This window comes from Pseudophryne corroboree, chromosome 2 (assembly GCF_028390025.1).
Source record: "Pseudophryne corroboree isolate aPseCor3 chromosome 2, aPseCor3.hap2, whole genome shotgun sequence".
NCBI classification, from domain to species: Eukaryota; Metazoa; Chordata; class Amphibia; order Anura; family Myobatrachidae; genus Pseudophryne; species Pseudophryne corroboree.
Genome location: NC_086445.1, coordinates 813939955 through 814084133, shown reverse-complemented (window position 1 = coordinate 814084133; position 144179 = coordinate 813939955). Strand labels below are relative to the sequence as shown.

General features: G+C 47.5%; 1 protein-coding gene across 2 annotated transcripts; it reads right to left on the bottom strand.

The window, feature by feature from the left end:
* Positions 1-47211: 47211 nt before the first annotated feature.
* LOC135049797 (serine/arginine-rich splicing factor 3-like) lies at positions 47212-102126 on the bottom strand. 2 transcript variants are annotated; one of them, XM_063955672.1, is made up of 5 exons: positions 101796-102115; positions 71594-71801; positions 70956-71093; positions 54083-54169; positions 47212-53925 (listed from the first exon to the last, which is right to left on the bottom strand). In XM_063955672.1, exons 2-5 carry the CDS (start codon positions 71797-71799, stop codon positions 53898-53900), a joined length of 459 nt encoding a protein of 152 aa, XP_063811742.1. In that variant the 5' UTR covers positions 71800-71801; positions 101796-102115; the 3' UTR covers positions 47212-53897. The 2 variants fall into 2 exon arrangements, 1 of the variants encoding a protein (XP_063811742.1); XR_010241479.1 differs by lacking the exon at positions 47212-53925 and adding an exon at positions 61418-61874 and having other exon boundaries at positions 101796-102126.
* Positions 102127-144179: the final 42053 nt, after the last annotated feature.

Here is a 144179-nt window from a genome sequence, read left to right as displayed (position 1 = left end):
AGATGAAATATCACAGCAGTCATCCTACTGCAAAGCGGATAACTGAGGCCTTGGCATCCTGGGTGGTGAGAAACGTGGTTCCGGTATCCATCATTACTGCAGAGCCAACTAGAGACTTGTTGGAGGTACTGTGTCCCCGGTACCAAATACCATCTAGGTTCCATTTCTCTAGGCAGGCGATACCGAAAATGTACACAGACCTCAGAAAAAGAGTCACCAGTGTCCTAAAAAATGCAGCTGTACCCAATGTCCACTTAACCACGGACATGTGGACAAGTGGAGCAGGGCAGGGTCAGGACTATATGACTGTGACAGCCCACTGGGTAGATGTATGGACTCCCGCCGCAAGAACAGCAGCGGCGGCACCAGTAGCAGCATCTCGCAAACGCCAACTCTTTCCTAGGCAGGCTACGCTTTGTATCACCGCTTTCCAGAATACGCACACAGCTGAAAACCTCTTACGGCAACTGAGGAAGATCATCGCGGAATGGCTTACCCCAATTGGACTCTCCTGTGGATTTGTGGCATCGGACAACGCCAGCAATATTGTGTGTGCATTAAATCTGGGCCAATTCCAGCACGTCCCATGTTTTGCACATACCTTGAATTTGGTGGTGCAGAATTTTTTAAAAAACGACAGGGGCGTGCAAGAGATGCTGTCGGTGGCCAGAAGAATTGCGGGACACTTTCGGCGTACAGGCACCACGTACAGAAAACTGGAGCACCACCAAAAACTACTGAACCTGCCCTGCCATCATCTGAAGCAAGAAGTGGTAACGAGGTGGAATTCAACCCTCTATATGCTTCAGAGGTTGGAGGAGCAGCAAAAGGCCATTCAAGCCTATACAATTGAGCACGATATAGTAGGTGGAATGCACCTGTCTCAAGTGCAGTGGAGAATGATTTCAACGTTGTGCAAGGTTCTGATGCCCTTTGAACTTGCCACACGTGAAGTCAGTTCAGACACTGCCAGCCTGAGTCAGGTCATTCCCCTCATCAGGCTTTTGCAGAAGAAGCTGGAGGCATTGAAGAAGGAGCTAACACGGAGCGATTCCGCTAGGCATGTGGGACTTGTGGATGCAGCCCTTAATTCGCTTAACAAGGATTCACGGGTGGTCAATCTGTTGAAATCAGAGCACTACATTTTGGCCACCGTGCTCGATCCTAGATTTAAAGCCTACCTTGGATCTCTCTTTCCGGCAGACACAGGTCTGCTGGGGTTGAAAGACCTGCTGGTGACAAAATTGTCAAGTCAAGCGGAACGCGACCTGTCAACATCTCCTCCTTCACATTCTCCCGCAACTGGGGGTGCGAGGAAAAGGCTCAGAATTCCGAGCCCACCCGCTGGCGGTGATGCAGGGCAGTCTGGAGCGACTGCTGATGCTGACATCTGGTCCGGACTGAAGGACCTGACAACGATTACGGACATGTCGTCTACTGTCACTGCATATGATTCTCTCAACATTGATAGAATGGTGGAGGATTATATGAGTGACCGCATCCAAGTAGGCACGTCACACAGTCCGTACTTATACTGGCAGGAAAAAGAGGCAATTTGGAGGCCCTTGCACAAACTGGCTTTATTCTACCTAAGTTGCCCTCCCACAAGTGTGTACTCCGAAAGAGTGTTTAGTGCCGCCGCTCACCTTGTCAGCAATCGGCGTACGAGGTTACATCCAGAAAATGTGGAGAAGATGATGTTCATTAAAATGAATTATAATCAATTCCTCCGCGGAGACATTGACCAGCAGCAATTGCCTCCACAAAGTACACAGGGAGCTGAGATGGTGGATTCCAGTGGGGACGAATTGATAATCTGTGAGGAGGGGGATGTACACGGTGATATATCGGAGGGTGAAGATGAGGTGGACATCTTGCCTCTGTAGAGCCAGTTTGTGCAAGGAGAGATTAATTGCTTCTTTTTTGGGGGGGGTCCAAACCAACCCGTCATATCAGTCACAGTCGTGTGGCAGACCCTGTCACTGAAATGATGGGTTGGTTAAAGTGTGCATGTCCTGTTTTGTTTATACAACATAAGGGTGGGTGGGAGGGCCCAAGGATAATTCCATCTTGCACCTCTTTTTTCTTTTCTTTTTCTTTGCATCATGTGCTGATTGGGGAGGGTTTTTTGGAAGGGACATCCTGCGTGACACTGCAGTGCCACTCCTAGATGGGCCCGGTGTTTGTGTCGGCCACTAGGGTCGCTAATCTTACTCACACAGCTACCTCATTGCGCCTCTTTTTTTCTTTGCGTCATGTGCTGTTTGGGGAGGGTTTTTTGGAAGGGACATCCTGCGTGACACTGCAGTGCCACTCCTAGATGTGCCCGGTGTTTGTGTCGGCCACTAGGGTCGCTAATCTTACTCACACAGTCAGCTACCTCATTGCGCCTCTTTTTTTCTTTGCGTCATGTGCTGTTTGGGGAGGGTTTTTTGGAAGGGCCATCCTGCGTGACACTGCAGTGCCACTCCTAGATGGGCCCGGTGTTTGTGTCGGCCACTAGGGTCGCTTATCTTTCTCACACAGTCAGCTACCTCATTGCGCCTCTTTTTTTCTTTGCGTCATGTGCTGTTTGGGGAGGGTTTTTTGGAAGGGACATCCTGCGTGACACTGCAGTGCCACTCCTAGATGGGCCCGGTGTTTGTGTCGGCCACTAGGGTCGCTAATCTTACTCACACAGCTACCTCATTGCGCCTCTTTTTTTCTTTGCGTCATGTGCTGTTTGGGGAGGGTTTATTGGAAGGGACATCCTGCGTGACACTGCAGTGCCACTCCTAGATGGGCCCGGTGTTTGTGTCGGCCACTAGGGTCGCTTATCTTACTCACACAGCGACCTCGGTGCAAATTTTAGGACTAAAAATAATATTGTGAGGTGTGATGTGTTCAGAATAGGCTGAAAATGAGTGTAAATTATGTTTTTTGAGGTTAATAATACTTTGGGATCAAAATTACCCCCAAATTCTATGATTTAAGCTGTTTTTTAGGGTTTTTTGAAAAAAACACCCGAATCCAAAACACACCCGAATCCGACAAAAATAATTCGGTGAGGTTTTGCCAAAACGCGTTCGAACCCAAAACACGGCCGCGGAACCGAACCCAAAACCAAAACACAAAACCCGAAAAATTTCAGGCGCTCATCTCTAATTGTCACAAGCACAAAAGCGTTGTCTCTTTTTAATAATGATTATAGATACCATAATGCATACTTGCCTACCCTCCTGGCTACCCAGAAAGCGAGACAAGGATCCCACATACCACTACAGCCCCCCCGACTCCCCCCTCAGCCGCCCATAATAGAGTGCAAGTGGGTGGGCCAAGGGAACCTGATGATGCAATTCGCGGTGAATCACGTCATCGTAGCCCGCCACCTGCTACACAGTGCCTAATTTCTTGGCACTGCAGAACAGGGAGCGGGGCCATGATGATGCGATCATGCCGCCAAGCGCTGGGCAGCCCACCTGCATGCTGGCCACGCACCATATGCGCCCGGAGAGGGAGGCAGCCAAGTTGGTAAGTATGCCAAAATGTCTATCAGTTTTACTCATTTTAAAAGACCTAAAGGAAAGGTTATAGGTACAATATCTGTAGGTGTCATTTTAATGTACTAAAGTTATGATAAATAAACTATATTTCATTGTATAATAGAGATACAGTAAAGCATAATCAATCTTGATGCTAACATAAGTGATCTGATAATTATTTTTCTTCTTTGATATTGCATTTCCCAATGGTAAACTGATAAAAATTCTGGGATAAATTAATTGGAATAAGTCAGGGGATGAAGTTGTGATTCCATGTATTGGGGAGGAAAATAAGGGGGGAGAAATGGAAAGAGGGGATGTAGTTATGTGACTGGCGGTCAGGCATGCCGACCAACAGGGACTATTCGTTGCGCTTGCCCTCCCACCTGTCACACATACCCAGCCTGGAAAGAGCACTGATGCTGTAGAAATGCTAAAATCATTTATTGATAGGCTTACCTCAATATCCCTTTAAGCCAGGATGCTCATGAATTATGAAGGTTCAGTGGCTGATTAAAACCAGGTGAAATCCAGGCTTGCAGTCAGATAGCCACAGAGCCTGTGTAATTCATGAGAGTCCCGGTTTAAAAGGGATAGTATGTTAAGACTATTTATTGATATAGCTCTAGCAATTTTTCAATGCTACAGAGAGAATATTTTTCATTAACAAAAGGTCGCTGACATGCGCAAGTAGTATGCAGGGTTTGAACACCCGAACCCCATAGGTGCAAGTACAGCTTGCCACTTTGTTTCTCAATGATCCTGGCAGGACAGTAGCAGTTTAATGGCCAAGCCGGTTGGGGGGGGGGGGGGGGCAGGGCCCGCCTCCGCACGCTGTCCATAATTTTCTGAGATCAGGTGCATGCATGCTGCTGATGATGTCATCAAGACTCAGGAGCTGGAGCCTGTTACATAGGTGAGCCTAATGGGCACTGTGTCTTATATGGCTTTCAATGTATATGTCTGTTACGAGCGGAGGCCCGCACCGCTGGCAGTGTCCTGATGTTGTCGGGCAACAGGGGTTCAAAGTCTCAGTTTATGGACCTCCTCTCCTGTTTATTTCCAACTTTGAACAGCGTTCCAGTGTTCAGTCTCCATTCAGCACCAGTGTCTGCTAGCAAACGTTTGTCTTTAGCTTTCGTTATACTTCTCTCTTGTACACCTGTGCCCAAGCGTTTAGTAGAAGTAATTGCTCCTCCCAGTCCGGAGGCAGCATCCCAGTTTGGGATTCATTTGTTTATATCTTCTCAGTCTCTACCTCCTCCCAGCCCAGAGGCAGCATCCCGGTTAGGGATTTTATAGCTTCTCAGTCTCTATCGCCTCTCAGTCCGTCACCTTCCTCCCTTCTCTGGCACCTCAGTCTCAGCCCTGTCTCCATAGTTTGCCTTCCCTTTGCCTCACTCTTCCCTACTCTCTTCCTTTCATACTCTTTCTTTCTACCAGTACTGATCCAGGTCACTCAGGGTTGAGTATGTACTACCACCAGCGGCGTAAGTCCTGGCGGCATCCCAGTACCGGAAGGCGCACTCAGCCTTATGGGATAAGCTGCTGTTATAGGCATGAGGACCCACTGGTGAGTTCTACGAGTCTCAGCTCTGGGTGTACAGGGGTCACTGTCCAGAAGATCCTCAGCGAGCCATCTATTGCAGATAAGAAGACCTTATGATTGTAACAATGTCATAGATTGAGATTCAAATAGGTACGGGGTTTGCCCTCCGGCTAATTATTTATAAACAATTTCTAATACAGCACAGCATTTTCTGTTGTGATTTACAAGTAGAACAATAATAGAACAAAACTGGGTAATAACAAACAGATATAGAGGTAGGAAGGACCTGCTCACAAGCATACAATCTATAGGGAAGTAGGCACTGATACACAAGGATAGGTGTTATCTATTGCATAATGGTCCACCAGATTGCAAATGTTCATGGTGGGCTGTATGATGTGGTCACAAAGCGATGTTGGCCAGAGGTCAGGGTCAGAGCCAGCCTTAGCTATAGGCAGGCTAGGCATTTGCCTAGGGCATCCAAGCATGTCTAGGGGCATCCAAGCATGTCCCTGCAGTATCTCATGCTTAGAGGGACAGTCTGCAAACTAACTGTTACTTTCCAAATGTATTCAATCAGTACTTGTATACACTGCTGTTTACATTTGTCAAATAAAAATGCACACTCTCCCTTAAAGTTCTTTAAACTTCCTCTGACATGCTTGAATGCCCCTGACTTGTGAGACCTCAGACAGACAGCAGAAGCCCAGTAACTGCAATTCCTAGACTTGTGACATTTTCACTGACTATATAAGGTTATTACTAAATGGCTCCTTATGATACCACATGTGTATTTGGAAGATTGCTTCACATTAATCTGACATCACCTATACTGCTTGTGCACATGGGGGAGGGGGACCCTGCCATCCTGTGTCCCTTATCCCTGTGCAAACCCCAGGTGTCTGCAGGGACATAACATGGGCATGTGTTCTCCCCACACTTTATTTCCTAGTCAGTCCATGCCGTAAAATTCCCCTGCCAGGATGGTATACCCTGTGAGGTCACATCCCTTGTACTGGTGCCCCTTTAAAGGCTGCGAGTGCAAGCACGCAAATCCTGCCACCCCCATCTCACAAAATGCAGTCACGGATCCAGGGAGCTGCATGGGCGCACACACTGACTGCAAGCATGCCAGCAAGCAAAAATAAGTTTTATCAAAAAAGCTACAAGTATTACTAATGTGGGGCATATGTGTAAGGTGCATTACTGTGTGGAATTATGTGTATTATGGGCATTACTGTGTGCCATTATGCAGGGTTGAACAGGCCCACAGGGTAACCCCCCGGTGGGCCCCACTGCCTCAGTGTTGCTGCGTCAGATGCAGAACTAGCGGCGGTGCTAGGGGGCACCAGACAAAATTTTGCCTAGGGCATCAAATTGGCTAGGGCCGGCTCTGGTCAGGGTGATGTCAGATTGCAGAAAGAGAAAATACTGTATGTGAGGATGTGTGTACGGTACAGAGGAGATGTAATGACGCGCTGCATATCTAATAATAGAACGCGCAGAATGATTCAGTTAGTTGCTGGAACCCCGCGCACTAATCTCCAGGGGCAGGATTTTCCCTCACAACCTCAGGAGTCCTATAAATGTGATTTAGAAAATGTTATTATTATTTATCTAAATACACTGTCTTCTGTATTCTTGAGTGCACTATAGATATGCATTGAGTAAACAATCTAGGAATAACACACACATATATATATATATTTAAACACCATTTGTGTTCTAAGTACTTTCAGCTTAATTTTATACCATGTGCAAAATGTTGCAAAGAACTGTTAAAATCCTTGTTTAAATAATGAAAGTGTCTTATCACTGTGCTCTCAAATGACACAGAATATTCACACTTTACTTGGCAAATATATGATTTATGATCCTTTTCCACTATGTGTTAGGTGCTGTCAGTACAATATACATTTATTAACCTGCAAAAATGTGAATGGAACCTGTTTATTCTAAATATAACCCATAAGGTGTTCATTTATTCGAAATTATTATACATCAGTGAAATCACATTTATACTGATTAAAATAAGTGTATGAAGACTCGTCCAGCATATGGAAGCTACTGTAAATCTTGTAGAAACTTGTATCTTTAGTTGAGTATTGGTACAGATGTGTACTCATACATCTAGCCTGAGTATGCCATGCAGCGGGAGATGCCTGACGTGAGTGAGCACACTGGTCCTGTGCAACTCTGCTAGAGTTGGGCGTCTCCTGGTGCATCTTAGCATGCACCTGGAGACTGCTGATTCTTTTGATATGTCACTCATGCGGTCAGAATGCCGGCAGTCGAAATCCCAGGGCCGGAATCCCGACACGCAGGCAATATGGCTATGCTGGAGTACCGACAGCCAACATCCCGACCGTAAGTATGCAGGGGACTACTAGGGTTACGCTGCGAGGAGGGGAGTAAGGTTTAGGCACCACTGGGTAAGTTAATGTTAGGCTGCAGAGAAGGAAAGGTTAGGTTTAAGCTGCGGGGAGGAGGCGTTAGGTTTAGGCACCACCGGGAGGGGGGGGGGGGTTAGGCTGCGGGGGAAAGGGGGTCATGGTGGAGGATTAGGCTGCATGAAGAGAAGGTTATGGGGGAAGGGAAAGGATTGGGATGCCGGTATTGGTCTAATGACCACCGACATCCTGAATGTCGGTCACACATATCACACCCGACACATGTATATCTGTGTGCGACCGAGTCTGTATATGAAGTACAACGGCGCTTGACATGGAAAAAAACACGGCTGCTGCATCTTAGCACTTTGTATGCAGATTCAAAATTGCATCTTGGTTGCATCATGTTGTGACTAATGGGTCCTACACACATGCCGATATCACTGCACGATATGAACGATCTCGTTCATTAATGAATGAGATAACGTTCATTTCGTGCAGTGTGGAGGCTCCAGCGATGAACGATGCGCGGCCCCGCGCTCGTTCATCGCTGGGGCCATGTCGGCTGTGCATGCAGGCCAATATGGACGAGATCGTCCATATTTGCCTGCAAGTCTACGGAGCCGGGTGACGGGGGGAGTGCCCCGTCACTGCCCCCCCGCCGCCGGGTCGCCCGTATCGGCGGTCGGGCAGCTCGGCGGCACATTGCTGAGTGTGTAGGGCCTATAAGACACAATTTCAGGAAAGTGGAATCTCACAGACAAGGCGTGCTAAGAGGGGCTATTTGGTGCGACTGCATGATGAAAAACTGAATTGCTCTGGCTGCCGGGCTCTCTCTTTCTGTCTGTCTGAATACTGAACTGCACTGTACAGGTAAGTGGCAGCAGCCTGGCTGGTCTTGGGTGGGCCTGGAAACCTTCAGAATTTCGGGGCCTGGTACAAGTGTCCCCCTTGTACCCCGTCGCCAAATATCAAACAGTGTAATATGTAAATAAAACAAGAAGAAAAAAAAGCGAAAGGTTCTTTACTTATCTGTAGTCAGTCAACTGTGTCTCAAATGTACAATCACCAGGAGCTTTATGATAAGCATAATCATATAATAGGGTAAAAGGACTATAAGCAAACAAACAGAACTGCCAAAGGTTTTCTCTGGATTGCTGAAATGAATGTATGTAATCACTGCATTAGTAGGTAAAGATCTGCTGCAAATATAGCTAGGTACTATAAAGCAGACATTATACTTGGGTTGCAGAAAGGCTGAGAAAGCCTTTCACACTACAGGGTAAAGTCAACCGCTGCTAATTGATCCCCAGGGGGTAATTCAATTATCCTCGATAGCCGACACTATATGGGAATTAGTTTCACCTGCCCAGAGGCAGGATAACGTACGTGTATGCTATCCGATTCAGGAGGGGGCAGAAGTGCTGGGACCATGGATGCATGAACACATCAGAACTGTGGGCCTAATTCAGACCTGATCGCAAAAGCAATCTTTTTGGGCAAAACCATGCGCAGTGCAGATGGATCAGATATAACATGTGCAGGGAGAGTCAGATGTGGGTGTGGTGTGTTCAAACTGAAATCTAAATTACAGAGTAAAAGTAGAGCAGCCAGTATTTACCCCGCACAGAAACAATATAACCCACCCAAATCTAACTCCCTCTACACATATTATATCTGCCCCCCCCCCCTGCAGTGCACATGGTTTTGCCCATTAGAGAAAGAGTTTGCTGCTGCGATCAGGTCTGCATTAGGCCCTGTGTCTCCTGCTATACATACCTGTGATTTATGGCATTGTAAAGCAGGAGCGTAGCCTTGATGACGCAATTCAACGTGAATCACGTCAACAAGCCACCTGGACATCTCACTTAAGGGTGGCAGTGAGCAGCAGTGACGAGAGACTAACCTACTTTCACTGGAGTCTGGAAGACCCACCCGATATTCCGGAAGAGTAGGTAAGTATGACCTACCAATATTTTTAAAAGCAAAATCAGGATAAAAAAATTTAAATCCAGATGATTCAGACATCCCTCATCCCCACAAATTATGCCTAATCCACCCAACCGTGCCCACAGACTGATGAAGAAAAAAACCTACAGTGAGCATGCTCCTGCCTGAGTGACATACAGTACCTCCCAACCAAGTCTGGATAAACATCCTGGTGGTAGAATTTCGGGATAATCCTGTGAAATCTGGATAATCCCACCAAAAATGGAACGGTTGAACGGTAAGCCCCTTTCTTCAGAAAGTTTGCAAATATATGAACAGGCTTCTATGATTCTTTATTATTACAATCAGTGTACCTCTTTGTATATACTGTATTTGAAGGTACACATTTTCACCCTGTTTAACCATAATAAAAGTATACATTCTATTGTAATCTTAAACTAAATGGGGTGTAACCTGACTCGTATGTGACAACATTTGTTTGATAGAATTTCCTCTTTCTGGAACTGTAAATAAGTCAGCTGTTTAGAATAAAGGGAAATGCCTGGAACACTGACCTTTACAGAATGAAACAGCTTTGTTTGGCAAAATTATGTCTGAGGTATTCACAGAAAGAAACAAATATACAAGACCAGCTTTAACCACAACAAAGTCTCCTTTAAAGGTGCAATCCCACATAGCTGCGGAAGCAATTTCTGAAAAACAGAACATCTCATTCCTAAAAGCACCTAATATCTCTCCTGAATATTGGTGCAGTTTTTGTTGTGGTCTGTAAAAGAGCAATATTTCATTTTCCATTTTGTACCCTCTCTTTACGAGTTATTTAGTAAAGGATAGGGTCTAAGCACAGTTGGAAGGACATCGGCTCCTGCGAGTATGGAACATGAGATCTACATAACAACGGTCTACAGTCATTAGGGCGACCACTAATGGTTGACATAAATTAGGTCGACAGGGTGGAAAGGTCAACACATAAAAGGTCAACCTAACAAAAGATGGACAGTAGGAAAGGTCAACAGGGTAGAAAGGTCGACACAAAAAAGGTTGACACATTTTTTACGTTTTGTTGGTGTTGTTTCTGCCGTCAAAGCATGTGAAAGCCAAAATAGTGTACCACTGCGCTTGCCATGTTTCGGGCAAGGTTACAATTCCCAATCGTAGCCCACGTGGATGGTAAAGTATGAAAACGTTTTTTAATTGTTGTGCCTACTCTGGATACTGTGGGACAGAGTCCAGGGAGAGGACACATAACAACACAACAAAACAATCTCTTTTCCTGAGCTGTTTATTTAGCCTTAGCCGTGCACTGGTGGCGTATAATAACGTATAATTTTTTAACTCTTTTAAGAGGAACATAAGTAAACCCTATAAGGCAGATGGTAACGGGGAGAGGCAGAGGGTGATAATCAGAGGGTAAGAGGCAAAGGGTGACACTTTCTGAGGGTAATGGGCAGAGGTTGAGGGTGACGGGCAGAGGCATAGTGATGCACAAGCAGGGGGGGTCAGTTGAAAGTTTGGGAAAAGCTGGTAAAAGTGGAGAAGCAATTGGCGAGGGGTAGTTGATCTGAGGGAACAGTGAGGAGAAGAAGTGCGGCAGCAAGTAGTGGTGATAGTCCAAAGAGTTGGAGAGTGGAAGCAGGAGGAGTGAAATGGAAGTCCGAGTCAGCGGATAGAAGATAAAAAACAGAGAGGGGGAAGTTACGTTTAGTAAGGGGAGAAAACAGGAGTGACATTTTGAGCAGCAACCAGCAGAATGGGGTTCACCCAGAGTGAGAGAGAGAGAGAGAGAGAGAGAGAGAGAGAGAGAGAGAGAGAGAGAGAACACCTACCATGACAAGTGTTTGAACCAGGGCTGTGAGTAACAGAGAGAAAGGGAAAATGCAGGCAAAAGCCCCTTTTCTGACTTTGGACCTCATTCAGAGATGGACGCAGATCGTTGCATTCACAGCAAGACCTGTGTTCATCTACTCACATGCTGGGGACCGCCCAGCACAGGGCAAGGTCATCCAGCATGTGTGTGGCGTCACCAAGCAATAAGTTCCTCAATTATATTGTGGATGCATTGAGTCGACCCCTGACTGGGCTGATATGTGGACTGCCAACATTTTTTTTCTCAGAATGGCTGCATATGATGTCGCACAGCCACCCCAAAAATGGTCCGGACACACCTGCGTTGTCAAGACTGTGCCCACAAAATGTCACAACTCCCTACGACAGCCACAGCTGCCAATCACCTTGCGACCGTAGCCACAGCTGTCAATCACCTTGCGACCGTATCCTGGATCCTTCCAGGATGCAGCCGCAAAGTGAAGAGTCGCGCACTGTGGCTGGTCTGCTTGCTCAGACTCTCTGAATGCAGCCTCTGTGTACAGATGTGTGACTGCGTTTTGGTCTGAATGACCCCCTTTGGCCATTATTAGCATATGTACTAAGCCCGGCAGTGCTGGGCTTCAGTGCTGTGGGTAACGCCATCCTTTGCAATACTACAGTAATTGCATATGTTAGTACAGTACATATGCATTTAGTACAGTGCTGCAAGTATGGCGGTACGGGGCGGTAGGGTGTACCGGTAAGAAATTCCCAGCCAGTACGCCGTACTGCTGGGCCGCCACCTTGCAGACACCGGGTGTTGTAGAGAGGAGAGCGCAGCATGCAACTCTCCTCTTCTGCCTGCCCAGTCACTCCCGAGTCCCCTGAGTTAGGTGGCGGCGTGCACTGAAACGCCGGTTCATGAGCCAATCAGGAGCCACCGCAGCTGGACCGCGAGCCCTGATTGGCTCGTGGACCGGTGCAAGATCTAATATACAGGATGCCGCCGCTGCAGGAGGACTCGGAGACCGGACTGAGGGCAGGAGAGGGGCAGGAGGGTCATGGCTGCACTCTCCTCTCCCCAGCAGCAGCAGAAGACAGTGCCAGCCCAAGGCAGCAGCAACATCGGTGAGTTGCACTGCTGGGGCATATCTGGCACTCTGGGGGCATGTGTTTCTGGCAAAGTAGGAGCATATCTGGCACTGTGGGGGCATATCTGGCACTGTGGGGGCATATCTAGCACTGTGGTGGCATGTGTATCTGGCACTGTAAGGGCATATCTAGCACTGTGGGGGCATATGTATCTGACAATGTGGGGGCATATCTGGCACTGTGGGGCATGTGTATCTGGCAAAGTGGGGGCATATCTGGCACTATGGGGACATATCTGGCACTGTGGGGATATATGACGCTGTGGGGGCATATGTGTATCTGACGCAGTGGGGGCATATCTGGCACTGTGGGGCATGTGTATCTGGCAAAGTGGGGGCATATCTGGCACTGTAGGGATATATCTGACACTGTGGGGGCATATCTGGCACTGTGGAGGCATATGTGTATCTGGCGTAGTGGGGGCATATCTGACACTTTGGGGGCATATCTGGCACTGTGGGGCATGTGTATCTGGCAAAGTGGGGGCATATCTGACACTGTGGGGGCATATGTGTATCTGGTGCAGTGGGGGCATATCCGGCACTGTGGGGGCATATGTGTATCTGGCACTCTGGGGCAATGTGTATCTGGCCCTGTGGGGGCATATATGGTACTACTGGGGGCATTTGTGTATCTGGCACCGTGGGGCATTTGTGTATCTGGCACTGTAGGAGCATATCTGGCATGGTGGGTGCGTATCTGGCACTGTGGGGGCATATGTGTATCCAGCACTATTGGGGTGATATGTGTATCTGGCACTATTGAGGTCATATGTGTATCTGGCCCCCCATATGTGTATCACGCCCCCATTTTCATTGTCCACGCCCCATGTGGTATTTGGCCACACCCATTTTTTGGGCTGGGTGTTGGAGAGAGGAGAGCGCGGCATGCGCCTCTCCTCTTCTGTCTGCCCAGTCACTCCCGAGTACCCGGAGTCCAGCGACGGCAGCGTGCACTGAAACGCCGGTTCGTGAGCCAATCAGAGCTCGCGGACCGGCAGCCAATCAGGAGCCGCCGCTGCCGGACCGCGAGCCCTGATTGGCTCGCGAACCAGTGCAAGATCTACTATACAGGATGACACCGCAGGAGGACTTGGAGACCGGACTAAGGGCAGGAGAGGGGCAGGATGGGTGCGTGCTGCACTCTCCTCTCCCTAGCAGCAGCAGAAGACAGTGCCAGCCCCAGGCAGCAGCAACAACGGTGAACTGCACTACTGAGGCATATCTGGCACTCTGGGGGCATGTTTATCTGGCAAAGTGGGTGCATATCTGGCACTGTGGGGGCGTATCTGGTACTGTGGGGGCATATCTGGCACTGTGGGGGCATATCAGGCACTGTGGTGGCATGTGTATCTGGCACTGTCAGAGTTATATCTAGCACTGTGGGGGCATATGTATCTGGCAATGTGGGGGCATATCTGGCACTGTGGGGGCATATTGGGCACTGTGGGGGCATGTGTATCTGGCATTGTGGGGGCATATCTAGCACTGTGGTGGCATGTGTATCTGGCACTGTCAGGGTATATCTAGCACTGTGGGGGCAAAGTGGGTGCATATCTGGCACTACAGGACATATCTGAAAATGTGGGGATATATCTGACACTGTGGGGGCATATGTGTATCTGGCACTCTGGGGGCATGTGTATCTGGCACTCTGGGGCAATGTGTATCTGGCACTCTGGGGGCATATATGGCACTACTGGGGGCATTTGTGTATCTGGCACCGTGGGGCATTTGTGTATCTGGCACCATGGGGCATTTGTGCATCTGGCACCATGGGGCATTTGTGCATCTGGCACCGTGGGGCATTTGTGCATCTGGCACTGTAGGAGCATATCTGGCACCGTGGGACGTATCTGGCACTGTGGGGGCATATGTGTATCTGGCACTATTGGGGTCATATGTGTATCTGACCGCCCCCATATGTGTATCACGCCTCCATTTTCATTGGCCACGCACCATGTGGCATTTGGCACACAGTACCTGTAAGACATTTTTTCTACTTGCAGCACTGATTAAGTTTCAATGCGAAGTGTGGCAGAATGTACCGCCATAAGTTAGCACATCCTATCCTAATATATTAAAACATTCTAGCGCACCATTTTGAATTTTTCCATAAATAAAATCAAATGTTTGATTTGCTATGGTTTTAGCGCAGATTAGCACCTTTCAGCAATGTTAGTAAATGAACCGCATAAGATGTTAACATAGAAGTGTAAAATGTCTTCTTCAATATAAATGCGCAAAAGAAACATACTGAATGCAGGGAAACCTCATACTGTATTACAGCACATCAATCTTAGCAAAGTAGATGACTAATATGTTAAAGTTGCACTCACTTGCAAAGGCTGCCAATTCATACACAGCTGATTCCTGACCATGCACTATCTCAAATAAGTGGAATGTCTCACAGGACACTAGAAAAAGGGGGAGAAGCCCACAGCAAGGCCATGCTGAAGATTAGTCAGTGAGTAATATGTAGTAAAAAGCAAAAAAAAAGCAGAAATTAAACTAATAAAATAATAAGTCTAATTGAATTTTGGTGGGTTTTGTTTCCAATATTGTACTTTGTAAGTAGATGGATTTCAAAAAGTCTCCCTACAGAGAATGTGGGCTAAGGGGGTTATACAGAGATGAACACAGATGGCATCATACACAGCCAGATCTGCGTTCATCTCTGTACATGCTGGGGGCTGCCCAGCACAGGGCAAGGCCGCCCAGCATGTGTGCGGCCACCTCCCGATGTGTCCGCAATTTAATTGTAATCTTATTACGAACGTATCGGGTCTAAGGTTGACCCCTGGCAGCGCTGTCAGGCAGTCAGTGGGCATTTGTTTTTATTGGAGTGGCTATGTGTGACATCACACAGCCGCCACATAAACGGTCCCGGCCCGCCCCCCCACCAATGCTGCATCACCGCCCAGAAAATGCCCGCCACTCTCAATCAAATTTGCGGTCGCATCCATTGGGGATGAGATCGCAATGTGTGTGTCCGCGCAGCCGCTGCAGCCATCAGCGGCAGGGTCTGAAAGCCCCGTAATATGACAACATAATTGTTTAAAATATTTTAATTACATGAAATAAAACAGAATTTGTTACGTACAGGTAAACCACTGATTGTCCGGCACCTGATGGTACGGCATCTATTTTAATCTGGACACATCAGGTGCCAGGGGAAGTTAGGCTGCTATTGTGAGTTAGGAGATGGGAGGATCTAGATAGGCTGCTGGAAGTGCTTATATAGGCAGTGGGATGCATAGTTAGGCTGCGGGTGGAGAAGTAGTTGGGCTGCGTCAGGGAATCAGGCTTTGGGCAGGGAGTTAGGCTGCGTGGCCAGAGTTAGGCTGTGGCAGACAAGCTTCATAGGATTAGGCTGCCCCCTGCAGCCTAATCCTATGAAGCTTGTCAGGATGTCGGTGACACCACTGTCAGCATTACCACCGATAATCTGTCAAAACCGATATTCCGGCACAGTGCTGGAACTGAGGGTGTCGGATTATCGGTGGTGTACTTTGTCTACATTACGTCCTCCTCTGGCCTCCCATAGCTGCAGAGGAGATCTGCAGCCAGTGTTCACTGTAGAGGGACTTTCAAAAACTCCTTTTATATTAGTAAATACATGCTTCTAGGGGGTTGGGTATGATCTACCAGCATCCCGACAACTGAAATCCCGACAGGGGTGAGCTAGCTATGTTCTCTCCTCTACCCTACCGCTTAACCCTCCCCCTTATGTCAGGGCCGAGTGTTTTTGTGAATCTGTTAACCCCGGACCAACCAAAGGTGTAGGTGCTGGGGTATGATGAAAGCAGGGAGGACGAAGAAAGTTCAGTTTCATATATTTATTAAAGGCAACAATTCCAGTAAGGAGTTAAATGACAAATTATTAATCACTATATATATATATATATATATATATATATATATAAACTGACGTATTGCAAAGAATGGTATAATGATAAGCAGGAACAGTCGTAACGATGCATTGAGGAAATGTTCATAGAACTGAGTTTTTAAATAGTCTTGTGAATGAATGACAAATTATCCAAACGAAGCAATGATTGGTGCCAAACTGTAAGGAGTGTTAACTGGATATTGCAGACATAAAAGAACTGTGGAGACCTGTACTAAAGCTTAAAGATTAAACTGAAAGGCTGTGAAGAATTGTCCTTGATTGCAGCAATAATGAAAATACAATGCTGAATGGGTTACTTGCGAGCTCAGAAGATAACACAGCACTGTGAAACTGCAGCAGACGACAATGGTGATGAATGGGTTAAGTTTAGAGCTGAACAAATGAGCACCTGAATTTAGTGGACTCCTCCAAAGGCTGTGTGATTGAAGCAGGCTGACAGGGTAACCTCTTGCAAGACTCTGGAAATCCACTTGTTTGCCACTGGGAGAGCGATTAACTGACAGCACAGCAGGGAGTTTGGTGGATCTTTTGCAGTGAAGGCTGCAGGCAGACCTCTGGGAGCGGAGGCGATATCTGGACCACGGGAATCACACGGGAATGCACGGAAAGAGCACAGAGCTAGGGCATAGAGTAGATACAACAAAGCACTGGCTCAGAGTAACATAATCCCAGCCTACTTAAAGGTAGCACAAGCACGGGATTGGCTAACACTTACCCACAGGTGTTTCACAAGTGCTCTCTGGTGCTCATTTGGTCTCCAACATAGCCTCCTATACTGCAGACACACAGCGGTGCCTTTGACCATTTGGTCCCCGCACTCCCAGCACCTGCATCACCTGTGCCACTGACCACGCCGCATCGCCACATGGCCGCACAGCACTGCGAGCAACCGCACCGGCAACGGATGGACCCCTGAACCCGCAGAGGTGAGAGAACGGTTCGTGCCTAAACCTAACCCCCCTCCTCGCAGCCTTACCCTAACCTTTCCCTGCCACAGCCTAACCTTAACCTCCCGAGGTGACACCTAAATCTAACCCCACCACCCCAGCCCTAAACCTACCCTTCCGCTCGGGATGCCGGCTGTTGGGATTCCAGCATCGGTGGCCTGACCTTTTCAGGAATCCAGCACTGGTATTTTGATGGGTGTCGGGATTCCGGCATTGGTATTCCGGCTGCTGGGATCCCGACAGCTGCAATCTTGACCGGATCCCCTTCTAGGCCTAAGTTTTCCTCAGTGACTTATTTTTATGTTATTTATAATTGAGTCCTAGAACAAAACTCTAACTATGTTTAAAAATAAGATTTTAAACCTACTGGTAAATCTTTTTCTCGTAGTCCGTAGAGGATGCTGGGGACTCCGTAAGGACCATGGGGATAGACGGGCTCCGCAGGAGACATGGGCACTTTAAGAAAGACTTTAGGTATGGGTGTGCACTGGCTCCTCCCTCTATGCCCCTCCTCCAGACCTCAGTTAGAGAAACTGTGCCCAGAGGAGACGGACAGTACGAGGAAAGGATTTTGTTAATCCAAGGGCAAAATTCATACCAGCCACACCAATCACACCGTATAACTTGTGATATACTAACCAGTTAACAGTATGAAAACAACATAGCATCAGTACAAGACCGATGAAAACTATAACATAACCCTTATGTAAGCAAAACTATATACAATCTTGCAGAAGTAGTCCGCACTTGGGACGGGCGCCCAGCATCCTCTACGGACTACGAGAAAAAGATTTACCGGTAGGTTTAAAATCTTATTTTCTCTTACGTCCTAGAGGATGCTGGGGACTCCGTAAGGACCATGGGGATTATACCAAAGCTCCCAAACGGGCGGGAGAGTGCGGATGACTCTGCAGCACCGATTGAGCAAACAGGAGGTCCTCCTCAGCCAGGGTATCAAACTTGTAGAACTTTGCAAAGGTGTTTGAACCCGACCAAGTAGCAGCTCGGCACAGCTGTAGTGCCGAGACCCCTCGGGCAGCCGCCCAAGAAGAGCCCTCCTTCCTTGTGGAATGGGCCTTGACCGATTTTGGTAACGGCAATCCAGCCGTGGAATGAGCCTGCTGAATCGTGTTACAGATCCAGCGAGCAATAGTCTGCTTTGAAGCAGGGGAGCCAACCTTGTTGGCCGCATATAGGACAAACAGTGCTTCTGTTTTCCTGACTCTAGCCGTTCTGGCCACATAAATTTTCAAAGCCCTGACTACATCAAGGGACTCGGAATCCTCCAAGTCGCGTGTAGCCACAGGCACCACAATAGGTTGGTTCATATGAAGCGATGACACCACCTTAGGCAAGAATTGAGGGCGGGTCCGCGATTCCGCTCTATCCATATGGAAAACTAGATAGGGGCTTTTATGAGACAAAGCCGCCAATTCCGATACTCGCCTAGCCGAAGCCAAGGCTAACAACATAACCACTTTCCAAGTGAGATATTTCAACTCCACCGTTTTAAGTGGTTCATACCAGTGTGACTTTAGGAAACTCAAGGTCCCAAGGTGCCACCGGAGGTACAAAAGGATGCTGAATATGCAGCACTCCCTGTACAAAAGTCTGTACTTCTGGGAGAGAAGCCAATTCCTTTTGAAAGAAAATGGATAAGGCCGAAATCTGAACCTTAATGGAGCCTAATTTTAGGCCCAAATTCACTCCAGTTTGTAGGAAGTGAAGGAAACGTCCCAGATGGAATTCTTCCGGAGGAGCATTCCTGGCCTCACACCAAGCAACATATTTTCGCCATATACGGTGATAATGTTTAGCTGTCACGTCCTTCCTAGCCTTTATCAGAGTAGGAATGACCTCATCCGGAATGCCCTTTTCCGCTAGGATCCGGCGTTCAACCGCCATGCCGTCAAACGCAGTCGCGGTAAGTCTTGGAACAGACAGGGCCCCTGTTGCAACAGGTCCTGCCGTAGAGGAAGAGGCCATGGATCTTCTGTGAGCATTTCCAGGAGATCCGGATACCAGGTCCTTCGTGGCCAATCTGGAACAATGAGAATTGTCTGTACTCCTCTTTTCCTTATTATTCTCAACACCTTTGGGATGAGTGGAAGAGGAGGAAACACATAGACCGACTGGAACACCCATGGTGTCACTAGGGCGTCTACAGCTACCGCCTGAGGGTCTTTTGATCTGGCGCAATACCTCTGCAGCTTTTTGTTGAGGCGGGATGCCATCATGTCTATCTGGGGTAGTCCCCACTGACTTGCAATCTGTGCGAAGACTTCCTGATGAAGTCCCCACTCTCCTGGATGCAGGTCGTGTCTGCTGAGGAAGTCTGCTTCCCAGTTGTCCACTCCCGGAATGAACACTGCTGACAGGGCGCTTACATGATTTTCCGCCCAGCGAAGAATCCTGGCGGCTTCCGCCATTGCCACTCTGCTCCTTGTGCCGCCCTGGCGGTTTACATGAGCCACTGCGGTAATGTTGTCTGACTGGATCAGAACTGGTCGGTCGTGCAGTAAGGTCTCCGCTTGACATAGGGCGTTGTATATGGCCCTCAGTTCCAGGATGTTGATGTGAAGACAAGTCTCTTGACTTGACCAAAGACCTTGGAAGTTTCTTCCCTGCGTGACTGCTCCCCAACCCCGGAGGCTCGCATCCGTGGTCACCAAGATCCAGTCCTGAATGCCGAACCTGCGGCCCTCTAGAAGGTGAGCACTCTGCAGCCACCACAGGAGAGATACCCTGGCTCGGGGGGACAGGGTGATCAACCGATGCATTTGTAGATGTGAGCCGGACCACTTGTCCAATAGGTCCCATTGGAAAGTCCTCGCATGGAACCTGCCGAAGGGAATGGCTTCGTATGACGCCACCATCTTTCCCAGGACTCGAGTGCAGTGGTGCACTGACACCTGTTTCGGCTTCAATAAGTTCCTGACTAGAGTCATGAGTTCCTGAGCTTTTTCTATCGGAAGATAAACCTTTTTCTGGTCTGTATCCAGAATCAAGCCCAAGAAAGTCAGACGAGTCGTAGGAACCAACTGCGACTTCGGGATATTGAGAATCCAGCCATGTTGCTGTAACACCTTCAGGGAAAGTGACACGCTGTTCAGTAAATGCTCTCTTGATCTCGCTTTTATAAGGAGATCGTCCAAGTACGGGATAATTGTGACACCTTGCTTGCGCAGGAGCACCATCATTTCCGCCATTGCCTTGGTAAAAATCCTCGGAGCCGTGGAAAGCCCAAACGGCAACGTCTGAAATTGGTAATGACAATCCTGTACCGCAAATCTCAGGTTCGCCTGATGAGGTGGATAAATGGGAACATGAAGATATGCATCCTTTATGTCCAGAGATACCATAAAATCCCCCCCTTCCAGGCTAGCGATGACCGCTCTGAGCGATTCCATCTTGAACTTAAACCTCTTCAGGTATAGGTTCAGGGATTTTAAATTTAAAATGGGTCTGACCGAACCGTCTGGTTTCGGGACCCCAAATAGGGTTGAGTAATATCCCCTCCCTTGTTGAAGCAGGGGAACCTTGACCACCACCTGTTGAAGATACAATTTGTGAATTGCATTTAACACTATCTCCCTTTCCGGGGGAGAAGCTGGTAGGGCCGATTTGAAAAACCGGCGAGGAGGCACCTCTTCGAATTCCAGCTTGTAACCCTGAGAAACAATTTCTATTGCCCAGGGATCCACCTGTGAGTGAACCCAGATGTGGCTGAAAACTCGAAGACGTGCCCCCACTGGGGCGGACTCCTGTAGCGGAGCCCCAACGTCATGCGGTGGATTTTGTAGAGGCCGGGGAAGACTTCTGTTCCTGGGAACTAGCTGTGTTGTGCAGCTTTTTTCCTCTGCTCTTACCTCTGGCAAGAAAGGACGCACCTCGTACTTTCTTGTTTCGTTGTGATCGAAAGGACTGCATTTGATAATGTGGCGCTTTCTTAGGCTGTGAGGGAATATAAGGTAGAAAATTTGATTTACCAGCTGTAGCTGTGGAGACCAGGTCCGAGAGACCTTCCCCAAACAATTCCTCACCCTTGTAAGGTAAAACCTCCATATGCCTCTTTGAGTCGGCATCACCTGTCCATTGCCGGGTCCATAGGACTCGTCTAGCAGAAATGGACATCACGTTGATTATAGTACCCAGTAGACTAATGTCTCTTTGAGCATCTCTCATATATAAGACCGCATCTTTTATATGCCCCAGGGTCAATAAAATGGTATCCTTATCTAGGGTCTCAATATCCGCTGATAAGGTATCTGTCCATGCTGCTACCGCGCTACAAACCCAGGCCGACGCAATCGCCGGTCTGAGTAAGGTACCAGAATGTGTGAAATGGACTTCAAGACAACCTCCTGCTTGCGGTCAGCAGGGTCCCTGAGGGTAGCCGTATCTTGGGATGGCAGCACTACCTTTTTGGATAAGCGTGTTAATGCCTTATCCACCTTAGGGGAGGATTCCCACCGTATCCTGTCCGTTGGCGGGAAAGGATACGCCATAAGAATCCTTTTGGGAATCTGCAGCTTTTTGTCTGGAGATTTCCAAGCTTTTTCAAATAATTCGTTCAACTCATGTGAGGGGGGAAAGGTTACCTCAGGTTTCTTCCCCTTATACATGTGTACCCTCGTGTCAGGGACAGGGGGTTCCTCTGTGATATGCAAAACATCTTTGATTGCAATGATCATATATCGAATACATTTAGCCACTTTTGGCTGTAATTTTGCATCATCGTAGTCGACACTGGAGTCAGAATCCGTGTCGGTATCTGTGTCTACAATTTGGGATAGTGGGCGCTTTTGAGACCCCGAAGGTCCCTGCGACATAGGGACAGACATGGGTTGACTCCCTGGCTGTTCCCTAGCTTCAGCTTTGTCTAATCTTTTGTGCAATAAATTTACATTAGCCCTTAAAACCTTCCACATATCCATCCAGTCAGGTGTCGGCGTTGTTGACGGAGACACCATACTCATTCTCTCATCCTCCTCCCCCTGAAAGCCTTCTACCTCAGACATGTCGACACACGCGTACCGACGCACCACACACTCAGAGAATCCTCTTATCTGAAGACAGTTCCCCCACAAGGCCCTTTGGAGACAGAGAGAGAGAGTATGCCAGCACACACCCAGCGCTGTATGACCCAGGAAAAAACACTATATAAATATATGTTTACACAGTAGCGCTGTTTGTACATGTATAAATGCGCCAAATTATGTGCCCCCCCTTCTTCAAAACCCTCTTTAACCGTGGTTAAGCAGGGGAGAGTCCGGGGAGCTTCCTCACAGCGCTGTGCTGTGGAGAAAATGGCGCTGGTGAGTGCTGAGGGAGAAGCCCCGCCCCCTCAGCGGCGGGCTTCTGTCTTGTTTAAATATACTGAAACTGGCGGGGGCTCATTATATATACAGTGCCCAGCTGTATATATGTCTATTTTTGCCAGAAAGAGGTTTATATGCTGCCCAGGGCGCCCCCCCTGCGCCCTGCACCCTTACAGTGACTGCCGTGTGTGAGGTGTATGGGAGCAATGGCGCACAGATTCACCGATGTGCGTTACCTCAGTGAAGATCATGAAGTCTTCTGCCGCCTTTGAAGTCTTCTTTTCTTCTCATACTCACCCGGCTTCTATCTTCCGGCTCTGTGAGGAGGACGGTGGCGCGGCTCTGGGACGGACGGCGAGGGTGAGACCTGCGTACCGATCCCTCTGGAGCTAATGGTGTCCAGTAGCCTAAGAAGCAGAGCCTTGAAACTCACAGAAGTAGGTCTGCTTCTCTCCCCTCAGTCCCTCGATGCAGGGAGTCTGTTGCCAGCAGGCTCCCTGAAAATAAAAAACCTAACAAAATACTTTCTGACAGGAAACTCAGGAGAGCTCCCTGTAATGCACCCAGTCTCCTCTGGGCACAGTAGTAAACTGAGGTCTGGAGGAGGGGCATAGAGGGAGGAGACAGTGCACACCCATACCTAAAGTCTTTCTTAAAGTGCCCATGTCTCCTGCGGAGCCCGTCTATCCCCATGGTCCTTACGGAGTCCCCAACATCCTCTAGGACGTAAGAGAAAGACTATTGTGTTGATGCGGAGATTTTCATTTACAAGCATCCATGCTATTTAATGCAGGGCCAAAACTAGGATTTTTGTCCCTCAGGGCAAGGCAGTAATTTTGTGCGCCCCCCATGGAGATGGAGCACGGCCAGTGAAATTGGAAAAAGCCAGCTGTAGCGGATCACTCCAGTAATCTAAAGGGAGCACTCAGACAGAGGAGCCCAAGGCTTGAGTCGAGTGCAGGGGATTTAGGACCCAGAGGCATCTGAGCCCCTGCACCCATGGTAGCTTCACCCATGCATAGAGATCTGTGTGCCAACTCTCAAATCTGGGGCTAGTTGCAGCCCTGTTCTTTCTAATAGGTTTATTTATAGAATTCCAATAGTCAATTATTTGTTCTATAGAAAGTGTGGGTTATAGGGTACTTGTTTACTTTATGGGCGTTATCATAGACGATGGGCACATGGGCTTGAAAATTGTCATGGGCCCATTGTTAGAAGTGGAAGAGGTGTGACCATTGCTGTGTGGATGTGGTCACTGCCCTGTGGGTGTGTACAGATCCATTGTCTCCATAAATACATATAAGTTGAACAATTGTATATTTTGTGAGGGAAATAGAAATATAATTTTAATACTTATGAGTGATAAGGCTCCTAGGGATGTAAACTGATACTGAGTCAATAAACTGGAGGGCAGACAGTCTAGAGGAAGGAACGTACGGAGCTCAATATTTGTATCAGATGCATAATTATGTGGTTCTGAGGTAGCTATCATTTAAAACAATTGCGGTCTTCATTGTTTCTGGTTCCCATCACAATTTACGGTTTTGTGAAAAAATCAATAATGTACAGTATATATAGTGCTATTAGACTGACCCAATTTCCCTTTAAATGCCAAATATGATCAGTTCACATTTCATGTCCCTTAAAGGAGGCCCAGCCTGTGCATAGCAAGACTGCTGTGCCCAGGTGCTCCATATGTAAACACAGTGGCCACTCGCTTCCTCTATGTGACAATGGACAGCATGCAGCCAATTGTATAACAGTGTGGCCATCATGATGATTGGCTTATTTGTATGTGGAGGCCTGAGACTGTAGTCCTATGAGCCCCATTATCAATACAACCTACAGGGACCTGCTATCTAGGTACTGAGCCCCAGATCAGAGCAACAAGCACTATTAGTATACTAGCTGTTTGTTGGCACATTGTTTCCCAGATCGCTCTATAAGCAGATAACTTCATCATGGGCATAGCAGTTCGATCATAACTGATCAGTGGAATATTAGGCGGAGGTGCTCTTCATGTCTGACCTTCTGTTTCTATGTTACAAGCAGCCTCTGTCTAACAATCATAAAAGTGCTGTTAGAGAGGCGTAGCCTGGCAACTACAGTTGTTCTGACCGTTTAAGTGGCACTGTATAATTAACAACTATCAAATACTGTATCTTGATACAAATGATTAGAAAAGTCAATTTTTAAGATTGACACTTCCTCTTTCACAGACTGTATTGCTCTTTGTTTATGTTAGTTCTCCTTTATGGTACAAATCCATGGGTCATAGGTTTCTGAGGTAATTGGTAATTACATTATAACTTACAGTCTGTTAGTCAGATTACAAGTTGTATTAGTATCCCAATAATGTATAGTAAAATGATGATTTTTGGTATTTATTATTTATTACCAGTTATTTATATAGCGCGCACATATTCCGCAGCGCTTTTACAGAGAATATTTGGCCATTCACATCAGTCTCTGCCCCAGTGGAGTTTACAATCTATATTTCCTATCACATGTACACGCACAAACATTCATGCTAGGGTTAATTTTGCTGGGAGCCAATAAACCTACCAGTATATTTTTGGATTGTGGGAGGAAACCGGAGTACCCGGAGAAAACCCACACAAGTACGGGGAGAATATACAAACTCCACACAGTTAGGGCCATAGTGGGAATTGAACCCATGACCTCAGTGCTGTGAGGCATTAATACTATTACAATTTCTTATTCATTTAAGTTGACATAATTACTGCTAATCATAATGTTATAATCTGCAGATACTGTATGTAGTAGGTCATTTTTCAATGCAGAACTATTAAGAAAAGTACAAAGGTACACAAAATAATATTGCTGTGTGACCAGATCATGTCCCCACTAAACTATTTGCCATTGTAAATTTGGTGGACTAAATGTAATCTGTAGCAACTAACCTTATGTATATATTTTATTCTTGCAAACAGAATAGTTCAAAACGGTCCCTACTATGAATCTGTGATTGTTTGGAGGCATGCAGGGGTTTAGCCAGTATTTTGTGGGCCCCATAGCAACATTCTGAAGTGCCCTGTCCCAATGCTGCTAGACAAACACCTCTCCGTAGCTGTCTATAATGTTATACCCCATAGTAGTGCCCTACTTCATTTTATGAACCATAATAGTGCCCTAGTTTATTTTATGAACCATTGTAATGCCCTAGTTCACATTATGTCACATTGTAGGGCTGCCAGTGCACATTATGTCACACATTACCCCCAATTCACATTGTGACAGTGTCCCCAGTTCATAGTATGCCACACTGTAGTGCCTTCAATTCATAGTCTCAAATATTCAGTTCATTTCATACCACATTACAATGAGCAGGTCCAGGAAAGAAACTAGATACTTGTAGGTTCTAATGCAAAAGTATGTAAGGGCCCCAATGTACCACCAATTGCCCACTTTCCAGCTCTCTTCTCCTCTTGGAGAAGACCAGAGGAGAGATGCAACTGACGGGTGTGGTGGGGCCCAGCACTACACATCATCAGGCCCCACACCATCACGGGGAATGCAGTGAGGGGACGGGGTCAATATGACGTGATTTGCACAGAAAAACATCATACTGGCTCTGCCCCCTCCCCATTTACCCACAATCAGTTGCATTATCCCCCTGATAGTGTCCTCTATGTTAGGACGTCAGCAGGTTGTGGAAGAACAGCCTACTCATCCACGGGTGCAGGGCACTGCTCGCAAATTCAGGAGCCTCCCGCAACTTCCCGTAGAGAAGCCAAGTATGGGCTCCATAGCAGCTCCACTCCCTGCACCTATGGTAGCTAAGCCCATGAAGGTATGCTCTTCACCTTTAGATAAACATAAGCTATGGTGTGAAATATCCCCCTGACCAGATACAGTACATTAAGAGTCAGGGGCGGATCCAGAAGAAAATGATAGGGGGGGCACCATGGAAGGGGCAAGTACATTTGCGCGCGGCTTCGGTGCATATGAGGTGGCGCTTCTTATACAAAGCCCACAGTTGTAGCGCTCATTATGCAATGTCCACTGTACTGGTAGTGCCCCTTATATAGACCCCACAGTAGTGGTGCCCCTTTTGCAATGCCCGTATTGCCCCCAGTAGTAATGTTGCCTGTAGTAATGCCCCCAGTCATTATGCCCCCAGTGGTAATTCCCCTGCAGTCATGACCCCAGTAGTTTACCCCCCCCCCTTAGTTTAGCCTCCCAGTGGTAATGCCCCCAATAGTTTAGCCACCAGTAGTAATGCCCCCCTGTAGTTTGCCCCATTGTAGTTTAGTCCCTGTAGTTATGCCCCCTTGTAGCTTAGCCTTCAGTAGTAATGCCCCCAGTAGTTTGGCCCCAGTAGTTATCCCCCAGTAGTTTGGCCCCTGTAGTTAAGCCCCCAGTAGTTTGGCCCCCCTGTAGTTTAGCCCCCAAGTAGTAATGCCCCTGTAGTTAAGCCGCCAGTAGTAATGCCCCTGTAGTTACGCCGCCAGTAGTTAGCACCTTTGTAGTTGGCCCCCAGTAATAGTCCCCCAGTAGTTTGCCCCCAGTAGATGCCACCCAGTAATAATGTCCCCCAGCAGTTTGCCCCCAGTAGATGCCCCCCAGTAATAATGTCCCCCAGCAGTTTGCCCCCAGTAGATGCCCCCCAGTAATAATGTCCCCCAGCAGTTTGCCCCCAGTAGATGCCCCCCAGTAATAATGTCCTCCAGTAGTTTGCCCCCAGTAGTAATGCCCCTTAGGAGTTTGCCCCCAATAGATGACCCCCCAGTAGTAATGCCCCCAGTAGATGCCCCCCAGTAATAATGCCCCCAGTAGATGCCCCCCAGTAAAAATGTCCCCCAGTAGCTGCCCCCCAGTAGTAATGCCCCCAGTAGATGCCCCCCAGTAATAATGCCCCAGTAGCTGCCCCCAATAGATGACCCCCCAGTAATAATGCCCCCTACGAGTTTGCCCCAATAGATGACCCCCCTGTAGTAATGCCCCAGAAGATGTCCCCCAGTAAAAATGTCCCCCAGTAGCTGCCCCCAATAGATGACCCTCCAGTAGTAATGCCCCCAGTAGATGCCCCCCAGTAATAATGCCCCAGTAGCTGCCCACAATAGATGACCCCCCAGTAATAATGCCCCCTACGAGTTTGCCCCAATAGATGACCCCCCTGTAGTAATGCCCCCAGTAGATGTCCCCCAGTAAAAATGTCCCCCAGTAGCTGACCCCTCAGTAGTGATGCCCCCAGTAGATGCCCCCCAGTTATAATGCCCCCAGTAGTTTGCCCCCCCCAGTAGTAATCAGGCCCGGCGACGGGGGGGGTCAAAGGGGACACCCGTCCCGGGCCCCGTTGTTGTGAGGGGCCCCAAGGTCCAGACAGTGTAAATAATTATATAATGCTCCCGGCATCGCGACAGCCGCTGGCCGCCCGCTGTGTGGTTGCGTTTTTTTTTTTTAATTCAGCACACGCGCCCCTCCACCCCTCCCGAGTCCTGTGTTCACTCTTCAGTGCCCCCAGCCCCCCCCAGGTCACCTGTCATCCGTTCAGCCAGTCCCCGGCCGTGCCGTGTGTTGTGCAGTGTACTGACGTTGCACCGCGCACCAGTCACACAGCAGGAAGCTCGTCCGGACCGCCCCTCCAGTGTCTCACCGCACGCGGCCTCCCTGTCTCTGCTGTGTGAGTGAGGAGCCGGACGGAGCGCCAAGCAGGAGCGGCCCAGGACACAGTACTGCAGCGGGACTTGGGGAGGCGAGCCTGGTCAATGAGCGCCGCGGAGCCGGCGGCTGTGTCACTGTCAAGTGTGTTGCTGCTGCAGCCTGCTGGTAAGGCTTTTATCACTTCATGCATCATGTATAGGGCTTTAGGATTGGTTTGGGGCGGAATGCAGGTGGGTACATTCTGCACATTATGCATGCATCTGCATTCTGCACATATGGATGCATCTGCATGCATGCATGTGCATGTCAGATGAGAGCAGAATGTCTGTGCTGTGGTAGTGGACGTAGATAGGATCCTGGCGGCCGGAATCCTGGCTGTCAGCATACCGACGCCGGGATCCCGGCTGCCAGAATCCTGGCTGTCAGCCTACCGACGCCAGGATCCCGGCTAACAGAATGCCGGCAGGCGGCCCAGGCATATCGGTGTCAGCATGCTGGGGGCAAGAGGGGTTGGGCCGGGGGGGCCCACAGAGATGTCAGTGTACCGGGCCCCAAGATTTCTGTTGCCGGCCCTGGTAGTAATGCCCCTTGTTGATGCCCCCCAGTAGTAATGTCCCCCGGTTTGCCCCCAGTAGATGCCCCCGCTGCATTAAGGAAGAAAAAAACATACTTACCGAGCCCGTTCCCGCGCCGCTGCAGTCCTCCTCCTCCCTGGGCGTCCGCTCCTCAGTCAGCACTATGAGAGAGACGTCATGACTGACGTCTCTCCCATAGCGCACGGCGCACAGTGACAGCGCCGGAAGCCGGAGCTCAGTACTGAGCTCCTGCCTTCGGCTGCCGCTGTGCAGGGAGACGAGCGCCCGCTGGTAACACAATCTCAGCGGGCGCCCGTCATCTCCCTGTGCGGCGGCGGTGGCGCCGGCACCGGGGGGGGGGGGGGGGGAGGGGGTAGACAGAAGGTCACAAATGACAGGGGGGGCACGGGCCCGAGTGCCCCCCCCCCCCCCCTGGATTTGCCACTGTTAAGAGTTATGTATTAACTCTTAATGTATCTGGTCAGGGGGATATTTCACACCATAGCTTAGGAGTAAAGTGAAATGGAGAATGTTGGCCATATTCAAATTGCAAAGAAAAAATGAAAAGAAAAAACACTAAAGAAAGGAATGAGTAAAGGAGAACATCATGAGTTCATGGTGGCAGAACATGACAGAAGAATGCTGATGTGTGCTCTGGAGGTGTACTGCAATTGTGCTGTCATCTAACTCTTCAGCTCTGATATAGCAGTCTATTAATGCTTGTTCAACACTTATAAACACAACAGTAAAGTAAATAAGCAAAATAAATTATATATTTAATTAGTTTACATCATGACCTAGACCATGGTCACATTTAAATTTGAGGTACCGTATTTGCCGATTTGCCGGCGTATAAGACGACCCACAACATTTCCACTCAAAATATAGAGTTTGTTATATACTCACCGTATAAGACTACCCCCTCTTCCGCACACCTTCCACACACCAAATAAAACGTAATAGAACATCAGACTACAACTTTAAGTTTAAAACTTGCATCATATTTCTTTCTTTTTGCTGTTGCCATGATAGGGTTGATGTGGGTTTGACTGCTGGACATTTTCTATGCTGTATTGTACTGTACAATGGTGCAGTACTGTGGTTGGCTGTTGGCTGTATACAAAGCCTGATTGGATTGGTCCCTGCTCCCTGTCTGCCCTCCCTGTCTCCATGTCACTAGCAGCAGTCTATTAATACCAAGTGACATTACTATTTTATGACCGCAAGGGGCGGGCCGGAGCGACGCTGCTTCCCGAGCAGAACTGGCCGGTCATGCCAAAAAGGCTGGCACCCCTGTATCGCCGCAGCCACGCTGATGACCCGCCGCGGCCGCAGTGCATCGGGAGGCACTGCGGCGTATACGACGTATAAGACGACCCCCGGCGTATAAGACGACCCCCGGCGTATAAGACGACCCCCCCACTTGGTGGCATGTTTTGCAGGGCTAAAAAGTCGTCTTATACGCCGGCAAATACGGTACATCTGTCTGAATCTGCTTTTTAAACATTTAGATTTAATATACATAAAGACTAATAACTAATTGTATAATTATAGATCTTCCAAGAACAACAATATAATTTTTCTGTAAGTATAAGGTTCTGCCAGCACTAATGGATTCAGTCTAACAGTGCCAGAAAGCAGACCTGATATAATCCGCTATTGCAGCACTGTCCTAGGAAATCCTTGTGATGTCACTGCAGTGACACCACAGGATTTCCTGACCAGACAAAAAAGCAGCACATTATCTTCACTTTGATTGCTCTGTGATATGATCGGAATGACAGGAACTGAATGAAGTAGACACTGGCACACTCCCTGATCCCAGGAGAGCACAGATTACATTTTGTCATTCTAAGATTTGTTTAATAACAGCAACTGGCTTTGAGTGATACTGTATTAACAAAATAATGAAAGGCATACTTTTAGAGTACTATTAATACTTGCAGTATAGCAAATGTGGAGTTAATATGTTTTTAACTGAATTCATATCCTCCAATTGATAATATGATTTGCAAACATTTTATAAGTTTTCCTTTTCCAGTTTGTTGCAAACAAGCATTACTGGTTACTTTCCACTTTAATTGACAAGTCAATGATAACTTCAGCTGCCAAGTAGGTAAGTTATATACAACTTTAATTGACTCATATCTTTCTTTCAGAAAGGAGTAGAAAACTAATTAAAGTAACTTAATGCAATCTTGTTTCCCGCTACCTACTTTAAAAAGAAGAAAAAAAATCAACTTTTCAATCAAACTACAGAACAATGCTTGCTGTACATTTTTACACACAACAGTGACCTCTAGTGGTTGATTTAACTAATCTTTTCCTTTGCCTATAGACTGAAAAATCACCCTGGTTTTACACTAATGTACCTGGATGCAGGGCCGGCAACAAAAATCTTGGGGCCCGGTAAACTGATTTCTTTTGAGGCCCCTTCCCCAAGCCCACTACCTTCGACCCCCACATCCTTTCCCTGTGTGTGCCAATACATGTAACCAAATGTTAATATTACACCACAGACTGGGTAGGAGTAGGACAGCGCAAATTCATGAGCCATGAGGCATTCACTTACACTTTGGGGCAGATTCAATTAGCCATGGGTGTAGCATGGCTGCAGCTCCCTGGTTTAACGCCTGAAGCTGTTCAATTACTTGCCAGTTTCTACGTGCTGAAAGCCCACAGGTAACGCATGTTAACTCATAACTCCTTGGTTAAGCCCCCAGAGCTATGGAATTACCCTGCATCTGGGGCTTACTACACCGGGTAGCTTCAGCAACTGAATAGCTCACAGCAAAGCTGCAGCCACACATTAAGGGGTCTATTTACTAAGCCAGGATGGAGATAAAGTCGCCGGAGATAAAGTACCAGCCAATTGGCTCCTAACTGCTATGCCACAGGCTGTTTGAAAAGTGACAGTTAGGAGCCGATTGGCTGGTACTTTATCTCTAGTGACTTTGGGGGACATTTACTAAGCAGTGATAAGAGCGGAGAAGTGAACCAGTGGAGAAGTTGCCCATGGCAACCAATCAGCACTGAAGTAACATCTATCATTTGCATACTATAAAATTATACAGATCTGCTGATTGGTTCATGGGGCAACTTCTCCACTGGCTCACTTCTCCACTCTTTCACTGCTTAGTACATGTCTCCCTTTATCTCCATCCAAGGCTTATACCCCTTTTCCACTAGCTCAAAAAACACGGGTAAATGCACGGGGGCGCACATTTACCCATGTTTTTTGCTAGTGGAAACGGCTCCCTCTGCAAAAACCCCGGATCAAGTGATCCGGAAATCCTACCCGAGTAGCTTACCGGGTTGAACACGAGTTCAACCCGGTAAGCTCTGCAGTGTAAACGGAAGTCGTGTCGATGCGACACGGCTCCCGTTCACAGTGTATGGAAGGGCGGCGCTGGGAAATCATGTGATCTCCCAGAGCCGCCCCCTGCCACGTCACCAGCAGCGATATTGCCGGGTTGGTGAGTGCAGTGGGAAAGGGGGCTCTGATGCGGGTCGCAGCCGAGTAGCACCCGTCAGGCTCCCAGCTGCGACCCGCATCACTAGTGGAAAAGGGGTATTAGTACATAGACCCCTAAGTCCCATTGCTAATAGAATCTGACCCTCTATTTAACATATCCCTTATGCTGTACCACTGAATACAAAGCAGCAGCCTTCTCTACCTTCTGGATAAAGAAAGGGAGATGGGGATGGAGAGGTAGGGAGTGTGAGAGAGCAGAAAGAGAGGGGGAGAGCGAGACGGGTAGAGAAAGAGGGGGGAGAGGAAAGAGAAAATAAGAATTTACTTACCGATAATTCTATTTCTCGTAGTCCGTAGTGGATGCTGGGACTTCCTTAAGGACCATGGGGAATAGCGGCTCCGCAGGAGACTGGGCACAAAAGTAAAAGCTTTAGACTAGCTGGTGTGCACTGGCTCCTCCCCCTATGACCCTCCTCCAAGCCTCAGTTAGGATACTGTGCCCGGACGAGCGTACATAATAAGGAAGGATTTTGAATCCCGGGTAAGACTCATACCAGCCACACCAATCACACCGTACAACCTGTGATCTGAACCCAGTTAACAGTATGATAAACGTAGGAGCCTCTGAAAAGATGGCTCACAACAATAAACAACCCGATTTTTTTGTAACAATAACTATATACAAGTATTGCAGACAATCCGCACTTGGGATGGGCGCCCAGCATCCACTACGGACTACGAGAAATAGAATTACCGGTAAGTAAATTCTTATTTTCTCTGACGTCCTAGTGGATGCTGGGACTTCCTTAAGGACCATGGGGATTATACCAAAGCTCCCAAACGGGCGGGAGAGTGCGGATGACTCTGCAGCACCGAATGAGAGAACTCCAGGTCCTCCTCAGCCAGGGTATCGAATTTGTAAAATTTAGCAAACGTGTTTGCCCCTGACCAAGTAGCTGCTCGGCAAAGTTGTAAAGCCGAGACCCCTCGGGCAGCCGCCCAAGATGAGCCCACTTTCCTTGTGGAATGGGCTTTTACATATTATGGCTGTGGCAGGCCTGCCACAGAATGTGCAAGCTGAATTGTACTACAAATCCAACGAGCAATCGTCTGCTTAGAAGCAGGAGCACCCAGCTTGTTGGGTGCATACAGGATAAACAGCGAGTCAGATTTTCTGACTCCAGCCGTCCTGGAAACATATATTTTCAGGGCCCTGACTACGTCCAGCAACTTGGAGTCCTCCAAGTCCCTAGTCGCCGCAGGTACCACAATAGGCTGGTTCATGTGAAACGCTGAAACCACCTTAGGGAGAAATTGAGGGCGAGTCCTCAGTTCTGCCCTGTCTGAATGAAAAATTAGGTAAGGGCTTTTATATGATAAAGCCGCCAATTCAGAGACACGCCTGGCTGAAGCCAGGGCTAACAGCATGACCACTTTCCATGTGAGATATTTCAATTCCACAGTGGTGAGTGGTTCAAACCAATGTGATTTTAGGAAAATCAACACTACATTGAGATCCCAAGGTGCCACTGGAGGCACAAAAGGAGGCTGTATATGCAGTACCCCTTTGACAAACGTCTGAACTTCAGGCACTGAAGCCAGTTCTTTTTGGAAGAAGATTGACAGGGCCGAAATTTGAACCTTAATGGAGCCTAATTTTAGGCCCATAGATAGTCCTGTTTGCAGGAAATGCAGGAAACGACCCAGTTGAAATTCCTCTGTAGGGGCCTTCTTGGCCTCACACCACGCAACATATTTCCGCCAAATGCGGTGATAATGTTTTGCGGTTACATCCTTTCTGGCCTTGACCAGGGTAGGGATGACTTCATCTGGAATGCCTTTTTCCTTCAGGATCCGGCGTTCAACCTCCATGCCGTCAAACGCAGCCGCGGTAAGTCTTGAAACAGACAAGGTCCCTGCTGGAGCAGGTCCTTTCTGAGAGGTAGAGGCCACGGGTCCTCCGTGAGCATCTCTTGCAGTTCCGGGTACCAAGTTCTTCTTGGCCAATCCGGAGCCACGAGTATAGTTCTTACTCCTCTCCTTCTTATGATTCTCAGTACTTTGGGTATGAGAGGCAGAGGAGGGAACACATACACCGACTGGTACACCCACGGTGTTACCAGAGCGTCCACCGCTATTGCCTGAGGGTCCCTTGACCTGGCGCAATATCTGTCCAGTTTTTTGTTGAGACGGGACGCCATCATGTCCACCTTTGGTTTTTCCCAACGGTTTACAATCACTTGGAAGACTTCTGGGTGAAGTCCCCACTCCCCCGGGTGGAGGTCGTGTCTGCTGAGGAAGTCTGCTTCCCAGTTGTCCACTCCCGGAATGAACACTGCTGACAGTGCTACCACATGATTTTCCGCCCAGCGGAGAATCCTTGCAGCTTCTGCCATTGCCCTCCTGCTTCTTGTGCCGCCCTGTCTGTTGACGTGGGCGACTGCCGTGATGTTGTCCGATTGGATCAATACCGACTGACCCTGAAGCAGAGGCCTTGCTTGACTTAGGGCATTGCAAATGGCCCTTAGTTCCAGGATATTTATGTGAAGAGACGTTTCCATGCTTGACCACAAGCCCTGGAAATTTCTTCCCTGTGTGACTGCTCCCCAGCCTCTCAGACTGGCATCCGTGGTCACCAGCATCCAATCCTGAATGCCGAATCTGCGGCCCTCTAGAAGATGAGCACTCTGTAACCACCACAGGAGAGACACCCTTGTCCTTGGAGATAGGGTTATCCGCTGATGCATCTGAAGATGCGATCCGGACCATTTGTCCAGCAGATCCCACTGAAAAGTTCTTGCATGGAATCTTCCGAATGGAATTGCTTCGTAAGAAGCCACCATTTTTCCCAGGACTCTCGTGCATTGATGCACTGACACTTGGCCTGGTTTTAGGAGGTTCCTAACTAGCTCGGATAACTCCCTGGCCTTCTCCTCCGGGAGAAACACCTTTTTCTGGACTGTGTCCAGAATCATCCCCAGGAACAGTAGACGTGTTGTTGGAATCAGCTGTGATTTTGGGATATTTAGAATCCACCCGTGCTGACGTAGCACTACCTGAGACAGTGCTACTCCGAACTCTAACTGTTCCCTGGATCTTGCCCTTATCAGGAGATCGTCCAAGTAAGGGATAATTAAGACGCCTTCTCTTCGAAGAAGAATCACCATATAGTCCCCTTCTTCCAGGTTCGCTATCACTGCTCTGAGTGATTCCATCTTGAATTTGAACCTTTTTATGTAAGTGTTCAAGGATTTCAGATTTAAAATTGGTCTCACCGAGCCGTCCGGCTTCGGTACCACAAACAGCGTGGAATAATACCCCTTTCCCTGTTGTAGGAGGGGTACCTTGATTATCACCTGCTGGGAATACAGCTTGTGAATAGCTTCCAATACTGCCTCCCTGTCGGAGGGAGGCGTTGGAAGAGCAGACTTCAGGAATCGGCGAGGGGGAGACGTCTCGAATTCCAATTTGTACCCCTGTGATACTACCTGCAGGATCCAGGGGTCCACTTGCGAGTGAGCTCACTGCGCGTTGAAATTTTTGAGACGGGCCCCCACCGTGCCTGAGTCCGCTTGTAAAGCCCCAGCGTCATGCTGAAGACTTGGCAGAAGCGGGGGAGGGCTTCTGCTCCTGGGAAGAGGCTGCCTGGTGCAGTCTTTTTCCTCTTCCTCTGTCCCGAGGCAGAAATGAGTGGCCTTTTGCTCGCTTGTTCTTATAGGAACGAAAGGACTGAGTTTGAAAAGACGGTGTCTTTTTCTGCTGAGAGGTGACCTGGGGTAAAAAGGTGGACTTTCCAGCCGTTGCCGTGGCCACCAGGTCTGATAGACCGACCCCAAATAACTCCTCCCCTTTATACGGCAATACTTCCATATGTCGTTTGGAATCTGCATCACCTGACCACTGTCGCGTCCATAACGCCCTTCTGGCAGAAATGGACATGACACTCACTCTTGATGCCAGGGTGCAAATATCCCTCTGTGCATCACGCATATATAGTAATGCATCCTTTAAATGCTCTATAGTTAATAAAATACTGTCCCTATCCAGGGTATCAATATTTTCAGTCAGGGAATCCGACCAAGCCACTCCAGCGCTGCACATCCAGGCTGAGGCGATTGCTGGTCGCAGTATAACACCAGTATGTGTGTATATACCTTTTTGGATATTTTCCAGCCTTCTATCAGCTGGTTCCTTGAGGGCGGCCGTATCAGGCGACGGTAACGCCACTTGTTTTGATAAGCGTGTGAGCGCCTTATCTACCCTAGGGGGTGTTTCCCAACGTGCCCTAACCTCTGGCGGGAAAGGGTATAGTGCCAATAATTTGTTAGAAATCAGCAGTTTTTTATCGGGGGAAACCCACGCTTTATCACACACCTCATTTAATTCCTCTGATTCAGGAAAAACTACTGGTAGTTTTTTCACACCCCACATAATACCCTATTTTGTGGTACTTGTAGTGTCAGAAATGTTCAATGCCTCCTTCATTGCCGTGATCATGTAACGTGTGGCCCTACTGGACATTACGTTTGTCTCCTCACCGTCGACACTGGATTCAGTATCCGTGTCTGGGTCTGTGTCGACCATCTGAGGTAACGGGCGTTTTAGCGCCCCTGACGGTGTCTGAGACGCCTGAACAGGCACTAACTGATTTGCCGGCTGTCTCATGTCGTCAACAGTTTTTTGCAAAGTGCTGACATTGTCACGTAATTCTTTAAATACGACCATCCAGTCAGGTGTCGACTCCCTAGGGGGTGACATCACTAACACAGGCAATTGCTCTGCTTCCACATCATTTTCCTCCTCATACATGTCGACACAATCGTACCGACACCCAGCACATACACAGGGAATGCTCTGATAGAGGACAGGACCCCACTAGCCCTTTGGGGAGACAGAGGGAGAGTTTGCCAGCACACACCAGAGCGCTATATATATGCAGGGATAACCTTATATAAGTGTTACTCCCTGTTATAGCTGCTGTATTATATATTAGCTGCCAATAGTGCCCCCCCTCTCTTGTTTTACCCTGATTCTTGTAGCAGGACTGCAGGGGAGAGTCAGGGAGCCGTCCTTCCAGCGGAGCTGTGAGGGAAAATGGCGCTTGTGTGCTGAGGAGATAGGCTCCGCCCCCTTCTCGGCGGCCTTTTCTCCCGCTTTTTTCAGGAAAACTGGCAGGGGTTAAATGCATCCATATAGCCTAGGAGCTATATGTGATGCATTTCTTTAGCCATATAAGGTTTTTATAGTGTTTTATTGCGTCTCAGGGCGCTCCCCCCCAGCGCCCTGCACCCTCAGTGACCGGAGTGTGAAGTGTGCTGAAAGCAATGGCGCACAGCTGCAGTGCTGTGCGCTACCTTATTTGAAGACAGGAACGTCTTCTGCCGCCGCTTTCTCCGGACCTCTTCGCTCTTCTGGCTCTGTAAGGGGGCCGGCGGCGAGGCTCCGGGACCCATCCAGGCTGAACCTGTGATCGTCCCTCTGGAGCTAATGTCCAGTAGCCAAGAAGCCCAATCCACTCTGCACGCAGGTGAGTTCGCTTCTTCTCCCCTTAGTCCCACGATGCAGTGAGCCTGTTGCCAGCAGTACTCACTGAAAATAAAAAACCTATTTAAACTTTTACTTCTAAGCAGCTCAGGAGAGCCACCTAGCATGCACCCTTCTTGTTCGGGCACAAAAATCTAACTGAGGCTTGGAGGAGGGTCATAGGGGGAGGAGCCAGTGCACACCAGCTAGTCTAAAGCTTTTACTTTTGTGCCCAGTCTCCTGCGGAGCCGCTATTCCCCATGGTCCTTAAGGAAGTCCCAGCATCCACTAGGACGTCAGAGAAATGGGGGAGAGTACAGAAAGAGGGGGAGAGGGAGTAAGTGAGAGAGGGAAGAGAGAGAGAGGAGGAGACGGGACAGCGTGGGGAGAGAGTGAGGGGGGGTACTGTATGAGAGAGAGTAAAGAGAGGAGAATGTAGAGAAAGAAGGGCGAGGTGACAGATTGGGGGAGAGAGAGAGGGAGTGAGGGGAGCAGAGAGAGGGGGGGGAGGGAGAGAGAAAGGAAACGTGGAGGAAAGAAAGGGTGGCGAGAGAGGGGGAGTGAGAGAGGAAAAGAGTGGGACAGAGAGAGTGAGGGAGTTATAGAGGAGGGAGAGGAAGTACAGGTCCATACACACTAGTCGATTTTGAGCTCAAAGTAGCTCACTTTTGGCATTTTGAGCTACTTTCAAAATCTCCTAGTGTGTATGGGCAGGCGATGAGCGATGAGTGCTGATGCGCGCTCCCGCATTATCGCTGCCCGCCGCCATTCATCAGCCTGTTTTACAAGCCGAGTGAACCACTTTCCACAGTCTCCTACTGTGGAAAGTGGTTCACCCCCGTGAACATCTCTGGGCCGGGGTGAAAATCACCCAGTGTGTATGCACTGTGCGATTTTCCGCCCAGCGATGTTCACATCATCGCTCTGCATACACGCTGGGCAAACACGCCCAGTGTGTATGCATCTTTAGAAAGAAAGGGGAAAGAGAGGAGGAAAGGGAGGGGAGATACAGAGAGAGAGGGAGTAAGAGATGAAATGAGGGGCGGGAGAGAGAGAGCTAGAGGGGAAAGGGAGGGGGAGAGGGAAAGAGAGGAGGAAGGGAGGATAGGGAGAGGAGAGGGGTGAGAGACACAGAGAGGGAGAGATTTGTGAGAGAGGAGGGGGAGAGAAAAGAGTGCCCAGGTTTGGAATGGCAATTAAACTAAAATTTCACGTACCATATTGATCATCCTCAACGAGTCAGCGTGCACTTCTTGTAGTGTGTGTCAGTAGAGCTACTGTGCATGCTGCTGCTGTCTCTGGGGTGAGGAGGTCGTTTGCACTGCAGCAGAAGATGGTCCTTCTGCCAAGCTGCAGCTCAACCTGTGTGTTGAACCCGCCTGGATCACTTGTTCCTGCTCCTCTTAGGTGGTGGCTTTGTCGGAAGGTAGGCACTGGGACAAGAAAGGCTGGCTGGCGTGGTGCAGCGTCACGAGTAATGATGCCGCCGCTGCTGTGACTTTAATTGATTGCTGCTGCACTGAGGCAGCAGATTGCTTGTGCTTGGTATTGCGACAGAAGGCGCAATCTATTGTTGAAATCAGGCAGCTGGCACAGGGCCGCTCTGAACCTTGGGGCCAGACACAGTACCCTTTGTACCCCCCTGTCACCGGGCCTGTCTGGATTATGCATACTGTATATCACTGTACCTAGGGAGGAATTTTTGTTAAAATATTTTTACAAATCTGAAGATGCACTTTGTGTAAGAGTTAAACACCACATCCAATTCAACCTTCTATGTTAGAACCACTCCTTTTATTAAATAAACATCTAGGGGGAATTCGATTAGCTGCAGGGTTACATTATGGGATATGAGTTCACCCCGCAGCTAATTCATCGTGATGTGCGACAAAAAGCTATACCCGCCCGATAAACAATGGGTTAATGCACGGAAACCCACAGATGCCACGTAAACTGTGAGATCTAATAGGTTTCCCTACGCGTTAAATGCAGATGGCTGCATTTAACACGTATATTTCCTAACGCTGCAAGGAAAGGTCCTGCAGGGCTCCCACAGCTAATCAGGCATCATAATCAATTAGCTGCAAACCCTGCGGCTAATTGAGCTCCCTCCTTAGTTTTCTCCTGAGGTATTGCTCGTTTTAGCCTTAGTTATGGAAAGGAAAGGTTAATGGGTATATTAAATTAGTGTTGAAAAAGCTGCCGTCTGTCGAAAAGACGGCAGTTTTCGACTTTTTAAGGTCGAATAGTGATTCGACCTATTCAGTCCCAGCTGTTTTTATTCGACAAGTCGGGGGATTCGACTTGTCGAATAGTACGTGAATCAGCAGTATAGCTGCCGATTCACGTACTTTTGAGGGAAACGGGCCCGCTGGTACCTGTAGTTCTACTGGGGAAAAAATACCCAAATAAAAACAGGACACAGATACCATGAAAGTAAAAGTTTATTTCATACATGCCGACACATACATACTTACCTATGTTGACCCGTCGACTGCCACGTCTCCAATGTCGTCGACGATCCGGGGTACCTGTGAATAAAATTATACTCACCTGACTGGTCTTTTATTATAATCCACGTACTTGGCAAAAAAAAAAAAACGAACACCCAGACCAGGCGGACTGAAAGCCGAATGCAGAGACCCCCCATGACTCCTGTCACAGAAAGGTCCCTTCAGCCAATCAGGAAGCGCCACTTCGTGGCAGTCACCTGATTGGCTCTGCGCGTCTAAGCTCAGACGCGCATTGCACAGCCCCCTCCATTACTTTCAATGGTGGGAACTTTGCGGTCAGCGGTGAGGTCACCCCGGTCAGCGGCTGACCGCGGGTAACCCCACCGCTGACCGCAAAGTTCCCACCATTAAAACTAATGGAGGGAGCTGTGCGATGAGCTGTCTGCCAGTTCAGACGCGCATACAGCCAATCAGGAGAGTGCCACGAAGTGGCGCTTCCTGATTGGCTGAAGGGACCTTTCTGTGACAGGAGTCACGGGGGGTCTCTGCACACATGGGACCCCTTTCAGTCCGTGTGTTCGTTTTTTTTTTTTGCCAAGTACGTGGATTATAATAAAAGACCAGGACACTGGATCAGGTGGGTATAATTTTATTCACAGGTACACCGTGGATTCTACTTGGACAAGTGGACAGAGGTCGGCGTGTGAACATAGGTAAGTATGTGTGTGTCAACATGCGTGAAATAAAGTTTCACTCTCACGGTGTGCGTGTCCTGTTTTTATTTGGGTATTTTTTTCCCAGTAGAACTACAGGTACCAGCGGGCCCATTTTTCTCCCGCATGCTGGTACTTGTGGTTCGCCAAGTACCAGCTTGCGGGGGAGGCTTGCTGGGACTTGTAGTACTACTGAAAAAAACAATATTCTTTCATTTTTCAAAAGGCTATCAGCCACCCATCCGCAGCCCTTGGATGGGGGGGACAGCCTCGGGCTTCACCCCTGGCCCTTGGGTGGCTGGGGGGTAGACCCCTTGATTGAAGGGGTCCCCACTCCTCCAGGGTACCCCGGCCAGGGGTGACTAGTTGGGTATTTAATGCCACAGCCGCAGGGCGCTGTATAAAAGTGACCCCCGGCTGTGGCATTATCAGTCCAGCTAGTGGAGCCCGGTGCTGGTGTAAAAAATACGGGGGACCCCTACGCTTTTTGTCCCCCGTATTTTTTGCACCAGCACCAGGCGCAGAGCCCGGTGCTGGTTTTAAAAATACGGGGGATCCCCTGTCAGTTTTTCCCCCCGGATTTTTAGAACCAGCTCGAAGAGCCCGAGGCTGGTTATGCTTAGGAGGGGGGACCCCACGCATTTTTTTTTCTGATTTTTACCATTCCATTAAAAAAATATATATATATTTTTAAAAATATATAAATAATACTTGTGCCTCCAAAATAGACAAACCAAGTACCTAATCCCTTCTAATATAAATAGATATGCTATTACCAATAAAAAAAACACACAAAAAAACATGTTTTTAACATTTTTTATTAGATTCCGCCAGCAAAGTGTGGCGGATTGAAAATGACGAATTTACTGTCTAAAAGCACTGTTGTCGAATTTACAATCCTCAATTGAATATACTTTTGTCGAATTACCGCATTTGTACCATTGCAGAAATGTCGAATTTGACAAATGTCGAATTTCAAAAAGTTGAATTTGGAAAGTCTGTTTTTTTGACGAAAAGTACTGAATTGCATTGTCGAATTTTTTTGGGGGGGCGAAAATGTCCAGTTTTTCGACATTTTCGGGAATTCGACCGCAATTGCATATACCCCCAAAAGATGTTTTTTTCACTACAAAGTGGAGGATTTGCACTTAATTTATGGCTTTCAGTAGACCAAACCAAAGTCAGTGGGAACATAGGGGGTAATGCAGAGTTGATCGCAGCAGCAAATTTGTTAGCAGTTGGGCAAAACCATGTGCACTGCAGGGGGGGCAGATATAACATTTAAAGAGACAGTTAGATTTGGGTGGGTTATTTTGTTTCTGTGCAGGGTAAATACTGGCTGCTTTAGTTTTACACTGCAATTTAGGTTTCAGTTTGAACACACCACACCCAAATCTAACTCTCTCTGCACATGTTATATCTGCCTCCCCTGCAGTGCACATGGTTTTGCCCAACTGCTAACAAATTTGCTGCTGCAATCAACTCTAGGGCCTAATCTAGTAGGGATTGCAAATTCTGCTAATTAGCAGAATTTGCAATCCTTTTGTTCGCATGCTGGGGGCCGCCCATTGCAGGGTATGCTGACCGCTGCCTCTCCCCTTCAACAAGCAGAAATTGTGATTGCATCGCAATTTCTGCTTACTAGCAGAAATGAAGGTTGCCTCCTGCCGGCGCCATGTTTCCGATTGTGGCGGCTGCGTGTGACGTCACGACCACCGTTTTCCCGTTGCCACCCCCGCAATGCTCTGTCTCCGCCATGGAAACGGAGCGTTCCCACCCCGCCTGTCAATTGATCGCATTTTCTGCACCCTCTTTCCGCAGAAAATGCTGGTGCATGCGTAGGATGGGCGCTGCGCAAGCCCCCGCATCTTTTCCGTATTTTTTGCAGTTGGAACGCACACTGCGATCCAACCTGAATGAGGCACATAGTCCATCAATTCACTAACTCATTCATAGTGAACTATAACTCATCATCATCATGTGTATGGTTTGAACCCACATAAAAGGAGGACTCTACTGTGAGTTGGTAAATGATGTTAATGTTCACAAAATTGTCACAAAAAAATAAATGTGTGTATTCTTTTGGTAATCATCACGAAGAAATACTTTGCTGTTTTGGGTGATTTGTGCTAGAGGAAGAGCCGCAAAGTCACTTTCATGCTAAAATATGACATTTATTAGATTTCTTCCACGTTTGAATGAAACATTAAAATGTGAAAATAAAATGAATCATAAACAACCTATCACATTAAATGAGTGTAAGTGATGCATTGGTCATGACCATGGATTTATTTGCAAAGTGACTGACATTCAGGCATCGTTTGTAGGCAGTAACGAAGGTGGATACTAACGGTCTGCGACTGCAATCACCTACACAGTCACAATGGCTCTGGCGGCTACTCTGTACGGTAATAATGTTACTCATAAGGTCGATGTTCAACTGATGGTTGCTTCCTTTTTCACAAGCGGCGGCCCAGAGACACCACCAGTGGACGTCTCAATACAAATCCAGGTGGCTGAAACATTTGCGCACAGCCGCTGCATTCAAATTTGCAGATGCAGTGACAGCGTACATTTATAAATTAGGCCATCAAACAGTATTATCTAGAAAAGGTGTGTTTAGAAAAACACCCTGCTATTTTCTAATCAATAGATTGGCTCCCTATTCCCTTATATAATCCAATTCAAACTCCTGATCCTCACTTACAAAGCCCTCTTTCTCTTCCCCACTGCATCTCCTCACTACTACCTGCCCCCACTGCTCCTGCGGTGACCTCCGCCTAACATATTAAACCTTGCACCTGAAGACTTCATTCATGCTGCTTCTCAACTATTTAATTTATATCCAATAAGGCTGTTCATTTATTCCCACCATTCCTTTCCCACAAGCCCACCCACTTCCTCATTCCTATTCACCATCTCTTGTGTCAGCCACTTCTTTTCTATGGCAGCTTTTATGCTGATATGCTTCCAGTACATGCTTATTTGCCTTTTATTATGTAAATAGTTGCATATTGAATGCATTAACAACAACCAGACCTTTGTCTAAAACATTTTGACAAAACTTCAGTCCAAGATAGTACTAATAGAAGTAGATGTATTATATTTGTTAGAGAACACATCATTTCATGAAAGTGTCACAAACAGTATAAAGCACCTTGGACTTGGGGAATCATAGGTACAGGAAAAGAGCATACTCAGGTAGAATTGGCACCTCAGTAAAAGTGATCCTCAACTATGCTCTGCTGTATGCATACCATGACTACAAGCGCTGTGAGATTTGCACGCAGTAAATATTGATATTGCTGGAGCCACCTATGTGACTTCCATCATGACGAGACTCAGTCTGACACCTTGATGATTGATATTTGATTGTCAAAATTAATTCTGACAAGAAGTACAGTATCTCTTGAAAAAGCAGAGAAACTTTGAAAACAGCCCTTATTCAGACATTTGAAGACTTTTTGTTACTGTCACCAACTTTGATGTGTAAGGTAATCACAGAGGGTTCAGCATTCTATTCTGTGGCCGTTCATGGTCACGATTCGTAAAAGATCTTCCCGCAGTTAGCGTATTGCCTCTTCACGACCTCCAGCTCTTGTCTTGCTTTCCTTGTTAATGATAATTTTATTTATATAACACTTTTCTCTTAGAGGAAAATCGGAAACTTTACATTTTCAGGATTAACGGTACATAATACATTGAAGGTAAAGCAGCCAACTTGGGCACAATATAATATTACAGTGGTAACACCCCCTCCCAACATACACAGTACAATTATAGTGGTAACATTGAGGAAGACAAAAAAACAAAACAAAACACAGTGCTTATCGGTTCCACTAATGATTCATCCTATACATAGCCGGTGACTACTGGATAAGCAAGACATTGGTGGAAGAAAGCACGTCAGATACACAGATCAAATACACATAGCATCAGTTATACATACAAGGCATACAAATACAACAAATTACATACAGTGAGGAATTCAATTGTTTTATTGGGCGCCCGTCACAGCAATTCAATTATTGCTCCGATCGGGCACCCATTACTTTTGATGCGCCCAAAAAGCACCGGGTTTACGCTGCTAACCCCAACTAATGTCCTGCCCGCGACCAATTGGACACTTTTCCCAAGTTTCTGCTCCGCACCTTGGGAGGCTGCGAGCAGAAATGTCAGAGCCAGTGGCACTCACACCCAAACGGCAAAACAATCGAACAGCTGGCAGCAGGTACCTTCTAGTGGCGGGCGCATAAACATCAACTGAAATACCAGCTGAGCCAGCCATCTTGGACATACTACATAGGATACACGGCTGTAAGCAAATTGTATACGTGTGGGTGTTGCAGAACAGATCAGAAATAAGAAAACAGGTGTAACATTGGTTCGAAGCACAGTCCTGTTGTGGAGCTCATTAGATTGTGTCCACCAATACTCAACATCTCAATGTGAATAATGATTTTTATTCATAACTAGTCCTTACGAATCCTCTCTGCAGATTCAGATCAGACATGAGTAAGATCTGCTGCTAAGTCTGTCTTGTGCTAACCAGGCCTATGATGTATAGATCTCATGACAATTCTTAAATGAGGATCAGAAGGATATCTCCAAAGAGATGTTGGCGATCCTTCTTTCCAGGCATGACTAGAAGGTTAACACTTTGGCTGTGGTGCTTGTAGCTGCATATACAGTAAGTTTCCATTGAAACTCTATCAAGAGATATGCATCGCTTTTGGGCCATTTATAGATTGTAAGCCTCCGTGCAGGGCCTTCCTACCTCTGTGTCTTTCTGTTTTTACCCAGTTTTGTTCTATTACTGTTGTTCTAATTGTAAAGCACACCGGAATATGCTGCTCTATATAAGAAACTGTTAATAAATAAATAATTTAAACCTTTGAAAGGTACAGAATGTTATGTGCATTTGTATATGCAAAAGTAGATAAAAACAGTATACAACATAAGATCCATGTAATGTTTACAACCTTCTCCCTGGGAACCACGGGTCAAAAAATACCTGCTTTGATTGTGTGCATAGGTCATAAATGTTCAGTTGAGTCCTGAGACATAAAGCAGATGTATTAGCAGACAGTAACGTAGGCATGAAAAAGGTTTACGCAAGTGCCTGACGTTTTGATTAGCTTTGTCAGAAATACTATGATTACAGCCCCTTTCTCCATTCTATAGTAGTTCATATAGACCTTCACATAAAACATGGAAATGCCTACATGCGATTCTTCTATGGCAACTATAGTGGTTGGACACCAGTATATTAAGCCAAGAATCCCATTGGCTGCCATTGTGGGTCTGCTCATTTTAAAGTCACAAACGATTATCTTATACTTCTTAGTTTGATATGTAACAAAATGATCTATAGGAGCACACTTGCAAGTCTGTAAATACCTGGGAAGGATACATAATTCACCTTTAAAAGGTATACATCCACAGCAACATCGAGACTTTCCAATTCAATGGAATATTTCCATTCCCTTTGGGTAAATGTGATGATGCAACAAACTATGTAATGTAAGGATTTCATGTATGTAAGAGGACAGTCTGCCACATAACAAAGCAGAGCTAGACAAATTTTCGACCTGGCACCTGGACTTTCTGGTGGAGAAAGTTCCTCATCAGCCCCAGTAGAGATTCATGGGCTTTCCATTGCAGTCAGCGGCAACTAGTGTTGTACACTAACTTGCTTTAGCATGAGGTTTGTGCCATATTGCCTCCTGTACTCTGGGGAGAGACAGAGGTATTAGGCTTAGATACCTCTGTCCTCCTTCATCTGTGTTTTGCGGACATTTGTGGTTCGGCTCCGGAGTCAGCAGCATGAATCTACAACATCAGTCACCCTGGACTGAAGTACACAAAGGGCTCAGGTTATGAGGAAGAATGAGGCTAAAGGGGGGTACACACGTAGAGATCAGTGCTTAAATTCTAAGCAATCTTACTAGATTGCTTAGAACTTAAGAACGGATCGCTCTGTGTGTATGCTCCACAACGATAGCGATGCACGGCCCCGTGCGTCGCTAATCGACGGTGCTAGATTGGCACAATCTAGCAGGTCGCTCATTTCACCGCTGGCTGAAATGAGCGCCCCTCCACGTCCACCCCGCCCTCGCTCAGCACACATCTTGCTGTGCTGAGTGGAGGGAGAGATGTGTGCTGAGAGGTCACTGATAAATCGCTCAGCACACAAATATCCCCGTGTGTACAGGGCTTAATAATGTAGTGGGGAGGAATTTGGAATATTGATTATATCTACCCCCTCCCCAAAATGACAATTAGAAGAAATGCACTATTTTTTAAAACTAAATTTTAATCCCCGAAAAAATAAGTCAGTCACAGGATTAAAACATCTTCCAAACAAAACACCAACTGTACATTAAAAATGTTACATAGCCATCCAATGATGTAAAGTTCCAAGTAACATGGAAATATGTAAGGTGCAGTTAAAACGAATTCTATGGAGAAAAACAAGTGAAAGCACAAAGATGCACGAACAAGTTGACTGTAACAAATGGGAACTGCCAAAATATATTCAGATCTCAGTAGTGTCAATGTATGGTACTCGGCAGCGGTCACTAAGGCTTATGCCTTGGGGTCAACAGCATTACAATACAAAAGGAAATTAATAATTTGTTTATATAGGATGTATCATAGCAAAGTGTACCACCAAGTATAGTTTACCATTTAATTTGTATACATACCTGTCACTTAAGGGGGGGAAATAGGATTTTAATTACCTACCGGTAAATCCTTTTCTCGTAGTCCGTAGAGGATACTGGGGTCCATTTATTACCATGGGGTAGAGGCGGGTCCACTAGGAGCCATGGACACTTTAAGAATTTGATAGTGTTGGCTGGCTCCTCCCTCTATGCCCCTCCTACCAGACTCAGTCTAGGAAACTGTGCCCGAGGAGACGGACATACTTTGAGAGAAGGATAGATAAGGATAGTGGTGAGATTCCGAACACACACACACACACACACACACACACACACACACACACACACACACACGGAAAGCCAAGCTAACCTAACCAAACTTGAAAACAGGAACAGCAATGGCTGAACCAACATTGCAGGAAGAACGAAGCACTGGGCGGGGTCCCAGTATCCTCCACGGACTACGATTTACCCTGTAGGTAATTCAAATCCTATTTTCTCTTACGTCCGAGAGGATACTGGGGTCCATTTAGTACCATGGGGATGTACCAAAGCTCCCAAACCGGGTGGGAGAGTGCTGAGGTTCCTGCAGAACTGATTGACCAAAGTGAAGGTCCTCAGAGGCCAAAGTATCGAACTTGTAGAACTTAGCAAACGTGTTCGAACCTGACCAAGTAGCTGCTCGGCAGAGCTGTAAAGCCGAGACACCCCAGGCAGCCGCCCAGGAAGAACCCACCGACCTAGCAGAGTGGGCATGTACAGATTTTGGACATGGCAAACCTGCCGTGGAATAAGCATGCTGGATCTTAAGCATGACCCAGCGTGCAATAGACTGCTTTGAAGCAGGGCACTCAATCTTACTGCTTTGAAGCAAGGCACCCAATCTTATTGGGATCAAACAGCGAGTCCATTTTTCTGTGACGAGCTGTTCTCTTCACATACACCTTCAAAGCCCTCACAACATCCAAAGACTTTGAAGTAGCAGAAGTGTTGGTGACAACCGGAACCACAATAGGTTGGTTGATGTGAAACGCAGACACAACTTTAGGAAGAAATTGCTGACGAGTTCCGAGTTCAGCTCTGTCTCATGGAAAATTAAATAGGGACTATTATGAGACAAAGCCCCCAATTCCGACAGACGTCTTGCTGAAGCCAAGACCAACAGTGTGACAGTCTTCCACGTAAGATATTTTACGTCCACCGCCTGTAACGGTTCAAACCAGTCCGATTGGAGGAACTGCAGCACCACGTTGAGATCTCAAGGTGCCGTTGGAGGCACAAAGGGAGGTTGGATGTGCAGAACACCTTTCAAGAACGTCTGGACCTCAGGGAGAGAAGTCAAATGTTTTTGAAAGAAAATGGACAAGGCCGAAATCTGGACTTTTATGGAGCCCAGGCGTAGGCCCACATCCACACCTGCCTGCAGAAAAAGCTGGAAACGTCCCAGATGAAAACCCACCACGGGACAATTTCTGCACTAACACCAAGAGAAGTATTTCTTCCAAATACGATGGTAATGCTTAGACGTTACCCCCTTCCCGGCTTGAAATATAGTCGGATTGAGTGTCTTGTTAAGCAGAGAGGCCATTCATGTTGATCTGTGGATATTCCCATCGACTTGTCAAACACCTGAACACCTTCGGGTGAAGGCCCCACTCCCCCGGGTACAGGTCGTGTCTGCTGAGGAATTCTGCTTCCCAGTTGTCTACACCCGTAATGAAGACCGCCGACAACGCCACAACGTTTCTTTCTGCCTAGGAGGAGAATTCTTGACACCTCTGACCTTGCTGCTCTGCTCTTTGTTCCGCCCCATCAGTTTATGTACGTCACTGCCGTCACATTGTCCGACTGGACCTGAATGGCCCGATCTTGAAGAAGATGTGAGGTCTGCAGAAGGGTGTTGTATATGGCCCTGAGTTCCAGAATGTTGATTGGAAGGACGACTTCCTGACTTGACCATCTACCTTAAAACTGCAGTTCTGAATTCCGAACCTCCGACCCTTGACGAGGTGAGAAGTCTGTAGCCACCACAGAAGGGAGATCCTGGCTTTTGGCGAGAAGAGGCCACCATGTTCCCCAGAAGGCGAATTCATAGATGCACAGACAACCAGGTTGGCTTCAGGACGTCCCGAACCATTGACCGGATCACCACTGCCTTTTCCAATGGAAGGAACACTTTCTGCGACTCTGTGTCCAGTATCATTCCCAGGAATGGGAGCCTCCTTGTTGGCTCTAGGTGAGATTTCAGAAGGTTCAGAATCCACCCGTGATCCTAGAGGAGTTTGGTTGACGGCGCCTTTATCAGGAGATCGTCAAGGTACGGAATTATGTTCACTGCCTGCTTGTGGAGTATAAACATCATCTCTGCCATCACCTTGGTGAACACCCTCGGGGCCGTGGAGAGACCAAAGGGCAGGGCCTGGAACTGGTAGTGACAGTCCTGCAGTGCAAACCGTAGATAGGCCTGACGAGGCGGCCAGATCGGAATGTGAAGGTACGCATCCTTGATATCCATAGACACTAGGAATTCCCCCTCCTCCAGACCTGAGATTTCCGCTCTGAGAGACTCCATCTTGAATTTGAACACTCGTAAGTACGGGTTCAAAGACTTGAGGTTCAGAATCAGTCTTACCGAACCGTCTGGTTTCGGTACTACGAACAAGTTGGAATAGTACCCCTTGTTGAGCAGATGAGGTGGAACTGGAACAATGACTTCAGTCTGTTTTTAGATGGCATACTGTAAAGGTATACTTGCCTTTTGTGAAATTGGCAAGCCTGATTTGAAGAATCTGTGAGGTGGGAGCTTTTGGAACTCCAGTCTGTAGCCCTGGGAAATAAGATCCATGACCCAGGGATCCTGTCAAGAACTTGACCAGATTTGACTGAAGAATTGTAGTCGGGCTCCCATCTGACAGCCTTCCAGGCATTGCGGTCCACTGTCATGCTGAAGTCTTTGAGGAATCAGAGCCTGGGCTCTGGTCCTGAGCACCTGCAGTTGCTGGCTTGTGTGGTTTACCTCCTGCGCCGCTGGGAGACAGACAAGCATCTCTGGATTTACCCTTGAACTTGGCAGTCCGAAAGGACTGTAACTTAGAAGCTGAACAAGTCTTCTTGGTTTGGGGGGTTGCGGAAGGAAGATAGGTATACTTACCCGCAGTAGCTCTGGATATCCATTTGTCTAGTTCATCTCCAAACAAGGCCTCTCCTGTGAATGGTAGGCCTTCCATGCCTTTAATGGAGTCCGCGTCAGCAGTCCACTGGCGTAGCCACAAGCCCCTGCGTGCCGACACTGCCATAGCGGTGGTGCATGCTTTAAGCAAGCCTCTCTCTTTTATGGTTTCCACCATAAAGTTGGCAGAGTCCTGTATATGCTGCAGGAGTAAAACACCCCCCCCTAGACAAGGAATCTAACCACTCAATTAGGTTACCTGACCATTTTGCAATGGCTTTTGTGATCCACGCACATGCAATAGTGGGTCTTTGGGCCACCCCACCAGCTGTGTACAATGATTTGAGTGTAGTCTCAATTTTACGATCAGCCGTGTCTTTAAGGGAGGCTACACCAGGAACAGGCAATACAATTTTTCGTGAAAGCCTAGAGACTGTTGTGTCCACTATCGGTGGATTTTCCCATTTTTTCCTATCCTCCAGAGCAACCTTTTAGGGATCTGAAATTTCTTATCAGGATTAACGCACGGTTTTTCAAACAGGGTATTCAGTTCCTTTGACACAGGAAAAGTGACTGAGGACTTCTTTTTTACATTAAAATAAGATTCCTCACACTCCTCTGACACCTTTATCAGAAATATGCAGGATATCTCTGATAGCCTCTATTCCCTGTAACAGAGCTGCATCCCCCCAAATCCACCTCACCCTCCTCCATGTCTGACCTGTCAGCGTCAGACTGCAGGATATGGGCCAGAGATCGTTTTTGCGGACATATGGGAGGGGATTGAGACGCTGTTTTGTAGAAAAAGTGGAGATCATTCCTTTCAGAGAATTAACCCACTCTGGTTCAGCCCCGCCATTCTGTGAACCCTGAGTACCCAGTAGTGAGCCCCCTGGTGAAGAGGAACACCCTGCTGTATAAGAAACACACTCTTTGCCTGACATAATGTAAATGTGACAGCACACACGATGTGCTGCAGCTTATGCCACAGCAGCACAGAGGAGCCAGGAGAGCAAGGGTTACAGAGAATTTGCCCCTCACTTGCTGGTGTGTGGGTACTAGGGCTAATAAATACAATTACCCCATAGCAATGTCACATGTACATAGAAAGCTCTATCTCAGTCTCACTCAAAAAGTTCAGTCAGAATTGAGAGAGGAGGAGTTAGGATTGCAGATGGGAGGAGTTGGGACTGTAGAGGGAGGAGTCAAGATTAAGCAGTAAACTGCCCCCCCTAAAGAAAAGTCTAGATCCGTCCCTGGAGAGACACAGAGTTGTTTGGAGCCAGCCCCCCACCGCGCCTTTACCGCTGATGCCAAGCTTAGCCGGGTCGCAGACTATGTACCCTGACAGGGGACTTAGTACACTAGTAATCGTTCCCCCCCTGCTATGACCCCCTGGTACCGATGAGGTAATTTGGAGTCACACTGGAGGAGCTGCGCGTCCCTGTCAGTCAGCGTCTGTGTCCACTACAGAGGGAAAATGGCACTGGTGAGCTGCTGGACCCTCTTATAGTGAAGCCCCGACCCTTCAATGGCGCACGTTCTTCTGACTTGTTGAGGAATTTGGTGCTTAAAATGGACAGAAACCATTTTAAGGCTGTGTTGCCAGTATGGGTACCGTGTACAGTGTACCGAGACGCAGTTGTTTACTGTGTCTGGAGACGCATTCCACCCTGTTTAGAAGCTGTGTGTCTCCGTACTCTCGTGCCGCCAAAATGGCCTGCGCCCCGCTAACCACTAACCTAATCAGTACTACCACTCTTCATTCTTCTGGCTCTGTTAAGGGTGGCGGCGTGCTGCGAGAATGTACGCTCGCCGTGGTGGGGCTTGCAAATAGTTCCCTCAGGAGATCAGTTTCCTGTCAGCGTGGAATGGGACCATTAACCCTTCAAGAGGTTGCGCCATTCCCCCCCTAAGTCCCACGAAGCAGGCAGGCTGGTGCCAATCAGCCCTGCCTGAAAATAACAAATAAAAGCAGAAAACTCTTCAGGAGCTTCCTCCAGTGTGACCGGCTCCTCCGGACACATTTTCTAAACTGGGTCTGGTAGGTGGGGCATAGAGGGAGGAGCCATCCCACACTATCAAATTCTTAAAGTGCCCATGGCTCCTAGTGGACCTGTCTATACCCCGTGGTACTAAATGGACCCCAGTATCCTCTAGGACGTAAGAGAAATACACATTTTAAAAAGGTCTCCTCCATAGTATTAAATTTACATATTAAGTTCATAGTGTGAGAACTATGCTGCTTTCCACTGGGAAATGGAAGAAAGACCATCAGTAGAGGTGTTTTAGGCCAATACTTCCTCTCCAAGACCATACTTATTACAGCACGTACAGGTACAACACAGATTATCTGGCACCACTTTTAATATGGGCTCAGTTATGCTGTAGGGTAGAGTTAGGCTGTGGGAGGCTTGATTACCGTGGGCGGGGGAGTAAGGCTGGAGGAGGGCTGCGTTAGACTGTGGTTGTGTTCGTTTAGGCTGTGGGAGAGTCATGCTGCGGGAGGTTTAGGATTAGGTGGTGAGTGGTGGGAAGTTTAGCCGCTGGGATGCTGCTGTATGTATCACCTATCAAGCAAAATGCATAATCTGGCACAGTGCTGGAACCAAGGGTGCCGGATTATCGGTGGTGTACCTGTGTATATGCAATAAAAATCCTGTATATTTCATGGCAGGGATCAATCTTAACAAAAACATTCAAATAAATAATGTACTTCATTTGCAGCAAGCTGCTAGAATAACAGAAAGAGAAAAACTCCCCAGAATACACATGCCAAATTTTCAGTACAAAAATCCCACTGCATTCTACAAAAATGTGTTTATGATTTTATAGAATTGTACACTTAGGATGTATAGAATTGTACACCAATGTTTTCACATAAACAAAGATTAAAGCTCAATAGATCGTCAAGAGTTTGAAATGCTTGAAACAATACAATATAATTGAAAAATATTTAAAAAGTTAGCAATTTCTTTAATTGCCACTTCACCTGTACGGAACCATAACAGAACATTTTCCATCACGTCTTACAAGACAAGATACAAGAAAAACACAGAATAAAAAAAATATGTTTAAAAAAGCATCATGACAAAGCAAAGAGAAAAAAAAATATTTTCAATGCCATCTGTACAGTGTTGAAGAGAGCCTATTTTCTCTCGATTGACCTTGAACGGCTGGAAAAGAAAATCAGAAAAAAAATGTTTGCACACCAGAGAAAATTGTCAAACTAACAGAAAATTACTTCATTCTATTTGTTCTGTGTTTATTTAAGCCTAACAAAGAGCTGTTCCATCAGTTTCAATGTTTAAGGAGGAATAACCCATCAAATACCTTCTTGATCTAGAAAAGGAACGAGATGGTTTATGATTCCTCTCCCTGGACAGAGATCTTTCTTTCCGATGTTCTCTAGAAAGGGACCTGAAGAAAAAAGAACAGAAATTAAATGTCACCTCTCTGTTTCAGAAGATCAGAGCTCCAGCATTCAGTTCTATTTCCCAGCATTCTGACACCAATAAATGGAACTTGTGAAACTTGGAAATGTAAGTACAAAATGCCTGAAAGGCATAACACTTGAAAACCAGAACCACTTTCAACTGGTTCCCATCCCATGCAACTTTTTTCTAACCAATGAGGATTTCTTTAGATAACCAAATAATTATGGACATCAAATAGCTAAACTGGTTCAAAATTAGTCTTTATTCAACCAAATTGCCTACATGTTTGAACACAATAAAAAAGCAACAAAAGTCCACTATATTTTATGTACTCCATCTACAAATCAGAACAGAATGTTAAAGAAAAAAAAATAGGATTTTAATTACCTACCGGTAAATCCTTTTCTCGTAGTCCGTAGAGGATATCGGGGTTCCATTTAGTACCACGGGGTGTAGACAGGTCCACTAGGAGCCATGGGCACTTTAAGAATATGATAGTGTGGGCTGGCTCTTCCCTCTATGCCCCTCCTACCAATCTCAGTCTAGGAAACTGTGCCCAAGGAGATGGACATACTTTGAGAGAAGGATAGATAAGGATAGTGATGAGATTCCGAACCAGCACGCACAACAAGAGTAAAGCCAAGCTAACCAAACTTGAAACAGGAACAGCAACGGCTGAACCAACATTACTTAACTAAATAACAGTGCAGTAAAAACTAAGCACGAGTGGGGCGCCCAGTATCTTCTACGGAATACGAGAAAAGGATTTACCGGTAGGTAATTCAAATCCTATTTTCTCTTACGTCCTAGAGGATAATGGAGTTCCATTTAGTACCATGGGAATGTACCAAAGCTCCCAAACCGGGTGGGAGAGTGCTGAGGTTCCTGCAGAACTGATTGACCAAACTGAAGGTTCTCAGGGGCCAAAGTATCGAACTTGTTGAACTTAGCAAACGTGTTCGAACCTGACCAAGTAGCTGCTCGGCAGAGCTGTAAAGCCGAGACACCCCGGGCAGCCACCCAGGAAGAACTCACTGACCTAGTAGAGTGGGCCTGTACAGATTTTGGACACGGCAAACCTGCCATGGAATAAGCATGCTGGATCGTAAACCTGATCCAGCGTGCAATTGTATGCTTTGAAGCAGGACACCCAATTTTGTTGGGATCATAAAGAACAAACAGCGAGTCCATTTTTCTGTGATGAGCCGAGCTGTTCGCTTTACATACACCTTCAAAGCCCTCACAACATCCAAAGACTTTGAAGTAGCAGAGGTGTCGGTGACAACCGGAACCACAATAGGTTAGTTGATGTGAAACGCAGACACCACTTTAGGGAGAAATTGCAGACGAGTTCTAAGTTCAGCTCTGTCCTGATGGAAAATTAAATAGGGACTCTTGAGAGACAAAGCCCCCAGTTCCAACACACGTCTTGCTGAAGCCAAGGCCAACAGTGTGACGGCCTTCCACGTAAGATATTTTACGTCCACCTCCTGTAACGGTTCAAACCAGTCCGATTGGAGGAACTGCAGCACCACATTGAGATCCCAAGGTGCCGTGGGAGGCACAAAGGGAGGTTGGATGCGCAGAACACCTTTCAAGAATGTCTGGACCTCAGGGAGAGAAGCCAATTGTCTTTGAAAGAAAATGGACAAGGCCGAAATCTTGACTTTTATGGAGCCCAGACGTAGGCCCACATCCACACCTGCCTGCAGAAAAAGCAGGAAACGTCCCAGATGAAAATTCACCGCAAAATAATTTCTGCTCTCACACCAAGAGACTTATTTCTTCCAAATACGATGGTAATGCTTAGACGTTACCCCCTTCCTGGCTTGGATCATAGTCGGGATAACCTGGTTAGGGATCCCTTTCCTGGTTAGAATCAGCCGTTTAACTTCCATGCCGTCAAACGTAGCCACGGTAAGTCCTGATAGACAAACGGGCCTTGTTTCAGAAGATCCTCGCAAAGAGGTAAAGGCCACGGATCTTCGAGGAGCATCTCCAGAAGGTCCGCGTACCAGGCCCTTCTTGGCCAGTCCGGAGCAATGAGTATTGCTTGAACCTTTTCCCTTTTTATTCGCTTTAGAATTCTTGGAATCAGAGGAAGTGGAGGAAACACATACACCATCTGATAGACCCATGGAGTCGTCAGGGCGTCTACCGTCACTGCCTGTGGATATCCCCATCGACGTGTCAAGCACCTGAACACTTCCGGGTGAAGGCCCCACTCCCTCGGGTGCAGGTCGTGTCTGCTGAGGAAGTCTGCTTCCAAGTTGTCTACTCCCAGAATGAAGACCGCTGACCACGCCACAGCGTTTTTTTTCTGCCGGGAGGAGAATTCTTGACACCTCCGACATTGCTGCTCTGCTTTTCGTTCCGCCCTGTTGGTTTATGTACGTCACGGCCGTCACATTGTTCGACTGGACCTGAATGGCCCAATCTTGAAGAAGATGCGAGGCCTGCAGAAGGGCGTTGTATATGGCCTTGAATTTCAGAATGCTGATTGGAAGGATGACTTCCTGACTTGACCATCTTCCTTGAAACTGCACCCCCTGGGTGACTGCTGCCCAACCTCTGAGGCTTGCGTCTGTGGTTAACAGAATCCAATTCTGAATTCCGAACCAGCGACCCTCGACGAGGTGAGAAGTCTGTAGCCACCACAGAAGGGAGATCCTGGCTTTTGGCGACAGACGGATCCTTTTGGTGCATGTGAAGATGCGATCCGGACCATTTGTCCAACAGATCGAGCTGGAAGGGTCTTGCGTGAAACCTTCTGTATTGAAGTGCCTCGTAAGCGGCCACCATTTTCCCCAGAAGGCGAATGCATAGATGCACAGATATCCGGGTTGGCTTCAGGACATCCCGAACCATCGACTGGATTACCAATTTAAAACGGAAGGAACACTTTCTACGACTCTGTGTCCAGTATCATTCCCAGGAATGGAAGCCTTTGAGATTTTGGAAGGTTCAGAATCCACCCGTGATCCTGGAGAAGTTTGGTTGAGAGACCAATACTGTCCAGCAACCTTTCCCTGGACAGTGCTTTTATCCGGAGATCGTCCAGGTACGGAATTATGTTCACTCCCTGTTTGCAGAGTAGAAACATCATCTCTGCCATCACCTTGGTGACCACCCTTGGTGCCGTGGAGAGACCAAATGGCAGGGCCTGGAACTGGTAGTGACAGTCCTGAAGTGCAAACCATAGGTAAGCCTGATGAGGCGGCCAGATCGGAATGTGAAGGTACCTGATATCCAGAGACACTAGGAATTCCCCCTCCTCAAGACCTGAGATTTCCGCTCTCAGAGGCTCCATCTTGAATTTGAACACTCGTAAGTACGGGTTCAAAGACTTGAGGTTCAGAATCGGACTTACCGATCCGCCCGGCTTCGGTACTACAAACAGGTTGGACTAGTTACCCGTGTTTTGCAGATAAGGTAGAACTGGAACAATGACTTGAGTCTGCACCAGTTTTTGGATGGCATGCTGCAAAGTTGTGAAACTGGCAAGCCTGATTTGAAGAATCTGTGAGGTGGGAGCTTTTGGCACTCCAGTCTGTAGCCCTGGGAAATAAGATCCATGCCCCAGGGATCCTGGCACGAACTTGACCAGATCTGACTGAAGAATCGTAGTCGGGCTCCCTCCTGACAGCCTTTCAGGCATTGCGGTCCACCGTCATGCTAAAGGCTTTCAGGAATCAAAGCCTGAGCTCTGTTCCTGAGCTCCGGCAGTTGCTGGTTTGCGTGGTTTACCTCTTGCGCCGCTGGAGGATGTAGAAGCACCTCTGGACTTGCCCTTGAACTTGGTTGTCAACGGACTGCAACTGAGAAGCTGAATACGTCATCTTGGTTCGGGGGCTGCGGAAGGAAGATACGTAGACTTACCCGCAGTAGCTTTGGAGATCCATTTGTCTAGTTCCTCTCCAAACAAGGCCTCTCCCATGAATGGTAGGCCTTCCACACCTTTCCTGGAGTCCACGTCAGCAGTTCACTGGCATGGCCACAATCCTCTGCGTGTCGAGGTGGTGCGTGTGTTAAGCATGCCTATCTCTTTTATGGCTTCCACCATAAAGTTCGCAGAGTCCTGTATATGCTGCAGGAGCAAAACAACATTATCTGACCATTTAGCAATGGCTTTTGTGATCCACGCACATGCAATAGTGGGTCTTTGGGCCACCCCAGCAGCTGTGTACAATGATTTGAGAGTAGTCTTAATTTTACGATCAGCTGTGTCTTTTAGGAAGGCTGAACCAGGGACAGGCAATACAATCTTTCGTGAAAGCCTAGAGACTAATGCATCCACTATGGGCGGATTTTCCCATTTTTTCCTATCTTCCAAAGGAAAAGGAAAAATGAGATTACATTTTTTAAGGATTTGAAATTTCTTATCAGGATTAACCCATGGTTCTTCAAACAGGGTATTCAATTCCTTTGACGCAGGAAAAGTGATTGAGGACTTCTTTTTTTACATTAAAATAAGATTCCTCACACTCCTCTGAGACCTTATCAGGAATATGCAGAACATCTCTGATAGCCTCTATAAGAGCCTCTACTCCCTGTGACAGAGCTGCATCCCCCCCCTCTGAGTCCACCTCCCCCTCCTCCATGTCTGACATGTCAGCATCAGCGTCAGACTGCAGTATATGGGCCAGAGATCACTTTTGCGGACAAATGGGAGGGGGTTGAGATGCTGTTTGGGGGACTGAGTCTCTGTTCATAAACTCATCCACAGTCTGTTTTAAGTATTGCGTCTCTTTCTCATTGTGGGACAATTTTATAGAAAGAGTGGAGATCATTTCTCTAAGAGAATGAACCCACTCCGGTTCAGCCCCGCTATTCTGGGAAGGTGCACTGCCCTGAGTACCCAGTAGTGAGCCTCCTGGTGAGGAAATACAACCCTTCAAGAGGTTGGGCCCCCCCCCCCGCCCCCTAAGTCCCACAAAGCAGGCAGGCTGGTGCCAACCAGCCCTGCCTGAAAATAACACACATATAAAATAAATGCAGAAAACTCTTCAGGAGCTTCCTTCAGCATGACCGGCTCCTCCGAGCACATTTCCTAAACGGAGTCTGATAGGAGGGGCATAGAGGGAGGAGCCATCCCACACTATCAAATTCTTAAAGTGCCCATGGCTCCTAGTGGACCCGTCTATACCCCATGGTGCTAAATGGAACCCCAGTATCCTCTAGGACGTAAGAGAAATAGTATATTCCCGAAAACACAGAGAGAGCTTCTCCTTACAACAATTCTCTCAAATATACTGTAGGATAAACTTTGAACATAGGGATAACCAAGGGACACAACAATTCTATTATGCATAAGGATTTGTACCTATGAACTAGCTCAGACAGACAGCATTTTGTCAAGAGCAAAACAAAAAGAACCTTACCTACTACGGCTACGTGAAAAAGCTCCTTCTCCTTTGTGATATAATACAAAAGAAAAAAAAAAAGCTGAAAGGAATTTCAGCATTGACTGCAGACCACTCAATGGTTTTCCAAAATCTGCTCAATGAAGGACCCAATTTATACCTATGTAAGATATAAAACCATCGCTACCACCTAGAAGGATTGGGAAGAGAGACGGCAATTGGACATGGGAGGTCATGCCGAGTTGATCGCTCACTAGCAACTTTTTTCAGCACTGCGATCAGGTTAAATCTCGGCAAAACTGTGCATGTGTATGCACCGCAATGCGCAGGCGTGTCGTACGGGTACAAAGAGGAACGGTGCTGGGCGATGGATTTAACGAAGAATCCATTCGCACAGCCGATAGCAAGGTGACTGACAGAGGGCGTTTATGGTTGTCAACTGACCGTTTTTTGGGAGTGTTTGGAAAAACGCAGGTGTGTGCAAGCATTTGCAGGGCGGGTGTCTGACGTCAATTCCGGGACCAAAAAGACTGAAGTAATCGCAGCGGCTGAGTAAGTCCAGAGCTACTCAGAAACTGCAAAAACTTTTTTGTGCCGTCAGCTGCAAAAGCATTTGCACACTTGCAAAGCGAAAATACACTCCCCCATAGGCGGCAACTATCTGATCGCAGCGCTGCAAAAAGTTGCTAGCGAGCGATCAACTCGGAATGACCCCCATTGAACCAAAGCCAGAATTCATATCCGCTACAGTGCCCTTACTCGGCAGCCTACAAACTTTGGACTGTTTACCCTGAACACCACTCGTGAACCCAGACTGGCTTCAAGAAATCAAAATCATGCAAACCAGGGGGCCATAGCAAAAAAAAACCAAAAAAAAAACATGGAAATTTAGTAAACTAAAATCCTAACAAATTTAGCTTGTCTGATTTGGTAAGAGGAACATTTGTCCCATACTAATACCCCTTATCCACTAGCTCCTTAAAACACAGGTAAATGTGCAGGGGCGCGCATTTACCCGTGTTTTTCCCTAGTGGAAACGGGTCCCATGGCAAATTCCCGGATCAAGTGATCCGGGAATCCTACCCGGGTAGCTAGCCGGGTTGAACACGTGTTCAACCCGGCCAGCTGTCTAGTGTGAACGGGAGCTGTGTCCCGTTCACAGTGTATAGGGAGGGCGGCGCTGGGAGATCATGTGATCTCCCAGCGCCGCCCCTGCCGCGTCACTAGCAGCGTCACCAACCCGGCAACATGCCGGGTTGGTGAGCGCTGCTGAAAGGGGGCTGCAGCACGGGTTGCAGCCGTGTCAGGCGACACGGCTGCGACCCGTGCTTATAGTGGAAAAGGGGTATAAGTTAGCTGTATTTATGATGGGTTAGCATGATATAGATTCCAGCATTTAAAGATGACAGATTAGTTAAGTAAATTAAGTAAATGAACCAGAATAGGCAAACACAAACCTGTTCCGTACAGCTCATACATGGCTCACACAAAATGATTTCTCTATCACCCATAAATTTCTATAATTTCAAACAATGGGGCAGATGTATTAACCTGGAGAAGGCATAAGGAAGTGATAAACCAGTGATATGTGCAAGGTGATAAAGGCACCAGCCATTTAGATCCTAAATGTTAATTTACATATTGGAGCTGATTGGCTGGTACCTTTATCACCTTGCACATATCACTGGTTTATTACTTCCTTATGTCTTCTCCAGGTTAATACATCTGCCCCAATGTCATTTACCTTTGAGTTTATGCACAGCCAGCCTTAGATTGATTAAAAAATAAAAATAAAAAGACCTTACAAAAGTTGCTTAAAGTCTTATCTAAACCAGCAGAAAAATCTGTATAAGCAGGAGAAAACTTACTAGTTTTTTGTGTTTCAACAATCTAGAAATGGTGAGGATGCCGGACTGGTGGCCAAGTTGAATTTGTTGAAAAGGTTTTGCCAGGTGTTGCGTTGAATTTAGATGGTTTGCGAAGGGGGATGTTGTGGTTTTCCTGCTTTTTTTGCTTAGCCGTAGGCTGGCGCTGCAGTTGTTGTGAAGACATTTTGACAAAGTTAACAGCCATGTTGATTGGCCGGTAATGTGTGGGCTCTGAGGTGAGCCGCTGACGAGTTTTGGCTAAGGCTGGAGAGGAGGAAGGCTGAGTGGACAGAATGCTTGGGAACCAAAGGGCGGTGCAACCTGATGACTGGCCATGCCTGGGTCATGTGATACGACACCAGCCAAGCTGAATGGGGCACGCTGGTCACTTGACGCTGGTAAGGCTAGTTGACTAATGTAGACCCAGAGGGTGGTGAGAAGAGACATGATGGTGACTCTGTAACGGGTTTCATTTTTATTAGATGGACCAAAGGCACACACAAAAGAAATAAATACAAACAAAAACAAAGAAAGCAAAAACAAGGCTTCAGTGTAACAATCTATTTTTTTTAATTCCTTGATTGGGTACAAGGAATGGAGTCACAGTGCACTGTGAGCAGCAACGCTCAATGTTATCTTTCAGCTATTCAGTGGAATAAAGACTATGTACTTGAAAATAGAGTTATGGTAGACTTACCATTGTTAACTCTCTTTCTACGAGGTACATTGGTTCCACAGGAAAACATCAGGGTGTAGAGTGGATCTTGATCCAGAGGCACCAACAGGCTAAAGCTTTAGACTGTCCCAGGATGCATTGAAGCCTCCCCTATAAACCCCGCCTCCAGGCACTGGGAGCTCAGTTTTGTAAATTAGTCCAATGCAGGAGCAGACAAGAGAGAAGGCAGATGTTAGTCACATAGAACCACATTCTCACGACAGGAGAAGGTACCAGCTGCTAATGCCATAGAAACCCAAAGAAGCTAGGTGCATCAGGGTGGGCGACCTATGGAACAAATATACCTTGCAGAAAGAGTTAACAATGGTAAGTCTACCATAACTCTATTTTCTGCAGCAGGATACATTGGTTTCCACAGGAAAACATCGGGGATGTCCTTAAGCAGTTCCTCATGGGTGGGGGATGCGTCTTAGCGGGTATGAGAACCTGGCATCCAAAGGAAGCATCCTGGGAGGCGGAAGTATCAAAGGCATAGAATCTAATGAAGTGTTCAGTGAGGACCACGTTGCCACCTTGCACAATTGTTCTGCGGACCGCCACGGCGGGCCGCCCAAGAAGGTCCAACAGACCAAGTAGAATGGGCTTTTATAGCAGCAGGAGCTGGGAGTCCAGCCTGCGCATAAGATTGTGCAATCACCATTCTAATCCATCTGGCCAAGGTTTGCTTATTGGCAGACTAGCCAAGTTTGTGAAAACCAAACAGTACAAAAAGGGAATCTGACCTCCTGGTAGAGACAGTCTTCTCCACATAAATACGGAGAGCCCTTACCACATCTAAAGAACGCTCTTTGGAGGACAAGTCTGCAGAGAAATAAGGGCGGAACCGCAATCTCTTGGTTAAGGTGAAAAGATGACACCCCCTTAGGCAAATAACCCGGTCGAGTTCGTAGAACTGCCCGATCACTGTGAAAAATCAAATAGGTGCTTTGTCCTGTTGTTCACCCTAAGTCTGACACCTGTCTTGCCGAGGCAATAGCAAGCAAGAACAGTACTTTGGCCGTGAGCCATTTAAGGAGCGCAGACTCAAGAGGTTCAAATGGAGACTCTTGCAGGGCTTTCAGTACAACAGTTAAATCCCATGGAGCCACAGGAGGGACATAGGGGGTAATTCTGAGTTGATCGCAGCAGGAACTTTGTTAGCAGTTGGGCAAAACCATGTGCACTGCAGGGGAGGCAGATATAACGTGCAGAGAGAGTTAGATTTGGGTGTGGTGTGTTCAATCAGCAATCTAAATTGCAGTGTAAAAATAAAGCAGCCAGTATTTACCCTGCACAGAAACAAAATAACCCACCCAAATCTAACTCTCTCTGCACGTTATATCTGCCTCCCCTGCAGTGCACATGGTTTTGCCCAACTGCTAACAAAGTTCTTGCTGCGATCAACTCAGATTTACCCCCATAGGGAGGCTGAATCCCAAGTACGCCCTGAGTGAAAGTTTGAATGTCAGGTATAGACGCAATTTTTCTCTGAAACCATACCAACAAGGCAGATATGTGAACCTTGAGGGAGGCCAGACTGAGACCTAAGTCAAGGCCTTGTTGCAGAAAAGCCAGAATTCTGGATGTTATGAATGTAGAGACATCATATTTCTTATCAGCACACCATGTGAAGCAAGAATTCCAAACCCTGTAATAAATCCGGGCAGAGGCCGGTTTGCGGGCTTTCAACATAGCCTGAATAACCTCCTCAGAAAAACCTTTGGCCCTCAGAAGTGATGATTCAAGAGCCACGCCGTCAAAGCCAGTCTGGCCAGGTCTGGATAGAGACAAGGGCCCTGTACAAGGAGGTACGGGCTCTGAGGAAGCAGAAGGGGGTTCTCTGTGGACAGACACTGCAGGTCTGAGAATCAATGCCTTCGAGGCCACGCTGGGGCGACTAGAAGTAGTATTGCTCCTTCTTGTTTGAACTTCCGTAGTACCCTGGGCAGGAGTGGCACTGGAGGGAACACGTAAGGCAGCCGAAAGTTCCATGGAACCGCTAGTGCGTCCACGAATGCTGCTTAAGGATCCCTTGATGTTGATCCGAAGACCAGAAACTTGTGATTGTGTCGAGACGTCATCAGGTCTACGTCTGGTAAGCCCCATCTGTCCACTAGGAGTTGAAAGACTTCCGATAAAGACTCCACTCTCCGGCGTGCATGTTCTGGCAACTGAGGAAGTCCGCTTCCCAGTTCAGGGCACCTGGAATGAACACTGCCGATATGTCTGGCATATGGCGTTCCGCCCAACAAAGGATTTTTGACACTTCCATCATTGCCAAGCGGCTTCGAGTGCGGCATTGATGGTTTATGTATGCCACCGTGGTGGCGTTGTCTGACCGTACTTGAACAGGCCTGTTCTGTACCAGAGGCAGGGCAAGTGATAACGCTTTGAATACTGCCCTCAGCTCCAGAATGTTTATTTGGAGGAGTCCAGTGACCCTGAAACAAGTGTTGCTCCAACACCACACCACATCCCCTCAGACTGGCATCCGTTGTCAGCGTGACCCAGTCGAGGATCCAAAAGGGGCGGCCCTTGTTCCGATGAGGTTGGCCGTCCCATTTGGAAAGGATTAACCTCTGTAGTGGGCGGGAATGAAATTGAGCGTACTCTACCATGTCGAATGTCGACACCATCAGGCCAAGCACTTGCATCGCCGCATGTATCAACTCTCTGTGGCGATAAAAGAAGCATCTTATCCTGTCCTGAAGTTTCAGGACCTTTTCTGAAGACAGAAACAGCCTTTGACTGTGTGTGTCCAGAAGTGCCCCCAGGTGCACCATGCTCTGAGCTGGGACCAGCGAGGACTTCTTCCAATTGATAAGCCACCCGTGGGCTTGCAGGAAGCTTACCGTCAGTTGCAGATGACCGATGAGGACATTGTGGAAATTTGCCAGAATCAGTAGGTAATCCAGATACGGCAGGATTCTGATCCCCTGGCGACGGAAATGTGCCGTCATCACGGCCATGACCTTGGTGAAGATCCGAGGAGCCGTAGCCAGTCCAAATGGTCGAGCCTGGAATTGAAAGTGTGGGTTGCCAATAGCAAACCGCAGAAACTACTGGTGTGACGTGGCAATAGGTATATGCAGGTATGCATCCTGTATATCCAGGGATACCATATAGTCTCCGGGGTCCATAGCCAGTACAATTGAGCGCAGTGTTTCCATACGAAACCTGGACACCCTCACAAACTTGTTCAGGGATTTAAGGTTGAGTATAGGCCGGAATGACCCATTTGGTTTCGGGACTAGGAACAGCGTTGAGTAATAACCTCTGCCTCTCTGGGACTGAGGTACAGGCACAACCACTCCTGTACTCAGGAGGGAACTGACACTCATTTGCCAAGCTTGTGCCTTTAACGGATCCTAATCTAGAACCGTGGTGCAAAACTGGTGAGGGGGACATCTCATGAAGGAGACAGCGTACCCATGAGAGACAACTTCCAGCACCTATGTGTCTGAAGTGTTCTTTAACCAGACCTGGGTGAACTGCAGAAGTCTGCCTCCCACCATGGGGTCCCCCAGGGGGAGGCCTGTACCATCATGCAGCAGGCTTGTCTCTAGAAGCAGGCTGACGGGCTGCACAGGATTGTTTTGCCTTGGGCTTTGTGGTTTTGTGAGCACAAGATTGAGTCAGGTATGCTTTCCCTTGAGGCCACAAGGAACGAAAGGTGGTATCTTTTGCCTTCTGTGCAGAAGGATAAGTATTTGGGAGGAAAGCAGTCTTAGCAGCTGCTAACGCAGACACAATGTTACTGAGGTCTTCACCAAACAAAATGTCCCTATTGAAGGGCAGTACCTGCAAGGTCTTTTTGGAGTCTAGGTCCACCTTCCATGACCTCAGCCACACAATACGGTGGACCAGGACAGACGTAGTTGACACCTTGGTCGCCAGCACACCTGCCTCAGAGGACGCCTCCTGAATGTAATAGGCGGCAGGTGGTAATGTGAGATGGGTATTGTCTGGCACTGTCAGGTATATCCTCGGGTTGCTCTTCCTCTAATGCCTGAACCCACGCTTCAATACCTTTTGCAGCCCAGGAGGCAGCAATAGTGGGTCTATGCACAGCTCCTGTAAGGGAGTAAATAGATTTCAGGCAACCCTCCACATGCTTATCTGTTGGTTCTTTCAGTGAGGTGACCGTGGTGACAGGCAGAGTTGATGACACCACAAGTCGGGTGATGAGAGAATCCACCGGTGGTGAATTTTCCCATTGACTACATAAATCTGCAGGGAGAGGATAGTGAGCCAAGGCCCATTTATGCAAAGGGAATTTCATCCATGGAGTAGACTAGGGTTCCCTTCTGATGTCCACTAAATGGTTAGAATGGGGTAACATAATTTTAACCCCTTTCTGCCATTTAAACGAATCAGTTTTCTGTGCCGCAGTAGTGGAATCATCATCAGAGATTTGTAGGATGTGTTTAATATCAACCACTAAGGCAGAGACATCAATCTGCAAGGGAGAATCCTCATCAGTAACACCAGATTCAGTGTCTGACAGGACCATATGCTCCCCCTCTTCTTCAGCTGAAACATCAGAGAGGTATGTGGACTGTGAAGAGGAAATAGCCCGCTTAGATGACCCAGAAACATGAGTGTGACCTGGAGTGGATTTCTGTCTAACCAAAGACTGATTTAATTGCTGCAGCTGGTTAGATAAATTTTCCGCCCAAGGCCGATTAACCATAGTGACATGCTGTAGTGGAACAGGAGCTCCCATGGGGCGTAAGGTGTTCTACCAGAGTAGCCAGTAGGTTTGTGAATGCAGCCGAGGGTGGCTCCTGAGTAGACCCAGGAGCTGCAAACTGGCAAGGAGGTGTATGACACATAGTACACAGACCATAGTAAAACACTTCCCCCTCTGGTAAATCCTTGGAGCATACTCTGCATCATGCAGGAGCTTCCACTGAATTACTGCCCTTTCTGTTAGACTTTATGGTACAAATGCAACAACAGAGCGACTTAGTACGATAAAGCCAGACAAAGTACAATACCTGCTAATACATCCGGTATAATGGGACTGAGTACACAGTATAATATACGTATACATACTGTGTCGCACTATATATATGACCCAGACTCGCCTAGTCCCTCAGGGTACAGAATATAGTGATAGATATATCTGGGAAACACTAAAAGTGAAACCACACAGCAGATACAGGCACACACAGTCACAGGCAATGCAGAAAATATTACAACAATAAGGCTGCACTGGATTAGAATATACATACAGCACGGTCCTAAACCGGAGGTGTATATTAGAATACTCGTACAATATATTCTATAACAGGTACACTTTTTCTTAACTAATGCTGACTGTATAAAGACATGCAGAATACTCAAGTGTTTGTAAAGTCACAGCGCTGTATACAGGCGGCTTTACAAGGGAGACCTTGTCCTGCAGTCCCGGAGACCAGCCGCAGCTATGCTCAGAAGATGGCGTCCAGCAACTCAGTCAGGGAGTGAGGGAGAGTGTGAGGCAGCTCCAGGGCAGGAAAATCTAAATCAGAGATGGCGCCCTGGGCCGAGGGAGGGGCTACAGGTCAAGTGCCACCTACCCTATGCTGGACTTCCCCCCTGGGTACTGTGAGTCTTATTAAAGGGGGTGTTAGTACACCTGACCTGTACTCAGATGCCCTGGTGGTATAGTGGTATCCCTGCACGGAGACAGTGTCCACACCAGCGCCGTGACCCGTCTCCCTATGTCGCGGACGGAACACGATTTAATGGCAGGTTCCGCCTGGGGAACCCTCTTACCTTCTCCCCACAGCAGCCACATGAACCAGGAGAGCGCCTGTGACTGTGTGCCTAAGCCGGAGAGTCTCTGCCGCAAGTACCCAGGAACAGAGCCGCGGGAGCATGCAACAACGCTTGGGAGGTGATGGAGCTGCAGTGTTGAAGTGTCACTCTGACACACAGCGCTGATAGCCCAGCGAACAAATCTTCTTATACCCCTTTCAGACAGAAACAGAAATTACCGGGTGAAACAGTTCCACACAGGGATGGATCTAGACTTTTCTTTAGGGGGGGCGGTTTACAGTTTAATCTTGACTCCTCCCTCTACAGTCCCAACTCCTCCCATCTGCAGTCCTCTCTCAATTCTGACTGAACTTTTTGAGTGAGACTGAGATAGAGCTTTGTGATTGTTCTATGTACATGTGACTGTGCTATGGGGTAATTGTATTTATTAGCCCTAGTACCCACACACCAGCAAGTGAGGGGCAAATGCTCTGTAACCCTTGCTCTCCTGGCTCCTCTGTGCTGCTGTGGTATAAGCCCGGAGAGCTCTCTTCTGCTCAAAAGTGGGCGTGGCTATGACTGTGTTAGGGGGGGCGGTCGCCCCCTTCGCCCCCCCTAGATCCGGCCCTGGTTCCACCCGGTAATTTCATGAAACACACGGGTCCTTTTTCTTTGTGAAAGGGTCGACCCGGGTTGTAATTCATGGTACTTCGACCCTGGAATCTGCCAGGGTCGGAGACACGGGAATTTTGACCGGGTTGATCCTTTCAAACAGACAAAATACACATTTTTGCCTGGACTTTCAGACTTTTCTGTCTGAAAGTGGTATGAGCAAGCTTTTTTTCAGGGCTGCCCAGTGCAGCCCTCCTGTTAGGTGACCTGCTGCTGCAGGCACCAACTCAAAACTGAGCTCCCAGTGCCTGGAGGCGGGGTTTATAGGGAGGTCCCAATGCTTCCTGGGACAACCTAAAGCTTTAGCCTGTTGGTGCCTCTGGATCAAGGATCCACTCTACACCCTGATGTTTTCCTGTGGAAACCAATGTATCCTGCTGCAGAAATATATGTAGTTAAAATCAAAATGAGTAAGCATGGGAATCGTTAGTGGGCCTGGACTTAGACATAATAAAAGCTGCACACCAATATATTCAGTTAAAAAGCAGAAATATTTTATAAAATGTAATCATATCTTAGGTCGCATTAAATATCCAAATAACACAAAGAGATGAAGGGGGTAATTCCAAGTTAATCGCAGCAGAAATTTTTTTAGCAGTTGGGCAAAACCATGTGCACTGCAGGGGAGGCAGATATAACATGTGCAGAAAGAGTTAGATTTGGGTGGGTTATTTTATTTCTGTGCAGGGTAAATACTGGCTGCTTTATTTTTACACTGCAAATTAGATTGCAGATTGAACACACCAAACCCAAATCTAACTCTCTCTGCACATGTTAAATCTGCCTGCACTGCAGTGCACATGGTTTTGCCCAACTGCTAACAAAATTCCTGCTGCGATCAACTTGGAATTACCCCCGAACTCATAACAGAAGTGTGCTTCTGTTACCAATGCCTCACTCACTAACTGGTGCATATTTGCTGAGAACATAATCAGACAATGGCCCTCATTCCGAGTTGATCGGTCGCAAGGCGAATTTAGCAGAGTTACACACGCTAAGCCGCCGCCTACTGGGAGTGAATCTTAGCTTCTTAAAATTGCGACCGATGTATTCGCAATATTGCGATTACTAACTACTTAGCAGTTTCAGAGTAGCTCCAGACTTACTCTGCCTGTGCGATCATTTCAGTGCTTGTCGTTCCTGGTTGACGTCACAAACACACCCAGCGTTCGCCCAGGCACTCCCACCGTTTCCCCGGCCACTCCTGCGTTTTTTCCGGAAACGGTAGCGTTTTCAGCCACACGCCCCTGAAACGCCGTGTTTCCGCCCAGTAACACCCATTTCCTGTCAATCACATTACGATCGCCGGAGCGAAGAAAAAGCCGTGAGTAAAAATACTTTCTTCATAGTAAAGTTACTTGGCGCAGTCGCAGTGCGAACATTGCGCATGCGTACTAAGCGGATTTTCACTGCGATGCGATGAAAAATACCGAGCGAACAACTCGGAATGAGGGCCAATACTTCATTTCACTCAAGTACCTTAGGGATGAAAGTAAGCAGAAACTCAAAATGTATTTAAAAAAAAAAAAAAAGAGATAGAGGAAAACTCATTGACAAGAATAAATATAAATTAAACAGATTATATATATATATATATATATATATATATATATATATATATATATAGTGTTCACTGTAGGCTATTTTAGCAGGGCGCTGCGCCCTGCCCGATTTTTTAAGGGCAAAACCCGCCCTGCCCTTTCTGCGGCGCCCTGCTAAAACAGCCGCCCGCTTTCTGCCCTCTCAGTGTCCATTCAGCCCTCAGCATCCATTCACGCTGTCAGAGAGCTTGGGGGAAGCCCAGCACCTCCGTAGGTGCTGGGCACGCCCCCAACAGTGACGGTGCCGGCCGTCCACACCCCCGTCTGTGCACTGAACCGCCCACTTGCATTACGTGCAAGTGGCCAAACCCCCTATTTTCATGACCACGCCCCCTTTTGGCGTGCACGCACTTGTGCCCCTCACGGACCCGCGCCCTGCCCGTCCCCTAGAGTGTATACACACACACACATACACCATGCATTAGTGTGCTGATCAAGAGTTCTGCTGATTACAGCAGCAGTTACATTTTGGGTGGAGAAAAAATAAAAGTTACTCAGTGGGTCTGATTATTTATTCATTACATAACAATGATACCACTTGTCAGGCTCCTGTCTGAGCACGTATAGTTATCTTTATCTTCTATGACAAGTGCCTTACGGTGAAGTAACATGCATAAGGCAATGGTGATTAGAACAGCATAACTAATGTCTGCACTACATTTAAAATATGTATATACAGAACAAATATGGGAAAATCTAGTAAGCAGCTGTCAGTTAAATGAGATGATTAGACACTCGGACACTTAACTAGCAAACAAACAATACTTAGTTGTACACTAAATAACACCATATAGTTACATCATACCTGCGCCTCGGTGGTGGTGGACTCCTCCTGCGATAATCATCCCTAGGTCGTCGGTTCCACGATGGTGGCGGTCCACGATTCCTACTTCGTTTCTCACCATTGGATAATTCTACTCTAACTCGACATCCACACAAAGTTCTAGAGAAAAATCAAAATAAAAAAAATGATTCCACAAACCAGATAAGGAATAAATCCAAAATGCTCTGTGACATGTTGAAATCTATTTCAGACGAAACCAACAACATTGCAGTCAAAAACTGCATTTTCAAAACACACTTCTTATTTGTAAGTGATTAGATGGACCTAAGAAGTCCAAATATGTATTCAAACATCTACATTAGCAAATTGATTCCAAGTATGTAGACACTAGCTACAGCCAGCCCAAAGAATAGCACCTAATTATAATATAATCATAAGCAGAATAAATTAACATCTATAAAATAAGTTTGTGTTCTCAGGGACAGAAAAAACATCAGCAGGGAAGTCTTTAAAGTTAACATTGAAATGTATCTAGTTTTTGTAAGGGAATTTCCTCTATATCTATGGTACAAATAATGTCAATAATGATGATCCATTTACACTATGCAGAAAGTGAAATGAGAAACTGTGCACAGTTCTGAAAGAATGAAAGAAATTACCGTCCATCTAATTCTCTAACTGCATCTGCTGCATCTCTAGGATCTTCAAATTCTACAAAGGCAAAGCCAGGGGGGTTCCTGGCAACCCACACACTACGGAGAGGTCCATAGTAGCCGAATGCCCGTTCCAATTCTGTCTGGTTGCCATTGTTACCCAAGTTTCCAACATAGACTTTGCAGTCCAGCGGACAGGAGTCACGATGCATGGCTACAAAATAAAGAGGGATATTCAGAACATTGAATTCACCAATGTTTGACAAGCAGAGGAGTTCAAAACAGCTTTCTCAGAAATAAGCCAATTATTCATGAAAAAATAAATTGTCACATAAGTACATATACATTGGAAAAAAAAGAAACACCTCTGTACAGAACCCATGTGTTTATATAAAGCTTTACAGAAGAAACATACTCTAGACCAGCAGTCGCTTGCAAGCGACGGGTAGCTCGACCCCTGCTGGCTGCTGCCCAACTTCAGAGGGAGTCCACAATTGACTTCCCCCGAAAGTCCGTAGCGCTCCTCCACCGCCGAGGAGACAGACACTAGAGGTCATACTTGACCTCTAGCTTCTGTCAGGCAGCACAGCGCTATAGCTACCTGGAAGTTCCAGGAGCGCTCAGCGCTGGCGCTCCTGGAACTTCCATTACACCCCTGACAATGAGCATTACACCCCTGACAACAAGACCCCGGGCAGCAAACATTAGAACCCTGGTAAATAGACCCCATGCAACGAAAATTACACCCCTGACAACAAGCATTATACCCCTGGCAACAAGCATGACACCCACAGCATTACACCCCTGGCAACAAGCAAGACATCCAGAGCATGAAACCCCTGGTAACGAGCAAGAAACCCCTGGCAATGAACGGGAACCCCTGACAACGAGCATAACCCTTGGCAATGAGCAAGTAATTTAGAAGTAATTAGAAGCCTTACTGTGGGGCACAATGTGTCACTGGCATTACGGTGTGTGGCATAATGTACCATAGGCACTGCGGTGTGTGGAATAATGGGCTTAATTCAGAGTTGATCGCAGCAGCAAATATGTTAGCAGTTGGGCAAAACCATGTGCACTATGGGGATGGGGGGGCAGATATAACATGTGCAGAGAGAGATAGATTTGGGTGTGGTGTGTTCAAACTGAAATCTAAATTGCAGTGTAAAAATAAAGCAGCCAGTATTTACCCTGCACAGAAACAAAATAACCCACCCACATCTAACTCTCTCTGCAAATGTTATATCTGCCCCCCCTGCAGTGCACATGGTTTTGCCCAACTGCTAAAAAATTTCCTGCTGCGATCAACTTGGAATTACCCCCATGGTTTTGCCCAACTGCTAACAAATTTGCTGCTGGATCAACTCTTAAATACCCCCAATGTGTCACAGGCATTACGGTGTGTGGAATAATGTGTCAGGGGCATTGTGGTGTGTGGCATAATGCGTCATGGGCATTGCGGTGTGTGGAATAATGTGTCAGGTGCATTGCGTTGTGTGGAATAATGCGTCATGGGCATTGCGGTGTGTGGCATAATGTATCAGGATCACTGCGCTGTGTGACAATGTGTAATGGGCATTGCACTGTGTGGCATAATGTGTAATGGGCATTATGGTGTGTGGCATATTGTGTAAATTGGCATTACAGTGTGTGGTATAATGTGTCACGGGCATTACTAGAAGGAGTAAAAATTACAATGTAAGAGGCATGAATCAGGATTTTTTTTTGCTGTGGTGGCCAATGTCTGGGTGCAGGTTCCAAAACTGGGGTATAAGGTAGTAATTTCCTGCAATGCCACGCCCCTTGCAGTGATGCCACATTCTCTTTTTGCACACGCTAATTCTTTACTTTTCATTTGGGAGGGGGCGCCAGAAACTTTTTCGGTGCAAAATTTATGGCTACACCACTGCCCATGAGTCTGGTCTTAACACTGAGAGTCCCAGCAACCATTTAAGTACAGCATTTTTTTCAAAAACTTTGCAATATAGTTCAGTGACTTGTAATTTGATGACAAAGTCATTGGGGGGGATTCAATTGTGCCTCGTGACCTCTGCTGGCCGTCTATAGTAATGGGTGTCTATCAGAATAATTCAATTGTTGCTCTGATCAGGCGCCCATTAGCCGCAGCAGTCACATTATTTCTCACAGCAGGGCAGATGTATTAAGCCTGGAGAAGTGATAAATCAGTGATTAGTGCAAGGTGAGAACGCGCCAGCCAATCATTACGGATTTGAAAATTGACAGTTAGGAGCTGATTGGCTGGTACGTTATTACCTTGCACTTATCACTGCTTTATCACTTCTTTATCCCTTCTCCAGGCTTAATACATCTGCCCCACTGTGAGATAAAATGTGTGAAATGTCCAAAGCCAGACTTCAGACGTCCAATAAAAATTTATAGACAGGCTAAACCTGATGCTTTCAGCCACGTTAAATGCTAATGAACGTTAATTGCTCTTATAGACGTTCATTACTACAGCCAGCCAGCAGGGGGCACGCAGCGCAATTGAATTCCCCCCACTGGAGATACTATCAGCAGCTATAAGTAACACTAGAGACACTGGCTCTAAGAGGGAGATGTAACAAAACCTCTAAAGAGAACAAATGGAGGTGTTGCCCTTAGCAAATAATCAGAATCTCGCTATAATTTTAATGTATGCACTAGATAAATGACAGCTAGTGGGGAATTCAATTGTTTTCTGGGCGCCAAACGGAGCTATTCAATTATTTTGCCAATTTAGCGTAAATGCATTATTTCTGCTCACACTGTCCTGAGGTGGGGAGCAGAAATCTGCGAAAAGTCCACTGTTTGGGCACGCATGAATTGTTCGTCAGGTGCCTATTATACCCCTTTCACACTGACATAGCCGGGTCGTACCCGGGAATATGTACACTGGTGTTTCCCAGGTGCGACCCAGCTTGAGACCCCTTTCAGACTTGCGGCCCGACCCGGCATATTGCCGGGTTGGTGACGTCACCGCTGACGCTATTGGAGGTGGCGCTTGGAGATCATCATCTCCAAGTGCCACCTCCTCCTATGCAGAGAATGGGTGCCTGGTCGCCTTGACCCGGCTTACCCGTTCACACTGCACCGCATCCTGGGACGATTCCGAATTCAACCCAGGTCGAGACCTGGGATGAAATGCCGGGACGCTCGACCCAGGATATTCTTTCAGTACCCTTTCACTTTACGCTGAGCAAATTCCCGGGTTGATGCGTGTTCATGTGCAATAACTCGGGAAATATTTGTCAGTGTGAAAGGGGTATTACTTAGGGGCACCTAAAAAACAAATGAACCCCTCTCCCCAAAAATATGATTGTTTAATATGGGCAAATATTCAACTTGTGTCCTCTTCTTTAGATTTGATAATCCAAAGTGAATACTCTTTAAGGTGGCCTGCAAAAATATAAAAAGGTTACTGACAAACTAATAGTTTTTAATGAAAAGAATTTGGTCAGAACGTTTGACTCCTGACTAACCATCTGGTGACCTTAAGGGCAGATTATTTATTGAGGGAATTCAATTGCTATGCTCCTGGGTGAGACAAGCAAAATAATTAAATAGCGCCCAAATCAACTGCATTGCTCCGTTGGGTGCCCATTATCAATGTGCCGGAAAAAAAAATGAATTCCCTAACTAAGAGTTCTTTATATGAAACAGGTTTTTAGTACCTGACCCCATCTGAATAACAATAACCATAGATCGATTACATTATCAGTTGTCTTACGACCATGTAATCATACAGTTATGCAGTTACGGCCATTACTGTAATCAGGTTTTTGCACAGTTGTACGACCTAACAATAGAACATGTGTACAAACTGCTTATGAATGAGACTGTTTTTCAATACAAACTATTCCAATAAACGGACATTGGGATTAATATTTAAAAAATAAGATTTTAAACCTACCTGTAAATCTTTTTCTCCTAGTCCGTAGAGGATGCTGGGGACTCCGTAAGGACCATGGGGTATAGACGGGCTCCGCAGGAGACATGGGCACTCTAAAGACTTTAGATGGGTGTGCACTGCCTCCTCCCTCTATGCCCCTCCTCCAGACCTCAGTTAGAGAACTGTGGGGCAGATTTATTAAGCTCGGTGAAGTGATAAAGTGGAAGGTGATAACGCACCAGCCAGTCAGCTCCTAACTGTCACTTTTTAAACCCAGCCTGTGACATGGCATTAAGGATCTGATTGGCTGGTCCTTTATCACCTTCCACTTTATCACTTCACTGAGCTTAATAAATCTGCCCCTGAGCCCAGAGGAGACGGACAGTACGAGGAAAGGATTTTTGTTAATCTAAGTGCAAGATACATACCAGCCCACACCATCCAAACCGTACAACTTGGAACATACGAACCAGTTAACAGTTTGAAACAAAACAGCATCAGCCCGAGACTGATCAAAACTGTAATATAACCCTTATGTAAGCAATAACTATATACAAGCCTTGCAGAATTTAGTCCGCACTGGGACGGGCGCCCAGCATCCTCTATGGACTAGGAGAAAAAGATTTACCGGTAGGTTTAAAATCTTATTTTCTCTTACGTCCTAGAGGATGCTGGGGACTCCGTAAGGACCATGGGGATTATACCAAAGCTCCAGAGCGGGCGGGAGAGTGCGGATGACTCTGCAGCACCGATTGAGCAAACATGAGGTCTTCCTCAGCCAAGGTATCAAACTTGTAGATTTAGCAAAAGTGTTTGAACCCGACCAAGTCGCCGCTCGGCAAAGCTGTAATGCCGAGACGCCTCGGGCAGCCGCCCAAGAAGAGCCCACCTTCCTAGTGGAATGGGCCTTTACCGAATTTGGTAACGGCAATCCAGCCGTAGAATGAGCCTGCTGAATCGTGTTACAGATCCACCGAGCAATAGTCTGTTTAGAAGCAGGAGCGCCAAGTTTGCTGGCTGCATACAGGACAAACAGTGCCTCTGTTTTCCTAACCCGAGCCGTCCTGGCTACATAAATTTGTAAGGCCCTGACTACATCAAGGGACTTGGAATCCTCCAAGTCACCCGTAGCCACAGGTACCACGATAGGTTGGTTCATATGAAAAGATGAAACCACCTTAGGCAAAAATTGAGGACGAATCCTTAATTCTGCTCTATCCACATGGGAAATCAGATAGGGGCTCTTGTGAGACAAAGCCGTCAATTCGGACACCCGCCGTGCAGATGCCAAGGCCAACAACATGACCACCTTCCAAGTGAGAAATTTTAAATCCACCGTTTGAAGAGGCTCAAACCAGTGAGATTTTAGGAACTGTAACACCACGTTAAGGTCCCATGGTGCCACTGGGGGCACAAACGGAGGCTGGATGTGCAGCACCCCCTTTACAAAAGTCTGGACTTCTGGGAGAGAAGCCAATTCCTTCTGAAAGAAAATTGATAGGGCCGAAATCTGTACCTTAATGGAGCCTAACTTTAGGCCCATATCCACTCCTGTCTGTAGAAAGTGGAGAAAACTACCCAGATGGAAATCTTCAGTAGGAGCCTTCTTGGCTTCACACCAAGATACATACTTCCTCCAGATGCGGTGATAATGTTTCGCCGTCACCTCCTTCCTAGCCTTAATCAGAGTAGGGATGACTTCCTCCGGAATACCTTTCCCCGCTAGGATTTGGTGTTTAACCGCCATGCCGTCAAACGTAACCGCGGTAAGTCTTGGAACACGCAGGGCCCTTGCTGCAATAGGTCTTCCCTGAGAGGAAGATGCCACGGATCTTCTATGAGCATTTCCTGAAGATCTGAATACCAGGCCCTTCGAGGCCAATCCGGAACAATGAGTATTGTCCGCACTTTTTTTCGTCTTATGATTCTCAGTATTTTTGAGATGAGCGGAAGAGGAGGGAACACATAGACCGACTGAAACACCCATGGTGTCACCAGGGCGTCCACCGCTACTGCCTGAGGGTCCCTTGACCTGGCACAATACCGCTGAAGCTTCTTGTTGAGGCGTGACGCCATCATGTCTATTTGTGGAAGTCCCCACAGACTTGTTATCTCTGCAAAAACTTCTTGATGAAGTCCCCACTCTCCTGGATGGAGATCGTGTCTGCTGAGGAAGTCTGCTTCCCAGTCGTCCACTACCGGAATGAAGACTGCTGACAGAGCGCTTGTGTGATTTTCCGCCTAGCGAAGAATCCTGGTGGCTTCCGCCATTGCCACTCTGCCCCTTGTCCCGCCTTGGCGGTTTACATGAGCCACAGCTGTGACGTTGTCTGATTGAATCAGAACCGGTAGGTCGCGAAGAAGATTCTCCGCTTGTCGTAGGCCGTTGTATATGGCCCTCAATTCCAGTACGTTGATGTGTAGACAAGCCTCCTGGCTTGACCACAGTCCCTGAAAATTTCTTCCTTGTGTGACTGCTCCCCATCCTCGGAGGCTCGCGTCCGTGGTTACCAGAACCCAGTCTTGAATGCCGAACCTGCGCCCCTCTAGAAGGTGAGCACTCTGCAGCCACCACAGGAGAGACACCCTGGCGGACAGGCTTATTTTCTGATGTATTTGTAGATGGGACCCCGACCACTTGTCCAGAAGGTCCCACTGACACGTCCTCGCATGGAACCTGCCGAAGGGGATGGCCTCGTAAGTCGCCACCATTTTTCCCAGTACTCGAGTGCATTGATGGACTGAAACTTTTTTCGGTTTTAACAGGTCTCTGACCATGTTCTGGAGTTCCTGGGCTTTTTCCATCAGGAGAAAAACCCTCTTTTGCTCCGTGTCCAGAATCATGCCTAAGAAAAATAGCCGAGTCGTTGGAATCAACTGTGACTTTGGTAGATTTAGAATCCAGCCATGCTGCTGCAGCACTCTCAGGGAGAGCGACACGCTTTTCTGCAATTGATCTCTCGATCTCGCTTTTATCAGGAGATCGTCCAAGTACGGGATAATTGTGACTCCCTGCCTGCGCAGGAGCACCATCATTTCCGCCATTACCTTGGTGAAAATCCTCGGGGCCGTGGAAAGCCCAAACGGCAACGTCTCAAACTGGTAATGACAGTCCTGTACAGCGAATCTCAGGTATGCCTGATGAGGGGGATATATGGGGACATGAAGGTATGCATCCTTTATGTCTAGTGACACCATAAAATCCCCCCCCCCCTTCCAGGCTGGAGATAACTGCCCAGAACGATTCCATCTTGAATTTGAACTTTTTCAAGTACAGGTTTAGGGATTTTAGATTTAGAATGGGTCTGACGGAGCCATCCGGTTTCGGGACCACAAACAGGGTTGAATAGTACCCCTTCCCTTGTTGAACTAGGGGAACCTTGACAATCACTTGCTGTTGACACAGTTTTTGAATTGCAGCTAAAACTATCTCCCTTTCTGGGGGAGAAACTGGTAAAGCCGATTTGAAAAATCGGCGAGGAGGCACGTCTTCGAATTCCAGCTTGTAGCCTTGGGATACAATTTCCATCGCCCAAGGATCCATGTCTGACTGAACCCAGACGTGGCTGAAGAGTCGAAGACGTGTCTCCACTGGCGCGGACTCCCTCAGTGGAGCCCCAGCGTCATGCGGTGGATTTAGTAGAAGCCGGGGAGGACTTCTGCTCCTGGGAACTAGTCGTAGCATGCATTCTTTTCCCTCTACCCTTACCTCTGGCAAGGAATGAAGAGCCCCGACCTCTTCTGGACTTATGCGACCGAAAGGACTGCATCTGATATTGTGCTGTTTTCTTTTGCTGTGGGGGAACATAAGGTAAAAAAAGTAGATTTACCCGCGGTAGCTGTGGAAACCAGGTCCGCGAGACCTTCCCCAAACAAAACCTCACCCTTGTAAGGCAAAACTTACATATGTCTCTTTGAGTCGGCATCACCCGTCCATTGGCGGGTCCACAGGGCTCGCCTAGCAGAAATCGCCATGGCGTTGGCTCTCGAACCTAACAGCCCAACGTCTCTCGAAGCGTCTCTCATATATAAGACTGCGTCTTTAATGTGACCTAAGGTCAATTAAATGCTATCCCTATCTAGGGTATCAATGTCAGATGACAAGGTATCTGCCCAAGCTGCTACAGCGCTACAAACCCAAGCCGACGCTATTGCCGGTCTGAGTAAGGCACCCGTATGTGCATAAATTGATTTTAAGGTAGTTTCCTGTCTACGATCAGCAGGATCCTTAAGGGGTGCCGTGTCTGGAGACGGTAGCGCCACCTTTTTGGACAAGCACGTTAAAGCCTTGTCCACCCTGGGCGAGGATTCCCACCGTAACCTGTCCTGTGCAGGGAAAGGATACGCCATAAGAATTCTCTTGGGAATCTGCAGTTTCTTCTCTGGAGTTTCCCAAGCCTTTTCAAATAACGTGTTCAGCTTATGAGATGGGAGAAAGGGTACCTCAGGTTTCTTTTCCTTAAACATGCATACCCACGTGTCAGGAACAGAGGGGTCATCTGTGATATGCAAAACATCTTTTACTGCAATAATCATATACTGAATACTTTTGGTCACCCTTGGGTGTAACCTCGCATCATCCTAGTCGACACTGGAGTCAGAATCCGTGTCGGTATCAGTGTCTGCTACTTGGGACAGGGGACGTTTCTGAGACCCTGGAGGGCCCTGTGATACAGCCAAAGCCATGGATTGACTCCCTGTCTTTTCTCTGGACTCTGCTTTGTCCATTCTATTATGTAATAAAGACACATTTGCATTTAAAACATTCCACATATCCAGCCAATCAGGTGTCGGCGTCGCCGACGGAGACACCACAATCATCTGCTCCACCTCCTCCTTAGATGAGCCTTTCGCATCAGACATGCCAACACACACGTACCGACACCCCCACACACTCAGGGATATATATATATATATATATATGGAGACAGTCCCCAAATAAGGCCCTTTGGAGAGACAGAGAGAGAGTATGCCAGCACACACCCAGCGCCACCGGACACTGGAATAAAATCCCAGTCAGTACAGCGCTTTTATAAATATACTCACTGCGCCAATTAAATGTACCCCCCTCTTTTTTGCCCTCTGTACTTGTGTTCAGCAGGGGAGAGTCCGGGGAGCAAGCTTCTCTGCAGCGTGCTCTGGAGAACATGGCGCTGGTTAGTGCTGAGGAATCAAGCTCCGCCCCCTTACCGGCGGGCTTCGATCCCGCTCAAATGTTTATATGGCTGGGTTTTTGCAATATACTGCCTCCGCAGTATATATCTATGCCAGTGTCGCTAGAGGGTTAATAATTGCTGCCCAGGGCGCCCCCCCCTGCACCCTGCACCCATACAGTGCCGCCAGTGTGTGTGTGTGTTGGGAGCAATGGCACGCAGAGTTACCGCTGCGCGTTACCTCATAGAAGATCAGAAGTCTTCTGCCGCCTTTGAAGTCTTCTATCTTGTCATACTCACCCGGCTTCTATCTTCCGGCTCTGTGAGAAGGACGGCGGCGCGGCTCCGGGACGAACGGCGAGGGTGAGACCTGCGTTCCGACCCTCTGGAGCTAATGGTGTCCAGTAGCCTAAGAAGCAGAGTCTATCATTTAAGTAGGTCTGCTTCTCTCCCCTCAGTCCCACGATGCAGGGAGCCTGTTGCCAGCAGTGCTCCCTGAAAATAAAAAACCTAACAAAAAGTCTTTTTTCAGAGAAACTCAGTAGAGCTCCCCTGCAGTGCACCCAGTCTCCTCTGAGCACAGGATCTAACTGAGGTCTGGAGGAGGGGCATAGAGGGAGGAGCCAGTGCACACCCATCTAAAGTCTTTAGAGTGCCCATGTCTCCTGCGGAGCACGTCTATACTCCATGGTCCTTACGGAGTCCCCAGCATCCTCTAGGACGTAAGAGAAATGTATATAATAAACCCCTTAATATTACCAGATTCTCATCATCAGCAATATTAAAAACACTCATTTATTACATTAAAGAAAAATTATTCCATGAACCATAAACATTCATATTTTTGTAAGTGCAAATTTGCTTTACACAACTCTCTTTGGGAACACATCTCCTGTACCATAAGAACATACTATACTGTACACATTTGTCTGTTCTACTATTGTAGTACCATTCTATATAATAAAAGGCTAACGCTGCTCCTCACCTCAATGGGGGGAAATCCAAGTGTTTTGCGTGGGTGTTTTGGATCTGACTGAGCAATTCAAGTGTTGCTCCGTTCAGGCGTGCGCAGCCACCGGCGCTGATATTACTGTTATGTCATTTTGACAGGCTGGTCACTAGTTGTCTATAGACATGCACCATGCTGGAGAAGTGTGACATACAGTACAAATCTAGCCACGCTCATCTATGCCGCGATGCATACGCACGGGCAAACGCATCGCGGCATAGCGCGAAAGGGCCTGCGTTCGCTCCATAGACTACAATGGGTGGGCGTACAGTGGCGGGCACACTTGCCACGCCTTCACTGCAGCAATGACAAGCATGACTACATCTGTAAATGTAGTACACAATATTATAATACTTTAACACAGGCTTCCACTACAACCACATAATCCATGTGTAACCAGGAGAGAAAATCTATCTGGCACTAGGCATGGAGCAGCATGGCACAGTCTAGTATACTAGTTGGTTACAGTATTGTCATCTCAAAATGTAGAAAAATCCAATGTGATCAATGTCCACTGGAAGATGGATAGCAAAGGGTGAAATATACATATGTGTAGCACGTGTGTATCCTGGTCATGGTAAATAAAAAAATTATAATGTGCTTACATTATATGCAAGAGTACAAAAAAAATACAACTTAGCGATGAATTAGACTTAAGGGCCCTACACACTGGCAGATAAAATGCACAATATGAACGTTCTCGTTCATTAATGAACAACCATTGAACTACCATAAAACCTGCAGAATCATGAATGTTACGTAAATACAGTGCAACGTCATACCTATCCATCGTATCCAAATCCTCCATTAAGGCAGCTGACCACTTTACTATTGCCTTTGTAATCCATGCACTAGCAATAGTGGGACGCAATATGGCCTGATTGTGTACACTGATTTCAGAGTATTATCAATTTTCCTATCTGCCGGCTCCTTTAAGGCGGTAGATCCTGGTACCGGTAAAACCACCTTCTTTGAGAGTCTGGATACAGATGCGTCAACAATCGGCGGGTTTTCACACTTTTTCCTATCCTCCTCAGGGAAAGGAAAAGCTACCAGAATCCTCTTAGGGATCTGAAACTTCTTTTCAGGATTCACCCAGGCCTTTTCAAATAAAGCATTCAGCTCTTTTGACGCAGGGAAGGTTAGAGAGGCTTTCTTGGTTTCAGTGAAAAAAGCCTCCTCAACCTGCTCAGGTGTGGTATCATTAACATTTAACACATCCCTGATAGCCTCTATCAACAATTGCACCCCACTTGCAAGAGATGCGGACCCCCGCAATACATCCCCATCACCATCTGTAGTGTCAGAATCGGTATCCGTGTCATCTTGTGTTACCTGCACAAGCGCACGTTTGTGGGGGTATATAGAGGGGTGACCCAAGGTACCTGACAAGGGCCACACAGCCATAGAGGACTGCAATACCTGGGTTGCAGATTCATTACTGGCAACCCTGTCAGAAATCTGAGAAATCCAAGTCTTGATAGAGGAAAACCACTCTGGTTTCCTTGCAGGAATCTGTGCTAAACCAGTGCTAACCAGATTACATGAAATGGGATCATCCTGGGAGGATAAGTCCTCTGCAGCATATGACACTGTATCTCTGGACATTGCTGCTGGTGACCACCAAACACACACACAGGATGGGGTAAGACAGTTTCCCCCCCAAGAATGGCAAGAGAGAGAGACAGAGATTGGAGCCAACCCACACCAGCGCTTTACACAAGGAGAAAACCCCTTTTCAGCGCTGACTTGTGCTCCTTAATAGGACACACAGTTAAGCAATCAGCCTCCCCTCCATTCTACAACCTCCTGGTACCGTATTTCAGTAATCTGGAGCTGCTGTGGAGGGACCAGGATCTTCCTTCAGCTATCAGCATGCAGGAAAATGGCGCTGGAACGCTGCATTGTCCGCTCTGAGAAGCTCCGCCCCCTTCATGGCGCTGTCTTCCCGCTCTTCTGCATTTGAAAACTGGCCTGAGGAGTTGTGCTGGCTGGGATCCCTGGGGCTCGACAGGCTGAGGGTGTGAGGGGTAAGCGCTGGCCCATGGCACCCCTCACAGCACTGCACAGTGTGCCTCTGGTACCGTCCGGGAGCGCGGTTAATACCTCGCTCCATCCCCTGTTGATAACATCTTCACACCGGCCCCCCGCTTGCTAGGGGGGTCGGTGACTAACTCACCACTGCTTCAGCTCTGTAAGGGGTCGGCGGCATGCTGCGTGGATGAGCGGTTCCCCTGCGGCGGAGACCGATCAGCCCCTCTGGAACTCAGTGTCCAGTCAGCGGAGTCAGTGGCTCAGACCCCGCAGGGCGGACACTGCTTCTAAACTAAACTTTTTTAGGAAAGCTCAGGAGAGCTCTCCTAGCTGTGACCGGCTCCTCCGGGCACATTTTCTAAACTGAGTGTGGTAGGAGGGGCATAGAGGGAGGAGCCAGCCCACATTCTTAAACTCTTAAAGTGCCAATGGCTCCTGGTGGACTCGTCTATACCCCATGGTACTAATGTGGACCCCAGCATCCTCTAGGACGTAAGAGAAAATCCTATTTTCTCTTACGTCCTAGAGGATGCTGGGGTCCACATTAGTACCATGGGGATGTACCAAAGCTCCCAGAACGGGAGGGAGAGCGCGGAGGCTCCTGCAGAACCAACTGACCAAACTTTAGGACCTCAGAGGCCAAAGTATCGAACTTGTAGAACTTTGCGAACGTGTTCGACCCCGACCAAGTAGCTGCTCGGCAGAGTTGCAAACCCGAGACACCCCGGGCAGCCGCCCAGGAAGAACCCACTTTCCGAGTAGAGTGGGCCTTAACAGACGTAGGACACGGCAAGCCTGACGTAGAATACGCATGCTGGCTAGTGAACCTGATCCAGCGAGAGATCGTCTGCTTAGAAGCAGGACACCCAATTTTCTTGGGATCATTCAGGACAAACAGAGTCAGATTTTCTGTGACGAGCAGTCCTCCTCACATAGATTTTTAGAGCCCTTACAACATCTAAAGACTTTTACAAAATTGAGGAGTCAGTCGCAACTGGCACCACAATAGGTTGGTTGATATGAAATGCTGACACAACCTTCGGAAGAAACTGCTGACGTGTCCGAAGCTCAGCTCGATCTTCATGGAAGATCAAGTATGGGCTTTTACATGACAAAGCCCCCAACTCCAACACACGTCTAGCAGAAGCTAAGGCAAAACAAAGTGACAGCCTTCCACATGAGAAACTTGACCTCAACCTCCTGTAGAGGTTCAAACCAGTCCGACTGGAGGAACTGCAATACCAAGTGAAGATCCCAGGGCGCCGTAGGCGGTACAAAGGGAGGTTGGATGTGCAGAACTCCCTTCAAAAAAGTCTGAACCTCAGGGAGGGCAGCCAACTGTTTCTGGAAGAAAATGGATAGGGCCGAAATCTGGACCTTTATGGATCCTAACCTCAGGCCCATAACCACACCTGCTTGCAGGAAGGGGAGAAACCATCCCAGTTGAAACTCCGCCATAGGAAACTTCTTGGACTCACACCAAGACACATATTTTTTCCAAATACGATGGTAATGTTTAGACGTTACTCCTTTCCTAGCCTGTATCAGGGGAGGAATAACCTTGTTCGGAATGCCCTTTCCGAGCTAGTATCTGGCGTTCAACCTCCATGCCGTCAAACGTAGCCATGGTAAGTCTTGATAGGCAAACAGCCCCTGCTGCAGCAGGTCCTTCCGAAGAGGAAGAGGCCTCGGCTCTTCTAGCAGTAGATCCATAAGATCCGCGTACCAAGCCCTTCTTGGCCAGTCCGGAGCAATGAGGATTGCCTGAACTCCTGTTCTCCTTATGAGTTTGAGAACTCTTGGAATGAGTGGAAGTGGAGGAAACATGTATACAGACTGTAACACACACGGAGTCACTAGGGCGTCCACCGCCACTGCATGTGGGTCCCTCGACCTGAAACAATACCGCCGAAGCTTCTTGTTGAGACGAGAGGCCATTATGTCGATTTGGGGTACGCCCCAAAGATCTGTTACCTCCTTGAACACCTCCGAATGGAGACCCCACTCCCCTGGATGGAGACTGTGTCTGCTGAGGAAGTCCGCTTCCCAGTTGTCTACTCCTGGAATGAAGATTGCTGACAGTGTTAACGCGTGTCTTTCTGCCCAGAGGAGGATTCTTGTTACCTCTGACATTGCAGCTCTGCTCTTCGTTCCGCCTCGCCGGTTTATGTAAGCCACTGCCGTTATGCTGTCTGACTGTACTTAAACGGCCCAATTTCTCAGAAGATGGGCCACTTGGAGAAGACCGTTGTAAACGGCTCTTAGTTCCAGAATGTTTATCGGCAGACCGGCTTCCAGACTTGACCACCTTCCTTGGAAGGTTTCCCCCTTGAATGACTGTGCCCCAGCCCTCCCCCCCCCCCCCCCCCCAGCCCCCAGCCCCGGAGACTTGCATCCGTGGTTAGAAGGATCCAGTCCTGAATCCTGAACCTGCAGCCCTCCAGAAGGTGAGGTAATTGCAGCCACCAGAGGAGTGAAATCCTGGCCTTTGGCGACAGACTTATTCTCTGGTGCATGTGTAGATGGGATCCCAACCACTTGTCCAAGAGATCCAGTTGGAAGGACCGTGCGTGAAACCACCCATACTACAGAGCCTCGTAAGAGGCCACCATCTTCCCCAGAAGGCAAATGCACTGATAAACCGACACCTGGGTTGGCTTCAGTATATCCCGGACCATTGTTTGTATCACCAACGCTTTTTCCTCTGGAAGAAACACCCTCTGTTCACCTCCTACCTGCGGAGAACCATAATTTCCGCCATCACCTTGGTGAAAACCCTTGGTGCTGTGAAGAGGCCGAATGGTAGGGCCTGGAACTGAAAATGACAGTCCAACAGAGCGAATCGGAGATAAGCTTGATGCGGCAGCCAAATCGGAATGTGGAGGAACGCATCCTTGATATCCAGGGATACCAGGAATTCCCCCTCTTCCAGACCGGATATCACTGCCCTTAGAGACTCCATTTTGAACTTGGACTCCCTCAGAAAGGGGTTTAGTGATTTTAAGTTCAGAATAGGCCTGACGAACCATCTGATTTCGGTACCACAAAAAGGTTTGAATAGTAACCTGTGTTCTGCATTTTAGGAGGGACTGGTAGAATGACCTGTGCCTCCAACAACTTCTGGGTGGCTCCCTGTAGGGTAGCCCTGTCTGCTGGCAAACCCGATATGAAGAACCGAGGAGGAGGGAGATCTTGAAATTCCAGCCGGTACCCCTGTGACACAATATTTAGTACCCAGGGGTCCAGGCCGGAAGGACACTCAGACGTGACTGAAATGTCTGCGTCTCGCCCCCACCGGCCATAGCTCCAGGCTGCGCTGTCCACCATCATGTGGAGGACTTTGGCGCACCTGAAGCAGGCTTCTGTTCTTGGGAACCTGCCGCAGCAGGTTTCTTGGACTTTGGTCGGCCCCCTCTAAAGAAGGTGTTGGCCGGTTTGGTCTTTCTTGGTTTAAAAACCCGAAAGGACTGAGATGCAGGTGAAGAAAAAGATTTCTTCGTAACAGGAGCTGTTGAGGGAAGAAAAGGGGACTTACCCGCTGTAGCCGTGGAGATCCACGCATCCAATGCTTCCCCAAAGAGAGCCTGACCTGTGTAGGGTAGGGTCTCCACACCTCTCCTGGATTTCGCGTCGGCAGACCACTGGCGCTGCCACAGTCCTCGACGAGCTGGGACGGACATGGAAGAAATTCCTGCAGCCATTGAACCCAGGTCTTTCATGGATTCCACCATAAAACCTGCAGAATCCTGAATGTTACGGAGAATCAATTCAATGTCACTCTTATCTAACGTATCCAAATCCTCAAGTAACATGCCTGACCACTTTACTATAGCTTTGGAAATCCATGCACAGGCAATAGTAGGACAGAGTATCGCCCTTGAAGCCGTGTATATGGATTTGAGCGTAGTATCAATCTTGCGATCAGCCGGCTCCTTTAAGGCGGTTGATCCTGGGACAGGTAAAATCACCTTTTTTGAGAGTCTGGATACAGACACTTCCACTATGGGTGGGTTTTCCCATTTCTTTCTATCCTCCTCAGGGAAGGGGAAGGCAACCAGAACCCTCCTAGGGATCTGGAATTTTTTCTCTGGATTCTCCCATGCTTTTTCAAATATAGCATTTAATTCTTTGGACGCAGGGAAGGTTAGCAAGGCTTTCTTATCGTCAGTGAAGTAAGCCTCCTCAACCTGTTCAGGTGTTGTGTCAGTAATATTCAACACATCTCTAATAGCCTCTATCATCAACTGCACCCCCTTTAGCAAGAGATGCGGCCCCCCTGAGCACGTCCCCATCACCGTCTGCCGTGTCTGAGTCAGTATCCGTGTCATCTTGCATGATCTGGGCGAGAGCATGTTTGTGGGAACCCACAGATGGGGGGCCTGAGGTAACAGAACCCATGCCATAGAATTCTGTAAAACCTGAGTTGCAGATTCATTCTGAGCAACCCTAGCAGAAATCTGAGAAAATTAGGATTTTGGTACCTACCGGTAAATCCTTTTCTCGTAGTCCGTAGAGGATGCTGGGGTCCACATTAGTACCATAGGGAATAGACGGGTCCACCAGGAGCCATTGGCACTTTAAGAGTTTGAGAGTGTGGGCTGGTTCCTCCCTCTATGCCCCTCCTACCAGACTCAGTCTAGAAACTGTGCCCGAGGAGATGACATACTTCGAGAGAAGGATTATTACACAGATAGTGGTGAGATTCATACCAGCTCACACATACAAGGCACGTCAAGCCAACTAGCTGGAACTACTCAACAACAGCTGAAGCATTACTTACCTAAGTAATAATGCAGTACTCAACTAAAACGAAGTTGTACTGAACCAAATAACATTTGCAGGAAAACGAAGCGCTGGGCGGGCGCCCAGCATCCTCTACGGACTACGAGAAAAGGATTTACCGGTAGGTACCAAAATCCTATTTTCTCTTACGTCCTAGAGGATGCTAGGGTCCACATTAGTACCATGGGGATGTACCAAAGCTCCCAGAACGGGAGGGAGAGCGTGGAGGCTCCTGCAGAACTGATTGGCCTCTGATGATTTGAAGTTCAGTCAAAGTATCGAACTTGTAAAACTTTGCAAATGTGTTCGACCCAGACCAAGTTGCAGCTCGGCAAAGTTGCACTGACGAGACACCCCGGGCAGCTGCCCAGGAAGACCCAACCTTACGAGTAGAGTGGGCCTTAACAGATTTTGGACACGGCAGTCCTGCCGTAGAGTAAGTGTGCTGGATAGTCAACCTAACCCAGCGAGAGATCGTCTGCTTAGACGCAGAACACCCAGTTTTCTTGGGATCACATAGGACAAACAGATGTCCGACTTTCTGTGACAAGAAGTTCTCTTCACATATATCTTCAGAGCCCTTACAACATCCAAGGACTTAGATGTAATTGAGAAGTCAGTAGCTACTGGCACCATAATAGGTTGGTTGATATGAAATGCCGACACGACCTTTGGAAGAAACTGCTGACAAGTCCGGAGCTCAGCTCTATCTTCATGGAAGATCAAGTAAGGGCTTTTACAGGATAAAGCCCCCAGCTCGGACACACGTCTAGAAGAAGCCAAGGCCAACAAAGTGACAGCCTTCCATGTAAGAAATTTGACCTAAACCTCCTGTAGAGGCTCAATCCAATCCGACTGGAGGAACTGCAACACCACATTAAGGTCCCAAGGCGCCGTAGGCGGTACAAAGGGAGGTTGGATGTGCAGAACTCCCTTCAAAAAGGTCTGAACCTCAGGGAGGGCCGCCAATTGTTTCTGAAAGAAAATGGATAGGGCTGAAATCTGGACCTTCACAGATCCCAACCTCAGACCCATATCCACTCCTGCTTGCAGGAAGAGGAGGAAACGTCCCAGTTGAAACTCCACCGTAGGAAACTTCTTGGACTCACACCAAGAGACATATATCTTCCAAATACGATGGTAATGTTTAGACGTTACCCATTTCCTTGCCCGTATGAGGGGAGGAATAACCTTCTTCGGAATGCCCTTCCGAGCAAGAATCAGGCGCTCAACTTCCATGCCGTTACGTAGCCGCGGTAACTCTTGATAGGCGAACGGCCCCTGCTGCAGCAGGTCCTCCCGAAGAGGAAAAGGCCTCGGCTCTTTTTGCAGTAGATTCAGAAGGTCCGCGTACCAAGCCATTATTGGCCAGTCTGGGGCAATGAAAACCCTTGTTCTCCTTATGAGCTTTAGGATTCTTGGGATGAGTGGGAATGGAGGAAACACGTACACTGACTGGAACACCCACGGAGACACCAGGGCGTCCACTGCCACTGCCTGTGGGTCCCTCGACCTGGAACAGTAACGCCAAAGCTTCTTGTTGAGACGAGAGGCCATCATGTCTATTTGGGGTAAGCCCCGAAAGATCTGTTATTTCCTTGAACACCTCCGGAAGGAGTCCCCACTCTCCTGGATGGAGATCGTGTCTGCTGAGGAAGTCTGCTTCCCAGTTGTCTACTCCCGGAATGTAGATGGCTGACAGCGCTAACGCGTGTTTTTCTGTCCAGAGGAGTATTCTTGTCACCTCTGACATTGCTGCTTTGCTCTTCATTCCGCCTTGTTGGTTTATGTAAGCCACTGTTGTTACGTTGTTCAACTGCACTTGAATGGCCCAATTTCTCAGAAGAGGGGCCACCTGAAGAATACCGTTGTAGACAGCTCTTAGTTCCAGGATGTTGGTGGGCAGGCCGGCTTCCAGGCTTGACCACCATCCTTGGAAGGTTACTCCTTGAGTGACTGCTCCCCAGCCCCGGAGGCTCGCATCTGTGGTTAGAAGGACCCAGTCCTGAATCCCGAACCTGCGGCCTTCCAGAAGGTGAGGCAATTAGAGCCACCAGAGGAGTGAAATCCTTACCCGTGGCGACAGACAAATTCTCTGGTGCATGTGGAGGCGAGATCCCGATCACTTGTCCAGGAGATCCAGTTGGAAGGTCCGAGTGTGGAACCTCCTGTACTGGAGAGCCTCGTAAGAGGCCACCATCTTTCCCAATAGGCGAATGCATTGATGAACCGACACCCGGGGTGGCTTCAGGACATCCCGAACCATAGCTTGTATCACCAACGCCTTTTCCTGCGGAAGAAACACCCTCTGCACTTCAGTATCCAGGATCATTCCCAGAAAGGACAACCTCTGGGTTGGTTCCAAATGTGACTTTGGAAGGTTCAGAATCCAACCGTGACTCTGGAGCAGTCGTGTTGTGAGAACAATGGACTGCAGTAGCTTCTCCTTGGATGATGCCTTTATCAGCAGATCGTCCAGATATGGAATGATGTTCACACCTTGCTTGCGGAGGAGAATCATCATTTCCCCCATCACCTTGGTAAACACTCTCGGTGCTGTGGAGAGGCCGAATGGCAGGTCCTGGAACTTGAAATTACAGTCCAGCAATGCGAAGCGGAGATAAGCCTGATGCGGCAGCCAGATCGGAATGTGGAGGTACGCATCCTTGATATCCAGTGATACCAGGAATTCCCCTTCTTCCAGACCTGATATCACCGCCCTGAGAGACTCCATCTTGAACTTGAGATGGTTTTAGGTTCAGAATGGGCCTGACCGAACCATCCGATTTCGGTACCTCGAAAAGGTTCGAATAGTAACCTTTGGTCAGCATGTGAGGTGGCAATGGCACAGCGACCTGTGCCTCCACCAGCTTTTGGACAGCGTCTTGTATTACTGTGCTGTCCTCCAACAGAGTTGGTAAGCCTGACTTGAAAAAGCGATGAGGAGGGAGGCTTTGAAATTCCAGCCTGTATCCCTGAGACACAATATCTATCACCCAGGGATCCAAGCCGGACTGAAGTGTCTGAGTCTTGCTCCCACTGGCCCCACCACCGGGGCGTGCAGTCCACTGTCATGCGGAGGACTTAGGCATACCCAAAGTAGGCATTTGTTCCTGGGAACCTGCAGCGGCAGGTTTCTTGGACTTAACCCGACCTCCCCTAAAGAAGGTATTGGGTGTTCTGGCCTTTCTAGGCTTGTTAGGCCGAAAGGACTGCGTTGCAGAAGGAGAGAAAGATTTCTTCGGAGCAGGTGCTGCTGAGGGAAGAAACGGAGACTTACCCGCTGTAGCGGTGGATATCCATGCGTCTAGAGCTTCCCCAAAGAGAGCCTGACCTGTATAGGGTAGGTACTCCACACTTCTTCTGGATTCCGCGTCGGCCGACCACTGGCGCAGCGCAGCCATAGTCCCCGACGAGCTGAAACAGACATGGAAGAGATTCCCGCAGCCATGGAAGCCAGGTCTTTCATGGATTCTACCATAAAACCTGCAGAATCATGTATGTTGCCTAAATCCAATGCAACGTCATCCCTATCCATCGTATCCAATCCATGTAGTAGCAATAGTGGGACGTAATATGTCCCCTGAAGCAGTACACATTGATTTAAGTGTATTATCAATTTTCCTATCAGCCGGCTCCTTTACGGCGGTAGATCCTGGAACAGGTAAAACCACCTTCTTTGAGAGTCTGGACACAGACGTGTCAACAATCGTCGGGTTTTCCCATTTTTTTCTATCCTCCTCAGGGAAAGGAAATGCCACCTGGATCCTTTTAGGGACCTGGAATTTTCTCTCAGGGTTTTCCCATGCTTTTTCAAATATAGCATTCAATTCCTTTGACACAGGGAAGGTTAGCGGGGCTTTTTTATTTTCAGTGAAAAAAGCCTCCTCAACCTGCTAAGGTGTGGTATCATTAACATTTAACATATCCCTGATAGCCTCTATCAACAATTGAACCCCCTTTGCAAGAGATGCGCACCCCCGTAATACATCCCCATCACCATCTGTAGTGTCAAAATCGGTATCCGTGTCATCCGTGACATGCCCAAGCACACGTTTGTGGGGGTATATAGCGGTGTGTCCTGAGTTACCAGAAATAGGCCACGCAGCCATAGAGCTCTATAATGCCTGGGTTGCAGATTCATTACTTGCAACCCTGTCAGAAATCTCAGAAATCCAAGATTTGATAGAGGAAAACCACTCTGGTTCCCTTGCTGGAATCTGTGCTAAACCAGTGCCAACCTGATTACAAGGAATGGGATCATCCTGGGAGGATAAATCCTCTGCAGCATATGACACAGTGTCCCTGGACATAGCTAAAGGAGACCACCACACACACAGGTGGAGGCAGAGTTCCCCCCCCCAAGAGAGACACAGAGATCGGAGCCAACCCACACACAGCGCTTTCAGCAAAGGGAAACCCCTTGTCAGCGCAGACTGTGTCCCTTAATAGGAGACACAGTCGTTTTACAGCCTCCCCTCCCTTCTACAACCCCCTGGTACCGTGTACTGAAAGCTGGAGTTGCTGTGGAGGGACCTGTTCTTCCATCCAGCGCTGTGCAGGCAGGAAAATGGCGCTGGAATGCTGCTGGGTCCGCTCTGAGAAGCTCCGCCCCCTTAATGGTGCTGTCTTCCCGCTCTTCAAAAATTATACTGGCCTGAGGTAAAACTTGCTGGCTGAGATCCGCGGACCCCGACAGACTTGATGACCAGTGTGGGGGTAAGCGCTGGCTCAGGGCGCCCCTCACAGCCCCGCACCATGTGCCTCTAAACCTTCATAGGAGCGCAGTTACCCCTCCCCGTTGCCGACATCTTCACACCGGCCCCCGCTTGCTAGGGGGGTCGGTGTCTCACTTACCACTCTTCAGCACCGTAAGGGGTTGGCGGCATGCTGCAGGGTTCGGTCCCCTGTGGCGGAGAACGTTCCGACCCCTCTGGAGCTCAGTGTCCAGTCAGCTGAGACAGTGGCTCAGACCCCGCGGGGCGGACACTGCTCCCCCCCTTAGTCCCTCGTTGCAGGTAGGCTGTTGCCAACAGCCTCCTGTAAAAAAATAAACTCTAAAAATAACTAACTAGAAAAGCTCAGTAGAGCTCCCCTAGCTGTGACCGGCTCCTCCGGGCACATTTTCTAAACTGAGTCTGGTAGGAGGGGCATAGAGGGAGGATCCAGCCCACACTCGCAAAGTGTCAATGGCTCCTGGTGGACCCGTCTATACCCCATGATACTATTGTGGACACCAGGATCCTCTAGGACATAAGAGAAAATAGGATTTTGGTACCTACCGGTAAATCCTTTTCTCCTAGTCCGTAGAGGATGCTGGGGACTCCAAAAGGACCATGGGGTATAGACGGATCCGCAGGAGCTTGGGCACACTATAAAGACTTAAACTGGGTGTGAACTGGCTCCTCCCTCTATGCCCCTCCTCCAGACCTCAGTTAGAAAACTGTGCCCAGGAGAGATGGACATTTCGAGGAAAGAATTTAATGTTATAAAACAGTGAGTGTCAAACCAGCTCACACCTCAAACACACCGTAGAACGTGGCATTCAGTAGAATACCAGCCAACGGCATGCACAAACTACAGCCCCATGCTGAGAGAATATGTAACACTAACCGTGTGTCCATATAAGCAAAAATAAGACCCCGCATGCCATGGCATGAACAACGGTATCCACCGCCTGACAGAGAAAACACACCACCAGGGTGTAACCACAAGCAATAACTGCAGACACAGTATGCACTGGGACGGGCGCCCAGCATCCTCTACGGACTAGGAGAAAAGGATTTACCGGTAGGTACCAAAATCCTATTTTCTCATACGTCCTAGAGGATGCTGGGGACTCCAAAAGGACCATGGGGATTATACCAAAGCTCCAAAACGGGCGGGAGAGTGCGAACGACTCTGCAGCGCCGAATGAGCAAACGAAAAAGGTCCCCAACAAATCGGATATCAAACTTGTAGAGTATAGCAAAAGCGTTTGATCCCGACCAAGAATCCGCTCGGCAAAATTGACGCGCCGAGACTCCCCGGGCATCTGCCCAAGATAAGCCCATCTTCCCAGAAGAATGGACCTCCACCTACCTCGGCGATGGCAATCCAGCCATAGAATGAACATGCCAAACCGCATCACAGAATCAGGGTGTAACAGACTGCATAACGGAATCTCCCAAACTACGCTGGGAACATGCCAGACAAATAGAGCTTCTGTTACTCCACACTGAGCCAAATTGGCGAATTACATACTCAAATCCCCGGCTAGATCGAGGAAATTTGAAACAGTTAATGCCTAAGTAACTACCAGCAACAAAATAGGCCGATTTCTGTTAAACCCAGAAACGACTCTAGGTAGAACTACCAACCTAGTACCCAATTCCTCTCTATCCACCTGAAAAATCAAGCAAGGGTCTTGTGAGACAAAACACACCACTTCCGACCCCCGCCTTGCGGATGTTAAAGCCAATAGCATGACCACCTTCCGAGAGAGAAATTTTGTAAAGAAACTTATTAGGCTTGCCTCCCTACCGGCTTGTAAAGTATGGATAAGCACGACCTAGCTGAAAGACTTCCATAGGAGTCTTCGTGGATACACACCGAGACATATAAGTACTCCAACTGCAGTGGTAACTCTTTGTCGTTAGTTCTTTCCTAGCCTGAAGAATTGAGGAAACGACTTCACCGGGAACACCCGTTCGGCTTAGGATATGGCATTCAACCGCCTCGCCATCAGACGCAGCCGCGGTAAGTCATGCTACACGCCCTGATCTTGTTGTAACATTATCTCACGTAGAGGAAGAGGGCCGTAATCTTCTATGAGTAAATCATGAAAAACTGGATAGCCAACCCTCGTTGGCTAGCCCAGATTCAAGAGGAACACCGGAACGTTCTAACAACTTCCGCTCCCCACCGCGAGAAAAGTGAAAGCTGAGAGGCCACATAGACCGACTAAAGACACCCACGGTGTCACGAGGAAGTCCACTACTATATCTTGAGTGTCCCTTGACCTGGAATAATCTCCTTGAGGCCTCTCATTGAGGCGAGACGCCAAAATGTCCAATTGCGACACTCCTCAAAGACTTGTCACGTCTGGTAAAGCTTCTCGATGATGACCGAATTTTGTCCAGCTGGATATCGCGTCAGCAGAGGAAATCTATTCCCCCGTCATTTACCTCCGGAACGAAGACTGCTAATATAGTGTTTTCCAGACCTCCCCTTCAACTGCAACCTGTGCAACTTCTGCCAATGCCGGTTGCTCCATGTTCCGCCATAGCGGCCTACCTACGCCACTGCTGACAAGTCGTCCGGCAGAACTAACACGGGCAGAACACGAAGAATACGTTCGTCGAAAATAGCTCTTAATTCCAGAAAGCTTACAGTAGACAAGTTTTTTAACTTGACTATATCCTCTGGAAATACGTCCCTTGTAAAAGACTGCTCCCCAGCATCGGAGATCTGTATGCACGTACACCAGGCTCTAACCTGGATCCCGAACCTACATTCCTCTAGAAGGAGAGAACCGAACAGACACCACCGGAGCGATGTCCCGGCCGTTTGGATTATATTCCGGTGCATGCGCAGGTGAGCCCCAGACCAGATTCCCAACTGGTCCCATAAACCACTCTGATAATAGACCTGCTCACCGAAAAAGGCCCCTTAGGCCGCAGCCATCTGTTTTATAAACGGAACATATTGATGAGGTGTCACCTCAAACCCGATCCAACTCTGGATCCTCAGACCTCTTTCCACAGGAAAAACACCGAACCATAACCGGTCCGCATCTAGTCTGAAACCCACTTTCGACGTCTGCGTCGTTGGGAACAACAGCCATCCCTGTGTCTAAAAATAGTCAGAGAGAAACAACGATTTGTACCTTAATACAGGAACAGCCAGAGACTGTCCTGAACCTGACGCACTTCTGTATGGTATCGCGTACTATCTCCCCTTCCAGAAGGGAACGGCAAGGACTATTAGAAAAACAGTAAGGGGAGACAACCGGAACTCAGAATGTCCCCCTTTAGATTCTATGAATAACTCACAGGTCCTAGTCTATTCCTGGACTAACAGAAACTTATCAGACAAGTGGTCACCGGAGTGGGAACCCGCCAGATAGACTCCGCGACAAGTGGTGGATGTAGTGGAAACAGAAACGACATCCACTTCTGCGAACCTAACAAGACCGCAGACCACTTACCTTTTCACCTTTCACTGTCTGTACAGAAAAATGAAAAGAAAAAAGAACGGTATCGAACCGGTTAAAAATTACTGCACCCTACAAAAGAATGCATCACCAACCGTCGTGAGGGAGGCTAACTCACGAAATTAGAGTTACCAGAGGAATCCGCTGAGAGTGACTGAACAGAGGCCACACCCACAGCTGTACACCATCCTCCAGCATCTCCCTGAGACATCCTCCGCATCTTTCCGGTCACACCTCCTGCTGTCACGTGGCAGCCTGCTGGAATGTTATAAGGTAGAACAAACATAGGCAAGGCTACCCACTCTGGGTAGGGTAATACTGTCGGATGCCTACCGAATACAACACTTTCTCAAGTGCATACAGTGTAAATAAGGTCAAAATATAGAAATAAAATTTCACTTAGCTGCCTGTGTATGATCCTTTGCGACCGGGCTCTGCGTCGACCAGGAGTTGACTGTCATAATTTTCTCTCCGCGTTGTGAAGAGAATAATATTCGGACTCCTCGAGAGGATCGAAACCAACTCGTCACGGCCAATCTAGAGCTTAATCAACAGAGCGACCAGCACATGTTAAGAATACCATTATTTCAGGATTCATTGATAAACATCCTGCAACACACAATAAAACACATATATCCAACTCATGCATATATAAACCCATATCTACATATATAAACATATAGACATAACCTATATGCAAGTGGATTGTCCCGACCAGCCAGGTCCCTAGAGACAGTAATGTGTTGTGAATGTGTATGACCATGTACTGACATGCTCCCGATGTGGATCTACCTGGAACGTTATGGTCGACAGAAAACTTTAGTAAATGTCGACAGCAAGGGATAGTAATTGGGCAAAAAATAATAATAATAATTGGGAACCCCGAGAGGTCTGAGGGAAGCATACAAATACAATTTTGATAAGACTCCCCCCACAAACACCTGAATATATACATATATATATATAGGTACAAGGCAATAACTGCCTGACAATTTTTTTACCCAGGAAATACTGTTGATGCCGACAGGGCATCCACAAACCATTGTGACTTCCCGAATGTGTTAATTGTTTTAAGCACACCAAAACCAACTTGGTAATACTTAATTTTCCGAATCAAGTACTGCCGTGTGTCGGCGCAGCCACCAGATATCCCCACAACCGCTCGTAATTAAGCCCCCACACCTGTCGACACATGTCGACAACCAATAGTGGGTAAACTAACAGGGAAACAGTGAATGTATGTATTACAACAAGGATTATGCATCCGTTATCCAACATAATGCTATATGACAACCATATAGCAGTAAAAACACTGTGCCCCCCTCCATCTTACAATACAGTAAGTTCTGGCGGGGATGTGAGGAAAATGGCGCTGACTCCATTCTTAGGACTAAGCTCCGCCTCCTCCCAGCGCTTTCTCGCCCCTTCAGTGAGATACATATAGTCTGGGCCCTTATATAGTGTAAATCCACTATATATATATATATATATATATATATATATATATATATACTCAAATACTGCCGTTCAGGGCGCCCCCGTGCATCCTGGACCCAAGTAAACCATTGGTGTGTGTGAGCACTGACGCGGCGCACGACCGCCCTTATGCCCGGCGGTATCGCGTGTGGCGCCGGGGACCAATATATATGAATAAACAATGCAGCCCAGGGCGCCCCCCTCCGTCCCGGCGCCCTGCACCCAAGGAGCTGGCGTCGGGGGAGAAATGGCGCGTAACGCACTGGAACACGCTAGCGGGGTCCGGGGCACAGAGCCTCGTCACCGCCAGTTAACCTCACACTGTCCTTAATATGCTGCCCAGGGCGCTCCCCCCCCCCCAGCACCCTGTACCCGAGAGAGCCGGCGGCGGGGAGGAAACGGCGCGTAGTGCGCTACAATGTGCTGCCGGGGGTCCGAGACACGGAGCCTCGGCACCGCGAGACTGATCATAAACAGCCCATCAGATTCTAAAATGCTGCCCAGGGCGCTCCCCCCCCAGCGGCCTGCACCCGTGGGAGCTGGGTGCAGGGAGGAATGGCGCGCAGTGCGCTGTTATATGCTGGCGGGGGTAGGAGAGACAGTGCCCCAGCACCAATCTGCTTTAATGCCAGCCTTAAAAGAAAACAGTAACCTGCTGCCCAGGGCGCTCCCTCCCAGCGCCCTGCACCCTGTGAGTGCTTTGGTGTGTGGGAGCATGGAGTGTAGCACGATCTGTTACCTCCGTTATTGAAGTCTTCTGCCGTCACTGAAGTCTTCTGTTCTTCACATACTCACCCGGCTTCTTTCTTCTGGCTTCTGCGAGGGGGTTGACGGCGTGGCTCTGGGAACAAGCAGCTAGGCTCACCAAGTGATCGAACCCTCTGGAGCTAATGGTGTCCAGTAGCCGAGAAGCAGAGCCTTTAAACTAAGAAGAAGTAGGTCCTGCTTCTCTCCCCTCACTCCCACGCTGCAGGGAGTTTGTAGCCAGCAGGTCTGCATGAAAATAAAAAACCTAACAAAGTCTTTCAGAGAAACTCAGTAGAGCTCCCCTAGTGTGTGACCCATCACTCCTGGGCACAAAGTCTAACTGAGGTCTGGAGGAGGGGCATAGAGGGAGGAGCCAGTTCACACCCAGTTTAAAAGTCTTTATAGTGTGCCCAAGCTCCTGCGGATCCATCTATACCCCATGGTTCTTTTGGAGTCCCCAGCATCCTCTAGGACGTATGAGAAATCATAGTTTTGATAGAGGATAACCACTCCAGCTCCCTTGCTGGTATCTGCGCTACAAACAGTGCAATCCTGATTACATGGAATGAGATCATCCTGAGAGGACATGTCCTCAGCTGCATATGACACAGAGTCCCTGGACGTAGCTGACTGGAGACCCCAAACACTCCACACACACACACAGTTAGACAGAGTTTCCCCCCTGAGAATGGCAAGAGAGACACAGATCAGAGCCAACCCACTCACAGCGCTGTTATATATAAAGGACACCCCTTATCAGCGCCCACTGTGTACTGTAATAGTTACACGGATCTAATTCACCACCTCCCCCCCCCCCTTCTACAACCCCCTGGTACCGCACAGGATAGCGCTGGAGTTGCTTGGAGGGACGGCTCTGTCAGCGTCTGTGTACAGGAACTGCAGGCAGGAAAATGGCGCTGAACACTGCTAGGTCGGCTCTGAGAAGCTCCACCCCTTCAAGATGGCGCATCTTCCTGCACAAATTCTTTATACTGGCCTGAGGACTCCGTCGAAAGGCGGGGGATTCCGTCCCCTGTTGAGGCTGAGTACGGAGGATTGTGACGCTAGCCTGGGGATTCAGTCTCCGGTTAGCGTCTGTGACCAGTGTAGGGTATTAAGTCGCTGGCTCAGGACGCGCCTCAAAGCGCCAACACTGTGTGCCGCTGAGCCTTCCCGGAGCGCAGCTGCTCAGAGCTGTGCTCCTACCCTGGTGCCGCCATATCTCGCCTCTTCTGATCTTCTGGCTCTGTAAGGGGGTGGCGGCATAATGCCGGGGTGAGCGATCCCCTGTGGCGGGGAACTTTCCATCCCCTCAGGAGCTCAGTGTCCTGTCAGCGAAGATAGTGGCTCAGAACCCGCAGGGCGAACACTACTACCTCCCCTTAGTCCCTCGAAGCAGGGAGGCTGTTGCCAGCAGCCTCCCTGTAAAATAATAAACTCTAAATTAAATTTTAATAAAGAAGCTCTGTAGAGCTCCCCTAGCTGTGAACGGCTCTTCCGGGCACATTTTCTAAACTAGGTCTGGTAGGAGGGGCATAGCGGGCCAGCCCACACTCTTAGGGGAACATTTACTAAGCAGAGATTAGAGCGGAGAAGTGAGCCAGTGGAGAAATTTCTCCATCAACCAATCAGCAGCTCTGTATCATTTTATAGTATGCAAATTATAGATGTTACTTTAGTGCTGATTGGTTGCCATGGGCAACTTCTCCACTGGCTCACTTCTCCGCTCTTATCACTGCTTAGTAAATGTACCCCTTAAACTCTTAAAGTGCCAGTGGCTCCTAGTGGACCCGTCTATACCCTATGGCAGTGGTTCCCAAACTTTTTTTACTCATGACGCCCTAGAGTATCAGAATTTTTCCACGGCACCCCTAAGCCAAAAGTTTCTTATTGAGAATTTTAGAAAACAATAGGTAAATTATGTTTGTGTCACCCATAGTTTCTTTAGCGTGTTGCGGGACAATATTTGCTTCTGTTTGTCCTCATATTTTATGATTGACAGCCACCAGCACTGGTTTTGTCTATTACTTTGACCAAAAATAGTTTGAATTGGTCCTGGACCACCAATCCAAGGCACCCCTGCTAGTGTCCTGAGGCACCCCAGGGTGCTACGGCACACAGTTTGGGAACCACTGCCCTATGGTACTAACGTGGATCCCAGCATCCTCTAGGACGTAAGAGAACATTTGAATTGTGAGCGCTTTTCCCTGCAGTTATTCCTGTCACTGGATAGTCTGTTTAAATGTATTATCATCTTTTATTTATTTGTACAGCAGCAAAGCAGGGGGTAATTACACAGTGCAATATGTCTGCTGGAAAGGCATATAAAGAAAATGGGGAAATGAAACAAAGGGCACAGGTGACATTTATACAGTGCAGCCACATTAATACAGGTACTGTACACATTCACTTTACGAAACGCATTGTTTTGCATGTTCACAATCCAGCTGGTCGCTCTGTGATAGTATACAAATCAAATATTATTGGGATTTATTTAAGGAAGCCAGGGAAGGACCCACAGATTAATGTCATCACCTGTGGTAAAATTACCCAATAACTGTTTCTGCATGATTTTGGCTTAATAAATGTAACCCCTACTGTGTGGTGTACGGCACTGTGGCTACCTATGCACTATATGTGTCTGCATAGTATTACTGTCCTGGTGTAGTTCTGATAGTCACTGCATTGGTGACAGGGAAGATCACTCTTCCTGGCAGCGAAAGGGTGCTGCAGCGCTGAGAGGCTGCTGTGTACGGTGATGGGGACATGGGACGAGACTAGGACAATGGTAGCAATGACCGTAATAATGGCCGCATGCCGGGCATGCCACTCGTTAAAAGGGGAGCGCGAGGCGGTAAATGTGGCTCGCGGACGGAGGGTGCATTAGGGGAATCCGCGGCGAGGAATGGGCTCGCGCTGCTTACCGGAGGCGCCGGAGAGAAGTGGCCTGGAATGGCAGCCAAGACAGGCTATGAGAGAAACGACCTGGAAGCAGAGACACTGTCAGAAGGACGAGGAGGAGTTCCCTCCCTGAATGTGAGATCCGGCCACCCCGTACCAGCCGGGAGTCGGTACATGAGGAGGAGTCCCGGGGAAGTCTTTTGGTGCTAGTGATGCCCCGAGGAGGCCCTCACGCTCACATTGTGATCAGATTCAGAAGGATACGGTTTAGAGAGGAGCAATACCATACATTGCCGCTAGTCAGCTCGGGTCTGGGGCTCCAGGTCGACACACCTTAGGTCGACGTGGAAAAAGGTCGACATGAGTTGTTTTTTTTATAATGGTGTCGTTTTCTTCGTAGAGTGGGGTCATTCCGAGTTGATCCCTCGTTAGCTAGTTTTAGCAGTCATGCAAATGCTATGCCACCACCCACTGGGGAGTGTATTTTAGCTTAGCAGAAGTGCGAACGCATGCACAGCCGAGCTCTGGAAAAACAGTTTGTGCAGTTTCAGAGTAGCTCTGAACCTACTCTGCGCTTGCGATCACTTCAGCCTATTCATGTCCGGATTTGACGTCATATACCCGCCCAGCGAACGGCCAGTCATGCCTATGTTTTTGCAAACACTCCCTGAAAACTGTCAGTTGACACCCAGAACCGCCCCCTTCCTGTCAATCTTCGTGCGGCCGCCAGTGCGACTGAAAACTTCGCTACAACCTGTGCACAACCACAATGGGCTTTGTACCCGTATGACGCGCGTGCGCATTTCGGCCCATACGCATGCACAGAAATGCAGATTTTTAGCCTGATCGCTGCGCTGCGAACAACGGCAGCTAGCGATCAACTCGGCATGACCCCCAGTGACCGGGAACCCCAATTAGTGCACCGAGTCCCCTCGCATAGCGAGCGAACGCTGCGCTCGGCACAGGTTACCGTTCCCAAACGTAGTCCACGTGGATCGTAAAGTATGAAAAAGTTCATAAAATAAAAAAGTGAAAAACTCATGTCGACCTTGTCCATGTCGACCTTGTGCCCATGTCGACCTAAGGCGTGTCGACAAATTGGTGTCGACCTAAGGTGTGTCGACCTTTTTGGTGTCGAACTGGAGTACGGATACCGTCAGCTCAGTGTCAGTGGTGTCTGTTCATGAAGGCGTGGATGAGTCAGTAGAGAAGTTGCCCATGGCAACCAATCAGCTGCTACATATAATTTTGAAGAGTGCACTTTATAAATGTTACCTCAACATTGACTGGTTGCCATGGTCAACTTCTCCACTGGCTCACGTCTCCACTCTTTTCACTGCTTCAAGAATAGACCCCAGTGTCCCCGTGCACAGCTCTTTTTGACAATGCACAGTGGGACTAATTCAGACCTGATCGCTAGGCTGCGTTTTCGTACAGCGGGCGATCAGGTCTAAACTGCACATGTGTATGCACCGCATTGCGCAGGCGCACGGGTACAAAGCGGATCACCGCTCAGCGATAGGTTTGTGCAACAAATCCGTTCACACGGGCGTTCGCAAGGAGATTGACAGGAAGAAGGCGTTTGTGGGTGGCAACTCACCGTTGCAGGGAGTGTTTTGAAAAACGCAGGCGTGTCCATGCGTTTGCAGGGAGGGTTCATGACGTCAATTCCGGTCCCGGACAGGCTGAAGTGATCGCAGCGGCTGAGTAAGTCCTGGATTACTCAGAGACTGCACAAAATCAGTTTGTACAGCTCTGCTACACATGCGTTCGCACACTTGCACAGCTAAAATACACTCCCCTATGGGTGGCGACTGATAGCAGCAGTGCAAAAATTGCTTGCTAGCGATCAGGTCTGAATTAGGCCCAGTGTGTGGACTGCAGAGAGTGACTGCCGACACTCGTGAAACAGGGAGTGAGTGTGTGAGTTTCTTCACTCCCCACGTCATCAGGCCCCATAGCCCTGCATGCTAATATGGACGAGATTGTCCATATTGGCCTGCATGTTTAAACGAGCGGGCACCAATGATGAACGAGCGTGGGGCCGCGCATCGTTCATCGTTGGTGCCTACACACTGAAAGATATGAACGATATCTCGTTCATTAATGAACGAGGTCGTTCATATATTTTAATGTAATTGGTAGAGATGTGCGGCTGGCACTTTTCGTGTTTTGTGTTTTGGTTTTGGTTCTAATTCCATTTTTGTGTTTTGGTTTTGGTTTGGTTTTGCCAAAACCACCCTTTCGTGTTTTGGTTTTGGTTTTGGATCTGGATGATTTAAAAAAACAAAACAAAAAAAAAAAACAGCTAAAATCACAGAATTTGGGGGTAATTTTGCTCCTAAAGTATTATTAACCTCAATAACAATCATTTCCACTCATTTCCAGTCTATTCTGAACACCTCACACCTCACAATATTGTTTTTAGGCCTAAAAGTTGCACCGAGGTGGCTGTACGACTAAGCTAAGCGACACAAGTGTGCGGCACAAACACCTGGCCCATGTAGGAGTGGCACTGCAGTTACAGACAGGATGGCACTTAAAAAAAACTAGTCCCCAAACAGCACATGATGCAAAGAAGAAAAAGAGGTGCAATTAGGAAGCTGGATGGCCAAGCTAAATGACACAAGTGTACGGCACAAACACCTGGCCCATCTAGGAGTGGCACTGTTACAGACAGGATGGCACAAAAAAACTAGTCCCCTAACAGCACATGATGCGAAGAAAAAAAAAGAGGTGCAATGAGGTAGCTGGATGGCCAAGCTAAGTGACACAAGTGTGCGGCACAAACACCTGGCACATCTAGGAGTGGCACTGCAGTTACAGACAGGATGGCACAAAAAAACTAGTCCCCTAACAGCACATGATGCAAAGAAGAAAAAGAGGTGCAATGAGGTAGCTGGATGGCCAAGATAAGCGACACAAGTGTGCAGCACAAACACCTGGCCCATCTAGGAGTGGCACTGCAGTTACAGACAGAGTGACACTTAAAAAAACTAGTCCCCTAACAGCACATGATGCAAAGAATAAAAAGAGGTGCAAGATGGAATTGTCCTTGGGCCCTCCCACCCACCCTTATGTTGTATAAACAGGACATGCACTCTTTAACAAACCCATCATTTCAATGACAGGGTCTGCCACACAACTGTGGCTGAAATGACTGGTTTGTTTGGGCTCCCACCAAAAAAGAAGCAATCAATCTCTCCTTGCACAAACTGGCTCTATAGAGGCAAGATGTCCACCTCATCATCATCCTCCGATTCCTCACCCCTTTCACCGTGTACATCCTTCTCACTGAGTATTAATTCATCCCCACTGGAATCCACCATCACAGGTTCCTGTGTACTTTCTGGAGGCAATTGCTGGTAAAGGTCTTCCCGGAAGACTTTATAATTCATTTTGATGAACATCATCTTCGCCAGATTTTGTGGAATAACCTCCTACGCCGATCGCTGACAAGGTTACCGGCTGCACTAAACACTCTTTTGGAGTACACACTGGAGGGGGGGCAACTTAGGTAAAAAAAAGCCAGTTTGTGCAAGGGCCTCCAAATTGCCTCTTTTTCTTGCCAGTATACGTACAGACTGTCTGACATGCCTACTTGGATGCTGTCACTCATATAATCCTCCACCATTCTTTCAATGGTGACAGAATCATATACAGTGACAGTAGACATGTCAGTAATCATTGGCAGGTCCTTCAGTCCAGACCAGATGTCAGCTTTCGCTCCTGACTTCCCTGTATCACCGCCAGCGGGTGGGCTAGGAAATGTTATCCTTTTCCTTGCAGCCCCAGTTGCGGGAGAAATTGAAGGAGGAGCTGTTGATGGGTCACGTTCCGCTTGAGTTGACAATTTACTAACCAGCAGTTCTTTGCACCTCTGCACACTTGTGTCTGCTGGAAAGAGAGATACAACGTAGGCTTTAAACCTAGGATCGAGCGTGGTGGCCAATATGTAGTGCTCTGATTTCAACATATTGACCACCCTTGAATCCTGGCAAAGCGAATGAAGGGCTGCATCCATAAGTCCCACATACTTTGCGGAATCGCTCCGTCTTAGCTCCTCCTTCAATTTCTCCAGCAGCTTCTGCAAAAGCCTGATGAGGGGAATGACCTGACTCAAGCTGGCAGTGTCTGAACTGACTTCACGTGTGGCAAGTTCAAAGTGTTGGAGAACCTTGCACAAGACAGAAATCATTCTCCACTGCGCTTGAGTCAGGTGCATTACCCCTCCTTTGCCTATATCGTAGGTGGATGTATAGGCTTGAATGGCCTGTTGCTGCTCCTCCATCCTCTGAAGCATATAGAGTGTTGAATTCCACCTCGTTACCACCTCTTGCTTCAGTTGATGGCAGGGCAGGTACAGGAGTGTTTGCTGGTGCTCCAGTCTTCGGCACGCAGTGGCAGAATGCTAAAAGTGGCCCGCAATTTTTCGGGCCACCAACAGCATCTTCTGTACACCCCTCTCATTTTTCAAAAAATTCTGCAACACCAAATGAATTGTATGTGCAAAACATGGGATGTGCTGGAATTTGTCCAGTTGTAATGCACGCACAATATTGGTGGCGTTGTCCGATATCACAAATCCCCAGGAGAGTCTAATTGGGGTAAGCCATTCTGCGATGATGTTCCTCAGTTTCCGTAAGAGGTTGTCAGCTGTGTGCCTCTTATGGAAAGCGGTGATACATAGTGTAGCCTGCCAGGGCTGTTTCTAGCCAATTTGTCTCCCAGTGCGAGATTTAAAAATGCGCCCCCCCCATTGCCATCAAAAAAATGCGCCCCCCCATAGCTATAAAAAAACAAAAAGCATGCGCGCCGGAGGCACGCGCGATCCCGGCAAGGGTGTGTGACCTCATTAAAATGAGCGTGGTCTCATTATAGTGGGCATGGCCTCATCTGATATCATCACGGTGATAAAGCTAACTATTTATCTTATAACATTCACTATAAATGGGTAAGAGACTCAGTACGCAATTGGCGTGTGGGGTACCGTAAGGGTATGCACTTAGCGTAGCATACGCTCGGCCGTGATCGAGACGCACATGCGACACGCTCGCTCACAGCTTAATGCGTGGTGTCGAGCCCGCTATAGGCGGCCGACTACCGTAATGCTACGCTACCAGCGTAGCGGACGCTCGAGTCCACGAGGAGAACACGAGCGGCGCAGACGCTCACGGGATGACAATCAGTAAACCTTGAATGTAACACACAGAAAGGATACTCTTATACTGTAAACCTTGTACTGAAATACTGTAGCGATGTAACGCTGCTTAACCTTGTTAATGCTAAAGCTGCTTGAGCGTTTGAGACGCTCCTATTACCCTCTGCAATATAATAAACACACGATACCTTGCTAAGGTTCCAACACCTTTACTAACAAGCTTTTAGTTATATCGAAAAGGGGAAACAGTTTACAAGTCATACACTACATGCTAACATATCATTCTAACAGAATATCTAGACAGAAATATACAATAGCGTCACAATCCTATACTATAACAGAGAGAGAGAGAGAGAGAGTATGGCCAATACAAACAAAGAACAAGTTGGCTACAGAGAATTACTTACACACACTGGGAACGATCGCTGCGCAGCTTCTGGTACCAGCTCCAAGTTAGTCAAGATGAAAACCGTTTGTGGAGAGTGAGACTGAGCTGGCCAGGCTGGCTGATCTTATATACACTGCGTACAGTACACTACAAAGGGACCTATAATCTCATTGTTCATTGGACACAGGAATGTCTCCTCGCATCATAACAAAAGGTCATAGGTTAGTTTGAACAGGTGGGCTGTGACTATATCAAACTGCTCAGGTGGGAGGGAATCTGAAGATTCCCGCCGCATGGGTAATGAATCGCAAATATAGTAAATGTCCAGAAATTACTAATGGCCATAACTATACGCAGGAGCGATTAATCTTTACCTAACCAGCACCGGATTGTTTCTAATAAAATGTTCTTTAGTTAGGTACCAGACACAGCTGCTCAAACCCTGTCTGACCCTTCGTACCATACAAAGAGGAATTCCTCTGTCCAGCGACCCTTTACGTTAAACAAACTTACAGTCATTATTAAGGGGAACATTATCTATAAAACATACTATTTGGTTTTATTATTTAACATTTGAGTCGCCCGCTAGACGCACACAAACTCTACCGTAAATGCACATACCACGCGCCAATGTGCACGGCCGTAGAAGCTCCATTACGCAGCTGCGAGTATCCGCACGCACGGGAGAGAATGTGCACGTGCAGCGGGCAAGCGCATGAAGTGAATATATGGCAACGTGTAGCATGATATTTTTCCGACTTTGACAGTCCACCCTTTGGCAGTCATCAATAACTGCCACTTCCTAAAACAGTTCAAAAGAAAAATATATGTCATAATGCAAATACAATTTTATGATTGGGTAAAGGGAGGAGAGGAGCAGGTGGGAAAAGGGTATGACCTAGTGAGATAGTAGAAGCATGTGTGTATGAATCCATGTTTGAGGGGTCATGTATCATCATGCCGTACGTGTTTTAAATCAAGCTTCGAGGTATTGCGAAGTATACATTTGAATTCCTTCTTATCCCGTATTACGGGTCTGTGGATGGGCTGTCAAACTTTACCGAGCTCTTTTCGGCTTTTAGTTGTAACAAAATGGGGAAGCACATTTTAGTTGATGATACATGAATGGGGGGATATGTGAGTGCTGATATCTGTGCCTATATTCCCTATTGACTATGTGTGTCATTACCTGAAGGTTGTAGAAATGAAGATAAGAAGCAATTATGGTAAATGCAGTCATAAACTATGTGAGTTTAATATACATTTGCCGATTGAGGTCTTGTCTTGTGTCTTGTCTCGATGTACATGTTGACTGTAGTCTCCTGATGCTTTTGCTATAAAGGACGGCAAAAGTTTTTCCATTGTCCAGAAAGTTAGTCACTAAAATATTTGGGCTATCGTAAAATTTAAAGTCACTAGGGATATTTGGGGCTTGTAGCATAGTTCATCAATGGTCTGTATAAAAGAGGTTGTCAAATTCTTCTTCCAAGCGGATGTCTTTGTACCTTGGAGGAAAACAAAGGAGAAACGGGTGAAAGAAACGGACCGTGGAATCACATTTTCATCACAACATTGTCTCTATCGTTGGGTCATAAATCAGATTAGTTGTTGTTAGTACAGTGTCCTCGCTCCTCAGACTCATCACCCTGGTACTACCTTTACACTTCGCTAAAACCCGAACGCATCTAAATATCAGGCCAACCAATATGACGACTCCCAGAATACACAAAAGAAATTTCCCTACATCCATAATAATACCTTGGGCCCATTCTCCTAAGCCCGAGACCCAATTTCGTGGGTTCAACAATGACACCCAACTGGTCAGCTCATTACCCACAGCAGCGAGTGTGAGATTGTGTTTCCTTCGAAACTCCCACTTTAATTGTAAAATGTCATCCATCTTTTGGTCTATGACCTCGGCTGGGTCCTCCGTGCTGTTGGTAATGTACGTGCAGCACTTTATTCCATATTGAGTTGCTAGGGTAACACAATACCCGCCTGTCACAGCTGTGAGGTAATTGAGAATCATCCTATGCTGAACCAGTTCTGTTTTGTAGGCTTGTAACTCTTTCCCAGTGTACCTGAATGTGTCGTCATACATTTCGGTGATATTGTCTAATAAATTTGCAAGCGCAGATATATATTTATAATTTATCACTCCTCTGGCGGTACGAGTGATATCTAACGCGAGTAGGAATTGAATCCCGGTGGATTCATGGATCAGATCAGAGGCTGAATGCTCTGTCCTCTCTATCAGGTGCCGTTTAACGACGTGCTCGTAATGAGTGTGAGTATAAGGAGCTTGGGCACTGCGGTGAATATCTTTCATTTTGTTATGGGTTACAGTCATTACTTCAGGCAGTACTTTCCCAATATAGCACAATCCCTCTGAGTTTGGGGCAAGCCACTTATACGCCTTCCTCCCGCATATGAAATATGCATCATCGGGGAGAACATATGGGACGGAGTATGACATTATCATGTTACAAATTTTCCATGTGAAATCTCCTAACCCTAACTCTCCCATCTGTTTAGTACACGTATCAGTTTGTACGATCTGTGCACAGTATCCTGGTGATACTTCTCCAACTCGCATGGTCCTACTTCCTAAGGTGTACCTATACCGGAAAAATTTCCTATGGTCGGCTATCTGGCGTATAAGTTCTGTGTCTATGGGCATTCTGTCGGGTCTGTATGAAAAGGTCATGGTTTGATTACTCCATGACACTTCCCAATTTCCCGGCTTTCGGGGATTGGAAATGTTAAAGCACACTAAGGACCTATCCACATGATATTGGTGGAGCTTCAAACTAGGAGGACTAGAGATATTAAACCTCTTGTCCACCGGCCTCCCACCACTTAGCTCAAGTACCTCTCCTACAGTTAAAGGGAATGGTACTAGTCCTGATTTGCTATGGCCTTGAGGTACTCGAGAGCATACCCAACAGTCTGTCTGATTTAACACTTTACCCACTAAGGAGTGATAGTCACTCAATGGATGCCGGTCCATGTGGACATTAAAACTGGACTGACATTTCTTTATGCACCCATCCTCAACTATATTGTCACAATGCCTACAGATGCAGTTCTCTTCAGCTAACAATCCTTCACAATTCCTTCTATTGTCAATGCTACCTGATCGTTTTCTGATACTCGCCTTTACTCTGTGATTATGTTGTTCTTGGAAATCTACGCCTGCATCCTGGTCATCAGAACCCATTCCCGATCCTTTCTCGACCTCCATGGTACTCTCACCGAAACAGACTACTCTGGTCAACATCATGGTCAACAGGAAAATCCGGATCACAGTCTCTTGGGGCAAGTCCATCTTAGAGGAGTAAAAGGAGAAAAATAAGAAATGGGAAAGGAAATAGGAGGGAGGTGGGAACTGGAGAAAATAACAAATGGGAAAAAGAAATCTGGCTCGACAAGCTTCCGGTCTTATTATTCTCAGCGCTCGGGTGTCGTCTCAATCCTCCCTGAACAGACACTCTAGTGATACAACCTCTACCGTCTGTTCTTTATCACGGGACCTCTCTGGGTCAGTGACCTTTTTACAATGAGACGAATGGACCCAAGTCTCTCTCTCGGCAACCTTCAATGCTGTTGTGCTGGTCAATAAGACTTGATATGGTCCTTCCCATCTGTCAATAAGGCAACCTGAGCGTAGAAAATTCCATATCATTACATAATCCCCAGGTTCAATGTCATGACAATTACTGTCTGGCAGATCAGGAATCACCAACTTTCGATTATCATTCTGATTCCTCAATTGCTTACTCATCTTAACCAAGTACTTTACAGTTACTTCATTGTTACATTTAAAATCATCCTGGGGGTTAATCATAACATGAGGTTGTCGACCAAACAGAATTTCAAAAGGAGACAGATTAAGAGGGGACATGGGAGTGGTTCTGATGCTGTATAATACGATCGGCAAAGTTTCAGGCCATAACAGTCCTGTTTCAGTCATTACCTTGCTCAATTTATTTTTAATAGTGCTGTTTACTCTTTCCACCTTTGCACTCGCCTGGGGGCGATACGGAGTGTGCAGCTTACTATTAATTCCCATCAACTTACACATTGTTTGAAAGACTTCACCTGTAAAATGGGTACCCCTATCACTTTCAATGATTCTAGGGATACCATACCTACACACAAATTCCTGCACAATTTTCTTTGCAGTAAACACAGCGGTATTTGTGGCTGCGGGAAATGCTTCGACCCAATTTGAGAATACATCAATACAGACCAAAACATACTTTAAATTTCTACAAGGTGGTAATTGTATGAAATCAATCTGTATTACCTGGAAAGGGCCATCTGTCGGAGGGATATGGGATGGCTCTGTCGGTATTGCCTCTCCGATATTCTTCCTCAAGCAGGTGAGACATGTCATTGCTCTTTTACCCGCATGGGAGGAAAATCCTGGGGCGCACCAATAAGCTCTTACTAGCTTACACATTCCTTCTTTGCCTAGATGAGTCAGCCCGTGTGCTGCTTCCGCTAGACTTGGAAGGTATGCTCTGGGTGCCACTGGCTTACCATGTCCATCTGTCCAGAGTCCTGAGAACTCCTGGCCATATCCTTTTGACCTCCAGACTGCCTTTTCCTGTGGGGAACACAAATTTTGCATTTCACACAATTTCTGTGTGTTTACAGTATTAAATACCATCAGTCGTGTACTATCTGTTTGTATGGGGTTACCGGCTGCTGATTTAGCAGCTTCGTCTGCTCGGCTGTTACCAAGTGATACCGGGTCTTGGCTATATGTGTGAGCTTTACACTTGATAACAGCCACTCTGTCGGGTTCCTGTATCGCTGTCAGAAGTCTTTTGATGTGGGCTGCATGCGCTACGGGTGTGCCAGCTGCCGTCATGAAATTTCTGAGGCGCCATAGGGCCCCGAAATCATGGACTACTCCGAAGGCGTACCTAGAATCTGTATAAATATTGGCTGACTTGCCTTTAGCCAATTCGCATGCTCTGGTCAGGGCAACCAGTTCAGCAACTTGTGCTGAGTGTGGTGGGCCTAGCGGTTCCGCTTCTATGGTACCTTGGTCATCTACGACTGCGTATCCAGTACACAAGTCTCCCAAATCCGTCTGTCTGTGACAACTACCGTCAGTGTAGAAAGTAAAATCTACATCTTCCAGTGGGTTGTCACTGATGTCAGGCCTTGCCGTGAAATTTTGGGTCAAATATTCCATACAATCATGCGTGTCATCCCCTGTATTAAATCCTCCTTCACCATCACTCTCATCCTCCACCCTTTGTGCCTGTCCAGGCACACCAGGGAGATACGTTGCAGGATTTAATGCGCTGCATCTCCTTATGGTGATGTTTACGGGGGCCATCAATGCCAATTCCCATCTTGTAAACCGCGCTGATGAGACGTGTCTGGTTTGGGCCGAATTCAGTAAGGTTGACACTGCATGTGGTGTATGAATTGTGAGGTTGTGTCCTAGCACTACATCTTCGCTCTTTGTGACTAGCAATGCTATTGCTGCAACACTTCGCAAGCATGTGGGGAGGGATCGCGCTACCGTATCTAGCTGAGCGCTATAGTAGGCTACCGGCCTGCTGGCATCACCATGCTTCTGGGTTAAGACACCTGCTGCGCACCCAGCACTCTCTGTTCCGTACAGCTCAAAGGGTTTCCCATAGTCAGGCATACCTAATGCTGGTGCCTGCGTTAGGCACTGTTTAAGTCTCTCAAATGCCATCTCAGATTCGTCTGTGTGCGAAATCCGATCAGGTTTGTTTGAGGAGACCATCTCCTGCAAACGTAGGGCTAGTATGGAAAAACCTGGGATCCAGTTACGGCAATACCCACACATTCCTAAAAATGTTCTAATCTGTTGCTGGGTTTGTGGCAGGGTCATGTCACGAATTGCTTGAATTCTATCAGCGGTAAGGTGTCTCAGTCCTTGTGTCAGACAGTGTCCCAAATACTTTACACGGGTCTGGCATAATTGTAACTTGTCCTTGGAAACCTTGTGTCCTGTGTCTGAAAGATGAAACAGGAGTTGTTTCGTATCTCTCAGGGACGCTTCCAGTGAATCTGAACACAGCAGTAAATCATCCACATACTGTATCAATATTGATCCACTCTCTGGTTGGAAAGACTGTAAACAATCATGCAGGGCCTGTGAGAAAATACTTGGACTGTCTATGAAACCTTGTGGTAATCGAGTCCAAGTGTACTGAACTCCTCTGTATGTGAATGCGAATAAGTATTGACTGTCAGGGTGCAGAGGTACCGAGAAGAAAGCGGAGCAGAGGTCAATCACAGTGAAAAATTTGGCAGTGGGAGGGATTTGCATAAGGATGACAGCTGGATTTGGCACTACGGGGAATTGACTCTCAACTATTTTGTTGATCCCTCTTAGATCTTGCACTAATCTGTAACCCCTCCCCCCACTCTTTTTAACAGGGAAGATGGGACTATTGGCAGTGCTGGACGTTCTTACCAGAATGCCCTGTTGTAGCAAGCGCTCTATTACAGGGTAAACTCCTAACTCCACCTCTGGCTTCAGAGGGTATTGTGGGATTTTTGGAGCTATCCTACCATCTTTTACTTGCACAACTACTGGGGCTACGTTTGCCATCAATCCAGTGTCTTGTCCATCCTTGGTCCAAAGTGATTCCGGTATCTGGGAAATCATTTCCTCTACCTTGGACGGACACCTATTTTCAACAACAGTGTGTGACATTAATCTTGTTGGGGAGTCTAGCATATCCTGCGCTTCCTGAGCGTGGTTTTCGGGTATGTCCAAGAACACACCTTCAGGAGTACAGTATATGACGCATCCCATTTTGCACAGTAAATCTCTCCCTAGGAGATTAGTCGGAGCCGATGCAGCCAGCAGAAAAGAATGCTTGGTATGCAAAGGCCCTATCGTAATCTCTGCAGGTTTGCTTAAAGGGTAGTGCTGTACTACTCCTGTTACTCCCATGGCTGGAATTGTTTTACCAGTGGTTCTCATGCCCACGGTTGAATTTATCACTGACTTGGCCGCCCCCGTATCTACAAGGAAATTTAGAGATTTACCAGCTACATCAATTGTGACCTCGGGTTCACTTCCAAGGCTCGCAATTAATTTTACTGGCTGCAGATTACAGGTGTGGCCCCGCCCCTATGGTGCGTGGTGGCCTCCCTGCATTGCGCTGGCAGCTATTACCTGTGAAGGGGGTAAATGGGAACTATCAGTGATTTGCCAGTCTCTTTTTGGGTGATACCTTTTTGTTTCCCCTGCGTGTGGCTCATAACTCCGTCTCTGCGGTCCTTGATCCCAATTTCGTGTGTCATGTCGTTGTCTAGGGGGTTGATATGATCTTTGTGCATTTTTCGATCTACAATCTCGTGCAAAATGTCCCTCTTTATGACAGTAATAACAAGTTACCACATTTGACTTACCCACAGGGGTCGGAGATTTATACAGAGGTGGCCTTGTGGTCAGGGCCTGTATACTTACGGCCATTAACTTATCACTTTGTGACTCCCTGTGTCTGGTGATATTCCGATCATGATCAATAGCGGCCTCTCTCAAAGTAGCCACCGACAGACCTCGCCAACATGGTTGGGTGGTCTGTACCCTCGTCCTCAATACTTCCTTTAAACCATCCATTAACACAGATACTGCTACTTCTCTATGATTCAGATTTGTCTTAATGTCTTCTATGCCTGTATACTTAGCCATATCCTGTAGTGCCCAATGAAAATAATCAGCAGCTGTTTCTCCCTCTTTTTGTTTGATGGAGAAAATTTTGTTCCATTTGACAACAGCTGGAAAATACTCTTTTAACTGTAAATTTATTCTCTTTACATTATCTTGGTTGTACACATCCGTAAGGGGTACCTCTTCATCTAATTTACAGTCAGCTATAAATCTCGCTGAGTCGACATTGGAGGGTAAACATGCCCTCAGCAATATCTGCCAGTCTTTGTTATTGGGCTCCACAGTATTTCCTAGCTCTCTAATGTATTTCTGGCTTGCCACTAGATCTTTCCTAGGATCATGGAATTCAGACACCATTGATCTTAATTCCATTCGGGAAAAGGGGCAGTGCATGGCGATGTGTCTGAGAGGAGTGACTCAGTTTTCCCATTTGGCACTGCAATTACCCTAACGGGATTAAGTTCAATAACATCATCCTGAGTAGATTCTACAGCATGTGGTGAAATGGTTTCAGCATAGTGTATGGTGCCGTACTTACCAGTTGATACGACCTCACCTGTCCCTCCACTAGGGGCCTTTGATACTGCTCTTACTGGTTGGGATGTGCCCACTGTTGTTTCTGCTATGGTGGCTGCTAGAGAGAGTGCCGATGGCTCATCCTCTTGGTCACAATCCTGGGGAAAGTTTAAAACAGGGTACAGCTTGCACGGGTTAATATTAGCATCAACAATCTTGGTTACATTATTCTTAACATTTATACAGTTACTAAGTGCATGTTTATCATTCACCAGTGTGCCATTCTCTGTAACCACCTTCTCTCCCGTTATGTATGGTGGTGGTGGCGCGGTGGCTATCAGTTTTCTGATAGGGTTAGATCCAGCCGCTTGAGCCAATCCTCTTTGTATTTCACCTTCCTATTGCCATAACTGTAAATAATCATAATGTTTGATCCGTCTCTTTGCAGATTTAATGAGACATATCCTTCTCCTTAGATTCTGTAACACCTCGGGACTAAAACTGCCTACCCGTGGGAACTTTTCCCCATCATGCACAGTCATTCTTTCCCATTCATCGCACAAAACCTCTGTGTGTGAACCGTATTTCTCACACATTACATACCTTGCCGACCCGATTGGTCGGCTTACTAAGTCAACCCGAACCGAGGTTGATCGCCCCCTACCTGAACAACTGGCCCCCATCTTTGCAGGTGTTGCTTCCACTACCTCTGACCTTCAAATCAAGGTCTTCAGCGAACCCTTACAAAAACCAAGATGTCCGGGGTAGGCCGGCGGCGGAAGTTTACCGAGTACTCCACTCACTCGCCCACGTCGACCAATACGCCCACACACTGCCCTAGCGCTGGCGTACTCGACCTAGGGCCCCTGCGACCTGAACCTCTATTTACTGGAACATGTGGGTGTGATCCGAAGAGCACTTAACCCTTTCCAGTAACTATTGGTTGTTGGATAGTTCCCAAGTGACCAGCGAACCTCCCTTAAAATAAAAAAAATTACACAAATCACGTTAGAATGTACAAATAGCGTTTATGACCCCTCTAGCGTACGCAAATGGTACTGGGTCAAGTTACTAACTAATGCACACAATTACGTGCGGTACAATCGTTCTGCACATAAGCAACTAATCTTATGTCCGGAGCGACCAGTGGAATCGAAAATTGTGGCTGCGAATTCCTTCAGCCAGAGCTTAATGGCCTATATGGGTACCGCACCAACCCTTCCTGGTGTTGTGCTCCTTTTATCTATAGCGGACTTCCTAGTCTGCTGTACCTAGACCTCCTGGTCTGTTTCTGGACCTCCTGGTCTGTGCTACATTAGACCTCCTGGTCTGCTATACTCTAATGCTCTTTTTTTAAATGTTTAACAAGGGATGCCTCCCAAGCCACCGTGCAGTCACTTACACGTATGTACCTCACGAGAACTCGATGATTTCCTGTGGTTCAACCCCAAAAATTAGAAACTTATATATATATATATATACACTCTTTCACCTCATATACTCTTTACTTTCGTTTCTGCGCAGAAATCCCTTTCATTCAGTATCTCAGGCTAATCCCGAGGAGTTGCAGCTAGAGAAGGATCTGTTAGCTTAAAATTTTGGACACTGAGATCGATTTGCGCTATTATCGCGTTGCCTCCTTATCGCCTAACTAAAACAATACTATCGTGTGATTTGTATTATGTGGGCGTACCAAGACGCTCCGTTGCGTAATATACGCTCCGTGCGTCGGCCCTTGCGTCGCGTACTCTAGTCCCACCATTTGCTAGAGACACATGTACGCAAGCCAGGTATATCCACAGAAATACAGTTAACACGTTTATATCAATGTAGATGATCTTTAACTGTAATCATCTACCGAACACCACACCGAACTTCCTTGTATCTTAGGCAAGCCGTGCGCGTGTTTTACAAATTATTCCTTAACGTATTAATATTACTTTTAACTACCAATAGCAACAAATCTTTCTCAGCACGTTATCAATTGTGAAATGGCAAACAGGAAAGTGATATGTGAAAATACACAAATGAAAAGAAATACAGGTGTGTGCGTGCGTGCGTACGCAAAACAGAAATAAACAGTTTTAAAAGACAATAGCGTATTGTTCTTACCTCCGGTTCCGGATTCCACCAGCACTCCTTCAACGTAGCGAAACAGACGCTTATCTAGCCAGCACTACTGTATCCCGATACGAAGGGATACTGCCTTCCCGCCCTTGCTGACAGATAAAGTCTGTGTTCGCTAGTGCGGATATGTGGAGGACGGACGAGCCGCCAATTGATAAAGCTAACTATTTATCTTATAACATTCACTATAAATGGGTAAGAGACTCAGTACGCAATTGGCGTGTGGGGTACCATAAGGGTACGCACTTAGCGTAGCGTACGCTCGGCCGTGATCGAGACGCACATGCGACACGCTCGCTCACAGCTTAATGCGTGGTGTCGAGGCCGCTATAGGCGGCCGACTACCGTAATGCTACGCTACCAGCGTAGCGGACGCTCGAGTCCACGAGGAGAACACGAGCGGCGCAGACGCTCACGGGATTACAATCAGTAAACCTTGAATGTAACACACAGAAAGGATACTCATACTGTAAACCTTGTACTGAAATACTGTAGCGATGTAACGCTGCTTAACCTTGTTAATGCTAAAGCTGCTTGAGCGTTTGAGACGCTCCTATTACCCTCTGCAATATAATAAACACACGATACCTTGCTAAGGTTCCAACACCTTTACTAACAAGCTTTTAGTTATATCGAAAAGGGGAAACAGTTTACAAGTCATACACTACATGCTAACATATCATTCTAACAGAATATCTAGACAGAAATATACAATAGCGTGACAATCCTATACTATAACAGAGAGAGAGAGAGAGTATGGCCAATACAAACAAAGAACAAGTTGGCTACAGAGAATTACTTACACACACTGGGAACGATCGCTGCACAGCTTCTGGTACCAGCTCCAAGTTAGTCAAGATGAAAACCGTTTGTGGAGAGTGAGACTGAGCTGGCCAGGCTGGCTGATCTTATATACACTGCGTACAGTACACTACAAAGGGACCTATAATCTCATTGTTCATTGGACACAGGAATATCTCCTCGCATCATAACAAAAGGTCATAGGTTAGTTTGAACAGGTGGGCTGTGACTATATCAAACTGCTCAGGTGGGAGGGAATCTGAAGATTCCCGCCGCATGGGTAATGAATCGCAAATATAGTAAATGTCCAGAAATTACTAATGGCCATAACTATACGCAGGAGCGATTAATCTTTACCTAACCAGCACCGGATTGTTTCTAATAAAATGTTCTTTAGTTAGGTACCAGACACAGCTGCTCAAACCCTGTCTGACCCTTCGTACCATACAAAGAGGAATTCCTCTGTCCAGCGACCCTTTACATTAAACAAACTTACAGTCATTATTAAGGGGAACATTATCTATAAAACATACTATTTGGTTTTATTATTTAACACTTGAGTCGCCCGCTAGACGCACACAAACTCTACCGTAAATGCACATACCACGCGCCAATGCGCACGGCCGTAGAAGCTCCATTACGCAGCTGCGAGTATCCGCACGCACGGGAGAGAATGTGCACGTGCAGCGGGCAAGCGCATGAGGTGAATATATGGCAACGTGCAGCATGATATTTTTCCGACTTTGACAGTGGCCACCACAGGGAAAATTCAAAAAATCAAAAGTCCCCATTTTACACAGTATGGCAGGCACGTGTCCCCATTTTGCACAGTACGGCAGGCACATGTCCCCATTTTACACAGTGCGGCAGGCAGGTGTACCCATTTTACACAGTACGGCAGGCAATTGTCCCCATTTTACACAGTGCGGCAGGCAGGTGTACCCATTTTACACATTACGGCGGCAAGACTCCCCATTTTACATATTACGGCAGGCAGGTGTCCCCATTTTACACATAACGGCAGGCAGGTGTCCCCATTTTACACAGTATGCAGGCACGTGAACCCATGTTGCATAGTACGGCAGGCACGTGTCCCCATTTTGCACAGTACGGCAGGCAGGGTTCCCATTTTACACATTACGGCAGGCAAGTGTCCAAATTACACAGTATGCAGGCAAGTGTCCCCATTTTACACATTATGGCAGGCAGGTGTCCCCATTTTACACATTACGGCAGGCAGGTGTCCCCATTTTACACAGTACGCAGGCACGTGTCCCCATTTTACACAGTACGCAGGCAGGTGTCCCTATTTTACACATTACGGCAGGCAAGTGTCCAAATTACATAGTATGCAGCACAGCAGGCAAGTGTCCCCTTTTTACACAGGACGCAGGCAGGTGTCCCCATTTTACACAGTACGCAGGCAGGTGTCCCCATTTTACACAGTACGCAGGCAGTTGTCCCCATTTTACACAGTACGCAGCCAGGTGTCCCCATTTTACACAGTACGCAGGCAGGGGTCCCCATTTTACACAGTACACAGGCAGGTGTCCCCATTTTATACAGTGCGGCAGGCAGGTGTCAGGTGGGGGGGAAGGAAGGGAGAGGGAGGGGGGGAGAGAGAGAGACTACTTACATATAGAGAATCTTCCCGCTCTTCGGATCGGGCCGCCTCACCTCCCTCGCGCCGGCCGCCTCCTCCTTCCAGCTTGTCTGCTTCTCCTCCATCATCCCGAGTACTCCTGCTCGGGGGGCGTGGTTTCGCGGAATGACGCGATTGCGTCGTGACGTCACGATGGGAAGAGCGAGGATCAGCAGACAAGGACACACAAAGTGCCGCGGCGGGCGCCCCGTGCGGTTGCACGACTCGCCCGCTGCAAGAAACGGCACTGTAGCCTGCCTAGGAACGAGTTGCCATTTGCAAGATGCTGCTACTGGTGCCGCTGCGGGAGTCTATACATCTACCCAGTGGGCTTTTACAGTTATATAGTCCTTAGTCTGCCCTGTTCCACTTGTCCACATGTCCGTGGTTAAGTGGACACTGGATGCAACCGCATTTTTTAGGACACTGGTGACTCTTTTTCTGACGTCTGTGTACATTCTCAGTATCGCCTGCCTAGAGAAGTGGAACCTAGATGGGATTTGATACCAGGGACACAGTACCTCAAACAAATCTTTAAATGACTCTGAACTAATGGTGGATACCGGACGCACCTCTAACACCAACATAGCTGTCAAGGCCTCAGTTATCTGCTTTGCAACAGGATGACTGCTGTCATATTTCATCTTCCTCACAAAGGACAGTTGGACAGTCAATTGCTTACTGGAAGTAGTACAAGAGTCTTCCGACTTCCCATCTGGGATGACGATCGACTCCCAGCAGCAACAACAGCAGCGGCAGCAACAGCAGGCGCACCACTCAAGGATCCTACGGAGGAATCCCAGTTAGGAGAGGACTCCTCAGTCTTGACAGTGACATGGCCTGCAGGACTTCGGACGTTCCTGACTGAGGAGGAAGTTGACTTTGAGGGAGTTGGTGGTCTGGCTTGCAGGAGCTTGGGTACAGGAGGAAGAAGGGATTTAGATGTCAGTGGACTGCTTGCACTCTTACCCAAAGTTTCTGAACTTGACAGTGACTTCTGATGAATGCGCAGCAGGTGACATATAAGGGAGGATGTTCCTAGGTGGTTAACATCCTTACCCCTACTTATTACAGATTGACAGAGGCAACAGATGGCTTGACACCTGTTGTCCGGATTTGAGGAGAAATAATTCCACACCGAAGAGGTGGCTTTTTTGGTAGTTTGCCCAGGCATCACAATGGGCTTCTTTGTCCCAAGGACAACAGGTGTCTCCCCCGGTGCCTGACTTAAACAAACCACATCACCATCAGAATCCTCATTGCCAACTTCCTCCTCAGCGCCATCAACAATCATATCCTCATCCTGGTGTACTTCAATAGTGACATCTTCAATTTGAATATCAGGAACTGGACTGTGGGTGCTCCTTCCAGCACTTGCAGGGGTGTGCAAATGGTGGAAGGAGCCACCTCTTCCCATCCATTGTTTGGAAGGTCAGGCATCACAATCGCTGACACACTTGGACTCTCCTTGGGGATTTGTGATATCATCTCAGAGCGCACAGTTCTTTTCTGTGCTCTTTCCATCTTAACTCTTTTAAATTTTTATAGCGGGAGGATGAGTGCTTCCATCGTCATGTGAAGCTGAACCACTAGCCATGAGCATAGGCCAGCGCCTCAGCCATTCCTTGCCACTCTGTGTCATAAATGGCATATTGGCAAGTTTACGTTTCTCCTAAGAAGATTTAAATTTCTTTTTTTGGTTCTTTTTACTGAACTTTGGCTTTTTGGATTTTACACACCCTCTACTATCACATTGGGCATCGGCCTTGGCAGATGACGTTGATGGCATTTAATCGTCTATGTGATGGCTAGTGGCAGCAGCTTCAGCACTAGTAGGAAGTGGTTCTTCTTGATCTTTCCCTATTTTATCCTCAAAATTTTTGTTCTCCATTAGTTTTTGGGAGTTATATGAAACAATATGCGTCACAGGAATGACTGGAATTACTGATGACATAGGACACTACCACTGGTCTGATGTAGCCCAACAGGTTGTTATAATTGTTATACTGCAACAGTGGATATATAGCAGCAGCATATATCGTCACTGGAATTACTGATTACACAGGACACTAACACTGGTCTGATGCAGCCCAACAGGTTGTAATAATTGTTATATTGCAGCAGTGGATATACACTGCTCAAAAAAATAAAGGGAACACTTAAACAACACAATGTAACTCAAAGTCAATCACACTTCTGTGAAATCAAACTGTCCACATAGGAAGTAACACTGATTGACAATCAATTTCACATGCTGTTGTGCAAATGGAATAGACAACAGGTGGAAATTATAGACAATTAGCAAGACACCCCCAATAAAGGAGTTGTTCTACAGGTGGTGACCACAGACCACTTCTCAGCTCCTATGCTTTCTGGCTGATGTTTTGGTCACTTTTGAAAGCTGGCAGTGCTTTCACTCTAGTGGTAGCATGAGACAGAGTCTACAACCCACACAAGTGGCTTAGGTAGTGCAGATCATCCAGGATGGCACATCAATGCGAGCTGTGGCAAGAAGGTTTGCTGTGTCTGTCAGCGTAGTGTCCAGAGCATGGAGGCGCTACCAGGAGACAAGCCAGTACATCAGGAGACGTGGAGGAGGCCGTAGGAGGGCAACAACCCAGCAGCAGGACCGCTACCTCTGCCTTTGTGCAAGGAGGAACAGGAGGAGCACTGCCAGAGCCCTGCAAAATGACCTCCAGCAAGCCACAAATGTGCATGTGTCTACTCAAAAGATCAGAAACAGACTCCATGGGGTATATTTACTAACATTCGTGTTTGAGTCGGTTTGTGTAGTGTTTAAACTAATTTTTTATCGGGTGCATTTTCATGCAACTTTTTGAAACTATGCTAAGTTACGAAGCAGTCGAGTTTATGGTTTTTGTGTTTTCCGATGTCGATGCCAGTCGTTGTTTTGGGCACATTTACGGCCGTCATTATCATTTGCGTACGTGTTTTTGTTGTTTTTGCTGGTTTATTTTCTATGTTAAACGCGGCAGGGTTATTTATCAACCACGGACGCATTTTCACTTTTAGTTTTGATTTTCATCACCGTTTGTGATTGGTTGTGTTTCAGATGTAGGAGTGTCTGTGCGCAAACATATAAATTGGCCAGTGTGTCGGGTCCATAAGCAGAGTATGAATATGGAAGACAGGACTATCGCTTTGTAATTCACCTTCAATTCTCAATTCTGAGGATAACTGGGAGACAAACTTTTGTGTTCAGAGGTTTTACAGAACTTGATAGCAATAAAGACCATTAGGCGGCTTATAAAAAATAGCGGAAAAAGAGGAAAGAAAGACTCTTTGTTGGGGCACACCTAATACAGTAATGAAAAGGATTAAACAATTACCTTCCTACATCTATAACTGTTATCACCAAATTTTGTTTTATCATTGTTGTTTCCAACTGTAAAGCGCAATGGAAATTATTGCACTATATAAGAAACTGTAAATGCCAGTCCAGCGGCACTGCATGTCAAACACACATGTATTCTACGAGTAATGCTACTTCTCCTTCGGAAATGCAAATGCTGAAACTATTTTTTCCCAGGTCTCTCTTCTGCTGTGTAATAGAGCGGAAAGGATTCTCATTCACCACTGTAAGATGACCAATGGGCTTGGTGTGAGTGGGGAGAACAATAAGAAGCCACAAAATTGGAGCCAGTGGCTACTAAAGTGTCCATGCAACAACTCCAAAGGCTGTGGGGGCCATTTATCATGGATCGCATATTCAATGTGTTCTGGGCGGGATCTTACCGCCCAGGCGATCCTATCACCTGAAAGTATGATCCAACACATGCAGGGACAGGGGGTCCAAAAGGAGCCCATCCCTGTGATGTGCTGTGACAGCTGCTGGGGTCTGCGCATGCGCAGTCAGTTAAAACAGCACAAATACATAATCCACTTCCGGGGAGGGTTCCGGGAGAACCCTTTGTGGCTAAAAACGCAGTTTGTAGCCCATAGGCTTCAAAGGGCTACCGCCATCTGCATTGCATGCCGGATATTGGTAAATCGGGCAGCATCCGCCATAGAAACCTATGAGGGATACAGCTGCTGGTGGCAATGGAGGGATCGCTGCTGCCAGGTATGTCAGTGTGGGCACCCTGTGAATTCCATGGACCTCGAAGAAAGGTAAATTTTACCATAACTTTTATTTTTTTCTACGGGGTACATGCTATTCACAGGGACATCTGGGATGTCCTAAAGCAGTTAAACTACAGGGTGGTGGCGCTCCTGAGTCTAAAGGAGTATCCGACATCTGAATGAGGCATCCTGAGAAGCGAATGTGTCGAAGGCGTAGAACCTTAGGAAGGTGTGGACAGGACATCTCCTATCTGCCAAACCCCAATAAATTCGCCCGACTGGGCGAAGGTTCTGGGGATAGCAGTGAGGAAATGACGGCACTGGAGGATTCCGTTCCTTCTAGCAACCAGAGGAGCTGTCCCTCCAGGACAAAGGGAACAAAAGAAAGTGAGGTACATAGTCAAATTGTGGTGGTAGGGGATTCTATTATCAGGAAGGCAGACAGGGCAATCTGCTACGGGGACCGTGATCACCGTACAGTCTGTCTCCCGGGTGCTCAGGTATGGCACATTGCAGACCGGGTAGAAAGATTGTTGGGAGGGGTCGGGAACAACACGGCGGTCTTGGTGCACGTTGGCACCAACAACAAAGTTTACGGTAGGTGGGATGTCCTTAAGAAAGATTATAGGGACCTAGGCCCAAAATTTAAGGCAAGGACATTTAAGGTAATATTCTCTGACGCGCTTGTCCAGGGAGGCAGAGGGAGATTAGGGAGGTAAATGTGTGGCTCAGGGACTGGTGTAGTAAAGAGGGGTCTGTGTTCTTAGAACACTGGGCGGATTTCTCAGTCAGGCGCCATCTTTTTCTCTAACGTCCTAGTGGATGCTGGGGACTCCGTAAGGACCATGGGGAATAGACGGGCTCCGCAGGAAACATGGGCACTTTAAGAAAGAATTTGGATACTGGTGTGCTCTGGCTCCTCCCTCTATGTACCTCCTCCAGACCTCAGTTTGAATCTGTGCCCGGACGAGCTGGGTGCTGTTCAGTGAGCTCTCCTGAGCTTGCTGTAAGAAAGTATTTTGTTAGGTTTTTTATTTTCAGGGAGTTCTGCTGGCAACAGACTCCCTGAATCGTGGGACAGAGGGGAGAGAAGCAGCCCTACTCTCTGAAGATAGGTCCTGCTTCTTAGGCTACTGGACACCATTAGCTCCAGAGGGATCGTACACAGGATCTCACCCTAGTCGTCCGATCCCAGAGCCGCGCCGCCGTCCCCCTCGCAGAGCCGGTAGACAGAAGCCAGGTGAGCATGAGAAGCAAGAAGACTTCGAAATCGGCGGCAGAAGACTCCGGTCTTCACTGAGGTAGCGCACAGCACTGTAGCTGTGCGCCATTGCTCCCACACACACCTCACATACTCCGGTCACTGTAAGGGTGTAGGGCGCAGGGGGGGGGGGGGCACCCTGGGCAGCAATTGGGACCTTTTTGGCAAAAGTTTAGCATATATACAGTTGGGCACTGTATATATGTATGAGCCCCCGCCAAGAAAATGTATATTTAAGCGGGACAGAAGCCCGCCGTCGAGGGGGCGGGGCTTCTTCCTCAGCACTCACCAGCGCCATGTTTTTTCTCCACAGCACCGCTGAGAGGAAGCTCCCCAGCCTCTCCCCTGCAGATACACGGTAGAAGAGGGTAAAAAGAGAGGGGGGGCACATAATTAGGCGCAAAAATCAATATAAACAGCAGCTACTGGGTTAACATTAAGTTACTGTGTTATTCCTGGGTTAATAGCGCTGGGGTGTGTGCTGGCATACTCTTTCTCTGTCTCCCAAAAGGGCCTTGTGGGGGAATTGTCTTCAGATGAGCATTCCCTGAGTGTGTGGTGTGTCGGTACGTGTGTGTCGACATGTCTGAGGTAAAAGGCTCCCCTAAGGAGAAGATGGAGCAAATGTGTGTGTGAGGGGTGTCTCCGTCGACAACGCCGACACCTGTTTGGATATGTGTAATTAAGTGCTAAGGTGAAATTATTGCACAAAAGATTAGAGAACAGACAGGGAATCTACCCATGTCTGTCCCTATGTCGCAGAGACCTTCAGAGTCTCTCAATGATCACTATCCAAAATAATAGACACTGATATCGACACGGAGTCTGACTCCAGTGTCGACTATGACAATGCAAAGTTACAGCCAAAATGACAGGAAAGTATTCAATATATGATTATTGTAATAAAAGATGATTTGCATATCACTGATGACTCATCTGTCCCTGACACAAGGGTACACATGTTTAAGGGGAAGAAAGCTGAGGTAAATTTCCCTACTCTCATGATGAAAAAGAGCGGGAATCTCCAGACAAGAGACTGCAGTTTCCCACAAAGAATTCTCAGGGAGTATCCTTTCCCTACTAGGGCCAGGATACGAAGGGAATCTTCCCCTAGGGTGTCACGTTTGCCCAAAAGGTAGCCCTGACTTAACAGCTATCCTCAGGGATCCTGCAGATAGCGTGCACATTCTGGTACACTACTCAGACCGGCGATTGTGTCGGTATGGGTTTATAGCGCTGTAGCAGCGTGGTCAGGTACCTTATCAGCAGAGATTGAGACCCTAGTATGTATATATATATATATATATATATATAGATATATATAGATATATTAAAGATGCTGTCTTAAGATATATATTTATATATATATATATATAAAACATGCCCAAAGAGACATTAGTCTACTGTGTTCCAGAGTCAACGCTATGTCGATTTCTGCTTGACGTGTCCTGTAGAATATGCAATGGACAGGTGATGCCGACTTAAGAGGCATATGGAAGGCTGAGGATTGTGTGGAGAAGGGATCTCGGACCTGGTCTCCACAGCTATAGCTGGTAATTCTGATCTTTTGCCTTATATTCCTGCACAGCCTAGGAAAGCACAACATTATCAAATGCAGCCTTTCAATCACAAAGAAACAAGAAAGTCCGAGGTGCGTCCTTTCTTGCCAGAGGCAGGGGCAGTGGAAAGAGGCTGCACAACACTGCTAGTTCCCAGGAACAGAAGTCCTCCCCGGCCTCTACAAAATCCACCGCATGTCGCTGGGGCTCCACAGGCGGAGCTAGGCCCGGTGGGGGCACGTCTTCGTAATTTCAGCCACAAGTGGGTTCACTCCCTGTTGGATCCCTGGGCAATTGATATTGTGTCTCAGGGATACAAGCTGGACTTTGAGGAGATGCCCCTCACCGACGGCCCTGCTGGCTTCCCCCCACGAGAGGGAAATAGTGTTAACTGCAATTCACAAATTGTATCTTCAACAGGTGGTGGTCAAGGTTCCCCTCCTTCAACAAGGAGGGGGTTATTATTCGACCATGTTGTAGTCCCGAAACCGGACGGTTCGGTCAGACCCATATTGAATTTAAAATCCCTGAACATATACCTGAAAAGGTTCAAGTTCAAGATGGAATCGCTAAGAGCGGTCATCGCAAGCCTGAAAGGGGGAGATTTTATGGTGTCTCTGGACATAAAGGATGCATACCTTCATGTCCCCTTTATCCACCTCATCAAGCGTACCTCACATTTGCGGTACAGGATTGTCATTACCAATTTCAGACGTTGCCGTTTGGTCTCCCCACGGCCCCGAGAATCTTCACCAAGGTAATGGCGGAAATGATGGTGCTCCTGCGGAAGCAAGGTGTCACAATTATCCCATACTTGGACGATCTCCTCAAAAAAGCGAGATTAAGAGAGCAGTTGCTGAACAGCGTATCACTTTCTCTGGAAGTGTAACAGCAACGCGGCTGGATTCTAAATATTCCAAAGTCGCAGTTGGTTCCTACGGCTCATCTGCCTTTCCTAGGCATGATTCTAGACACAGACCAGAAAAGGGTTTATCTCCCGATAGAGAGAGCTCAGGAGCTCATGACACTGGTCAGGAACCTATTAAAACCGAAACAGGTGTCAGTGCATCACTGCACTCGAGTCCTGGGAAGGATGGTGGCATCATAAGAGGCCATTCCCTTCGGCAGGTTCCATGCGAGGACCTTTTCAATGGGACTTACTGGACAAGTTGTCCGGATCACATCTTTAGATGCATCGGTTAATCACCCTATCCCCCAGGGCCAGGGTGTCTCTCCTGTGGTGGCTGCAGAGTGCTCACCTTCTCGAGGGCCGCAGATTCGGCATTCAGGACTGGGTCCTGGTGACCACGGATGCAAGCCTCCGAAGGTGGGGAGCAGTCGCACAGGGAAGGAATTTCCAAGGTCTGTGGTCAAGTCAGGAGACTTGCCTTCACATCACCATCCTGGAATTAAGGGCCGTATACAACGCCCTACGTCAAGCGGAGACCCTGCTTCGCGACCAACCGGTTCTGATTCAGTCAGAAGCCACCAGAATTCTTCGCTGGGCGGAGAATCACGTAAGCGCACTGTCAGCAGTGTTCATCCCGGGAGTGGACAGCTGGGAAGCAGACTTCCTCAGCAGGCACGACCTCCACCCGGGAGAGGGGGGACTTCATCAAGAAGTCTTCACGCAGATTGCAAGTCGGTGGGAACTGCCACAGGTGGACGTGATGGCATCCCGCCTCAACAAAAAGCTACAGAGGTATTGCGCCAGGTCATGAGACCCTCAGGCGATAGCTGTGGACGCACTGGTGTCACCGTGGGTGTTCCAGTCGGTCTATGTATTTCCTCCTCTTCCTCTCATACCCAAGGTGCTGAGAATCATAAGAAAAAGAGGAGTGAGAACAATACTCATTGTTCTGGATTGGCCAAGAAGGACTTGGTATCCAGATCTGCAAGAAATTCTCACAGAGGACCAGTGGCCTCTGCCTCTAAGACAGGACTTGTTGCAACAGGGGCCCTGTCTGTTCCAAGACTTACCGTGGCTGCGTTTGACGGCATGGCGGTTGAACGCCGGATCCTAGCAGAAAAAGGCATTCCGGATGAAGTCATTCCTACACTGATAAAGGCTAGGAAGGACGTGACGGCTCAACATTATCACCGTATATGGCGAAAATATGTTGCTTGGTGTGAGGCCAGGAATGCCCCTACGGAGGAATTCCAGCTTGGCCGTTTCCTTCACTTCCTACAGTCGGGAGTGACTTTGGGCCTAAAATTGGGTTCCATTAAGGTCCAGATTTCGGCCCTATCCATTTTCTTTCAAAAAGAACTGGCTTCTCTACCTGAAGTTCAGACGTTTGTAAAGGGAGTGCTGCATATTCAGCCCCCTTTTGTGCCTCCAGTGGCACCTTGGGATCTTAACGTGGTGTTGAGTTTCCTGAAATCACACTGGTTTGAACCACTCAAAACGGTGGAATTAAAATATCTCACGTGGAAGGTGGTCATGCTACTAGCCTTGGCTTCGGCTATGCGTGTGCCAGAATTGGCGGCTTTGTCATATAAAAGCCCCTATCTGGTTTTCCATGCGGATAGAGCAGAATTGCGGACCCACCCACAATTTCTGCCGAAAGTGGTTTCATCCTTTCATATAAACCAACCTATTGTGGTGCCTGTGGCTACTACTGACTTGGAGGATTCCGAGTTACTTGATGTGGTCAGGGCTTTGAAGGTTTATGTAGCCAGAACGGCTAGGGTCAGGAAAACAGAATCTTTGTTTATCCTGTATGCTTCCAACAAGCTTGGGGTGCCTGCTTCAAAGCAAACTATTGCTCGCTGGATCTGTAACACGATTCAGCAGGCTCATTCTGCGGCTGGATTGCCGCTGCCAAAATCAGTTAAGGCCCATTCCACTAGGAAGGTGGGCTCTTCTTGGGCGGCTGCCCGAGGGGTCTCGGCATTACAGCTGTGCCGAGCGGCTACTTGGTCAGGTTCAAACACTTTTGCAAAGTTCTATAAGTTTGATACCCTGGCTGAGGAGGACCTTGTGTTTGCTCAATCGGTGCTGCAGAGTCATCCGCACTCTCCCGCCCGTTTGGGAGCTTTGGTATAATCCCCATGGTCCTTACGGAGTCCCCAGCATCCACTAGGACGTTAGAGAAAATAAGATTTTACTTACCGGTAAATCTACTTCTCGTAGTCCGTAGTAAATGCTGGGCGCCCGTCCCAAGTGCGGACTTCTTCTGCAATACTTATATATAGTTATTGCTGCAATAAGGGCTATGTTATAGTTGGATCAGGGTTGTACTGATACTCTGGGGTAAATTTACTAAGATCCCGATTTGGACCGAGATGCCGTTTTTTCTTCAAAGTGTCATCTCGGTAATTTACTAAGCAAAAATCACGGCAGTGATGAGGGCATTCGTAATATTTTGGAAGTCCTAGGAAAAAATCACGAATCAATACACCATCGGTCAAATACGCCTGCAATTTGCTAGAAATCGGGAATTTACTAAAAAGTGCAAAACACAAACACTGCCGACAATAGCCAAACACTGCCGTGATAAAATACAAATCGTGAAAAAGTGCTAAAAAAAACCAGACCTGCTTTTTTATCCCGTGTTTGTATAGGCATGCACGGATCCATGAGATCCGTGCATGTTTTTCAGTGGGAAGGGGGGGGAAATGTTCTAAATTTTCAGAAAAAAAATTGCGTGGGGTCCCCCCTCCTAAGGCAAACCAGCCTCGGGCTCTTTGAGCCGATCCTGGTTGCAGAAATATGGGGAAAAAATGGACAGGGGTTCCCCCATATTTAAGCAACCAGCATCGGGCTCTGCGCCTGGTCCTGGTTCCAAAAATACGGGGGACAAAAAGAGTAGGGGTCCCCCGTATTTTTGAAACCAGCACCGGGCTCCACTAGCTGGACAGATAATGCCACAGCCGGGGGTCACTTTTATACAGTGCCTTGCGGCCGTGGCATCAAATATCCAACTAGTCACCCCTGGCCGGGGTACCCTGGGGGAGTGGGGACCCCTTCACAAGGGGTCCTTCCCCCCCAGCCACCCAAGGGCCAGGGGTGAAGCCCGAGGCTGTCCCCCCCATCCAATAGGCTGCGGATGGGGGGCTGATAGCCTTTGTGAAAAGTGATTGATATTGTTTTTAGTAGCAGTACTACAAGGCCCAGCAAGCCTCCCCGCAAGCTGGTACTTGGAGAACCACAAGTACCAGCATGCGGCGGAAAAACGGGCCCGCTGGTACCTGTAGTACTACTACTAAAAAAATACCCCAATAAAGACAACACACACACACCTTGAAAGTATAACTTTAATACATCCATCCACACCTCCATATACACATACTTACCTTATGTTCCCACGCAGGTCGGTCCTCTTCTCCAGTAGAATCCATTGTGTACCTGTAGAAAAAATTATACTCACATAATCCAGTGTTTTCGGCTCCTCGGTAAATCCTTTTGTAATCCACGTACTTGAAAAAATAAAAAAACGGATACCCGACCACGAACTGAAAGGGGACCCATGTTTTCACATGGGCCCCCTTTCCCCGAATGCCAGAAACCCACTCTGACTGATGTCTAAGTGGGTTTCTTCAGCCAATCAGGGAGCGCCACGTTGTAGCACCCTCCTGATCGGCTGTGTGCTTCTGTACTGTATGACAGGCGGCACACGGAGAGTGTTACAATGTAGCGCCTATGCGCTCCATTGTAACCAATGGTGGGAACTTTCAGGTCAGCGGTTGACCGAAAGTGACCTCACCCCTGGCCCTTGGGTGGCTGGGGGGGGGACCCCTTGATTGAAGGGGTCCCCACTCCCCCAGGGTACCCCGGCCAGGGGTGACTAGTTGGATATTTGATGCCACGGCCGCAAGGCACTGTATAAAAGTGACACCCGGCTGTGGCATTATCTGTCCAGCTAGTGGAGACCGGTGCTGGTTTCAATAATACGGGGGACCCCTACTCTTTTTGTCCCCCGTATTTTTGGAACCAGGACCAGGCGCAGAGCCCGATGCTGGTTGCTTAAATATGGGGGAACCCCTGTCCATTTTTTCCCCATATTTCTGCAACCAGGATCGGCTCAAAGAGCCTGAGGCTGGTTTGCCTTAGGAGGGGGGACCCCACGCAATTTTTTTTTTACATTTAAACTTTATTTTTTTGTTTAACAAAGTGCACAATGAAGCCCAGCACGGATCTCTCAGATCCGGCCGAGATTCATTGTATTAAAGTCGGCAGTGTTTTACAAGTCACTCACGTAAAACACTGCCTAAAAAAACGAATGACATCGACATCGGAAAACCCGAAAATGCAGAATACGGCAGCTTAGTAAATTAGTCGTAATCAATTCAAAAAGTTGCATATTTACACTTTCGATGTCATTCGTGATTGAACTTTGACCTCAAACGGGAAAACACGAATCTTAGTAAATTTACCCCTCTGTTGTTGTTCATACTGTTGACTGGGTAAGTTTATCACAAGTTATACGGTGTGATTGGTGTGGCTGGTATGTATCTTGCCCTGGATTACCAAAATCCTTTCCTGGTACTGTCAGGTCTTCCGGGCACAGTTTCTCTAACTGAGGTCTGGAGGAGGGACATAGAGGGAGGAGCCAGAGCACACCAGAATCTAAATTCTTTCTTAAAGTGCCCATGTTTCCTGCGGAGCCCGTCTATTCCCCATGGTCCTTACGGAGTCCCCAGCATCCACTACGGACTAAGAGAAATAGATTTACCGGTAAGTAAAATCTTATTTTCTCTTGCGTCCTAGAGGATGCTGGGGTCCACATTAGTACCATGGGGTATAGACGGGTCCACTAGGAGCCATGGGCACTTTAAGAGTTTAATAGTGTGGGCTGGCTTCTCCCTCTATGCCCCTCCTACCAGACTCAGTTTAGAAAATGTGCCCGGAGAAGCCGGTCACAGCTAGGGGAGCTCCATAGGAATTTTTCTAGTTTTATTGTTTTTTGTTTAGAGTTAGGCACAGGGAGGCTGCTGGCAACAGCCTCCCTGCTTCGTGGGATTTAGGGAGAGAGTAGTGTCCAACCCTCTGAGGTTAATGGCCACTATCTCCGCCGACAGGACACTGAGCTCCTGAGTGTGTTGATGCAAGCCCCTGAGGTGACTGCTCGCTCCCGCAGCACTGCCGCCACCCCCTAACAGAGCCAGAAGACGTCGATGGTGAGTTGGACACCGGTGACCCGACAAGCAGGGATCTGGTGAGAATGGCGGCATCAGGGTGGGAGCGCAGCGCTGCGGATGCGCTCCAGAGGGCTCAGAGGCACAGAGATGCGGCGCTGTGAGGGGCGCCTGGCCCAGCGCAGACACCCTTACACTGGTCACAGGAGCTATCAGGAACACTGTACTGCTGCTAGCATTGATTACCTCAGGCCAGTATAATCTTTAAAAGTGCGGAAAGACGCGCCATGTTAGGGGGCGGGGCTTCTCCTCAGAGCGGATCCAGCAGCTCACCAGCGCCATTTTCTTCCTGCAGATCACATACAGAGACGCTGACAGGGAGCGCTGACCCTCCACATAACTCCAGTTATCCTGTGCGGTACCAGGGGGTTATAGAAGGGGGGGGGGGGGGGGGGGGGGGGGGAGGGGTAGTGTACATTACTGTGCAGTCTATTAAGGTTGCACAGTCGGCGCCAGGCAATTATTTTATAACTGTCTGCAGGGGCGCTGTGTGGGCTGGCTCCATAACTCTGTGTTTCTCTGAAGGTACTTGGGGGAAACTGTGTATGACATTTTCCTGTGTGTGTGTGTGTGTGTGTGTGTGTGTGTGTGTGTGTGTGCGCTATATATCTCACATTACCATGTCTAGGGACTCTGGCCCTCATTCCGAGTTGTTCGCTCTCTAGCTGCTTTTAGCAGCATTGCACACGCTAGGCCGCCGCCCTCTGGGAGTGTATCTTAGCTTAGCAGAATAGCGAACGAAAGATTAGCAGAACTGCTAATAAATAATTCTTTGCAGTTTCTGAGTAGCTCCAGACCTACTCACAGATTGCGATCAGCTCAGTCCGTTTAGTTCCTGGTTTGACGTCACAAACACGCCCTGCGTTCGGCCACCTTCCTGTCAGTGACATCCTTTAGTAACGAAACAGGTGGGATAGGTAGTATAGAGGTGCCCACTAGGCGTGCCACATGCGAGTCTACAGAGGGAGATGTTTCCACAGTCCTTTGCTGGAAGGGGGTAAAATGTTGTTAGACACTTTGGTATCTGAAATTTCTGCTGCGGGGTACACTGGACTCCACAAGGATCAGGGCCGTTTCTAGACAATTTGGCTCCCAGTGCGAGATTTCAAAATGCGCCCCCCCCCCCCCCCCCCTATTGCTCTAAAAAAAAAAAAAAAAGTGTGCCCCCCCATATAGCCATAAAAAGGGTGTGTGGCCTGATTAAAATGGGCGTGGTCTCATTAAAGTGGGCATGGCCTCATCTGATATCATCACACCCACCACAGTACGGAAAAAATAAAAATGTCCCCTTTTTACACATTACAGCAGGCAAGTGTCCCCATATTACACAGCGCGGCAGGCAGGTGTCCCCATTTTACACAGCGCGGCAGGCAGGTGTCCCCATTTTACACAGCACGGAAGGCTGGTATCCCCATTTTACACAGTACGCAGGCAGGTGCCCCCATTTTACACAGTACGCATGCAGGTATCCCCATTTTACAAAGTGTAGCAGGCAGGTATCCCCATTTTACACAGCGCGGCAGGCAGATATCCCCATTTTACACAGCACAGCAGGCAGATATCCCCATTTTACACAGCACAGCAGGCAGATATCCCCATTTTACACAGCACGGCAGGCAGATATCCCCATTTTACACAGTATGCAGGCAGGTGCCCCCATATTACACAGTACGCAGGCAGATGCCCCCATATTACACAGTACGCAGGCAGATGCCCCCATATTACACAGTACGCAGGCAGATGCCCCCATATTACACAGTACGCAGGTAGGTGCCCCCATATTACACAGTACGCAGGCAGATGCCCCCATATTACACAGTACGCAGGCAGATGCCCCCATATTACACAGTACGCAGGTAGGTGCCCCCATATTACACAGTACGCAGGCAGATGCCCCCATATTACACAGTACGCAGGTAGGTGCCCCCATATTACACAGTACGCAGGCAGATGCCCCCATATTACACAGTACGCAGGCAGATGCCCCCATATTACACAGTACGCAGGCAGATGCCCCCATATTACACAGTACGCAGGCAGATGCCCCCATATTACACAGTACGCAGGTAGGTGCCCCCATATTACACAGTACGCAGGCAGATGCCCCCATATTACACAGTACGCAGGCAGATGCCCCCATATTACACAGTACGCAGGTAGGTGCCCCCATATTACACAGTACGCAGGCAGATGCCCCCATATTACACAGTACGCAGGCAGATGCCCCCATATTACACAGTACGCAGGCAGATGCCCCCATATTACACAGTACGCAGGTAGGTGCCCCCATATTACACAGTACGCAGGCAGATGCCCCCATATTACACAGTACGCAGGCAGATGCCCCCATATTACACAGTACGCAGGCAGATGCCCCCATATTACACAGTACGCAGGCAGATGCCCCCATATTACACAGTACGCAGGCAGGTGCCCCCATATTACACAGTACGCAGGCAGGTGCCCCCATATTACACAGTACGCAGACAGGTTCCCCCATATTACACAGTACGCAGGCAGGTGCCCCCATATTACACAGTGTGGCAGGCAGGTATCCCCATAGGCAGGTGCCCCCATATTACACAGTGTGGCAGGCAGGTATCCCCATAGGCAGGTGCCCCCATATTACACAGTGTGGCAGGCAGGTATCCCCATAGGCAGGTGCCCCCATATTACACAGTGCGGCAGGCAGGTATCCCCATAGGTAGGTGCCCCCATTTTACACAGTGCGGCAGCGGCAGGCAGGTTTCAAGCTGAGGAGAAGGAAGGGGGAGAGAGAGAGAATACTTACGTCTTCCCGCTCTTCGGTCCCGCCGCCTCACGTCCCGCGCCGGCCGCCTCCTCCTTCTTGCTTCTCCTTCTCGCCTCTCCCGAGCGCTCCTGCTCGGGGGGCGGGGCTTTGCGGAATGACGCGTTTGCGTCGTGACGTCACGACGCAACGCGTCATTCCGCGAAACTCCGCCCCCCGAGCAGGAGCGCTCGGGAGAGGCAAGAAGGAGTAACTAAGTGCCGCGGCGGGCGCCCCGTGCAGTTGCACGGCTCGCCCGCCCCTAGAAACGGCACTGACAAGGATTAACATTGGGGTGTAGAGTAGGATCTTGATCCAAGGCACCAACAGGCTCAAAGCTCTGACTGTTCCCAAGATACACAGCGCTGCCTCCTCTATAACCCCGCCTCCGTGCACAGGAGCTCAGTTTGTAAGTTGGTGCCATGCAGTAAGCAGGCAATCAACAGGGGGGCTGCCATTGCAGCCTATATTATAGCTTTTTTAGAAGAAAAGAAGAACATCAAGGGCTGCAGCTTTTATGTATGTCACATCAGACATCCTTTGCTGCAGCTCCATCACTCCCCCAGCGGCGCTGTATACTCCCATGATCTGGTTGCTGGGTAACTACAGCGGAGGCTCCGGGGTCCTTCTGTTAAGGCCCGTACACACTGGTCGATATATCGGCCGTTCTCTTGAACGGCCGATATATCGCGGGACCGTCGGCCAGTGTGTACGGCCGATATGTCTGTGAACTCCGTCGTTCACAGACGTATCGCGTCGGCCGCGCAGCACAGCCTACGGCCAATATATCTACTGATATATTGATGCGTCGCAGTGTGTGTACGGGGCGGTCGGCCGACCGCCCGTACACATGCTGCGGCGGCCGGCGGTGATTGACAGCTGAACTGGGCGGGCGTGTACACACGCCCGCCCAGTTCATGACGTCAGTCCCCGACAGATCGGGCAGTGTGTATGCTCAACACACTGCCCGATCCGTCCATAGATATATCTGCAGATCAATTGATCTGCAGATATATCTATTAGTGTGTACCCACCTTTAGTCACACACACCTGCCGTTGCCTCCAGGATCGCATGGCCGCAGGTACAAGGGGAGGTAAGGGGTCTCTTTGGCCGATGTTAACCGCGATCCATAGCGGCAGTGGGAAGCGGGCCGCGTGCTCTGGCGTGGACACTGTAAAGGGCAGCCGCTCCACTGGTCACTGGGACACAAGGGCACAGGTGGGGGGTTTTCTCTCATAAAAATCCCGTTTTAATCAAGCCCGCAGCGCCCGGTGGGGAAGCCAGCAGGGGGATAAGGCCTAACCTGTAGCCCCTCCCCCAACCCCTGGGCGCAATTTAAGTAAATGTTCCCGCCCTGGAGCTGCATATCTCTCCCCCACTCCCTGTCAGCCGCCATCACAACGGAGCTGCGCTGTTCCAGGGACTGCTGGGGCAAATCCTCCTCTTTAAAGTTGCCTGCTCACCAGTGCTGTGCATTTTACAGGACACTTAAGTATTCTACCTGTCAAGGGACAGTGTTAGTTAAGAAAGAGTGCATACATTCAGGGCTGTGTGGTACAAACGCCCTGTGATATTCATCCAGTATCTACTGTGTTTTGTTATATCTACTGTTTACATATATAGCCATACTGAGTATTACTTTGTATTGCTAGTCCAGTGCAGTTTTATGGTGTATAATTTCTGCATGGTATGTTTGTGACTATATATGTGTATGTGCATGTAGCTGCTGCGTGGCTGCCATATCGGGTATTTCACTCAGCGTGCTGCTCCTATATTCTATGAAGGGACTAAGTGTGTCAGGTTTCTAAACAATATAGGTATTTCCCAATAAATACTGGCTGTGTATTTTTCCTTGTGGTTTATAGTCACTTTCTATATAGATTTATATATCTCCTGACTTCCCGGTTTGTGCTACACTGGGAGTTCTTGCTAGGTATATTGCTGCTGGTCATTGTACCAGGTTGCCTGATATTGTGCTTATATTATGTCAGCTACACAAGGCAACGGAGCAGGGGCTTCTCCCACATTGTGTGGTGGTAATGCTGCGGACATTTTGGAAGAAAATATGGCAGCAGAGAGTTCAGGTTCAGGGGGTTCCTTACCCCCCAGTGGGTCTGTAGCACCGGGGGTAACAAATGACCCACCTTGGGCTACCTTTTCCACGCTGTTGAATACGCTAGTAACTAAACTGACGCCCCCTGTGGGACCACCTGTGCCACTGCAGCAGTTTATGGTCCCTGCAGTTAATCCGCCATGGGCAGATAAAATTTCTACTCAGTTACAGCACTTGAACCGGTCACTAAGTCCAAATCTCACTCTCGCCCACCTAAGACTAAGACGTCTCCTAAACGGGCCGCTACTTCCTCACAATCCACTGCTATCCCAGACAAATCTTCTGAGGAGGATGGTGCATATACTGACCCCACAGACACTGACTCAGATGCTTCTGATGGGGAAGGGAAATCAATGGTGGATGTCCCTGATTTGATTGAGGCTTTCAGGCTCATTCTTCAGGTCTTTGAACCTGAGCCCGTGGCTGTCTCTGAAAATCCGGACAGATTTACACGTAAGAAAGTGGTTAAATAAGTTTTACCTCATTCTCAACACCTGGCTGACATTCGTCAGGAATCCTGGGAAATCCCGGGAACTAAATTCACACTGCATAAGAGACTGTTGGCTCGCTATCATCTCTCTGCGGAGATATGTAAAACTTGGGAAACTCCTCTGCCTGTAGATTCTCATGTGGCACGCATGGTAGTTTCCTCTGCTCTGCCAGTAACTACCGTCACCTCTCTGAAGGAACCGATGGATAGATGTGTGGAGGGTTGTTTGAAAGCGATTTACACCCTAACGGGGGCTGTGCATAGGCCAACCATTGCAGCGACATGGGCTGCTGAGGCTGTTGAGGTGTGGGCTCAGGAGCTTGAGGCGGAGCTGCTTTCCAGCGCATCTGAGCGTGCTCGACAATGTCTCTCATATATTACCATGGCGTCTCTGTACCTTAAGGAGGTGGCCTCCGATGCCGGGGTGCTGGCGGTCCAGGCTGCTACTACAAATGAAAGGATATGTGTACCAGCGCTGGCTGAATAAATTAATCAGTTAGAATTTATGTTAATAATGTAATAGTAATAATAATAATAATAAGGATGGTTTACTCTATGTAAAAGATAACAATTTATTTGACATGACACATGTAACAATCTAAAAGAAAGGAATTCCTATTGCCACTAGGTGGCGATAAAATTTCAATATATCTTATCTGGATAAAATTTCATAAATTCTCCTGTATTAGAATTGTCCATTCCTAAAGGCTAGGACAGCCTCCCTTTGTGCATTCACTGTAATGGGTAAATAGTTACCAGATCCCCACGTTGGTAAGCATCAGCGTTGGAACAAGTCCTTTAGTAGCTGTAGGGGTGAGGTAGACCAATTTGATGATAAGGTCCAGTGATGGGAGAGAAGTCCAAATTTTGCCGAAGGATGACACGGCTTTGCGGGCCGGTTTGGAGAACAGAGTCCAGACAAGTATAGTAAGCTCAAGTCCAGATGGATAGAGTAGGCTCAACGCGTTTCACTGGTATAATCCAGCTTCCTCAGGAGCATAAATTTTATGAGCATAGGGTCTTCCATTTATACCCTTCCTAATGAGCTAATTAGCACCACCTGTTTGGGTCATTACTAATACAAAAGAGCAAACCATCCATAGTAACAATATAAAAGACTATCAGTCAGAGTACAATCTTAATATCTCTTTATAAATTGTATTACATTCAAAAAACGAGTATTATTCTCCTATTTACACAGTAAAAAACATAAGATAGTGCCGATCATGTGACTTGGCTCGTCACATGATCGGCAAAGACAGCAGTCCCATTGGTCCAAAATGTTTCTCAGTGGTCACATGATATCTAGCATGTGACCACATGCTAACAATCCCTTCCAAGGTATATCCTTATTCCTACAGAGACCTCGGCGATCCCCCGTTCTATAGGTAGATCTATGTCACCTGACGGAGCGTCCACGTGACGTGCGTCATCACTCGACCCGTCACGTGAGCGCATCCCACGCTTTACAGGTTCCCCTTCGAAACAAAGACCCGGAAGTCTACAAGATATTTTGATGGATTATTAAACCCGCCCCGGGCTTCCCCCTTATCGGCTTCCATACTACACGGTTGTCATGGAAACCCATTCGGCGTTGTTAGCAATCCAAACTTATATGATTTCAACAGATTATATTTTGTTATTATAGATGTTTTCTATCGGTACATAAGACAATGTTATATGAGAAGTAAATAAGTAAACATTTGAGAACCCATCAAATGACAAATGCCCTTTGTTTTGAATAGATATAAACCAAATTTCATTTTTCCACAGATACCATAGGATTAGGTATTTAACTTTTATTATAAAATAGATCTAGATGTATAAATAGATCCAGATGCCTTGTCTTTAAACTACATATAATTCTCCATATATACAATTCCAATCATTTATAAAATAATAACTATACATAATTATCTGATGATTCTCATTTTAATTTATACAAATAAATATCTGTGTATCTACACACATCCCCCAATGGAGATGTCCATGATTTTGGATTAATCTATCTAGTATCCATGGAGAATAATACAGTAAGATTAATAATCATATGACAATCCTAATGGTAATAGTATTGTCATGAATACGTGTATATAAATAATGGCACTTAAGCAGAGCACATACATCATGATTCTAAAGAAATTCCACACATCCCTAGATGACAGAATTTAATTCTATGGCTTCGTTCAGTCCATCTGGATGTAATAAATTATATTTGAGCATCCAGAAAACTTCCCTACGGCATAGTTGATTGAACCTATCGCCCCCTCTATCTGTTGGTGTAATATGTTCCAGGCAAATAATGGAAAGACAAGCAGGATTACTTTCATGTTTTGCTGTGTAATGTCGTGAAACACTATGTGCCTCCAATTTACGTATTATGTTTCGGCGATGTTCCATAAAACGTGTATGTATCGCTCTCGTGGTCCTGCCCACGTAATTAAGGCCACACCCACAAGTTAACACATATATCACAAATTTTGAGTCACAATTCATGAAGGATTTGAGGATGTATTTCTCAGAAGAACCCGGTATGGAGATATGTGTGGTCTTACGATCCATATGGTGACACATAGTGCATCTGCTTTTGCCACATCTGTGGAAACCTGCTGGTTTGGTGGTTAGCCAATCTGAACCATCTCCTCTTCCTTTCATTAATACAGGTCTAAAATGGCTGGGTGCTAGAATGGTCTTAAGGGCCCTATTCTTTTTATATATAATCTGTGGTTTATTAGGTAGTAAACTTCCTAAGATCTTATCCTGTTTTAGTATCCTATAGTTCCTACTGACAATGGTTTTAATTTCGTTGGCACATCTGTTATATTTGCAGATGAATGCCACCTCTCTTTCTTTTGTATCCTGTTGTGCATTTTTATTCTTAGACGGAAGAAGTAGGTCTTGTCTATCCATATCCAGAACCTCCCTAAGGGCCTTATCAAGAATATGTTGTGGATATTCCCTATTTTTAAAGGAGTCTATAAGTTGGTTGGCCTGTGTTTTGAAAATATCTGTATTCGAACAATTGCGTCTAAGTCGCATTAGTTGTCCTTTGGGAATGTTATTCTTCCATGGGGCGTAATGAGCACTTCTATAATGTAGATATGAGTTGGTATTCACTGGTTTAATTAAATTCGATGTAATGATTGTATTTTCTCTTATCTCCAGGGTCACATCCAGGAAGTCAACACGGTCCCTATCATAAGTGAAGGTGAAATTAAGATTGTGCTCATTGGATTGGAGGTGAGTAACGAAGGTAGTGGCTGAATGAAGATCCCCATCCCAAATTATGAATAAATCATCTATGTACCGCCCATAGAAAACCAGGTTCGCCTCCCAGTCCGCGTCCCACACACGGGCGTCATCAAAGTCCCCCATGTAAAGGTTTGCATAACTGGGGGCGAACCTGGTTCCCATGGCGGTACCTGTGAGTTGTAAATAATATTTGTGATTAAAAATAAAATAATTGTGTGTGAGAATATAGGAAATGCATTGTATAAGAAAAGCTTGATGTTGTTCTTCAAGAGCCTGCGTCCTGTACAAGAGATCTGCAATGACTTTGATGCCGGTGGTGTGGGGTATATTCGTGTAAAGTGCCTGGACGTCCAGTGTCAGGAAAGCATATGTCTCCTTCCACTGGATATGTTGAATTTTATTTAGGAAATCTTTAGTATCTCTCAAATGTGATTTCAATAATGGTACAAGTGGTTGAAGAAAAACATCAATATAAAATGAAAGATTTGAGGTGAGTGAATTGATACCAGAAATTATTGGGCGTCCCGGTGGTGCAGTGAGGGACTTGTGAATCTTAGGGAGAAAATAAAACGTGGGGGTGGTGGGGAATTGTGGTAATAGGAACCGTGATTCGTCCCTGGATATGACCCCCTTACTCAGCCCAGACTCCAAGAGTGTTTTGAGTTCTTGAGTAAATCTAGAGGTAGGATCCTGTATAAGGACACTGTAAAATTTAGTGTTCTCTAATTGGTTAAGTGCCTCGGTCAGGTAATAGGACCTATTCATCACTACCAAGCCTCCGCCCTTGTCGGCTTCCTTGATAATTATGGAAGTGTCTTGTGTGAGTTCTTTAATGGCTCTTCTCTCTTGTCTGGTGAGATTGGAAGTAAATTTGGAATTGTCGTTATTCTGTCCTACCAGTTGTTTAAAATCCTCCAGTGTTACCTTATAGAAGGATTCTATACAACTGCTTTTAAATGAGATAGGAAAAAATTCCGACTTACATTTAAATTTGGGCCCTTCTCTTTGTATGTCATATATCTTTTCTATCCTCCTAGGAATGTCTTCCTGTATATGGTTCTCATCCCACAGTTCTTCAAGTACCGCCAACATATGGTTGTCTGAACTATCCAACACTATGGGTAGAGAATCATCATTTTTGGCGATGAGATTTTTCTTTGCAAAGTACCTCTTCCTACAAAGAGTGCGAATGAATCTATTTAGTTCAACGTATAGTTCAAAAATATTGGGGCTACTAGATGGGGAAAACTTTAAGCCTTTTTCTAATAACGAAAGTTCAGATTTGGACAGTACCCTGTCCGACAGATTGAAAACGCTTGATTTGGATGTAGAGGGATCGACAATCATATCTTTCTTGGATTTTTTTTGTCTTATGTCCTCCTCTTCTACATCCTCTAGGCTTAGGTCTCTGCCTCTTTTTGGAGTAGTTCTCTGTTCGGTGTCTAGTATCCACCTTGAGTTGGTTTTCGGATGTGCCCCTAAAAAATTACCTTTCTGTTCAAAGGGTTCGTTATCCCTAAAGGTATATTTACCAGAGCTTTTGTTATAATTCTGTCTATTCCTATTCAATCTATAGGAATTGAATCGACTTGGGGAATCTGTATCGCTATCTCTATACTCTGTCAGAGGTTGAAATTTATTAGGATGTGCAAAATCTCTATGATTCGAAGATTGATACTCTCGCTTCTGTGTCATATATGTACCAGACTCTTGATATCTGGTCTCTTTGGGATAGATGTTTTTATCTATATGACTTTGTTTATGTTTGAATGTACGGACAGTGTTGTTCTCGTAATCAGTCAAATCACGTTTAAATTTCTTTTGTTTCATTTCCATCAGGCCCTGTTCAAACTTAATGACATTTTCATTGATAATCCTATCTTTCCTTTCAAAAACTTCATCATCTCTAAATTTTTCCATTGTCTTTTTGAGTTCCTCGATCTCTTTTTCAAACTTGGAAACCTTATTGTTTCTGTATCTGATAATCAGCTTAATCAATTCTAACGAACAATTATCTAGTAATTGATCCCATTCCTTTTGGTAATTTACGTCATCTTGAAATATTGACGGTTTAAAGAGCCGAAGGCCCCTCGGGATCATTTTCTTAGTTACGTATTGTTGTAAGTTGACACTGTCCTGCCAATTCCTGGATTCAGCTTTTAATAGACTTTCTAATTTATAGAAGTCTCTCGTTATATCAGGTTTATCAGATACAGATGGTTTGGCATTAACATCACCCAAATTGGACCAATAGGACTGCCTTCTATCATTACGTTCCTTAACATTGGAAAAACAGCTCATGGTTCGCAGCACTTGCTGACCAAAAACTTCAAGTACAAATAATAATAAATAAGCAGGTGCGCGACCAACAGCAGCAGGTAGGAGGAAGGTCAGTTCCTCAAA

What these genes read in the sequence shown, in the direction of transcription:
- LOC135049797 (XM_063955672.1), bottom strand. Translation starts at nt 71,799, where the DNA reads ATGCATCGTGACTCCTGTCCGCTGGACTGCAAAGTCTATGTTGGAAAC. An exon ending in CCACCACCACCGAGGCGCAG is followed by an intron (nt 54,170 to 70,955) that starts GTATGATGTAAC and finishes TTTTTTCTTCAG; the next exon opens with GTCCCTTTCTAGAGAACATC. An exon ending in TCCTTTTCTAGATCAAGAAG is followed by an intron (nt 53,926 to 54,082) that starts GTATTTGATGGG and finishes TTTCTTTTCCAG; the next exon opens with CCGTTCAAGGTCAATCGAGA.